Raw genomic sequence first — 144179 nt, 5'->3', positions numbered from 1 at the left:
TTTTTGTTGACACAGATCATTTTCCTTCATTGCTCAGTTTTGTTTTTTCTTTAGAAGATAGTAACTCTGAAATGTTGCTGCATATAAAAGTGCTTTAATTAGGCTATATGGTACAAAGCGTGGTTCCGTGAGGGAACACAGATGTTGGAGAATAGTTGCACACCCAATTTTATTGCTGTTTTAGCAACAATCCCATTCTGCTCTTGGAAATCATAGAATTAGGGCCAGTTGGAAAAGCTCATCTTCTAAATATTTGGGTACAAGGAGAGGGCATCTCCTTCCTGCATAGGTGTATGTCACAACAACCTGGGGAACCAGTTGACACTGTATTTGAGAAAAGATGCAGAAAATTGATTAATCTCTAGCTTTCTGCTGAGTCTGTTCATGGGATTTGAAGGCAGCCTGTGGAAGGGGAAGCAAGAGGCAAAGATGTCAGGAGAGAAAGGATCCAGGCCAAGAGAACCAAAGGCTGTGTTTTCCCAGGTACTGAGATGCATAGCTGGATTAAAGATAGTCAAAGTTGTGGTCAGAGACACAGGACAAAATATCAAATCTTAGGGGTGAGGAAGGGTGGGATTCAGGAAGCTAGACCATAAAATACATTGCTCAAAGGAGAGAAGTCAGATGGAAGCAGTACAAGGCATGATTTAAGAAAAGTAGATGAGAGCAAAGATGGAAAATGACTTGAATGTGCACCTTGACATCCCCGTGGCTGTCTGGGACTCAGAAGTGGTTGAGTGGCATAGGTAAAACCAACACCTGGAAAGCCATATGCTCAACTGTTCCACTTGGTCATGCATCAGAAACTCTTCAGTCCATGCTTAAAGCCTTCTGGAAAGCTTACCATGTACCAATCAAGGCGGTACATTTCGTCTTCAGGCAACTTTGGCTTCTAGAAAAACATCCCATTTATTCAGATGAAATCTACCTCTCATTAAGATATTATAACAAGACAATGCCCACTGGCAAATCAGAGTTCATCATTGACTGAAAGAGCCCACTGTCACCACCTCTGTTAAAAAGAGGTGATGATAGAAATCAATCAAGTGGTTTTTAAATTTTAAATATATGTGATGTTATTGCTACTGAAACACTTAGCTTCACAGGGTGGTGCCATATATCTTTTGGCTTTGAGGCACCACATCCAAAAATTTAGCTTTTATGTAATTATTTAGGATGTTTGCCTCTCTCGGATTGATATTTCTGGCTGAAGACTTTCAAGCACCAAATATTTGTTCCAGTGCAGCAATTGTCACATTATATCTCATCCAAAAGGGAATGTTGAGTTCTTTAGAATAAATACATATCCTTGATGCAAGTAAACATAATGTTGTTTGCTGATTTTGTGTTTAAGCATCTACCCATAAGAGGCAAGGATGACCTAGTCCTTGAGCATGTTGAGGAGGCTGCCATTGCCACAGTTGCCTACATTTTCTACCCATCAATCCCAGGTTCATCCCATGAAGGTATATATATTAAGCTTAGTCATGCCATTACATGGCAACCCTCTCAGATATTTTTAGACCACTATCATGCCAGCTCTTAGCCCATTCTTCCCTGAGTAAATGTCTCCATTGCATTGAACCCATCTTTGTAAATGCTTTCCATATCCACCTGCAACCTTGTCTCTCCTCTCTGAATGTGACCACATTTTCCCTATTTCTTTGGAAATGGTGGTGGCTAGAACTAAGTCAAATATGCTACCTAACCAATCCAGGAACTGTCTCACCCTCTATTCTTGAGACTATCATTCTGTTTGTATGACTTACCATGTCATAATAAACCTCCATCTCTTGTCTTGGTCTCATTTTAGAGATCAATTTACCATGACTATGGACAATAATCTGTTGCTCAGTAGTTACTGACTGCTGACTATGCAACAAACTCTATAATAGATAAAAAGAGAAAGAAGATGCTATCCTGCCTGAAGGGCTTAGAGGTTAGTCTGAGACAGTGTTTGCATGTTTCTAATTACACGCTACAGTCAGCTGTTTCCAAAGTCAGAGGAGTCTAAAGCAAATTACAGAAGAGAGATGCTACATATATTAGACTGAGCTGGGGATCCTTCCAGACAGAACATAGCACTTGGCACTGGAATTGATGGCAAGAGAGAAGAAGCCTAGGAGAATCCATTTCACAAATATTTTTCTTATACATTATGTGCCAAGAACAAAAAGGGAAATTAATTCGATTGGGACTCAGAATATTCTAATGTAGCCTATTTTCCCAAAGCCTCAATGATTCCCCAAGCACTCAAATTCTTTGCTAAATAGACCTTCTGGAAAGCACATGAGTATGCCAGTATCAGGTAACACTTCCTTTGCAGTAGTCCACGCAGAAGACAAAAGTAACATGAGGCCAGTGCATCCACATCTGTCCCCAATTATGACTAATTTTCACTCTGCTCAGATATAGTCAGTATGGATACCCTTGTTAGCTTCTGAGACCAAGTATTGTCATTAAGCCTGAATAAAAATGAAAGACTGCTGGTCACTCCTGGCATTATGACTATGCATAGATTCATCATGAAAAGGTCTAATATGGCAGGCACCTGGGCATAGTCTTCACCTTTTTACACTGCCCCCCAGAGATTAGAAACACACCTAAAGTCCACTATCGATCTAACAGAATTGAGAGAGACATCACAAAATATTGAGAACCAAGAGCAAGAAAATGCTTCTTTTCTTTTGAATATCCTATACATTATTGGCATTTAAAAGAGGAAGAGAAGTGATTTCCTGTAGCATCATATTGAAATGAATTCTGATTCTGCATACAGGTTCAGTAAGAATGAGTTTAGTAATTGATTAGCAATAAATGCCCTGAATAAACAGTGGTATAAAAGGACCACATATTGCACTGCCCTCAGTATGCTGGTGGAAAACTGGGACTGGAGGAGCAGAGCGTCATCCAAAGTCACACAGCTGGTGCAACATTTCACCAACACTAGGATCAATAATTCCTTTATCTTGCTGTAGTGTCCTATTTAATATAAGCTTTCCTTTGATACGATAAATCATGCTAAATATACCTAGATCCTGAGATCAAAGATGTTGAATTTGGCCTTGGCTTTGTTAACTAAGAAAATTAAAAAATTTTTTAAAAAAATGGAATTTCTTACAGTATTAAATCTTTAACCCTGGAAGAGGACCTTAATAGTCTAATTAAAGTGCTTTTTTTTTTTTAAAGAAAAAACAGAGCTCCAGAGAAATTACAATGAGTTAGTGGAAGAGATTGGATTAGAAAATGTCCTCCAAAGTTCCATTCCCTGTGGTTTTCTGTTCTTCCTTCATCTGTAAAATCCATTTATAAAACAAGCATTTGTTGAGTAACTGCTTTGTGACAGGCTTTAGGCTACAGTTAGGAGTGGCACAAAAATAAACCAGTGGTCTAGTGGAGGAACTGGTCCTGCAAACAATTTTCTAACATTTTGATGAGTGCCAGAAAAGATTTTTCTAAAATACTACATAGGCACTTGACTTCCTGTATCGGGACAAACTTCACGGATAGCAAGTGAGTACAATGGTGAGTCTTAGAATATGAATAGACGTTTCACAAAAGTACAGAGTAGAGCAGGGCATTCTGGATATTAGTACCACTTGGGAAAAGGCACAGAGCTATGAAGGGGCAAGAAACATTTTAGCAACCTCAAGTCATTTGGAAACTAAACAGAGGTAGGCAAAAGCCAGTGCGAGGCTCTTATGCATTACACTAATGGGTTTGGTCTTGATCTAGTAGGCAGTGGATTATTGGCATGTCAGAAGACATGAATTGGGCTTGGAGTGCAGGAGCCAGACCCCAAGTGCTCTCAGTCCTTGCCTCAGTGAAGAAAGAATTCACTGTCAAGACCAGAGTTAGGCATAAAAGCAAGAAATTTATTGTCAAATAAGAAGAAGGAAAGGAAAGTTCTTTGAGCAGAGAGGGTTCCTGAATGGGTTGTTGCTGAGGGGGCAAGAAGCAGGAGTTTAAAGAAGGGATGGTGAACATGGAGTAGGGGTTCTGAATTTGGGTGTCTCAGCCTTGTGTCTCTTGTTGATTGGTTGAGCCTGTGGGGTCTTTTAAGTTATTGAGGCCCTCTGGGTCTCCTAGGTTACTTGGTCTGTTTTCCTGGAAGGAGCTTTGGTTTATTGCTTTTGCATTATGTTGAGTTTTGAACACTCAGTTTCTCACTGGGTTGGAACCCCCAACCTTACATAACAATTTATGCCCAGAAAAATTTCCTCAGTTTGGGGTTGGCATGATCAACAGCAACCTTTGGAAAAATCATGATGGAATGAACAGGAGATTCAGAAGTTAAGGAGACCAGTTAGGATACAATTACAAGGGTCTGAATGAGAGAAAAATAAAAGTTGTGGTAACACACAGGATAGTATGAGGAACTGGCTCAGGACCTTCATCCCAGAGGCAGACCAATGGTTTAGATTTATACTGGATATAGGGATTGAGAGAGAAGAAAGCCCAGAGGATAAAATTAATGCACTTTTCTCACCCTGTGGGGTAGTAGAAATGAACTAAGATTATGGATTAAAATCATACTTGAAAAAAAATATGTAAAGCTCTTTATATATGTAGGATATTTTATTATTCCCAAGATCTCATTATCAAATACTATTTCAGTTCAGTTACTCTTTAGCACAAGGACATGGTAAATTAAATGCATGGTGGTCAAAGTAGACCATGACAAAGAGAAAAATGTGGCATATGTTTTGAGTGTATTCATTTACTCCTCCAAGCATCATTAACAGTCTATGGATTAAGCATTGCTGAACGAGGACATAGAGAAGGATCAACCACACTCCCTGTGGAAGGATTAAGAGGCTGTTGTTTGACTTTTCTCAAAGAAATGCATCTACCCCAATAAAGAAGCACCCTCTCAGAGCTACTCCAACCAAATTATTTAACAATCCTTAAATAGAGCTTCCCTAGGTAAGAGGCAGAAGATATTTTAATGTGTGAATTTTATTGATCTACTCCACCAAAAGCTGCCAAATTGTGCTTTTTGGTAATTAGCAAAAACATTTGTAATAGGATTAGTGTCTTAGAAATAGCTACTGCTTTCTTAGCCAGAGGAGGTGGGGATGTTGAGGGGGGGCAGGGAGATTTGGACATGGACTTCACTATAGCCCAGCTGTTTCCCATTTGAAGAAAGGATAAAGGGTAGACACTGAGTCAGTGGGAAAGCATTAAGACAAAAGTGAAAAAAGGCCATGATATCAAATCACACTGGTCCTAAGTTGACTCAAGTGCATACCATTGGCATGTGGTGAGCAAAGCTTTCATTCTCTCCACAGTCCTGGGAGCTAGCCTCGGTTGCCAAAAAATGTCCTAGCAAAAATATTTATATGAAAACAACAGAAAGGCAGTGTTAAGAGCTCTGCTGAACTCTTACAATTTTACCTCATCTCTTCACAGCAAAAAGAACTTGGAAAATCTCCCTCTGTGCATGAATGATGCAAGACTCTTGGTTAAAGTAGGTAGTTTGAGCACTTCCTCTTGGCTGTGAGCCTTTGCCGACTGGGAGGAACACATGGGAAGCACCAGGGGATTATAGGAATCCTTCTATGGAAGAAGCCATGCCGGCTCACGGAGGCTGGGGCAAGTTACTGGTTATTCAGAACCTAGCTAGTCTCCAGCTATGAAAGGAATCTGGCTGAATTCAGTCATTTCTTCTATCAACCAATTGGCAAATCTGTTGAGCACATAGAATGTGCAAGGTGAAATTGCCAGAGGCAGGGGATACCTTGATGAATGGGATAGATAGGGACCCTGTGCTTGTGGATTTCGCAATTGAGAGGGTGAAACACATGAAAATAATAAGCCTTGAACTGCCCATTCTTTTATGAGACCTACCTTAGATTATCTAACTTTGGTCCTGCCTATGACTATTTTATGGATTCCCTTCTAATATCTACTCAGTCGCTGACTTTTAGTTCCCGAACTGTGCCTTGTTCCTATTGATCAAAATAATCTCTCTCCATCCTGAGTACTCAGTGACTCTTCTTTCAAGAGAATATTACACAAAATTGACTTCACTCAAGTAATGGCCAGATCCAAGTCAAGCTAGCCTCAGAGGGTTTTCTAAAGCCTAGAGCTGAGCCAAGCCTTTAGCCAAATTCTGAAGACAAGGATTTTCTATGATGCCTTGGCCAACCGCCTCAGTCAGCACTTTTTCTTTCTCTTCTAGACTTCCTGACTTTGTTTGCTCTTTTCTGCTGCTCAAAATAAACCTCTTCCTTATGTCTAGCTTTCAAATCATATTCATTCTTAAAATAACAACTTAATTGTCATCCCCATGTGGAGTTTTCCTAATTTCCACTAGCCTGGCATACACCTTCTTTAAACTCCTTTAGTACTTAATCCATTCCTTGGGACATCAGGCACTGTCTTATATTAATTTTCTGATACTTTATTTAGCTTCAGACTATCTCTGTGTTTTATACAGTGGGAGTGAAAACTTTGCACATCATAAGTGCTTAATCAGAAGACTTTATTACAGGTCTCCAGATGAGAGAGGACCTGTTTTCAAATCTTGACACTGCTTAAGAAAGAAATCATTCACCTCTGAGTCTCAGTTTACTTATCTCATCAAAAAGTAGAATAATTGGGGCTTCCCTGGTGGTGCAAGGGGTTAAGATGCCACCTATCAAGCTATCCACAGCCACTGCACCACAAGCTCGATCACCAGTCAGGGAGCGACCTACGTGGCGCAGCAGACCTCTCCTGCCTCACCAGCTGCTCCCGTCAGCAGTGTATTTCAGCTGATCTTCTTGTTCTGTTCCCCACTCTGTCTCTGGTGAATTCTCTCACCCCCCACACCTCTGACCTATACCCCAGTTCTTTTATGCATAAATAAATCTTTTAAAAAAAAGTAGAATAATTATGATAGAATGGTTAAGTATAAATTATATTAAATGGAAACCCCTAGTCTATACTCTGGCTCGTCAGAGGCACGTAATGAGAGTTTATTACCTCTCTTTCTCTCAACATGGTTTCCCTGAATTAAAATGAATTAAGACTGACTGTTTTCCCATCTCTGTCGGAAGAAGGTGGACTGGCTTAGTAGGCCTTTCACATCCTAGCCTACTTTAAAATTCTGTTTCCAGTGGCTTATAGGCATTAAATAATGAGTGTATTATATGTAATGGAGTGATTATTTTGATGAGTAATTTTATTAAGATTTTATTTATTTGTGCAAACAAGAACTGGGGTGTCAGCCAGAGGTATGAGGGGTGAGAGGATTCACCAGAGACAGAGTGGGGAGCAGAACAGGCAGATCTACTGAAGAACACTGATAAGGGGAGCAGCAGGTGAGACAGGAGAGTTCTGCTGCACCATGTAGGGTAGGGCCCTGGCCAGAGATAGAACTCATGCCTCAGTGGCTGGCAGTTGTGCTGAGACCTAACCCCTGTGTCACCAGGGAGGCCCTCACTAGTAATTTTCTTTTTGGTTGTTTACCCACCATGGTAGCATTATGGAAGAAGACATTTGGATGGTAGTTTCTATCTTATTAAAAAAAAAATCTTTTAAAACTACATTTCCCAAGTAGTGTTCATTAAAATTGAAATACATGTTACCTGTTGAAAAATTGATTCAGATTTCAATAACTTTGGAAGAGTGAAAAAGAGTTATCTTTATGTGATGCTTGTTAATGAGATGAGAATCTACAAGAACGTGAAGTATGCTATGGTTACAAATTGTCCAGATTTGATTTTAAAAATGAATTGAAATGACAGACACAAAAATTGAGAGATATGAGTAGACCACATTTTCCCAAAGTTCCTCTTTATTGGTTTTCTTGTAAGCTTGTCCATTAGAACAACTACAGTCACAAGGCACATCTGCCCTGAACCCATTTTTGTCAATAATGTTTTACTGGACACAACCACACCTGTTCATTTTCATATTGCTATGACTTCTTTCTCACTACATCTGTAGCAATTAATATAGTTGCAATAGACCATGGCCATGCCTGGCAGAGCCTAAAATACTGACCCCTTGACTTTCAACAGAAAGTTTACCCATTCTGTTGCTCATTTCTCATTAAGACTCTTCTGAAAACCTCCATGAACATGCCAGTATACTACCTCCAAAGAAGACAGCAAGCCAGCTGCACTGTTACTGTGCTATTGTAGATCACCATGTAAGAGTTGAAAGTAGGGAATAGGATGTTAGGGAAGAGCTCTCTAGCAGGGATAGAAAGAAAGAAAAAAATCTGGGCCAAAAAATGTTGCTCATAAAACAGAGAAGTAAGCTTTATTTTGTAGCCAAGTAGAGAGCTGATAGCCAGTTGATAAGTAAATGCAGTGACATGAGGTGGCAGTGCCAGAGCTTGCAGAGTTCCCAAGAACTGACTCCTAAAAGTGTCCCATGATCACAATCCCAGAAAACAAGAGTGAAAGGAAAAGAATGGGGCAGGGAAGGAAAAACAATTTTAGGGTCCAGCCTTCAGTCATCTGCCTGAAACCACAGCTCTCCAAAACTGTCAGGGAATAAAATGGAAAGGTCACTCTTTGGTCCTCTAAGTGTGCCCGTGGGATGGATTCTACTACCCTATGGGACTGTCCCTCCTAGTGATACCAAATGCTGTTCTCCGTTTCCTGCATCACGAGGCTGAAGAAATCAGAACCCAGGCAGCAGTACTGGCATCCTTGGTGTGCAAGACCAGCCTGTCGATAGCTGTGATCTTCATCTGCTGCCTGTGACTGGAGCCTCATTAGCCTGGCCGAGTCAGGGTAAGCTCACATGATGACACCAAGTCATTCCCAGGTCATCAGGGACACTGTGCAGTGCTGTAGGAAGTGAGGCAGGGGCCTCCCTGGTGGTACAAGGGATTAAGCCGCAGCACTATGAAGCTATCCATAGCCACTGCAGCATGAGTTTGATCCCTGGCTGGCCAGGGAGCTACCCATGGCACAGTAGACCTCTTCTGTCTTGCCCACTGCTCCCCTCAGCAGTGTGTTTCAGTAGATCTGCCTGTTCTCCCCACTCTGTCTCTGGTGAATCCTCTCACCCCCCACACCTTTGGCCTGTACCCAGTTATTGTATGCATAAATAAATAAATCTTTTAAAAAAAAGTGAGGCAAGGCACCGCCAGCTCACAACTCCCAAGTGCCAAGAAGGGCACCAAAAGTCCTCCCAGTGGGCCAGAAGGCCTGAGAGCACCCCACCACAGTGGGCTGAATAGATCTGAGTGAAGATTGAAACCTTTCACTGTGGTCTGCAGGATGGTGCTTGGTGCCAGGCAATCTTCTGAGATTCATTAGTCACACAGACCAGAAACTCCTGGACTCTGAGGAGGCATTTTCACTGGCTTCAACACACAAGGGCTTATTGAGTAACAAGTCAATGGTAAGCTCTTTTCCAATATATATTTCTTTTTTTTAATGCAATTTTTTATTATTTATTTTTAATTTATTTATTTATACAAGTGCTGGGTATGGGTACAGTCAGAAGCGCAAGAGGGTGAGAGAATTCACCTGAGCCAGAAGAGCCAGAGCAGAGCAAAACAGACAGATTGACAAAATACACTGCTGAGGCGAGCAGTGGGCTTGGCAGGAGAGGTCTGCATGCCACCAATATATATTTTCTATATTTCAGGAAATCCCCATAGGGTGAAAGAGTGATTTCCATTTTGCCTATGAGTAAAGTGGTTAAGTAATCTAACTAGGTATCTCCATTTACATGGGGACTTACATGAAAAAGGGACTAGACCTACCCCAGTTGGTCCCAGGGAGCCAAACGAAGATCAAATGGGTAGAAGCTCCGGGAAAAGAGTACTTAGGAGTCTAAGCTAGTTTTCCAGCAGTGCAAGGAGTATATTATATTAGAGAGGTAAACCTCAGTAGCTGTATGAGCACATTGCCATGCCTCTTGAAGAGAGATACGTGGGACTCTGGTCTGGGAGAAGCTGAACTAGAGCAAGGCTGAAGTTTTCTAGGGTTCCTTTTAATAAGAAAGAGTCAATACCCACTCAGATATTTTCACTCTTGTCATTTCAGTGTCAATGGGGAGAAGAAAAGATACTTGCAAATTAGCATAAAAATAATAATATCTGTTTGATACCGAAATTGTAGGTTTTCAGGCCTAGTCTCCCAGGCAGAAACAGATCCCAGGCTGCAGGGGCAGCGCTGAGTCCCAGCCACTAGACCACCACCGGTTGGTGTCTCATAAAGCTGCAGCAGGAACTTCGCAGACGCTCAGGCAGGCAAACAAGAACAGGCAGATTTGTTTAGAGAAAGAAAAAGTTTATTGAGGAGAAAAGGAACAGAAATACAACAGGACTCTCAGGCCATGAAACCAGGTCAGGGAGGGGCAAGGAAGCCAAAGTGGAGTCGTATTGTAACAGGGTGGTCCCCAGGAAAGGGGGAGGTTCCCTGCCCCACCCAAGGGAGGGTGGAGCTGAGCAGGAAAAGGAGAAGCTGCAAAAGAGACTGAGGAAGGAAGCAGGATGGAGCCAGGAGACCTGGAGGAGGCGCATGGAGCCTAGAGACACGTGAAGAAACTGCGCTTGTCTTTTGGTCGTGGACTGGGTGACACAGATGTGGGTGAGACCCGTGGGGAGGTGACAATGGCAGGTTTTATCTTGATGTTGATTTTGCTCTTTTCCTTCCGGGCTTGTCCGGTTGTTTGTGACCCTTTTCTGTGGGTCCCCACTGGAAGATGCTTTAAACTTGTGGCAGGCCTTGGGGCCTTGCTCTGGGCCAATCCCATTTGGATGGACTTTTACCCACGAGGGGATGGGTAAATTTGGGTGCTTGATTTAGAAACTAGATTCTTTGCCCTACCTGTATTGTTTCCTAGTTTTATTAAAGTTCCTTTTCATTAAAGTCTCCTATGTTTTGTGTTGATGCGGCGGATGGCAGAACCCATGTAGAATAGGCAGGTTTGCGGGGCTTGGGCTGCCCTTCTCCCTGTCCTATAACAGTCTCAGGGAATATAGACCTTCTTTCCCTAATGATTCTAAAGCTCCACCAGTTTCTTTACATTTGGTTAGTTCACGGTGGTCTCACTCACACTAAATGTCTGTGTGCCCAGAACTAAGTCTCTGTGTCCAGCCCTTATCTTTTTCTTCATTGCCCTTTATTTGGAATGTCTTGTTGACCCTAAGGTCATAAAGTAAGTCCCTAATGTCCTAAGTCCTGGGGTGTTTGAGTAGTCCCCTTTGGAATTTGTGGCCCTTATCTCTGGAGGCTTCCTTAACTCCCCTGAAGTCGCTGCACTGTCCTTGAATCTGCCTAATTATCCCTAACTTGCCCTAGGATTCATGTTGACATGCACTTTTAACTAACACCAAGCACTTTGCAAATAACATCAAACATATTAATCTTCACAACAAGTATAAGATAATTAGTATCATTCTCCCCAATTTAAGGATGAGAAAAGTGAGACTGGCAGAAGTAATGCACAGAAATTTCCCAAGGTTCCCCAGGCCTTAAATGTCAGTCTTGGATTGAGCATCAGTTCTAGAAGATCACATCCCAAAATCATCGAAGGTTAAACTGCTTCACACACAGAAGAGTCCTGTGTGAAGATACCAAACAGGTCACGTTGCAGACGAAGTAAGCTTCATTTTAAACTACTTGAATGATTTTTTTCTGTGCAAATTTTCTGAAAATCCTGTCCTCAAGAATCCCTGATTTTTCCATTGTATTTAAACACTTCCCAGGCTGTTTGCTGCCATTTCAAATGTTTTGAAAAGCATTTTTGCAGGTTTCTTCCAGTGAAAAATCAACAAAATCATCAAAAGACAGATCCTTGTTTATTTCCCTCAGGATGAAAATGACTTTGGAAAAGAATAAGACAGTTGAAATAAAGAACAATAGCCTCTTGAGCAATATGTTAGCATAACAAAGGGCATGGGGGGCTGGTAATTACTTTAGGTGACTCACGATAGTCTGTAGGAAATAAAGCTAGAAATGGAGAGGAACTTCAGCTTCTGAAGACTCTGGCACCAACAAGCTAGTGACAAGATAGCCCAAAATTGTGTCCATGGAAAATCACAGCTGCAGGAAACCGCAGCCTGACTGCTAAAATCTAGCATCGCTTTGCTTCCAACCTTTGTCTGAGACGGTGCACATTTATCAGTCGTCTATGATGCCTCACAGCAAGAAATCTTTAAATACTTAAAGAATATTTTAATCTTGCTACAATTTATTTCTTTGATTTTTCCACCATAGCTGAAATATTTTGTCTGGAGTTATAATCTGACACATTCCTCAGTTTGGGATTAAAAGTATATGCTCTGGAATTAAACTTTTGGAGTTTTTAATGTTGACTCAATCACCAACTAAGAGATGTGAACCTTGGGTTGGTTACTAACCCTCCCTGAATCTCATTTTTCTCATCTGTAAAATGGGAATGATTGTAGTTCATCAACCATAAAGTTTTTGCTTGAGTTATATGAAACAGTGCATGCTCAATGCTTGAAGCAGTTATATTGTGCCCCTCGAGTGCAAAGCAGGATACTTATATAACCCCAGAACCTCATGCAGAGCCTGCCATAGAGTATGTACCCAGTTGTTAGTTAAATAATAAACTTATTTACCTTTTTTATTTAGAGGGATTTTTAGGACTAGTTCAAATCATAGTACAAAGAAAACTAAATCCTGAGTCTGTATGGGAGCCCACTCACACCCCTGGCATATGACAGATTTGGAGGGTATCATTTATGTAAGCAAATTTAAACAAATGCATCTATTTTACTTTAAAATCCTAAACTGGACATAGGCATGACATCTTAGTGGCTCTAACTGAATAGTTACCATATTTCTAGAGGATTTACCTGGGACCATTTAACAGAAAACCCAAAAAGATTATAATGAAAGAAGCCAGTGGCTGCCTGTGGTATTTTCCTACCCCATGGTTGTAGAGGCTTTTTGTCTGCTATGGTTCAGCACCCACTGGCAGCCCTCAAGGATGGTTAGATAAACTAAAGTTTATATATGACATTGTCTATACTTTTGTTTCTGCCTTCAAATCTCTTGCTTTTTGATTTTTAATAGAAACCAGGCATCACATCATGAATATATCAGACGTCCTGTTCTCGCTGTGAAGTATTCAGTAGCTAGTGAAAATATGTGGAAGTACCTACCTTGGGGATCTAGCTCATATATGTAGAAAAGCACCAGATCCAGGAGCCCAAGATATACAATTAGCTTTGCACACAGTGGAGAGGACAGTGCTAGGAAACCTCAGATTTCCACCACTAATTCAGTCTATGGACTGCTAGGGATTGCTAACTATATGCCAGTGTCTGTTCTATGTGCTGAATCTGGGTATTTATACACAGAACAGATATATATGTTTAAGGAACAAATATGAGTGATTCAGGCTTTCAAAAATATTAATGTTACTAAAAGATTTATGCCAATAATTTGAAAAGATATGACAAAGAACTGATTAAGAAGTTATAATAGGGTTGGGGAAGAAATGATTCATTCAAGATATATTAAGCAGATAGCGACGACATGTCAAAATGGATATGAGTAAAGCCGAAGAGAGGGGACTGGAGGATGACTGTATGTCCTCCAGTCTGACATTTAATCTTGCCTTTGGATTAGCACTCAATCCAGAAGACTCTTAATAAGTCAGGAAGTGAAATGCACACGATGGAATGGATGAGAGCTGACAAAAGTGAGAGGATGCGGCCTGTGACTCATAGAAACGTGCAAGATACAACATTTATCAAACTTATTTCTTCACCTAGCAACAAGTTTAAACCAAAAGTTATTCCAAAAATAGGTATCCAAGAGCAAAAGACTTGGAGTAATATCTTTAACACAGGAGGAGAGCAATTATTTCATTATCACTGCAATAAGATCAATGTCAGTCGTCCTTTATGATATGAAAGAAATAACTCTTGCAATAGGTATCTACTCTTCTCAGCTTGTTCAGGCATAATTGACAAATAGAAATTGTGTGTATTTAAGGAATACAACTTAATGTTTTGATATACATTGTGAAATGATATACATTGTGAAATGATCACAACAATCAAATTAATTAAGATAGCCATCTCCTCATAGTTATCATTTTCGTGTGTGTGGGGGGGGGCGTAAGAATACTTAAGAGTCTATTCTCTTAGCAAATTTCATGTGTTCAATACAGTATTGTTATGTTAACAGTAGTCACCATGCTGTACAATAGATCTCCAGAATTCATTTTTCTTGCACAACTAAAACTTTGTACCTTTTGGACAAAATCTTTCCATTTATCCCCTCCCCCAGTGCCTGTAAACCACCACTGTACTCTCTGCTTCTATGAGTTTGAATACTTTAAATTCTGCAAGTGAGATTATGAGTGTTTATCTTTTAGTGTGTGGTTTATTTTATTGTCCTCCAAGTTAATCCATCTTGTCTCAAATGGCACAATTTCCTTTTTTTAAGGTTGGATATTCCATTTTATATATATAAATTATATTTCTTATATATGTGTATATTATACATATATATCCCTATATATGTATATGTTCACATTCTTACATACATAAATTTTCTTTATTCATCTATCAATGAGCATTTAGGTTGTTTCTATAGCTGTCAATCCTTTATCACAAATTTTTTTTGAAACTCAGGGGCACTGGATAGGATTAAACATACCCTTTGTTTACAATAACCTATCATCTGTCCAAGTGTGGCCCACTTATTTGTTTACATGGCTAGTGAGTGGGGATTTTTTAATTTTTTTAATTTTATATATTTTTACATAATTTTTCATTTTTGCACAATGTATGCATGTTCACCTTGGTTATAGTCCCCATACAAATCCCACCCCCCCTTGTTCTGACCCTACGTCCTATCCCCCCACCCCGCCCCACCACACAGTGTATCTCTGGTTTATAGTTGCTTATTGATTTTGATTTTTACTTTTTTATAATTAGTCGTCTTCCTGGTCCCTTATTTAGATTTTCTAAATTCCTGCTATGTATGAGACCATCTGGTATTTTAAATAATCTACAGTCCAAAAGCTAAATGTATGTAACTGATATATAACATTTATTCCTATTCCTAACCATGTTTTGCCTCCCTCATATAAGGTAATCACCTTATGTTCATCATACCATTGTTTTTCTTTACATTAATTATATTTTTGCAAATATTGTTATCAGTAAAAGTATACATTGGTTCTATCTCCAGTTAGGGTATATAAAGTTTCAAGAGAATGTTGTCCCCATGTTAACAATAAAGAAAAGGCTAGGTTATCTTCAAAGTTCTGAACTGTTCTTAGCACATCAGAAAACCTAAATTGCAGAGAAATTGAATTACAGAGTGTCAATTCCCTTTAAAAAACACACATGAAGTTTCACAGTTGACAGCCTATAAGAGGAAGAGACAGCCGCAATAAAATAGGTAACAGCTAAAATTTTAGCATATTCTTGAGTCAAATAAAGGTTAACATGACAAGTTAGAATAAATGAGAGGCCCAGATACAGGGTGTATGCACTCATACAAAAGGTCATGATAAATATTGGGGATAAGAAAGAAAATGAAAAAAGCCAATTTCATGGCCAGCATACAGATATGATAGACTGATGCTGGGGCACAGGTAAGAAGTTTCACTCTTGTTCTTGTGCTATTTTTCTCATATGAAGCAGATGCCTGAAGCTGAAAACCTGACCTCAGAAGCTAGGCAAAATTCAGTGATACTAAGTGAGTGATCAAAATGGAAGAGAGGCAGGAAACTTACGTCAGAGCAGAGACAAAGATTTTTTTTTCAGGTTGAAGTATAATAATTGTCTCGTCTTCTTAGACAGACCTCAGCACTGATGCAAAACAGATTTCAGCTGCCACTGAAAAACTATCGGAAAAATTTCTTTCCCTCTGAATCCTCTTAGGAAACAAAGCATATTTTGAGGGGAGGGACAAATTGATAAAGTCATACCCCTATGATCCAATTTTAAGTGTCCTGAAACTGAGAATGGACTAATAATATAGTACATGGAAGATTCCATCCCACCAGATAAGTCTAGAACCAAGTAAAACACAACACATGCATAAACCTGTGCGCGCGCGCACACACACACACACACACACACACACACACACACCCCTAAATGAATCAGAGTTAAACTTCTGAAAAAGAAAAAAGAGAATATTGATGACAGTCAGAAAATCAAAAAAATAGTATATGTAGGCAAAAATTTAAAATACAGAAGATATTCACAACAAAAGAAAATGAATAATCTTTTAAGTACCTAAAATAATTGTCCTAGCAACAGATAAGTGGATAAAAAAAAAGATATGGCATGTATACACAGTGGACTAGTACTTAGCTATAAAAAAAAGCTATTAAATCCTGCCATTTTTGACAAGATAGATGGAACTAAGTTTTATTATCTAAGTGAAATAACTCAGAGAAGGACAAATACTGAGTGATTTTACTCATGTGGAAGATAAAGAATCCAAACAAATGAACAAATAAAACAAAAACAAACTCTTAGGTTATGAGAACAAACTGTGATGACAAGAAGGGAAGGAGGATAGGATGCAAGAAGGGAAATGGATGGAGGTGGGTAAATCCAGAAAAGGGTTTCAATTTTATGATGATGGATGGAAACTTGACTTTTAGTGGTCATCAAACTGTAGCATGTAATTTGTATATGTAAATAGAATGCTGTATGCCTGAAACCCTTCTACTGTTATAAACCAGTGTTACTCTGACAAAAAGGAAAAATAGAATTTACAAGAAAAGCAATCATTTCTTCTTTATACTATGTGTATAAAATAAATTGCATCAAATTCTTAGTCATAAACAGTCAAGCCTAAATTTTACAGCAAGCAAAAATGTCTTTCAGAAAAACAAAAAATGAGAACATTTACTGCCAACTGCACTCTGAGAAGCATTAAAGAAAATGCTTCAGAAGGAACAATTCAGACATCAGATGACTACATGGACTTAAGCAAAGGAATGGAGCATGCCCACAATGTCACAAGAAGAGTATTGAAACACTTTTTTTCTCCATTTTGTTTTAAAAGAAAATTGAAAGTTGGGATCCAAGATGGTGGAATAGGGGGTACTTATACCTAGCTCTCACTACAGGTACAACTAATCTGCATCAAAATGCAGAAGCTGACTTGAAATCCAGACAAATAGAGCTTTAAAAACAAAGGATTACAAGGAAGTACCCAAATGGACAAGAGAGACAGAGCTGTGCTCTCACTAAGAAAGAAACCTCACCGTGGGAGTAGAGGGATGGCAACAGAAACACGTCTCTAAGATGTAGAACCAAGTACCTGCACACCCCCTACAATCCAGCATAGCAGAAGCAAGGAGCTAATTGTTTGCTGACAGAAGGTGGAATGAACATTGGCAGAGGGTGTAGTGAGGAAATGTAATCTTGGAAAACCTCTACAGTATTGTAACCTAATATTACCCCAATAAAAAATAAAGATAATTGATGCTAAATTGAAAACTAGCAGCAATGTATTTTGGGGTAAATAATATATGTAGCAGTAAAAGATATGCTAACAACAATAGAAATGATGAAGAAAAGTTTGTAAATGTATGTTTTAAATTTCTTTTTTCTAAATATGTAGTGGTATAATATTACTTGAAGGTAGATGGTTATAAATTAAAGATATATAGTAAACATCCTAGAACAAACACTTAAAACTGACATATAATGCAAAAAATTATAGAAATAGAACCATAAAATTCTCAATTTTTTGAAAGGAGAAAGTGAAAAAATGGAAACAAATGGTATAAATTGAAAAGAAGATGGTAGACTTACGTCCAACTACATCAGTAATTCATAAAATATAAACTGGCCTTAATTACCTGAATTACAATACAGAGACCGTCATACTGAAAAAAAAAAACACCTGTAGGTTATTTTCAAGAAATTCACTTTACATATAAAAATATGAACATATTTAAAAAGTAAACATCAAAATAGAGTCAATATTTGTATGTTGATAATGGGAAAAATTAAGAAGTGAAATAAAGTTTTGCCTTGAACAACTTGGCAGTGATCCTATTTGCAGAGAAGAGGCTAGTAAAATAGCTTTTGCATTTATAAATGACTGAAAATAATATAAAAGAGGATTATTTGTGAATTGTAAAAAAATGTAAAATTCAAATTTTAGTGTCTATAAATAAGACTCATTGAAATACAGCTGCATGCATTCATCTACACATTTTCTGTGGTGGTTTTTGCACTAGAGTGACAGTGTTGAGCAGTTGTGACAGAAACCATATGTGACACTAATATATCTATTCACACTGCTGCATGGTGCATTATAAATCACACCCGTGTAGTTACTACTCAACAGCATTTCAAGTGTCACACATATTATCCTGTAATGTTATCTTATGTGAGTTTTATTGCCAGTGAATATTCATCATGTTAGTTACATGAAAAAGTGTGGTTTAGATTCCATACTTTTAAGGCACAGTGGAGTGTGGATTGTTTTGTTATCAAATTAGATAATAAAACATTCATTATGCAATAAATAGCACTTAGCTATAGAATATAAAACTATGTGATGACATTACCAAATTAAACATTATCAGAATATTTCCAATTTCCAGGAAACCAACAGTCTGAAAACTTAAAGTTTAAAACAAACTATCTCATCACAGCAGAGTTTCTTCACAAAACTATAACTCAAAGTCTGACTATAAGCAAAGTTTTTCTTGTATTTCATTTGTTAGTCAACCAAGCAAGAAGAGTTATTGTACATTAATTAAATCATGTTTGATTGGAGTATCCAAAGAAATTTGTCCAGAGAAAACTTGCTCTGACTCTTGGGTTTTCAGCTGAAACATTTACTCAGAGTCAAGAACACATTGAGCTCAAGAGTCATTTAAAAATAAGTGACTTTTAAGTAGTTTTCCTGGTCTTTTTTTTTTTAAGCTTTTTATTTTTATTTATTTATTTATTTTTAATAATAAATTTTATTTTTATATTCCCCATACAATTGCAACCCCCCCATTCTGACCCCAATCCCTCCCCTCCCGCCCCCCACCCCCCAAAAAGTGTCTCTGGTTCATAGTTTTTTGTTGATTTTGATTTTCACTTTCTTATAGTTATTCATTTTCCTGGTCCCTTATTTAAGTTTTCTAGATTCCTGCTATGAGTGAGACCATCCGGTATTTTTTGGTTTTCCTGGTCTTAATGAGTCAGGAGATAGAACCAGTATTGTTCAGTTGTTCATTTAGAGAATCAATGCTGAGTTTGAAGTGAATGAAGAATTCACCTGAGTGATCTTTGTAGAGTAACAAAAGGTAGGAATTATTTCAAAATTGAGAAAAAAAAAATTCAGTAAAACATGAAGAAGAATATATTAAGATGTACTCAACATATGATGGTAAAAAATGTAGAGGAGGAATAAAAGACGCAATTCAACACATTTACAAAATTATAAAAGTACAGTTTTCATAAACTGGTTTTTCATGGTATTATTCATTAGCTGATACCTGGTAAAAGAAATTTAGTTATCACATGATATTGTACCAATAAAGTCAGTGGTGACATTCACTTGTTCCCATGGACTGACAGTTATGTGATTTTTTTAAATTGATGTTATGAATTGCAGCTGAATATTCTAATATCCTACCATACAATAGTTCAATGATTTAGCACTAGTTTTGGTTGTTATTTTTGCAGAGCTTGCAGTCAAAAAAGGTATTTTTCTGAACAGAATGAACCATCCCCAATCATTATCAAATTTTGACTTAATAGTTTTGAAAATTACCTTTTTGTTGTAGATTTGATATTTATTCATGAACTCAACCTAAAATAACGGATCACAACCAAATTAATTTGGGATATTTATCCTGTAGCGATGTTATTTCCATGACAGATGATGTTTAAATTATAATAAAATCAAACTACACGTTTCTTGTGCTGTCAAAAATTTAAAATAAAAGCAAAATTTCTGTTCTCCACACAAATTTGCAATGGATATATTTTCTCAGTTCAAAGTAGAGTTTCAGCAGCCTTGATCAGACATCAATGAAAGTGAAAAAGAGATATTCAAATATCAAAATCCATTTAACTATGCCATCAGAGAGAGTCTGTCTAACCAGTAACTTAAATGATTTATCTGTAATGTAAATCAGGCTAAAAAAACTACCAAAAGAAAAATCTAATCAAATTCTATAAATAACTTCAAGATAATAAATATGCTTAACTAGGGGCCTCCCTGGTGGTACAGCAGTTGAGAGCTGGGCTGCGAGGCTGCCCAGAGCCTCTGCAGCGCCAGTTCATTCCCTGGCCGCCGGCAAGGGTCCCACAAAAAAAAATAACTAAATAAAATATACTTAACTAAAATCATATACACATTGATATCCATGTTTGAGAGTATCTAACTTTGTGTAAGACATAAAATGTGTATTATACAATATAGATCAGTATAAACAGGACCAAAAATGTGGTTGATTTTGTTAATAAGGAAGATTAACTTTGAATTTCAATTTAGCAAAGTATCCCCCCCAAATAGAATTCCCTTCTAAGATCACTAGTGGATCTGTATTACAAAATATATATATACACACACATACATACACATACCTATATATATATTCTTAAGTGTTAAATTTCATTTTAAAAATTTAGGGAAATTTGTCTCCTCTATTATTATATGTATCCATAATACCTTCGATTTTGCCTTCTGACCTGCAAAATATAAATTATTTACTAACTGACTCTCCACAGAAATTGTTTGCCAATCTCTAGTCAGTATAAACTATTCACAGTAACAATGAACCCTGAAATCTTAAGGACCTAATACAAGAGGTGATTATTTGCTGTTCATGGCTCAGTCTTATGTGGGTCCTATAGTTTCCTTCTGTGTTCCATTCCAGTGGGGACTCGGGAATCCAGGTACCTTCCATGCAACTCTGTCACTTTGGAAACCTTTGTTTTCAAAATTATCTGAAAGAGAGAGAATATGAATTCATAACTGTTTTATCTACCATAATGGAAGTGCAAACTCCCTTGTGCTCAAATTTAGAGTTCTCAGAATATGGATAATATTTAAAGACGTGAAAATGAATGAGATCAGCTATGAAGAAACAGAAGGAGAAGAGAAAAATTACTCAAGGAATATGCTCCAAGGTTCTCAATGTATAGCTACCCAGTCAACAAGAGGTTAAGGAATATGAGAAGGCCATTCAGAGTGACAAGTACGAGAGGAAGAAAACTTGGAGACTTTGATATTACAAAAGCCAAGAAAAATCTTAAAATGAAAAGAAAGAGCATCATGTATGGTCTGTAACTTCAATTACCAATTCCAAGGCAAGTCACAACTTCCCTCGACTGAATGCCCCACACCTGCATACATTGATAATAACTCTCAAAAGATCCACTATAGGGCCTTCCTGGTGGCCCAAGGGGTTAAGTCTCTGTACTATGAAGCTATCTGCAGCTCCTGCAGCACGAGTTCAAGCCCTGCTGCCTACACTGCACAGCAGACCTCTCCTCTCTAGCCCACTACTCCCCTCAGCAGTGTATTTCATTCATTCAGCCTGTTCTGCTCCCTACTCTGTCTCTGGTGAATTTTCTTACCACCCCCATACCTCTGGCCTACACCCCAGCTCTTGTATGCATAAATAATTTTTTTAAAAGATCCATTATGAAGATGAAATGCAATAGTGCATATGAAAGTACTATGATCGCTACACAAATTATGACAATAAGGGCCTCCCTGGTGGCACAAGGGGTTAAGACACAGTACTGTGAAGTTATCCACAGCCACTGCAGCACGAGTTCGATCCCCAGTCAGAGAACTAACCCACATGGCGCAGCAGACCTCTCCTGTCTCACCCACTGCTCTCCTCAGCAATGTATTTCAGTCAATCTGCCTGTTCTGTTCCCCACTGTCTCTGGTGAATTCTCTCACCCCTCCCTCACACCTATTGCTATACCCCAGTTCTTGTAAGCATAAATAAATAAGTCTTTTAAAAAATTGTGTCAATAATTTTCAATGTAGTCAAATGCAGAGGATCATCTACTTAGTACCAAATCTTTAAGAGTAAGAATTCTCCCATAATGTACCACCAACTTACCACATTGGGTTTTACCAAACTGGTCTGGGTGTGGATAACCACCATCTAATTGAAATTCAGCGATTTCTAATCTGAAGCATTTCATAGGCACAACCTACCTAGGGATATGAATCTCTCTTTCAGTAAAATGGGAGTGGTGTGTTAAATTCTTACAATCTTTCTGGAACAAAGATGCAACTCAGGCTGGTAACCTTTAAGCCACAGGCTATAGGCAGACACAGTAAACTACACTCAGAAATTCTGGTAAATAATGCCTTACACTTCGGGGAAATCATAAAAACAGCTGAATGAAATCTGTGTTTAAAGCTTTCTGTCTATTAAGCATGCTCAACAGTGAAGATAAAAATAAACAAATATAAATGTGCTTCTACTTAACTCTAGATCTTTCACTTCATAGATTTTATTAAAACACATTTGCACAGGTACAAAGGTTAGTTTGTGTTTTCCTTTTCCTTTTATTTTTTTACAATGATATATTGGAATTTGCAAAGGTACAAAGGTTAGTTTGTGTTTTCCTTTTTTTTTTTTACAATGGTATATTGAAATTGTTCAATTGAAACCATATGTTGGTTCTGTAATTCTCAAAAGCAAAATGTGTACCATTTGAAGGCCCAATAAAAAAAGGGGGAAGGGATAGCAAGTGGAGAAGGATAAATACTCTTGGACAGATGGAGACACTTTGTTTCCAATCTGTTGGAAAGGAGGAAAAATCACCCCTTTGATTAATTACCCACAGAGCAGAAATGCAATGTAACTGAGTAATGACACACTGGTGTACTGGGGAAAAAAAAGCATATAATTTGGAGAGAAACAAACCTTAGTTCAAATCTCGCTTTTCCGCCTATTGGCTCTGTGTGCTGTTAAAGCATTTGCAACTCTTTAAATGCAGACTCGTTTCATTTCCTGTAATATGAGCTTAATGATGCCTACCTGGAATCATTGTGTGGACAAAATACCCTTAATAAGACAAAGCATACACGTGTGCAGTATGTGGCTGAAGCTTGACATGAATGAAATGGGTGACAACTTAAAGGAAATTTTAGGCTTTCTGCTCTTTGTTAGTGTACTTTATTGTTTTTCAGGATATTAATTATAGAAAACCAAAAATTCAAATAGTACAACAGATTCAATTATATGCCAAAAGCAGAAGCATGAAGAAGGATGAAAATGAATCTGACCAGTTGTGAGCACTTAATATGCACCCCTCTACCCTGTTCCAGCTTCTCCAAAGCTAATGTGCATCCCAGTTACCATGGAGCTTGATAAAATGCAGATGCTGAGCCCATGAGTCTAAGAAGGTTCTAAAATTCTGCATTTGTGACAATTCCCAGGTGATGCCAATGCTCAGTCATTTGTGAGCGGCAGTCTTTATCAAGAGAAAATTTAAGGAAAAATAAAAAATATATGAAATAAAAATTGTCATTTTTTTTCTTTAAAAATTTGATAGCCAGGGCTCCCCTGGTGGCACAGGCGGTTGAGTGCTGCACTGTGACTCTGTCCGCAGCCTCCACAGCGCTGGTTCGATCCGGGCCGGACAGCGAGGGTCCCACATGGCGTGGCAGACCTCTCCTGTCTCGCCTGCTGCTCCCCTCAGCAGTGTATTTCATCAGTTTGCCTGTTCTGTTCCCGCTCTGTCTCTGGTAAATCCTCTCACCCTCCCGTGCCTCTAGATTCTACCCCGGTTCTTGTATAAATAAATAAATAAATCTTTAAAAAAAATTTTTGATAGCCTTTCTTGAATTTCATAGAGAAAAAAATGTTTGTTATTAGAATTTCTGCAATAGTAATAGCCAATATTATTGCAAGTTTACAATGTGCTAATTGCAATGTTGTTACAAACACTGTAAGTGCTTTATATTTTCTTATTTCATTCTCTTGAGTCCTTACGTGGTCATTACTGTATTAGTAGCTCCACAATAGGCAAGTCACCTTATGTAAATAGGTCAACATCATGTAAATATGAGTAAGGTTTTTGAAACAGTATTAAATTCCTGAGCCAATGAGATGTCCTACCCTGGGTTTACTGAAAAACAATATGCCAATAAGAAATTAGGTACCATGATTTATAAAAATAATGTTACCAAAGAGCAAATTTGAAATTGAGGACTATAGAAACTACTTTCTAATCTTTTTCCCTCTTTGAATGGGGCTTTTGAATTCACAAAGAATATATACATTAAATGCATATTTCATCTTTGAAACATGAGTTCATAATTATTATTATTTCCAGTTTATGTCCAATGCCTAGAACACTGGTACATAATAAGTGCTCAATAAAAAATGCAGGTGCTGAGCTAATGAACATACAGATCAATGAGTGAATTTACTGATAGTAATTGCCTGGAATCTTTAATGAGAAGACCTAAGACTAAGAGAGAAAGCATGTTGTGATAGCTCTGAGATGTGTGTTGTGGCTATAGCACAGTCAACATCATGTAATTTCCTTCTTTGTATAAGGACATAAGTCCTGGAGGCACTTAAGCTTGATTTAGCCTTAAACACCTGATTTATTAGTACAGATAAGATATAGGAGAAAATAAGGTTTAAAAGGGGAGGGGGGAGTTAAAAAGATTGACCTCAGAGAGTTTAGTTTTAAATTAAATGCATAATAAAAGACTAAAGATTAACATGTGGAAGGATTAGCTCACATCCATGTTAAATGTGCCTGTAACTTATTCCTTCATTTCAACTTGAATGTGTCCATCAGAAAGGAATTAGAAGATTGAGGGTTGGTCCACAAAAGATACAGAAAAGAGGAGCATCAAAGTGGCAGTTTTTAACAGTTGTGGTCAAGAAGAGTTCAGTGCAGAAAATGCTATGGTTAAGAGTGTGGCTTCTCCACTTCTGTGGCATGTACATCTTATATGAAGATAAATGGCTCCCTTTAATTTAGGCTGGTAAAGTTAAATAGTGAAAATATTTATAGCTAACAATTCTATATTTTCTTGTAACAATCAAGTGTTTAACAGAATAAAGATACCCATAAGAAAATGAATGTTAAAGTTTTGTAACCTAGATGTCTGCAGAAAGATTGGTAAACACAGTCAAAGCAATAGGAGAAATTAATTATCTGAAAGAAGTAAAGGAATCTTAAGAAAATGGGATTCAGATATGACCAATTTATATTTTACATAGGACCAATGATAAGATATTAAACCCTGTGGTGCAGGAGTTAACACCTCAGCACTATCAAGTTAACACTGAAGCATAAGTTCAATCCTTGGCCAGGAAGCTAACCCACATGGCACAGCAGACCTCTCCTGTCTCACCCACTGCTCCCCTCAGCAGTGTATTTCAGTAGATCCACCTGTTCTGCTCCCCACTCTCTCTGGTGAATCCTCTTACCCCCCTCATAAGTAAACCAGAACTTGTGGCAAATCTTCTAATTTTGAACTTAAATTCCAGAGATAAATGATCAATGGAAAAAAAAAAAAAAGGAAAAGGGAAGGAAAGGAGGAAGGGAAGGAGGGGAAAAGAAATAAAATTAATTCCTTGTATGTTCCTTTTAATTTATGCCTGAAAATGATGATAAAAGTCTATGTCTAAATAAGTCTCCTAAGGCACTTTCAATAAAAATTTAATAAATTAAAAGATAGCATTCTGTTTTAGTTTAATCCACAGCATTTTTTTCTTTTGTTTTGGTACACACAATAATGGTGCATCTTAAAATTGATAACATCTTGGATTATAATCAATGCAAAGTAAAAATCAAAATCAACAAGCAACTATAAACAGAGACACACTGGGGGGGGGTGGGGAAAGGAAGGACTAGAGTCAAAATAAGGGGGGGTGCAATTGTATGGGGAATATAACCAAAATGAAAATGCATACATTGTGCAAAGATGAAAAAAGATGTAAGAATTATATAAAATAAAATATTCAAATTTTTAAAAAAATCCCATACTACAGGGTTGGAGAAAGGAGTAGGATCAAAACAAGGGTGGGAAGAGCACAAGGGACCATGGTGATAGTTCATGCGTGAATGAGTGGAGGGAATTTTACAGGGACTATAATCAAGATGAAAATGCATACATTGTACAAAAATGAAAAATGATGTATATATTAAATATAGTAAATAAATATATTAAATAAAATATTAAAAAAACAAAAAAATCTTGGATTAGATGAAATATGGTAAGAGTTTGTCACTGCAATAAAGTTGTATCTCAATAATATTAACAAAATTTCTCTACAAAACATTCATTGATAAAAATCAAAGTCACCTCTACTCTGCTCTTTGAACTCAAGCCAACCTAACCTCCATGAACTTTGAGCTCTATTTCTCAACTCTCGGAGATCACTGGGATCCCACTCCTTACACTCTATCTGGGTTTCTCATGTCTTGGGGTCACTGTCTTCCTTTGATCAGTATCCAAGATCCTCAAAATGTTTGTTTAATGTACTATGTCCAGTGTTTTAGTTATTTCAGCTTGGAGGATAAATTCAGTTTCTGCTACTTTATCTTGGCCAGAAATGTAAATTGATATGACAATGTTTTAGTGTGTTAAGTTTACCTATAACATTTGAGTTCATATGCTCTAATGATATTCTGTATTGGATGATATGGGATGTCATTTTTTTCTATGAGCAGTCTTTCTTTAAACTATCTCTAGACCTTTCCATGTTTAGGATTCAAAGGCCGGGATCCCAGTGTATTCATATATATAAAATAAGAGAAAAACACACAAAAGATTTGACTACATGTTGCCAGGCATGTAAAATCTAGGTGTATCCAAATAATCTGATGTTCAGTTTCCCATAGACCTAACAACTAAATGGTTACTTTCTCTGAAAGCTCAGCCTCCAGTAGTACAAACCACAGAAAATTCACCATTCCAAGTTAATCCCTTCGTCTCTTCAAGAGACTTTGGAATGCAGCCATACTTGAACCAAGGAGGCCCAGGGGCTTAAAAATAAATATTTTCCTCTAATTGGAAATTGTAAAAAATCATTCCACAAGAGGAAAGCAAGGTTTTAATGACACACCATTTTAGTTATTTTTAAACTTGTTTGTATTATTCCTGACAGGAATATTTTTTCTTCTCTTGGGATCATTTTGTCCTTTTCTGCTTGGCTCCCACTGTTGAGATAAAGCCATTATCAATATGCCAGTTGGGAGGGATTTAAAAAAAAAAAAAAAAAGATGGCTTATCCTGGACAGAAAGTCTCTTGCTCATTTATCCAAGCAATATAAGTGGACCCCAGTGACCTAACCCACAGTGAAGTGGTCAGTATCCCTAAAAATAGCTAAAGTCTCTATGAAAGGACTGGAAACTTTTGAATTGTGTGTTATTTCTGTATTAAATATCTTCAGCCCTACTATATTGCCGTACTGTCATCACAGTGTTACAGAAGTCACAAGTCTTACCACTACTTATAAATTATAATTTGCTGTCAGTGTACACCAGACACTGGTCTACTTTGGAAAAACAAAATGTGTTCTCTGCTATTTTAGTCCATTTAGAATCTTTCTAAACATCATCTGTTACTTGGTTACCTGAAAGACCACGCTGGTAGTACAAGCTCTATATTTAAAACTATTTTAAATCCAAACTTCATTGTTATTTTTTTCACAGCTTTCATAAAAATATTTAAAAAGATACTTTCTATGAATAGTGTCAGGACAAAAATAAATTTTGGTGTTAAATTTTATTAAAAACTGGCCTTTTCATTTTTCCTCTTTGAGACTAAGAATTTATAACTTTTCTTCCACTTATATTAAAAGAAGTGAAAGAAAAGATTATGGTAAGTATTTACTACTGTGGACTGTTTTATCTTCTTGTTTACGTTAATGGATACTAATCTGGCTTTGAAGCGATCCAATAGAAATTCCTTCCATTCAGGTGATAGTGTGAGGCAAAATCTGAGAAGCAAAAGTGGTAATAGATATTTGAGGGACCTGGAAGTGAAGAAAAGAAATCCAGTTGCTTAGAATTCTTTAGATTAACTACAATTCCTATATTTTAGGATCTCTGGTTAAAAGGTATACAACTAGTATTGTAAAGAGAGACTTTATCACAAAGTAACATCCCAATACATAAAGATTGCATCTGCACTCCGCTTCCTATCCAGGCCCAAATATTGCAATTAAAAATCTGATCGAGGGGGCCTCCCTGTTGGCACAAGGGTTAAAGAAAGCACTATCAAGCTATCACCAGCCACTGCAGCGTGATTTTGACACCCTGCCGGCCAGGGATATACCCACATGGTGCAGCAGACCTCTCCTGCCACGCCTGCCTGATCCCCTCAGCAGTATATTTCAGTAGATCTGCCTATTCTGCTCCCCACTCTCTGGTGAATCCACTCACACCCCCCACCGCCTCCCAGGCCCACACCTCTGGCTTACATCCTAGTTCTTGTATGCATAAATAAATAAATCTTTTAAAAAATCTGACCCATGAAAATCAAGGATTTTAACCTCAAAATCCATGTTATTGTAACATGCTGATTTTATTTTGACAGTGGAATGAATGAATCTACCAAAGGCTCCTGAAACCAACAGATTCTGGTGTCTGGGTCCAGAGACAAGTGGCTCAGGAGACCAATGTAAAATGAAAGTCTGTAGCCCGGAAGTATGTCAGGGAAACATTCTGGCTGAAGAATGTGAAATCAGGTACTCCAGGAGGTGAGTCATTTTAAAATGTGACCTAAGTTTTTCTATCTCTATAAACTAGTTCCCTCTCTTTGACTCTCTTTATTTCTAAATTTCATATTATATCCCAGTATGGAAAGTAGGAGGAATGCTGATCAAATTAAAGGACATAGCTATTCCCTATAATCCTTCTACAGAATCAAGCTTACTATTTTGTGCTGCTTCATTGATTCCTTTGTTGCCCATTTTTCATACAGTATTTTATCATAGTCATGTCCATTTTATTAAAAATATCTGTAAATTAAATTTTTAAAAGAAAATATTTCCAACGCATGGATACATATGGATATTTCTCTTCCTTGAATTGGGGCATCTTGGCTTGTTTCTAGGTTCTTATGTAGCAATGCAGCAACGGACATCTTCGTTTATAAATTTTTCTATGCATTTCTGTTTGTCTCTGGTATGTGTTCTAGGAACAAAATTACTAGGTCCAAGGGTACAAAAAACTTTAAATCTTTTTATACAAACAATTGTGCAAAAAGATCAACTTCATTCTATCCCAACTTTCCCATATGCCTTTTCTATGGAATGATAGTAAGAAAAAAATATTTCTTTATACTATTTATTAAAAAAACTATCTCATTACTATTTCCATTTTTGAAATGGAATGAGTATAAATGTGCTCACTTATCTTCTGAGGTTTTGGTATATTTTTCTTATTGATTTCTATGAACACAATATACACTAAGAATGTTAATTATTTTTATGCAAATGTCTTCTTTTAATTATTACTTTAATGGTTTTTTTCAAGAAATGTTTTATGAGGTCAAATCTGTCATACTTTTATCGCTGTCTGCATTGTTTTATTTGCCATTCAATCTTTGCACAGCTGCAATATCATGCAGCCCGAGTTTGATGCCCTGCCGGCCAGGGATATTCCCACATGGTGCAGCAGACCTCTCCTGCCTCGCCCACCTATTCCCCTCAGCAGTGTATTTCAGTAGATCTGCCTGTTCTGCTCCCCACTCTCTGGTGAATCTGCTCATCCCACCTCCCCGCACCTGCACCTCTGAGAGGTAGCACAGGCTGAGACTCAGACTCTTAATAAATCAATCGTTGTTTGTCATGAACAAAAAGTTTGCAAGAAAAGATCATCACTAAATGAGTATGTTTCCTCTGTCTAAATAATCTTTAGCTACAACACTGTAGAAGGGCCTTGACCACACTAATGAACTGTGTCTGCATTTTACATCCTCTCATCTCCAATTTCAAAACATATGGTCAGGATTAAATTGCTATAACTTCTCTTATCTTATAATCACTTACTTAATACTTCAATTGACAAATATTTGCTGAGCACCTACTCTGAACTTGTTCTGATTACTAGCTGTAAACAGAGCATACTCCAATTCAGTACCTAAAGATCTATTTATATAAATCAGTATATGGCAAACATTTGAATGAGTTTACTCTTCTACCCTCTTCTGTTTGGCATTTGGGGTTATCGGGTCATCAGCAATAAGGGCCAATTAAGGAGAAGGTAAAGAAAGTGAGTAGTGACATGTGGGTGTCCGTTCGGCAGAATAAATATGACTCAAAATAAGAAGAGTAAATTGAGTCCTGCCTCCTGCCTGGATCTAGGAGTGGGAAATAAGCTTTTTGACATGTATATAGACTTCTCCAAAAGACAGTGATTAACAAGCCCATTTTGACTCATCTTCAGATTTGTTATTATCCTGTTCCAACTATATTTCCTTAGAATTAAAATTTTAATATAGATTCAAAAGATAGTCTAGGACAATTTTAATTGTGTGTGTTTATTCTTTATTGAGGTAACTGGTTTATAACTGGTTTATAATGTGTATGATTTAGATATTTAGGATCACCCCTTCAGGTGTCTGTTACCACACCGCACCCACCGCCAAGTCACCCCTAGTCCACCACCATAGTATGTTTTCCCCTCTCTTGACTCTGCTCTCATTTCCTTCCTCCCTCTTTGGTAGCTTCAATTCTACAGTCACATTTCCAGGGTTTGTTATTGGTTTGGATTTATCTAACCCTTTGTTTTGTTTCTCTATGTTCCATATATGACACCATCCTGTACTTGTCTTCCTCCTTTCTGAGTTATCTTGTTTAGCATAATCCTCTCCAGTTCCATCCATGTTGTCACAAAGGTCAAGAGTTTGTATTTGGCGTAGCTGAATAAGTATTCTATTGTGTGTATACACCAAAGTTCCTAATCTACTCATCCATCTTTGGGTACTTAGGTTGTTTCCATAGCTTAGCTGCTATAAGTAGTGTGGCAATAAGCATAGGAAGTGCATACAGCCTTTTGAATTAGTGTTTTTGCATTCTTTAGATAGATACCTAAGAGTGGACTTGCTGGATCATGTGATAGGCACTCAAGAACCAAGAATCACAAGTGTAAAATGTGTTCTTGTTTTCTAATGAAGTAAAGAGAGATCCTACATCTAACCTGCCCTATTCTTCCAATCCCCACACTACATGATTCTGAGAGGGATGGGTGTTTCAGTTTTACAGTGCCAGTCATTTAGTGGATTCCTGTATAAGTTTTATTAAGACAAAAAAGAAAACAACAGAAAAACATCAGAGTGCCTTGAATAATGGGGTTGACTCAGCCCTTTTATTATTATCTAGAAACATCAGTCAGTCATTCTGGTCCTAAAAATACTATGACATATGTCTTGTTCCAATATGATATGAACTTCCAGACCCTCAAATCATCACAGTTTTATAGGTCTCACTCCTATGATCCTCATTATACTTCCATTTGCTGACTCGATAGACATTTCCTCCACACTCCTCACAGATGATATAGATGTATCTTTTCTTCCTTGTTTTCCCATTGTAATCACTGAACACAGTGTTTGCAGGATTTAACTGAGACCAATTCGCCTGTCTCTCTATCTTTCTTTCATACTCTTTCTTGCTTTCCTTATCTCCCCTGATACATTTGGGCCTGAGAATTATAATGATTATTATTTAAACAATGTTCAAAGAGGAGAATTAAAGAAAGTCTGACTCTTCTCCAACTCAGTTGGATAATAACCCAGGACATGCATTTCTAATTGCAAAAAAAATGAAAATCTTTACCAGGCAAATAGCAAACTACCCTGTAGGATTGTCTGACATTTCTGCATTTTACAGAACAGAACACTCCATCACTGAACGTACAGACTATTGCATAGTTTACTTAGGATGGGTCAAAAAGTCACCCTTCTGAGTGATACTCCCTTCTGAATGTTCCAAATATTGGAACATTCGCAGGGTATTTTCCCTTCTCTGCTGCCAGAATCATCCAGATGAAGTGTGAAAAATCAGTGGCTATATCGTCCAGACAAAACACGTGCCAGCTAGATAGTATGGCCATCACTAAGTAACAAAATTCCTTCAATCCTATCCCAACTAACAAATACTTAACCCTTGCTATATGTTTGGCCTTAGCCCAATCACAGAGGATGTAAAGGTATATAAAGCTCATTTCTGCCCTTGGAAATTCAGTCAATTGGGTGAGACTGATTAGAATCCAATCAATACATACTATGAAAGAAGAGAGAAAAAAATGACATTGAAACACTAACCCCAAAAACAATGAGTAAGAAGTGAGCAACTTCACCTAGTGTGTCAACATAGATTCAATTAAGCACCTCCATAGATCCAGGCATTGGCTGGGCACTGGAAGAGAGAAGTGCACGCAGTTCCTCCCTTCAGATGGTATAAGTGGAGCCAGAGAGACAAACTTGGAATAAATAAATGCATAAATCAAAGTCAATTAAAGAAATAGAAATTTCCATAAAGAAAAAAATGGTATAAAATGGGATGATAGGGAGAAGTAATTAAAATCTAGACATCGAGGAGGGATTTTAAAGCAAATACCATTATAGTTAAGACATGGGAGATGAGCAGGCATTTGCTGGGAAAGAAGGTGGGGAAGAGAATTCTAGGTAGAGAGAACAGAAGAAGCAGAGACCCTGAGACGAGAGTTTTAAAAAGTATCCCATGTGGCTTGAGCATAGTGAACAAACATTACTATTTTTTAAATAATTTAAAAAATATTTAAACTTGTAATTAAATAAATTATATTAAACTAACAGGAAGACCTAGGTAAAACTCATAACTTTTTGATTTATTTTACTACATTTTGCTATTTTCTAAGCCCTTTTGTACACTTAATAGTTCTGTATAATGGCAAAGCTGTGTAATGGTGTACCTCTGTGCACGTCTTCCTGCTCTACATTCAGTGAAATTGGCCATGGAGAAAGTTAAGCACCACGGAAATCAGCAAATGCTATAAACAAGGCTTTTTTCCTCCCCTAGAGTCAATTGTTAATCACTCACATGTATATTATTATAAGAAAGGGCCAAGGTCTTTCAGAAGTAGTTAATGAAAATAAAAGTATGGATGTAGACAGAATATCTGTAACTACTTCCCCAGAATCTACTGTTATATCATCACCCTCCTAAACAGGACCCAAAAATTCCCCAACCATGCAGTTTACAGAGTAGTAGCTGCAGAATTGGGCTCTAACTGCCCTAAGCCCAGGAGCTTAACCCAAACCTATGACTACTGTCAATCTAGTTTGAAGATGAATTAATGATACAAATTAGGTCAACTGTGGACACAGAGGCTAATTTGAAATAGCTTTATTTGAGCTACCAGGACATCCAACCTCTTATCCCTTCTAGATTGCACCAGAAAGTTCGTAGCCTTATGTAAGAGATAGCAAGCCATTGTGAAACCAAAAATGAAAGAGACTACTTGAATGAATATAAACTAAGGAAGTAGGAACAAAATAAGTATGAGAAAAACCAGGTTGTATCCAAACCAACATTGAACAATCAAATCTTAAACTTCCTGTGATTTAATGAATTCTCTTTGTCTTTAGTATGATTAAAATAGACTTTAGCTACTTACACCAGAATGACTCATTTCTGATATGTAACATGGGGTTTGTATGCAAGATGAGGTAATTGCAGGAGAACATTAATACACTTAGCCATTTTTATTATTACTGTGTATGTTTATATGCCTGATTCTCCACACAGAGAGCAAGCTCTTTGTAAATTGAAACCTTTTCCTGCACATAGATAATTCTGTGACTAACTTAACACTTGTCCCTCACATAGAAGGGGGCAAGTCCTACTAAGTTCTTAATATTTATTTGCTTGATTGAATTGGATAGTCAGGGAGGGATTGTGCAAGAAGTGGAGTGAATCAGAATAAATTCCTTTTCTTTTCTTTGGCTAAGTGGTCTGTTTGAATCCATCTGCTGTCATTTGTAAATGTCCCAGGGAGATGGGAGTGAAGCAATATGGTCCATGAGTCCAACAGTCCAATCTCTCAACTGGAGAAGGTCACAATTTTCTGTTGGAATCGATGATAATTAACCATCATTTTTAAATAGCTTGATCACTAAGAAAACTCCTTTGGTGTATGTTTTCATGATGCTACATATCAGGATAGAAATTACAATGTGCCGTCAAAAACCTATACATGTGATACTACCTGGGCAAAATACCTAGTTATTTAGGCAGGCTTTTCATTGTCTATCTAGAAGTCTGGGTTATGTCAAGGAAGGGGATGGCAACACATGTGACACTTCCAGAATGTTATGACACTGTGTCTCTGAATGACACCACTCCCTTATGACTGGGAGACACTGATGAGTTTAAATAGGCAAATCACGTGAGTGTTTCAGTTATATTTCAAGGCAGAAAGAGGAATTAACTGTGGAAATAGGATTGCTATCTCTGCTTTCCAACCCTCCCCTGTCTTTCTCAATAATCCTATTGCTGACTACCATCAATATATCCAATTTATTTATATCAATTCTCTCCATTTCCTAGGATATAAGCTCAGAGGGCAAGAGTTTGTCTCTACTTTTGTTGAGTGCTCTATTTGTAGCACCTAAAATAGACTCCCACATATAACTACTCAATTAACATTTATTGAACAAATCAGATGGTTTGAAAAATGGTAATCTTCTAATCGATTCATAAATCAGAAACTAAGGTGTCCTGGTTGGGGGAAAGGACTTTTTTCCCTAAGTAAAATTAAAAAGACCCAGTGCCTTGAGTGCTAGCTCAACTTTGTGACAGTAAACAATTTGATTGACATTATATTGCTTGGTTTCTCCATCTAAAGATGAGGGTAATATTATAGTACTAGCACTACACGTTTCAAAAACTTTTAAGTATCCCCAAAGAAGCAATCATTACAAAGATGTTAGGGTGAAGATGCAATATAGGAGCTTAGCATAAAGGTTTTTCATAAAATGAAAGTATCTCAGCTGCCCATGTGTTCACTAAAGTGGCAAAATTCTATTTTTCAGCTTCTTAGCACACTAGCAACCACTCAATAGAGTTTCCTGTGTTTCTGCTGCTTCTAGAGCATTGCTATTACAACTTCTAATTAACTATTTCCAAATAAAACTGCCATTTCTGCACTTCAAATCTACCTTCAAAGTCACGAAAATTTTCATGAGAAAAACAGACGAATTAACAAATCCATTCTAACTGATACTTACATAAAAATATGAGATAACTACCCTTATCTAGAGCAATTACCCTTCCTCCCAACATGTTAATAGCAAACCAGTCTTTCAGCTGTGGGAGGTCCATTTATTCTCTTCCCTTTTTCTCCCTCAAGACAAATCCTATCTTGCAGGGTCTCCCTTCCAGTCCTTAAAAAAGAGACCCTGTACCTTTAATAACAGAGACCTGGAGAGAGGTTTCTTTCCAGACTTGTTCCCTAGCTTCCAAGTGACGAAACCAGCTGTAATTTGAGAGCAGAGAGATCCTCAGGATATCATTAGCCAAAGGAAAAGCTCCACATTCCCACCCAGTCCTGCAGTTGAAATAGTATCAGAGGGCAAGAACTTTTTTTTTCCAGCTCCAGGCTCCATCTCCCAGGAGCAACAGAGAAATCCGAGTGTGAGAGTGAGGTAACAAGCCCAGCGTCCTGCCAGAGCGCTGGAGGACGCCCCCCTCGCCCCTCCACCGGGTGATCCAGGGGGAAACAGCCGGCTGAGCTCCAGCCACCCCGTGCTGCACTGAGCGCGGAGCTGCGCAGAGGAGCGCGCATCCTGCGCAGAGGGCAGTGCTACCCAGGCGCTGGTGCCACAGCCACATGAAGCCAGCTGGGGAGGTGGAGCCAGGGTGCAGCCAGCGGACTGGGACTGAGCCGGGCTCCCTCTCAGAGAGGCACTGACTCCCAGGGGACCCCCTTCCTCGTGCCTAGGCGAAAAGTCTTTTCCAGGGTCATCCTGACTCTCCATGATGATGTTCCTGAAGTTTCTCTGGATGGGTTTCTTCTGCCACCTGTGTCAGGGCTACTTCGATGGCCCTCTCTATCCAGAGATGTCCAACGGGACTCTGCACCACTACTTCGTGCCCGACGGGGACTATGAGGAAAATGATGATCCCGAAAAGTGCCAGCTGCTCTTCAGGGTGAGTGACCACCGGCGCTGCTCCCAGGGGGAGGGGAGCCAGGCCAGCAGTCTGCTGAGCCTCACCCTTCGGGAGGAGTTCACCGTGCTGGGCCGCCAGGTGGAGGATGCAGGGCGCGTCCTGGAGGGCATCAGTAAGAGCATCTCCTATGACCTGGATGGGGAAGAGAGCTACAGCAAGTATCTGCGGCGGGAGTCCCACCAGATCGGGGATGCCTACTCCAACTCCGACAAGTCCCTCACTGAGCTGGAAAGCAAGTTCAAGCAGGGCCAGGAACAGGACAGCCGGCAGGACACCAAGCTCAATGATGACTTTTTGGGGATGCTGGTCCACACCAGATCCCTGCTGAAGGAAACTCTTGACATCTCTGCAGGGCTCAGGGACAAATACGAGCTGCTGGCCCTCACCATCAGGAGCCATGGGACCAGACTAGGTCGACTGAAAAATGAGTATCTTAAAGTGTAGGTGAAAGGGCACACTGCCAGGGAGAGGGCATGACACCAGCCCCCTGGTGCAGGACGGGAGGTCAGAAGAGGGGGCTAATATTTCCCTGAGACTTAAGATTTTTTTATATCCAGATTTGCACTTGGAGAATGATTGAAGTCCTCTTTAGAAAGACGTGAGAGTTGAATGGTTTTGTTTTTGTACATTATTTATGTCGTAGCTATTGATTTGTTACCTGGAAAGAGCAAGTGACACTAAGCCTCCTGCCTCTCCTGGAGACTTCCTAGCTCTGCAGAGACACCTGATCCAGCCACCTCTAAAGGCAAAGCGTTGATGCAGTAGGGACTGGTTAACCTCCCCAGCCTGGAGATTATGCAGATATATCCAGAAGGCTAGTGCTTAGCTCCCTTCAGCCCTCAGCCTTTTCTCTTGGGTTCTGGAAGCTGTCAAAGTTGCCTGTTTGCAGATGAGGTCCCAGGTACTGCTCCACATGCCTGCCAGAGGATAAAAGTTGCCCGTTTCTTCTCCCTTTTTCTCTTATTTATTAACCAAGATCTCTAAGGTTTTGTTTTTAAGTATTTTGTTTTTGTTTCTGATAAGAGCATTGTCAAGAAACTATATGTAAATCATCCCTCACCGGGAGATTGCTGAGATGCCTTTGTGGGTGTGTGTAAGTTAGTGGCCACATTTAAGTCTAAGCATAGTGGTCATCCGGTCCTGTTGATAGGCTGATTTGTGTTGTCTCTTTTTGTACCTTTATGCCACCAGTGTTGCAGTTCATAGCAAAGTAGTTTGAACATACCCTAAATACCTATGACTTAGGTTTCCAATGTATTATTTCTCGTTTGGGGGTTTTGCTTCTATTTGCTTATTGGAAATTTGTATTTCAAGTAGAGGGGATTCCAATTCTAATAACTCGTTCACTAAGTTTTATTATTCCGCCAATAAATATATTCTCGTATATACTAGCTTATTTCCTAATTGCTATCTAATTTAACTTTCATGTTGCAAAGAGGGGCCAAGAAAAGGGAATGAGAAGAATATGATTTAAGTCTGTTTACTTGGAGCATATGATAAAGAATGCAGAGGGACAGCTACAAAGTTGGAAATCCCCCTCTTCCATGACCACCCTTCCTTTCCTCGAAAGAAAAAAATAATCCAGCCTGTGTCAGAATGCGATGTTTGCCAGTCTTTCTAAAAATTCCAAATCTATCCAGTTTTCCCCATGGAATTAACTGGAAAATGTTATAACAAACTCAAAACTTGTATGCCCTCACAATGCAGGGTTGTTCCATTTTGATTATAAAAACTCTAATAACAATTAGTAATTCTGAAGGCAGTTTGTTAATGGCTTTAAAAGATGGAAACACTTTATTTCATGTGTTTCCTCACCCAATCCTCACCTTCACCTTAAATGTACCTCCCTTTGGATGCACACATATACACAAGATGACAAGTAAATGTTTGCAATCTGCTCTTCAACAGGGAGACATTTTAAAAATTTCTCATTCATGAGGAAACCAGTTTTCTTTTACTATGAATTTCCAGTATCCTCCTACTGCAGTAGGAGAAACTGAGGCCCAGAAAGTGACATCTTTGTGGCATCCTCAGCTAGTAGAAACAGTTTCAGGTCCTCAGACTTAAGTACAGGACTTTCCCACACTGCTCTTTTCAAGGATGCTGAGAGACCTGGCTTTTGCATAGCTAGTTCATTGTTTAAAATAAAAAAGAACAGTCCATGGAATAATACTATAAATAATAATCTAATTTATTTTCATCACAATTTGACCTGCTTTTACACTGGTATGTACTCATTTTTAAGTTTTCTTCTGTATTCTATGAAAGATCAAAGGGGAAAAAACAGCCAAGACAAAGGAGATGACATTTGATGATAAATGTTTGTAGTTGGAAATCACAACCCTCATGTATGAAGACTTTCCTATCACTCACTTCACAGTTCTCAGGTCCAATCCATACTCATATTAAATGTCATCTCCTCAACTTTCCCAGCAATAATAGCAAGATTAGACACATGATACAGACGAAAAACTGGTTTCCTTGTGCATGCTCATTTCAGTCAGTTGGTAATGGATACATACAGTGTTATATTAAGAAGGATTTAAAAGACATCAATGGCAAATACTGTCCCCTGCTTGAGATGACTTCCATGGGAGCAGGGTGGGGAGTGGTGGAGCATCTGTTGCAGATTTGAAAACCTGAAATAGATTATGTCTGAGGTTCTTTCCAGGGCTGACATTCTCTGATTTCTACAAAACCAGAACAAAATTATCTGACATTGAATCATTCATTCAAGGTTAGCTATTCAGCTGCTCATCCCACTGAGTCTTGAGCAAACAGCCCCAGAGGGCAGATGGGAATTTCCAGGTGGGGAGAGGAGTCCTCCATGGCTGTCAGCTCAGAGGCTGCCATCACAGGCTTCTCCAGGTCCTCTGTGGTAGGGAGCCAGCCCCGTTCAGATCTTCCTTGTCCTCTATATTCTTAGTTGGACTTTGTGACAGGTGACAAATTATCTTTCAAGGGAGGGGCTCTTTATTTCTTCAACCATGAAAAATCTTGAGAATCTGAATAAAGTGACATACTTTCTTCCCTGAGACATATACTGATGGAAATACTGATAGCCAGACCATATAGTATATTGGTTATTTTTCAACTGTTTATCAGTCACTTAATATGCAATAGGCAAGAGTGGGTAATTCTAAGGTATTATGAAGCCTTGAGACCTGTCTATAGATCAAAAGTTTTAAATTACTCTTCAACTTTTGTCTGAGGTAATAGGTATTTATTATAGTAGTATTAATAATATTTTAGTAATAGCAACAAAATAGCTAACTTTTTTGAGAAATTGGTATTTTTCAGTCAGGTCTTGTGCTCAGAATGTCGCCTGGACTACTTCCCTTAATTCTAGCAATAAACAGCATGAGGAAAGTATATTATAAAAGGAATTAATATATGCCAAGTGCTCAGAACAGTACTTGACATGGAATGATCCCTCAGGACATGTTTTTGTTATTATTATTTTATTGTCGTTATTATTTATTTTTCATAACTGAGACCCAGTGGAGGAAATTTCCCCAAGGTTAAACTGTATGATGTCTCAAAACTTCCCTCTGTTTTAGTCTTTTAATTAGTGGTTATCTCGTAAGATATATGGCCAAATAAAGGAAAAAGGTGGAGGGTAGGAGTCCTCTGGAACCACCAGTCATCCCTTCCAAATGCTGGAATACCCATTAGCAGACTTTAGCTAGTACCCATTAGCTTCACAGTGCTCTGCTTAACCCTTGCGCCACCAGGGAGGCCCCTGACTGCTGGCAGTGAGAATCTGGGTGGTTCCTCTCTTTGCAGAACTCTTTTTTTTTAAAGATTTATTTATTTATTTATACAAGCACGGTGTACAGTCAGAAGTGCGGGAGGGTGAGAGGATTCACCAGAGCCAGAGCAGGGAACAGAACAGGCAGACTGATGAAGAAGTACACTCTTTGCAGAACTCTTCTTGGTACTCTGTGCAATGCATTCCTCAATACACTAATTCTTGAGCCCCCCCAATCTGACCATAGGAAAATCCATATACCATTTTTGACATTTTTTGTAGCTATCTGTCTATCGAGAGTCTGTGGAAAAAGATACCAGGCTATGTTAGTCTCGGCAACAAGCAAAGCCAAGCTCATAGAGACATAAGAAGCCAGCAGGTGTAGGTGTATTTTGGAAAAGGCAGCACCGAGAGACTATCCAAGTTCACATATTTTTCATTGCCTTTTAAACTCCCGTTAACAGCTCTGCTAAGGAAACAGGCTCAAAACTCTGAGAACAGGCTTGAAACTTAGAATATAAACTACTTTAACAAGTAATAAAAATGTCCACGAAAACCACTACAGATATGAAATACCCCTACAGGATAATATGGTCAAATTTCCTTAGCACATTTTTCAGAGGATGATTATTAAAATCTTCTTAAAAAGGAATAATATGTGAGTGTGAACTGTAAATGCTAAATGTGTCACAAATGTTTTAATATCACAGGGAGAACGGTTGGAGTCATAAGCCTTAGAACACAGAAATACATAACAAAGTTCACCAGTCACAAGAATCGGATTCTGCAAACCAGCTTGGTAATTTTGGAATTGGGGTGATTCTTAGGAATACAATATCCAGATGTAGGATCCCAATGAACAGGTTATACATCAAACATTTTAAAATTGCCACCATATGAGATATCCAGGATGGAAACAGTATATAGACATTTGAGAGAAACTGACACCTACACAAAGACTTGGAGTGGAGCAACATGGATTGGTGTCTACATGTGGTTCTAAGGGGGGTGAGCAAGAGTCTAAGCTAGAATCATCGGGAAAATGTGAAGCAGTGTCAATAAAATAAGGATTTAGAATAATCACACTTTCAAAAGATATAAGGGTTTCCTTGTCATTGTTTGTTGTTGTTTTGCCTTTTTTTAAGTTATTTATGCATACAAGAACTGAGGTGTAGGCCAGAGATGCGGGGGATGAGAGGATTCACCAGAGACAGAGTGGGAAGCAGAACAGACAGACTGACTGAAACACACCGCTGAGGGGAGCAGCAGGCGAGATAGGAGAGGTCTGCCACACGATGTGGGTCAGCTCCCTGGCCAGCTGGGGTGGAACTCTGCAGATAGCTTCACAGTGCTGTGCTTAACCCCTTGCGCCACCAGGGAGGCCCCTCTTTTGCCTTTTCAGTAACATTTTCTGACAACAAAAGCCATACCTGGGCCTCCCCTGGTGGTGCAGCGGTTGAGCACTGGGCTGTGAAGCTGCCCGCAGCCTCTGCAGTGCCGGTTCAATCCCCGGCCACAGGGCAAGGGTCCCACATGGTGCGCAGACCTCTCCTACCGTGCCCGCTGCTCCCCTCAGTAGTGTATTTCGTCAGTCTGCCTGTTTCTCTTCCCCACTCTGGCTCTGGTGAATTCTGTCACCCTCCCACGCTTCTGACTGTACCCAGTGCTTGTATAAATGAATAAATAAATCTTAAAAAAAAAGCCATACCTGATGAATTATAATATAACTTTAATGATATTAACATGGCAAACACAGCAAGACACAAACAAAACAAGATCACCCCCTGCTTGCCACACACCTGCTTTGTGCATTTTGCTGTACCTGCTTTCAGTGCTTTTCAGACATATTTTTGTATGTATTTTTTCCTTAAGGAAAAAATGATATTGTAATAACATGTTGCTTTGTAGCCAGCACTAATATTAGGCATTAAATAACCTTAATTGTATAAAACCTTTAAAAGCATTTAAATCTACCCAGAGTGCCTCAAGAGGCAGAAACTGTGGGTTCTGGATTTTTACCCCACCACATGCTCGCTGTGCAACTTTGAGCAATCCCATCAACTGTTCTGAATTTCATCCTGTCTGAAACATGAGATCTTCTATAAGGAAGGCCTCCCTGTGTAAGTAGGAGATATTTAAACTGATCCTCAGTAATAGCTAATATTTATTGAACAGGCACTGCTCAAAATGTTTTCCATATATTATCTTACATAATCCTCCTGGAATTATATTTCAGGTGGATGTTTTATTTTCTGAAATTTTTGGATAAAGAAACTGAGGCACAGGAGATTTATCCAAGGTCTCACAGGGAGACAGGAATGGAATGAAGATTCAAACTCAGGCAGATGACTCCTTTTTTGCCAGAGTGGCCATTTATAATGTTTTCCCTTTCAAAAAGCAGCACACTGGACACACAGTATCTCAACTTCCCTCCTGTTCTAGGATCCATGATACATGGCCTGCAATAGGAACATTTTCCTAACATGATTTTCTTAATTGAAAAATTCAAACCTGGTTCTCCCGGGTGGCTCAAGAGTTAAGTCTCAGTGCTATGAAGCTATAGGCAGTCATTGCAGCCTGAACTCGATCCCCAGCCAGGGAGCTGACCCACATGGCACAGCAGATCTTTCCTGCCTTGCCCGCTGCTCCCCTCAGCAGTGTATTTCAGTAAATCTGCCTGTTCTGTTCCCCACTCTGTCTCTGGTGAATCCTCTCATCCTCCCGGCCTCCACCTCTGGCCTACACCCCAGCTCTTATATGCATAAATAAATAAAATAAATCTTTAAAAAGAAATATTCAAACCCAATTTCCTTCAGAAAACATTTTATGTTGCATGAAGTATAAATTTCTAAACTCTTGCATGTGTCACTCTGATTCTTTGTCTAGAGCAACTGACTTCTTGCTAAATAGTGCATCTTCCAAGCACTTCCACGCGCATTATCACCTTTGAGCATAACATGTTTGTAGATGCTGAACTGACCAGGACAATTCCTGGTATTCACTATTGACAGATGTAGCCCAACACTCACAGCTCGAAATGTTGTTCAGTCAGGACTGCCTGGATCTATAAAGACCCCTTGCCCAAAGGCCGTTACCTTTCATGTCTGAACTTCACTCATTTATTCATTCATTCCAAATACATTCATTGACTGCCTACTATGAATCAGGCACTGTTCCAGGATACAGCCGTCAGACAAAATCCATACCATTCTTTTTTTTTAATTGTTTTAATTTTATATTTTTTACACCATTTTTCATTTTTGCACATTGTATGCATTTTCATCTTGGTTATAGTCCCCAAACAATTCCCACCCCCCTTGTTTTGACACTATTCCCTTCTCCCCCCGCCCTCCGTAGTGTGTCTCTGGTTTATAGTTGCTTGTTGATTTTGATTTTTACTTTATTATAGTCTTTTTCCTGATCCCTTATTTAGGTTTTCTAAATTCTTGCTATGAGTGAGCTGGAAAATCCATACCCTTCTTGATCTTACATTGAAATGTGCAAATTTAATGAATTCATTGAGACTTCTCTAGTAAAGGAAGCAATAACAAACTAAAATACATGCAACTGAGCCTTAAATCTTGAGTAGAAGGCCAAGAATGTAAATATTAGGGGAAAGAGTGTTCCTGGTGAAAGAACAGAAAGTACAAAGTCCTTCAAGCAGAGATGATTTTATGTGGGAGAAAAAAAAAAACAACTAGTGTGACTATAAAGAAATTGAAGTCAGGAAAACTGAGGCTAGTAATGCAGGAATTACTAGTCATAAGAATACAGACATTATCCTAATTTTAAGGCACTAGAGGTTCAAAGGGGGCAGATATTTGTATATTAATTTGATGCATTATATATAATATAATATATTTAACTACATAAATGTCATTAATATATGTGGGTATTCAGGAATAACGTTTGGAAATTATTCTAATTTAAATTATCTTATTTCCATTTATTCTAATTTCAGTGCACTAGAGTTCTGAAAGGAATATGATCTGACTTAAACATACAAAGACCACTCTGGGGTCCTATCTGAGGGCAACAGGAATGGAAACAGGAAGGCCATTTGGTTAAGTGGTTACCAGACAAGAGAGGCTTCCTCTAAGATGGCAGTGGTAAAGATGGCAGGAATTGACCTTGATCCTCTACCATTATGTCCCATTATTTATTTTGTCCCAGAACGATATGTATCATTCTTCCCAATCTTCTGCATTGATCCAGTTCCCTAACACTTGGCTCTGTTTCTGCTCTCCCTCCCCTTTGGATTTGATATTAGCATTGTCTCCTTTGGATTCTTGACCTTTTTCCCCTCCTCCTGCAGGTAGGTAGATATGTGTGAAGGGAATGTGGTTACTCTAGTGACTACAGCAGGCAATATATAGACCCCAGTTGAGCCCTCTGACTCAAAGTCCCTACTCTGTCCCACTGGTCCAAGATCTGACTATCCTATTTGATGGGCTAGAATGGACCTGTGAAGGTAGAGATTTACACTCAACCACAGGAAAGCGTTGCATTATTGACTATTTCACAAAAATAACTGGATTGCCCCAAAATTTAGCTACTATCTGCCCTTACTAATGATCTCAAACTACATCAATGCATCTCTATATTTTATTCTTTATTTTTCTTCAAAGGATCTTTAAGTAAATAAGTTATATATATGTAAAATTTTGCATTGTCTTGAATTCATTAAGGACACAGAGTATCCAATTTTAATGCTAATAAGCATTTATTAGAATGACTTGTATGTTTCATGAACTCCTTTTTTTTTCTTTTCCATAAAAAACACAAGGTATTTTGTGTGTCAACATCTTGCTGTTTACAGAAAGGAACCTGACAGCTATGATTAATGAGGTAAAGGCTCCATGCTCCAGGGTTGGCAGTAAGGGCCAGCATTTTCCAGTTGTGAAAAGTTTTCCTCCTGCAGGCAGTTAAAGAAATGTGTTTCCTGAACGTCTTCTCTTGCTTTGATCTTTTCCTAGCTCTCATTCCAAGACCAAGCAAACTTGGGTGCTCCACTTAACTTTCAAAATGTATGCTTCACTGGCCGTCCCACTGAGTCAACCACTAACATTTTCCACATGGTTCTACTATGGATTAACTTATAAAGAACAGAAAACCTAGTGGGTTTGTTTTGCTCTGAGTTATACTTTTGTCTACCCTTCAAGTGTAGGTTTTCTCCTGCCCTGGTTTCCCCTCCCCCTTGCAAGTTCATTCTTTCCTATTCCTTCTCCCTCTCCTCTGACTGTTAGTAGCTTCAGAAGTCAAGGCAGAACCTTGATTCATATCATTCTCACATAAAATTTATTAGCTGCAGATTGTTAAGCAGATGGCTAAGCAAATGTTGTTACCTCTTGGAATCTCAGTCTCGCTTACCTTACGGGGTTCTCGATAATTTGATAAGCCACTGTATGGAGAGGACTTGCTATAACAATGAGCAAAACTAAGCAACACTGGTTCCACATACTGGCCTGCGTAGTTCATCAAAGATCCTCTTTTAGGACAGAGCACCTTAAATGTTTTTAGGGTGAAATGGAAAAAAGATGTGTTTGAAATAAGCCTCAGACATTCCATATATTTCCTACAAACCAGTATTTGACTTCTCCATTCTAAACAGATGCCTCAAAGTCAAAGCCAAGTTTGTCCCTGTTCATATAGATGCCTATGATGTATTTATACTGTGAATATCTCTCCTTATTTGGGCCAAGAGAATGAATGCTGCGGTAGGAAGTAACAGTTAGTGAACTCACTTAACGTTCCTTTCCCAGTGTTTACAGTGCATTTGCTTTATGTCTTGAGCTTGGGGGTGATGCACATGCAAGGAACTAAAAAGTTTCAGGATAGAGGCAGCTATGGTAAGAAAACCCTCAAAACTTAGCAACAGGGCTACCAAGTAAAAAAGGATTCATCCCTAATATTTGTTGAGCATTAATGACATGTTTGTCCCTGGTACTCTGGGCAAATCCTGGTTTTAGGCCTATCATACTGAAGGCCAGACCCCATTCAGGATGATCTGTGGATGCCATTAGACTGACAATATGAACCTTTTTATAATCTTAGATAATTACCATACATTCTGCTGCCACTAACTGCCAGCAATAATCCCCTGTGGTCTCCAGCTCATGAGCTTGGCAGGTTGGTAGATTGAACTGATCTAACTCGGATGTAACTGGGCTTCACTAAGAATACCTGGGGACATTTGCATGTAGCTTTGCAGACTTCTGAAGGAGAGCAGACATCTTGGTAATGCTCTAGCTTGCCATGCTAACTCCATCTGGGCAGCAAGGGAACAGGCCTTGGCTCAACTGAACAAGGATTTCAAAGGGGACACAGTGCCCTCTTTGGCACATGCCCAGAAAAGACTGGAATCCCCATCCTTTTTTCATAGAAAAGTGACATTTCAGCCCAGTGAACACTTAGATGTGTGTATATTTAACAATAAATATAAGGAATGAATAAGCAGCATTTATTCTCTAATTAGAGGTATTCGGGGCACTTGGAAAACCAGAAATAGAACAATTGCTAACAATTTAGTTCAAACAAAAACTCATTCAGGCTTAAAAACTGGCAAAGGCCTTACTAATGATAAATAGTTGTCCCATAATCATATTTTCCATAGACCTTCTAATTTCCAAGAGTTCACCATAAAAAGCATTGCAGTGAAAAATCTGGGCTGACAGTTCACAATAACGACATAATATTAACAGGATGTCAGGGTTTACAGGGCTTTCCCATTTCCTCTGTAAAAATCTTACCATTACCAAAACATGCAGCCACCACGTTGCCTTTCAATGGTTGTTAAAAACCTATTTTTCAAAGGAGCTATTCATTTAATTTCTCTGTTCATTCAACATATGTATTAAAATATGTATTATTCCTACCATGTGCAGTGACTCTAGAGTCAGAAGATAATAATAAAGTAATAATTTTAACATAATAATAAAAGCAACAGAGGATAATTGTACACTACTCATATGCCCGACACACTGTTCTGATCTTGTCACGTATATTTAATACAGGCAGTCCTTGCAACACCTCTACTCAACAGCTGCTCTAAATTGCTTACTTACCTTTCTGGAATGTCATCTGATGTCTATATGAGCCCTTCTCTGTTGCCTCCTCCCTGATCTCCAGTCCTGCCCCTGTTCCATCTCTGGCAACCAGCCTCCCCTAATCTGGCCTGTCTTGCCCTCTAATGGAATCTTAATTCTGTGTGAACCAGGAATTCAGGTGTTTAGCAGTGTTTGGAGAGAGTTCTTTCTCAGTGACCCAGGAAACTGCTTAAAACAAATTTGGGATTTAAATGAAAAGGAAATGTGAGAAAATGAACAAGAGATGACTTTGACACTATGCTCAAGTTTCCAGGACCGAGTCAGCCAACCTGCGGATGAAATCCAAGATTTCAACATCGTTAACCTCTGCCAGGATAAAATAGTAATAAAACTGTCCTGAGAGCTATATACTCTGAGAACAATGAAGTAGAAATAACCTTCACAGATGCTACTCTGAGGTCTTAAGTGTAAGAGGAACTTGATGTGAAGAAACTTGTGCTAGGTCATATAAATTCATGCTATTAAGGCCAGAAAGTCACAGAGTCCTAACCTGGGGACCGAGCTCATGCTAGTCACTTGGTTATCAGTTGCCAGGATCTGCCTATAATGTTACCGCCCCACAAAGTATACAGCCCACACTTATATTCCCTGAATTATGGGCACTCCCTCCTCTCTGGGGGAATGCTTTGATTTGTTGGAGAGAGGCAACTCTTAGAAAGTCCTTCTGTATTTTGAACTCAAATCTCTGTCCACATGACTTCTATTCAGGAACCCACAGCCATATTTATCCCTGTTCTACAGTAGTTAATCAAAGATCTGGCAGCTACTTTAGCCAGGTTCAGCATACCCTGTTCTAACAACTATTCCTCTGAAATGTAAACAATGAGCAAGTTCTCCCAGCTTTATTTTATTACCAGGAAACAATGATTTACTGTCATTAAAAGCATGGGCTTGGTGAAAAATCAAACTTTAGGTTGAATTTCACTTCTGCAATCCCAGCACTAGTGTTCAAGGGCAGTGTGCTTATTGTGACCATGATCATGGGTTCTGTTTATGTGACTTGGCAATGATAATACCTGCCTTTTACGTTTGGGGAGTAATTCAATGAAGCAACATATGTAAAATTGCAAGTACCATGTCTACTGCTTGCTAGGAATGCAACAAATATATTTGAATGGATGAATGAATGTACCAGTGCTTGAATATTTTGTCAAAACTTAGCACCACTAAAGGTGTTTTACTGAGTGAGTAGGGGAAACCTGCAGAAAACTCGGTGGGGATGAGAAATAGAGGAAAGATAAAGGGAAACACCGAAAGGGGCCTCCCTGGTGACCTAGGGGTTAAATCTCAGCCTGAGTTCAATCCTTGGTCAGGGAGCTAACCCACATGGTGCAGCAGACCTCTCCTGTCTCACCCTCTGCTCCCCCAGCAGTGTATTTCAGTAGATCTGCCTGCTCTGCTCCCCACTCTGTCTCTGGTGAATCCTCTCAACCCCCGCACCTCTGGTTTAAACCCCAGTTCTTCTGCAAAATAAATAAATATTAAAAAAGACCCAAAGGACAAGCCAAAGCTATCTTGACCAATGAGCTTAATTTGCACAGCACCCTCAGCCTATTCTGTCACAATTCACTAACCACCTGATCAACATTGTGCTTCATGCTCAGTCAGGTACAGTACAGAAAAGTCTTAAATTCAAGTCTTTTTAAAGTAATTATGGACTTTCTCATAAAGTTCTGACTACATGCTAATTTGAAACTCCAAACACTAAGTTATTTTGGGAATGGAAGAAAAGGTACTTTATTTTCCCCCTCCCCCCTTATAAAAACAACTGAACAGAATTTCCTAAGTCTTTCCCAAAAGTTTCATGTTTAGGCTGAGCTCAGTTCTGGAAGGTCTCACTCTCAAGAGAAAGGCCTGAGAAAGTCATTAAAGGCAAATGAAAGCCCTGGAATGGAAATATACAGGGAAGATGGGAATTCAATTGGCTTTTTCTCCTAGGTCATCCATCTTTCAATAACAGGAAGATGAAACCAAAGCAAACTGTCTGAAGGATAGTATCTCCTAAATCATTATAAACTTTAACATACCATTAAGACGGACTCTTGGATACAATCTGCCTCACATTGAATCATGGTTCCTTCCTTTGTTCTCTGGAATATCTGTGGCAAAGGACTGGAACTCCCTTGGCTTTGTTTTCTTCACTGTAAAATGCATGTAATGGTCCTTATTTCATAGTATTGGGGTAAGATAAAAAGAGAGAAATGATAGATGGTCTGTCCTGGTTGGCCACTCCTCTTCCTATCTCCCTCCTGGCTCTTGGTAGAAAGAAAAAGCTGCACTAAAACATTATCTAAACCTCTTCCCAACAAGAGGTTATCAAAGAGAGGCCTCCCTGGTGGCGCAGCGGTTGAGCGCTGGGCTGCGAAGCTGCCCACAGCCTCTGCAGCGCCGGTTCAATCCCAAGCCACCAACGAGGGTTCCACATGGTGCACAGACCTCTCCTGCTGCCCGCTGCTCCCCTCAGCAGTGTCCTCCGTCTGTCTGCCTGTTCTGCTCCCCGCTCTGGCTCTGGAGAATTCTCTTACCCTCCCGTGCTTCTGACTGTACCCAGTGCTTGTATAAATAAATAAATAAATAAATCTTTAAAAAAAAAAAAAGAGGTTATCAAAGAGGAAAAACCACATGCATTAGAAGACAGAGCATGACATGAAAGGAAAGGACTAGAGGACAGGGATGCAGCTAAGCTTTCTGTAGTATATAGGACAACCCCTACAACAATGAATTGTTAATAAAATGCCAATAGTTCCAAGGTTTGAAAACCCTTGTCTAGAATATGCAAGTCATAAGGCAGTGTGGGACAACAGGAAGGGTATAGTTAGATTGAGTATCTTGAATATTAGTCTAAGATTCTTCCTAAAGTTAGTGGGTGTATTATAGGATTCTAGATTAGAAGAAAATAGAATTTAAGGAAAATTCATATTACAAAAATTTGTCTAATATATTAGAACACAGAAATAAAAGCATGTTCCAAGCATTCTGATACAAATTATGGTTTTAATACCCCAACAGCTGGTTAAAAGTGAAAGATCTATCAACAAGTTAATTTTCTCTCCTTGATTTCATCAAGCAAAAAGGCAAGATTTCTAGTCTTTCCAACGATTAGAGCTTCCTTTAGACTTTGGCGAGACAATTAAAGGGGACAAAGAGAGTTGACTTAGTCTAACTAATAGTTTGGTGTGATGTAGACAAAACATCTGCTTGGCTAGCACTTTTATTTTTCAATTGGTGATTTTCACACAGAAGAAACATAATGCAAACCCAGCTGATCATAGAGTAGAATCAACTGATCCTAAAATAAAGAATTGTTGGTATTAATCTTCAACCTGACAGACCATTGCTTAGAAGAAAAAGAAATTCTATAACACAAATTAGTGATTACCAGAAGGAAAGAGGGAGGGAGTAAAGTAAAAGAGGTCAATTGTATGGTGAAGAATAGAACTGAGCTTTTAGTGGTAAACTAAAGGTAGTAGACATATAATGTTGATTTTTAGTGATGTACATTCAAAATGCGTATATTGTTACAATGCAATGGTACTTCAATAAAAAAGAAAGAAAAAGGAACTATAGAGTCAAAAAAATGATGAACTTAAACATTGTCTTCATTTGTGTCTCCCTGTAACTGCTCATATTCACATATTCCTTAAAGTCACCATTTGCTCCTGAGAAGTTAGTGCAGTCAAAGCATTAGGTCAGGTCACATTCCCTGGAACAGAAGTGTATCTGCCTGGAGAAAGGGGCTTCTTTTCCTCTACATACACATTGTCTCTTCATAAATCCTAACGGATGCCTCCATGCAGAAAGAGAGCTTTGATCATTTCTTGTTTTTGTTTTTTAATTTCTTCTTTTGTTTCTCTTTTATTTTCATCTGCCAAGAAGGGGCACCTTGTTCCCATTCATCAAAAGAAACAAAAAAGTGACTGAAGGCTTCACTCCTTTTCTGTCTTTCCAAGTCTTACAAATCTTTCAACTCCATCCCATTCTATCTCACTAGAGCCTTCTCTGGGGGACTCTGTGTATGTTGATGTAGTGTATGACAACTTTGATTAGTATAGACTACCTGGAAAACTGTGTCAAGCAGGATATTAAGACCTCTCGATGTTCCAGGGGACATAGCTCTAGGTAAATGCTTAATACATAGTACAAATGAAAAGTTTCGTTACAGAAGACAACAATAAAAGACTCTTTTTTAAATTTTTTTTAATTTTAACATTTATCATTTTTTTAAATTTTTTAAACAATGTTTGCTTCCCCCCACCCTCTCATATTGAGTCCCCATAGATTTTTTTAAATATTTTTTAAAGATTTATTTATTTATACAAGAACCAGGGTACAGGCCAGATGCGTGGGAGGGTGAACAGATTCACCAGAGACAGAGCAGGGAACAGAACAGGCAGACTGACGAAATACACTGCTGAAAGGAGCAGTGGGCGACACAGAAGAGGTCTGCTTCGCCATGTGGGTTTCTCCCTGGCCAGCCAGGACTGAACCCACACTGCAGTGACTGCAGACAGCTTTACAGTGCAGTGCTCAACCACCTGCACCACCAGGGAGGCCCAAAAAGACTCATTTTTTACAACTGCAATTTGCTCAGCAATTCATCAGTATTATCACTTAGGTTATTTCAAGGACATTAGTGTTCATGCATCACTACCTATGTGTTCTCAACATTATCAAGATGCTAAAAGTACTAACAAAGATTCATGTAGTCTCGACATTTTGTAAACATTTGATGTTGATTTTTCTCTGTGTCTTACAATAATGAATATTGCAGATAAGGACACTCAATGACAAACATTCATTTCAGTCATTGGTGGTTGTATGAATTTTTGTTTATATGACTCCATGTTTATTCAAGTGTTGTAAATGATAAGATTATATAAAATAATTCTATGGTACTATGACCCCCTGAAGTACTCCTACTAGATCTATTAGCTTAAAGTAGTGAGAGAGATTTTCATTTATTTATTTATTTATTTGTTTGTTTGTTCGTTTGTTTGTTTGTTTGTTTGTTTATACAAACACTGGGTACAGTCAGAAGCATGGGAGGGTGAGAGAATTCACCAGAGCCAGAGCAGAGAGTAGAACAGGCAGACTGATGAAGTACACTGCTTAGGGGAGCAGCGGGTGCTGCAGGAGAGGTCTGTGGTGCCATGTGGGACCCTCGCTGGCGGTCGGAAATCGAACCAGTGCTGCAGAGGCTGCGGGCAGCTTCACAGCCCAGCGCTCAATCGCTGTGCCATCAGGGGAGGCCCAGTGAGAGAGATTTTTAATGCTTACTACCAAGAAAATTTTAATTGCTTCATGTAAAATGAAAACAGCAAAAAAAAAGTGACTTTTTGTCTCTATCCTATGATACTGTCTTGTGTCAATAAAGTTGGGCATGAGATAGACAAAACATCTGGTTGACTGACACTTTCATTTTTCATTTGATGATTTTGATGCAGAGAAAACATGATGCAAACCCAACTAACCATAGAGCAGAATCAATAAATTTGCAACATTGAACTGTTATGTGTTAGATAATTGGCAACTGTGTTGAATTGAATTGAAATGAATTGAACAGGCTTTCCTCAGCCCCATAGCAACCAAAAAACTAGGATATTTCACCACCATTCAGAAAATTGTGCTCACAGATTATATTCTGGAATCTTGACAGATAAGATTTCAGCAACTCCTTATTTAAACACTTCTTAGACAAATGATGTGTCACATTGTGTTACTAGGAGTTCTGGCAAGGATCTGCAAGAGAAATGTTCTTCCAATGCTTTGACTGTGTATTTAGGTGGTAAGTCCTGGGGAAGTGGCTTTAACTTAAACTGGTCCCAATATTTCATTAGTGCCTCTGCTTTAACCACAGAATCTTACTCAACAGCAACAATGGTTTGTAAGATCAGATGGAGGAATGTATGGTGAGTTGGAGTTGTAGTATGGATAGGGGTTTTTTCCCTCTGAAGCTCAGAGGGAAAATTTTTTCCCCCTACATTCTCTGTATTTTCTGTATATTCTATGATATCTCCCTTATGAGATACTATACCCAGAATGAGATCAATTCTATTTGATGGTTTTTCAAGTCTTAAATAAAAAGGACAGATTATAGTTGTGTTCCTGGGAAACCCTTTACTCAAGCAACTTACCCAAAAAGATGTATTTTTAAAATAAGAATAGACTTTGATTTTTTAAGTGGTCAGTAATTATGTGGCTCAAAGTTTACCAAGATAAGACTATCTGATAATTTTGTCAAAAAGTGTTTTCACTTGTCCCCAAGAATGAACCCCTGTCCCTGGGGAGAATTGCCAGTGAAAACCACTAGTGCTTTTCTAACCACAGAGATCTGGATTTCATCAAGGAAGCCACAAAACTCACTATACATCACTCCACCCTTTGGCTGGGTACACATAAGCTTTGCAAAAAATAACATCTCTATTTACTTTTGACCCAGTTTATCTTTCCTCAACTTCATAGGACACTCAAACCTGTACTTTCTTCAAAGTGACCTTTGAATGTCCTTGATGAGCCCTCTGCTGAAGAACATGAGACATTCAAAGCACACACATTTCATCTTGATTATGATCAGGAGGGAAGTTTGAGAGCAATGACATATATTCAGTCCAGGAATATCACCCCAAACGAATTTCCTAAGGGAAATGGCTTAGAACAAAACAAAGCAAATGATTTTGTGACTAAGAAAGAAGCAAGGTATGGGCCTCCCTGGTGGCGCAAGGAGTTAAGATGCACACTATGAAGCTATCAGCAGCCACTGCACCACAAGTTCAATCCCTGACCAGGGAGCTACCCACATGGTGCAGCAGACCTCTCCTGCCTCACCCGCTGCTCCCCTCAGCAGTGTATTTCAGTCAGTCTGCCTGTTCTGCTCCCCACTCTGTCCCTGGTGAATCCTCTCACACCCCACACCTTTGGCCTGTACCCCAGTTCTTGTATACATAAATTTTTAAAAAAGAAGCAAGGTTTTTTGTTTTGTTTTGTTTTTTGGTGGGACCCTCACCAGCAGCAGGGGAATGAACCAGCGCTGCAGAGGCTGCGGGCAGCTTCGCAGTCCACCGCTCAACCGCTGCGCCACCAGGGGAGTCCCAAAAGAAGCAAGGTTTTATTGGCTTCACTTAATGAGAAGAGAACTGTCCCCACCTCAGTTAGAATAATTACAGGAGACTTCAAGGGAAGAAATGATGTAGTCCACTCTGTATTATGCATGATTTTAACCCAGGTAGAATGTTAAACTCAAATCCCAGAAATTATGAATGATGTAATAGAAAGACCATCACAAATTGGTTATCCATAAAAGAAAAAATAAAATTGGATTTCTGCCTACCCCACAAAAATCAGTTCCAGATGGATGAAAGACACGAATATCAAAAATAAGCATTTTGGTGGAAAATATAGGTGAATTTCTTTTCTCATTTTAACATAGAGAAGAATTTCTTGAAACATTAAATGTAGCCATATGAGTGAAAAACTGATGAATTTAACTAAATTAACATTAAATCCACTTACTAATTAGAAGACTGATTAAAGAAAATGAAAATACACATTATGAGCTAGAAGAAATATTGTCAACATGTATAGCAAATAAAAAATTAGTAACACTAAATAACTTTTGGAAATCCTTGGAAATGACAAATAATACAAAAGAAATGGTCAAAAGACAAGAACAAACACTTCAAGGCAAAGGAAACACATATGGCCAATATGTATACAAACAAATATTCAGTTTCATCAGGTATTTGGAAAATACAAATTACAACATAAGATACCATCTTAGAACCTTTGGGTGGATAAAATTGTAAAGACTTAATCTGTACTACGCAGCAACTGTAATCCTCCAGTATGGTATTGGGAAAAAAACAAACACAGACCTATGGGAGAGATTTGATAGTCCAGAGATAAACCCACACAAATATGAATAGCTAATCTCTGACAAAGGAAACACATGCATACAACGAAAACCTCTTAACAAAGGGTGTCAGGAAACATGAACAGACATACACACAAAAAAGGAAACTAGATCCATTCCTTAATTCCAGACACAAAAGTTTATTCAAAATGGATCAGACATTTGGCTATAAGATTCAAAACCATAAAATACTTAAAAGAAAACATAAGTGATACATTGCTGGACATCAACCACAAAGATGTATTTGAGGATGAAACCTCAGTGGCAAGGAAAACAAAAGCAAAAGTGAACAACAGGGACTACAGCAACTAAATAGTTCTTTGTAGCTCAAAAGAAACCATCACAAAAACAAAAAGACAACTTACAGACTAGAAGAAAAATATTTACACAGCACACATCTGACAAGAGGCTAATTTTCGAAAGATATAAAGTACTCATAGACTCCAACAACAAAAAAAGACAGCTTGATCAAAAAAATGGGCAAAAGACCTAACTAAACATATTTTTAAGGAAGACATTCAGACGGCCAACGAGCCCCTGAATTGTTTTTCCACATCACTTTTTATAAGGGAAACTCAAATCAAAATCACAATTCATCCCTGTGAGAATGGCCTATATCAAAAAAAAAAAGGAAACAATTTGGTAAGGATGTCAGAAAAAAGGAACATATCTCTACTATTGGTAAGAAAGCAGTTTGATACAGTTTCTATGGAAAACGGTAAGGCAATATCCATAAAAACTGAAAATGGAAATCGTATGTGAGTTAGCAATACTGTCACTAGGTATTTACCCAAAGAGCATGAAAACAAAAATAAGTATAGATTTATATACTCCAAGTTAATAGCAGCACTATCCACAATAGCCAAGTCATGGAACCAACTTAAGTGCCCAATGACACATTATTAAATAAAGGAATTGGGGACTATATACTCAGAAATTCAGCTATTTAAAAAGATGAAGTATTGCCTTTTGGGACAAAATAGATGGACTTTGAGGTGATTATACTAAGTGAAATAAAGTGAAAAACAGATATTGGATTTTTTTGTGGTTTTTTTGAAGATTTATTTTTACATACAAGAAGTGGGCTACAGGCCGGAGGTGTGGGGGTGAGAGGATTCACCACAGACAGAGTGGGGAACAGAACAGGCAGATTGACTGAAGTACACTGCTGAGGGGAGCAGTGGGCAAGCCAGCAGAGGTCTGCTGTGCCATGTGGGTAGCTGCCTGGCTGGGGATCGAACTCATGCTACAGTGGCTGAGAACAGCTTCATAGGTTGTATCTTAACCTTTTGCGCCACCAGGGAGGCCCTGGATGTTTGTTTGCTTTTTTTTCTTAGCTGTGGACTATAAATAACAACAACAACAAAATACACTGGAAAAGCCCAGCAAAAACAATGCTTAGACTTAGTAAAAAATATAATGGAAAAATATACAGACCGAATGGTGGGGGTGGCAGGGGAGGCGACAATAGGGAAAGAAGGGTTTAAGACACTGGCACAGGAGGTGTGGTGGAGAGTGAGTGAATCATGTGCACATATGGCAGAGTAAAAATGCTATCCCCCAATTATATAGACATAATCACTAAACAACAACATTGTACAAATAACTGACCATTCATTTGGTGACTTGGGGGGAAGGGATAGTGATGGGGTGTGTGTGTGTGTGTGTGTGTGTGTGTGTGTGTGTGTGTGTGTGTTGCATTTGAGTAAGGGACATAATGATAAAAGAAAGCAATCATCACTCTGAAAATCAGTATATGTTGACTGTTGTCTAAGAGAACCTTTCCTAGACAAAAGACAATGTTTTTCTCTTGCTTACTTTTTATTTTTGGCCATATACAGTCTGGTATATTCAAGATAATTAATATTACTTGTAGTTTCTGCAGTGTGACTAAGTTATTAGCATTTGGTAGCAAATATTCTCTAGTCAAGCATGTGTGCCACACCAACTCAGTTTGTTTTCTTTTTTCAAATGTTTCTAAATAATTGTACCAACTATTTGTTATGCAAGAAGAAGATAAGCCTCTAACTTCAGAACCATTTGAGAACCTGGGGTGTCTGCAGCAGCAGAGAATTGTTATCTCATTTCCTGGTTGGACCTTTGCTTGGGCAATACATAGGCTAATACGCTTATTTAAGCATGGAGAAAAGGACAAGAGAGAGATGACGATGTTGAGATAGGAGCATAGGTGTTGAAACTTGGCAAAGGTGTGTGAATTTTTCAAAGTTAAGTAGACATAACAAAAGGTAGTTAAACAGGAAATCCTTGTCTAGTAACACACCCAAGAGGCCTGGGCACCCAGCGAGATATCAGGAGCATCAAGAAGCTATGGGATAAACAACCAAGAGCATAAGTTGAATAGGTTCAATAAAGTTAAGCTAGAACGAATCATATTAGAAAACTAGGCAGTAAAGAAACCTCCAAGAACCCATTTGCATCCCACCAGAGAACCACTATGTATATGTTTGCCATACACAGGCATCAGCAGTCAGTCGGTCTTAGCCGGAGACTCAGAGATGCCAAGTGACATACAGAACTGGTTTCTCCTCCTAGGTTAGAAACACTTTTCCTATTCCATTTTCTTCCATCCAAGGAGACCAAGAAAAGAAAGAGAAGAAAGAGATCGTTGCAGGTGTGCTGGCCCTGGGCCAAATTGAAATTGAATGCAAAAGAGTAGGACATAGCAGTAAGTTGAATATGACATTGAATCTTTGAGCTAGAGTGGATAGGATTTCTTTTTATCTAATATTTTCTGGAAAACTGTAGGATCTGTACAAAATAGTGTAGATTATTGGAATATTAGATGTTAGATTATTTGCAAATGGTCACCCCTCCCCATGGACTTCCTCCATATGGATGGGAGGAGAATGGCATGAATCTTGCCCATTCATGGTGGGATTGGCTGTGGGACTTGATTTGGGTATGGAATGCTGACAGATCTGATACAAGCAAAAATTTAAATTAACAACTATGTGGATTTACAAGCCCTTTTGCCCTCTTTTTTCCACCATGAGAAGAACATGCCTCAGGTGGTCACTGGCCCAAAGTAGATGGGAGACACATGGAATAGACATGAATCCACTTCATGAACTGCAGCCACACCCATTCTAGAACAGCTAGAGCCCAGCCCACTGGTGCAATGTGACATGAGTTCAGTGAGTCAATCTGTTATATTGATGGGCATTAAGTGTTTTGTTTACCTATTCAAATTTTTTAAACCCAGAGAGAACTGTGTAAATATCATTGTACATATAAGAAATTATCTCTTTACTCTAGAAAACTAAAAGAATTTATGTACCAAAGGCATTACACATTAAAACTTTCTTATACATTGCCTAAATTCCCTAGAAAACTGTTACATATTTATATAATCACTATCTATATCTCTACCTGTTGAATATAAGAAGGCCTATTTCTCCATGCCTTCTAAGATAGGCTTACTCAACCTTTTCAAATGCTATCAAACTGATCCATAAAAAATAGAATCTTCTTGTTTCAATATCAGTGGTTGAAAATAGCAAGGTATTATTTTGTGTGCACACATGAAAATATTTCCACAATATAAGTGAGAAAGCAAGTGTAGAACCAAGTATAATATGAACTCAGTTCTCTTTTTTTAAAGATTTATTTATGCATACAAGAGCTGGGGTACAGGCCAGAAATGGGGGGTGAGAGGATTCACCAGAGACAGAGTGGGGAACAGAACAGGCAGACTGACTGAAATACACTGCTGAGGGGAGTAGCGGGCAAGTCAAGAGAGGTCTACTGTGCCATGTGGTTTGCTCCATGGCCAGGGATCGAACTGCCTCATATATTAATGTGTTTGTATGTATGTGAGTGTGTGTGAGAACACATCTTTAGGCAAATAGATATAAACACTAAAAGTATGGAAAAATGTTCTTGGAACTGCTACCATAATTCTATTCTCCCTAATGAATTAGTTTAGAGAAGAAGGGTTAGGAAAGATGATCATTGTGTACTTTATGTAGTTCTGGATTTGTTCAAAATTTATGATCATGTAAGATTTTATAATAAAAGAAAGTAATAGATAAGGAAGTTTCTTTAAATATAGGAACATGTTCATTTTCCAGAGTCATGTAGCCTACACTTCAATTAATGACTTATTTCCGCTCTTACTAACATGACATTTTATAATTCTTATGTGCCTGGCTTATATTACTAATGTTATTCACTCAGTAATATATAAAGTATAATAAGTTGCAAATAGATAATATTGTGCCATTATTGATAAGGCAGTCAATAACAACAACCATCTTATTAATTAGAGACATGAATTAAATAGAAAAACTTGTGCTACATGTGACTGGCTCAAGAAAGGAACTAGGAATGCTGATGTACTATGAAACAAATGAATTCCAGATTTCCATTTGTAATTTCAGGAGGCTTATATCTCAAACTCTTTGTTTATCAGTACTTTAAAACCATTAGTGGGAGCCTAATCCTTTTAAGTAATCAACTAGAAGAGAAAAACAATTTTCCCATTGAGGGAAATTTAATAAATTTCATAAATTTCCCATTTATATTTCCAATATATATACCTAAAAATTTTTATATCTAAAAATTAAAATTAACCCCTATGCTTGCCAATCACATATACTTGTCTAGCTAAAGCATCTTTCAGTGGCTCTCTCATGGTCAAGATGACAGATTCTCTGAAGTAGAAAAAAAAATAGTATTTTGAGGAATTGAGATTTGGCTAAGCAAATGAAAAACCCACAAATTACTGTTTACCAAAAGCTTTATATAAAGGATATGTTAATTCTCTTCTCCCACTATTCAAATCACACAGTAAGTAAGGAGTTACCCTCCATATGCCAAAAATGTAATTAGAGTCATGAGCTAATTGGAAAAATGATTGTGAAAGAAAAACAAAGAATGTTATAGAACCCTGTAAAGCTAAGAACAAATGAAAAATATTATAAATACATCTGGATAAGAAAGGAATATGAGGTTCAGGATCTTGTTTCAAGTGAGTAAAAGACATCAATATACTTTCCCAAATGCAAGTTTGCCCACAAATTACACACATTGGATCATGTTCTTGAAGAGACTTCAGTACAGCCTATTTTTTCTTCCAGTCACATTGTAAATTCATGTCCCATGGTGTATTATCAAATCCTCAATCCATTTGCCCAGGCATCTGGTTAAGCCTTTTGTGGAGGTTTCTATAGCCAGGAGAACACTCCGTTTGTTAAAAAACAATCAGCAAACAAAATTATCTATTAGTTGAAGCGATTTGATTGCTGGCCTGAGGTAAGACATGCAGGAAATATACTCACAAGAATATAGCAAGGAAAGTTCCCTTGGGTCCCAATGGATCTCTTGAAATTTAACCAAAGACTAAGAGACGTGTTCCATCTTCAAAATCACTTGAACTTTTGCCTTGACTCAGATGAAACTCATTCATTTCATGCAGACTTGTAGGATTCAGAACAACGCTACAGAGTTAGATTTGGGGTCCTCTTGATAATCTTAGGAGAGCATCAATTTATAGGTCATATCCACAGGAAGAAAGATCTATCCCGTCCCATTTCCAGCTACTCGAATTAACCTCAGTGACTGTTGTTTTGTTACACATTTTTTTATTTATATTTTTTAAAGAAATAATTATTTTTTATATTTTATTTATTTTTTACATCATTGTTCATTTTTAAACAATATTTGCCCCCCCCCACTCCCTCAGGTGTAGTCCCCATAGAGTTTCCTTCCCCAATGCACCCGTGTCCCATCACCACAGTCCCCTGTGTTCCTCCCTCCCTCCTTCTGATCCTTCTCCCTCCTCCTCCCCTGCAGGATGTCTCTGATTTATAATTGTCTGTTTTTGCTTTGTTGTGTTTTGTACTATTGGTATTTTTTTACACTGATGTCTTATTTGGTGCCCCTATATTCCTGCTATAAGTGAAACCATCCTATATTTTCCTTTTTTCCTTCTGACTTATTTCGCTGAGCATAATTCCTTTTACCTCCATCCACATTATTGCAAATAGCATGAATTTATCTTTTTTGATTGCTGAATAATATTCCATTGTGTCTATATACCACATCTTCTTGATCCAGTCATCTATTTTTGGCCATTAGGGTTGTTTCCAGGTTTTACCTATTGTAAATAGTGCTGCAATAAACATAGGGGTGCAGGTGGTCTTTTGAATCAATGTTTCTGTGTCCTTTGGGTAGATCCCTAGGAGTGGAATTGCCAGTTGTATGGTAGCTCCATTTTTAGTAGATTGAGGAACCTCCAGACAGCTTCCCACAGTGGCTGGACCAGTTTGCACTCCCACCAGCAATCTTTTTAAAGGTAAAAATTTAAAACACCAACTTGTAGCAGGAGTGGATGTTCCTGTATAGTCCAGCTGTTTATAAAAATACAAGTTTGGCCAAATTACATCAATACTATAAACAATCTTGTGTCTTGTATTCAACAAGTGCTTGAAGGAGTGCAAAGCTTTGCCAATTTAAAATCAATTCAAACTGCACCTATTACTTCATCTTGGTGGGGGTGTGTAGTAAAAGTTAAGAATAACTTGGAGAGGGGTTGATCCCCAGAAAGAAATATGAAGAAGAAAGCTTAAATTACAAGGCTCCTCTACATTTCCCTCTTGTATATTTCATTTGTATCTAAGAATAGGTGTTGATCTCCGCTTTCTGTGTTTCCCTTAAAGCATTTGATTTCTGCCATCTGTCTAACCTCATTTCCGCCATTTTTTTTTTAAAAAAGCATTCCTTGGCCAACATGACTAATATCCTTGAACTCAAATCTCTCCTTAACCTATTACTCTTTCTAGTTTTTTTTTAATAGCATTTAACACTGTCTGCAATTATCTCGTCAAGTTATTTAGTCATGGTTTGTGTTCCTCAATGGAATAATCTCTCTTAGAGGAGCATCATGAAGATTTCAAAATGGGATCTTAAATGTGTTTATTGAAAAATGAGTAAATTATTATTATAGTCATATTTAGTCTTTTTATTGTTCATAGTGATATGGAGCTCAGATTTTAAAGTCAGTTTTGCATTTGAACCCCAGCCTTGTTAATTACTGCAATAGTTTTGTAAACATGGGCAATTTACCAAATTTCTCTAAGTTTCAGCTTTCTCATCTGCAAAGAAATAATAGTTTCTATCTCATTGGATTTTATTAAGATTAAGCGATAAAAAGCATAAAACGTGATGAAAGTGTTTGTTCCATAAGAAATGCTCAGTAAACATTAGTGATAAAGTAATGCTTCTCTTAAAGTATGTTTGCATTTGAAAAGATCTGTGCTACTAGAGGGTGATGCATCCAGGTTTAAGGCCAAATCCTTAGGTGGGGTTGAAAGGGTACAATAAACTTTCTTCTTCTAACTCCTGTTTTTCAATACTTCCTTATTTCTGACTGATCTTTTCCTTAGATATCTTAATATCATTTCCCGTGGAATAGCTTGTTGTACTAATTCAGCCAGGTAAGAGAGAAAGAAAATAGCTCCATAATAATTTTCCAATACCATTATAATTTTTTAGAATGAATATTCTATAAATGCATTTTCCAAAGCTTATTTTTAAGATCATACTATGCCTTAGTATATTCCATGTTTCTTGTCTATGTCTATGAATTCACACATTTGAAATTGTTAATGATTATAGGAGTAGAAAGGATTTTTTTGACATTAGACTGTTGAAAATATCCTGGCTTTCCTCCTTCTAATAACAGTTGAATAGAAGTTGCCTATCTCCTTCAAAGAATGCATAATCACTGATTTGTGTGACAATTAAAATGAGTGAAGGTTATATATGATACTTATAAGTAGGAGTCTTTAAATTCTAGTCTTGATTAGCTATGTTTATTTTCCCTCTATCACAGCATCTGTTGATGCTTCAAGTAGTAATGACTTCATCGATCTTGACTCGAGCTCATGGAACAGATCCCACTGCCTACGAATGATGGCACATCACATATGTGAATTATACCTCTAAGTTGTCTTAACTACTGAGTTTGCAGTTATTTTTGAAATAAAACCCAACCCATTCTCACTAAGATAGAAATGAAACTCTCTAGTGTCCTCCGATGATACCTGAATTTTCTTTAGCTTAGAATGATCTCAGGTTCACAATCTATAAGATTATTGTATCAGAAAATGTCTAACGTTCTTCCAAATTGTAAATTATACTTCCACAGTTACTAATGATTTCCCTGAGCTCTGTTTTTAAGTTTATGACAAAGCTGTGTTTTCTGTTTACATGTGTTTTCAATATTTTTGTGATATGACCATAGGATACTCCTTTCTGGAGATCTTTTGGTATATGTATAAAAAAGATAAAATAAAAAAGATTCCCAGGAGATCTTTTGCTATGTTTACAATATATTTCTTTCACAGGGTTTTGAGCTTAGAGAACCTCAGAGTTTCAAAAGTATAGTTTTTATAGAGTTCAGCCAAGTAACTTTTTCATAGGATTGGTAGGTGAAACAAAAAGCTATTTGTGGCACTCTGAAGAGAAAAAAATCTAACTGCTGAAAAATACCAAGGAGGAAAAAAAAATGGCTCGTGTGATAACAACACTGAAATATATTGAAGAAGAAATTCTCATGAGAAGTAAAATATTTGCTTTTTAGGAATTACTGAGAAAGAAACAATGCTTATTACAAGTGTGTCAGTTATCAATCAATAAAATATACTCATTGGTGACAAATATCTCAAGTAGACATTATCACTTATCATTAGGTTTTATTCACTTAGTCAAGCAAACGAGAGGGAGAATGCCGAAATTTTATATTTCCTTATTTCTCCTGTGTTCATCTTAAAAACCCAATACATTCCTCACTGAGAGTAACATATGGAATGACTAAATCTCAAGTATTAATTCAATGCCATTTTTCTCTCTACTATCCCAGGATACAGCTGAGAACAAAGTTAGAGCATAAAACACAGCCTTTTCTTCCCCCAAAGCTCAGATAACAGACTAGCAGCCAAATGGAATTTTACCAAACTTTCTAAAATGAGTAACATTTTGTGATCACTGTTCCCTTGGGAACTGTATGAAAATGAGATGTCTATTACAAAGAGTTAGCCAAGAAAAATGCTAAAAGAAATCGGCATTTGTCTTGACTGAAAGACAACTGCAGAAAATTACAAACACCTGAGAATACTTAACCTAAGAAACTTGAATTTTTCTCAAATATGATAATAAAAAAGATATTAAAATTTATTTAATCTCTATGATTCATTGTTTCAACAACATTTCTTTATTATGTATAAGATGCCAAGAACTCTACTAGATACTTTCATATGAACCATATCATTTGCTCAAAAACTCTGTAAAGTACAGATTAATTCATAGCTGAATGATTTACCTGAAATCATACAACTATTAGGGCCTTTTATTTATGAGGGGCTTATTAAGGGTTTACTATGCATCAGTACTTTTTTATGGATTAGGGTACATCATTAGCATTTGAGCCATTGAGGATGAGGATACAATTGAGAATCCTATACTACGTGTCTAAATTTTTAAAATTATAATTAATGATGTGCTAGAATCAACTGTTATCAGCCCAGGAGTGTCAGCTATTTGCCTCTCTTCCTTAATTCACATTTAGCAATGTTACCTTGGTAGCTTGAAATTAACTTTGGTGGGAGTATTTACACCACAACAAATGGCAAACTCTACAGGTTGGGTTGCTATTGTTTTCAGAAAACCTCTTGTTAAACATTTATCAGTATACTATGTAACTGCTGAATAAAATATGCTTTATCTTACAATCTTAATCACCTTCAAAGCAAAGTTTTAAATTTCTAAGATTTCTTGTTTCTCAACAAAATTTGACAGGGAAAGGTGAGTCTGTGCCTAAACTCTATCTCCCAGGCTGTAGCCTGAGGACCACTCTCTTTTTCTCATCTCATCCCAAATTTCATCCTGCATTAGAAAGAAAGTAATATGAATACATGTGGACACTCCAGCACAAATTTCTAAGCTTAACTTATTGATATCACACACACACACACACACACACACAAATACACAAATTTAGAGCTACCCCTAGACCACCCCTTGGGCCAAGAGGTCTATATACTATGGGTGAAGTACAACCTCAGTAGGCTAGAGGAAGGGCAGAGAACATTCACTGAGTCGGAAAGCTAACACATGTCTTTGGAGATCTCGGATTTCAGGATCTCCCACAGCATTATCTAGATGGAGGGATAGTGTGGTTTTAGATGGGTCCCTTGATCTCATAAATAATCCATGAAGCATGGCAGAGACTGAGGAGGGTCATAGTAGAGTTCCCTAAAATACAGACCCCAAAGTAGAGGTCTTCATTGTCTATTATAAGAGTGACACTAAATACAGAAGTCCTGAAACCCTTTTGGAGCTCATGTACCACTGAGTGAAGTTAAAATGGTTTAAATATTAAATATCTAAAACAAAATCTTTTCAAGATCAAATTGGCTATATTACCATTTCAGCACAAGTAAAATAATATAATTACTATTTTTGATAGCTTACTATTTACTCAAGCTTTGCTAGATACCTAGAGACTGAATGACTAAAATTTCATACCTTGACTGTTGATTTTAGTTAGCAAAATGATTACTAACATTTATTTATCATCACAATATTTGGTTTTGGAAGGACTCAGGATAGCTACATACTCAATAAAACTGCTCCTTCTACTAACAAAATAATTTTTCAGATTCTGAACTGGATTCAGCACTTGCTCAAGGGTCCTGTGACCATGGGTAATAAAAGCACTTTTGTAATTTACCCAAGAACTGAAAACGTGTGAGTACAAAGAGCTGGTTGTTCAATGTTTACCAGAACACCACTGGATTACACATGTGTATAGTAAATACCTTCGCATAGGGTTAAAAAAAATTAACTAATTAAATTTGGAAAAGGAATTCAAGAAAGAGAGAAAAACTTACTTTTCATATCTTTCTATTTTTTTCTTAATAATATGAAGACAGCAGGGTTGGGAGTCACTTTGGATTTCTTCTTTACATGGAAGTGTATGTAGATTATAGTCTTTTTAATATCATCAAAACACATTTTTTGTGTCTTTTATATTTTTTTATCAAATGAAAAATTCATTCACTTTTTACATTATATTAAGAAATGGTTTTTATAAAAACGTTTTATTTTTAAAAAAGAAACTCAAATTTAAACACAAAGGATGCTACCTCCTATCAACTATATGGGAAATATCCTTCATGAATCCTGCTATTTTCCCTTCTTCAAAATGAAATGGTGTAAGCAATGGAGTCTTTTCTTCGGAACTGGATTTCATTGAATCTAAATAGTCCTGCTGTCTAGAATATCTTCTCAAGCCAAGGGCAAGGCCCTGAGTGTCACTACATGGTAAGTGCAAATCCTTATAATTCTGCCACCCCTGGAATCACCAGGCTCCAAAGGCTTTGGAAACACCACTACCTTCAAATCTATAGGTGAGCTCTTGCCCAATTTCATGAAATGCTGCTGCTGGGACATCACTGAAGAAGTGTTTCCAGCAATCCACAGCATCTTTGATTTATGCTCTAATATTTAATACACGAATAAGGAGAGTTTTACTTTTCTGTTTAAAATGAAAACAGTTTCAATGTGCTTCCTCTCCTTCCTGCCTATCTAAGTCTACTACGTTAGTAGTACTTAAGTTCAATTCAGTGTACTAAACATGAAATGAATTTTACAAATAGACTTTTCTCAAACCTGAAAAAAGGAAACACCTAGACAAGGTGTCAACATTTCCAGTTCTGGTACCAACATTGCCTTTTGCATATTTTGTCATCTTTCATAGCTCATGGACCTCTGTGGTCTCACTCTCTCCATCTGAAACCAAAACAGTAGTTTTTTTTTTATGTTTCCAGGAAAGAAAATTGAGAGGCCATATGCGAAAGCAAGCTGCAGGCTGGGAAGAGTTACCACAGATAGAAGGAAGCTCTCAGGAAATGCTCTCTTTGTTTTTTGTTTTTTTGGTTTTTTTTTTTTTTTTTCAGTCTTAAATAGGCTTCTTAAAATCCAGAGTAGGATTTGTTGTTTGTTTGTTTTCAATATGAAAATTAACTCTTTCTGTGCAGGTTTTTAAACTTTTATTAAACAGAATTTATCTAATTTATTCCTATAACCATTACTAATGCATGAGATGTGAATATTTGGTTGAGTGAATTTCTGTTGTATCACCTGAATTTTTAAAATATATTAACTGCTTCTGTCATGGCTCTAACCTCAGTGACTGACTTTGATTCCATAACACCAGCATCATTTATGACCAGACCCCACATACACACACCGTTCTTCCTATAGGTGGGAAACAAAAAGTGCCATTATTTTCACTGGACGATGAATTTCAGTAACTTGGAGAATTGGGGAAGGCAGTAGGAAGATGGAGAATGTTCTCACAGAGGAAGGGACACAGTGTAAAGTTTACTGGGAAAAGAGCTAACAGGGCATTGTTGAGGGGAAGAGATACTACAGCCAAGGAGGAATTATCTGGGGCAAGAAATCATACCTCTGAATTCTTGACTCTACAGTTTCAGGTCACCAGAGAGTGTGTGTTCACTCATGCGCACATACTCGCTCTCTCTCTCTTTCTCTCTCTCCCCCCCTCCCCACCCCATCTCTCTCCTCCCTCCTCTCTTGCTCTCTTCTCCCTCCTCATATTCTTTCCCTCCTACCTGTCTGTCTCACAGCTGCGAGAGTCTTTAGGGCAAGAAGCAACAAGTTGCAGGCTGAGGCCTCTCAGGTGTCTTCCTGGGGAGGGTGGTGTTGGTGAGAGAAGGGCAGAGGGCTCATGCATGCCTCCCCTGGACTTGAGCTGACATCTGCACACTTCCCTTCATGGGAATCTGAACCCTGTGAGGAAATAGGACTTGAGACTTGTCCACCAGCCCTTCTGCTGCACTGGGTACTCTCCTCCTGAATGCCTGGCAGCCAGTCTCTAGGTCCCTGGCATGCTGCCCACCTTGGCCTTTCCCTTTTGTTGCCCTAAGGGCTGCGTGTTGTTAGTCAAGTCACTGGGCAACCAGGTGCCTTTAGAAAAGCTCCATGTTCTCTGGTAGCTACTGTTTATTCTAGCCAAGTAGCAGAGAAAGGAGGGCATGGGGCTCAGGGAGGCCCCATCCCAGCCTCTCAGCCAGTCCCAGACAAATAGTCCCTCCAAAGAGGCTTAGATGGAATATTTTCTGGGCAAGTACATAGCACCTCACCTTGTGCTGAGGAGGAAACTGGTAGCTCCTCCTTGTTAAGTGCGCATCTCGATGCCTTTTTTCCAAGTAAGTGTTGCAATAAAAGAGCTATCACTCTGAGCAGGTGAGACGGGAGAGAAAGAACTTCACTTGTTTCTATGGTGCTGCTGGCTCAGGGACAGGAGGCCGGACAGGTGAGACTGCTCTTCCTTCTATCATGAAAGATTCAGAAGTGTGGGAATGCTTTGTGTTGCATCTTGGGGTTTTGTGGTTTCAGGCACTTGTTGTAGTTTAAAGTATTTCTCTGTCTAACCACTTCCCTTCTAGATCATAAAACCTCTTTACTTCTTTTTTTTTTTTTTTTTTTTTTTAGCTTCCAAGCTGCCTTCAGGAGTTGCTACACCTTCAGATTGGGACATCCTTCCTCATTTGCAAACCCAGCTGTGTCTGGGGGCAGGGCAGCTGTGGAGGTGCCAGGAGCACAAAGAAAGGCTTCCAAGAAATGTAGTGAACTGCGCTACATCAGACGTAGGAAAACCAGGGGCAGATCAATCTGGAATGTGACTGGCACCAGGAGTCTCCCTCCCCAAAGGACATCGAGGATAAAAGCTGATTTTTTTCTTCCCTTGGTAAATATTGCATGGTTTGGCATCTCTGAGAACAGGTATGATTTAGCTCATCCTTCCCTTCATTTGAACAGCTTGTAGATTCATGTTTATGGGTTGGATGCTGGGGGTGGGGGTTTAGGGGGAGAATCTAGTTGGAAACCCAGTCACGTCTTCCACAGCCATGTGGGCTGCAATGAGGATGGTCCATGAAGTGATGGAATAGGCTTGATTTAGGGAGGTAGTGGATCCAATTGCTTCTTGGCGGTTTCCCTTTCCCAATTATATTTGGCTTAGTCTAGTTGTCAAATTACTTTGCAGTCCTTAAGCTGATCCAGAAAGCATGCAGAGGGGAAAGTGTAGATATTGTCTAGGTGCTGGGGGAGGGAGGGTTTTGGGTGGGTTTCGGAAATGTTTCCTGAATAATCCGCAACCCAACCCAAGCAAAAGCAACTGCATATTATATCTCGATCCTTGGTTAAGCCCAAAAAGCGAAAAGTAATGTTTATTTAGAATACAGATCAATTAAGGTCATTGTGCATGTTTTCAATTGATTTTCCCCTGAATGTAGCTGGAGAAGAGCTGTGACAGGTATTTGAATTGACTTTATTAAAAGCCTAGAATTTCTCATAATAAATAGATCTCTGTTCAGAGAATATAGAAATCTTCCTAAATCTGAACTCACTATTCTGCATTACATCTGTGAATGATTAAATGCCTTGATAATTTGAGTACCAGTCTGCAAGTGGTGATTTCACCAAGATGAAGTTAAAGTTTTCCTTTTCTATAATTTAGGGAGTGTTTGCACAAAATGTGATACTTTAAACAAGATAGCAGGCAGAATGATGAACCTACTCAAGATAATAGAAAGGTTTTTCTAATGCTTTTATAGTATTGTTTTTGTAGAATACATTCATGAATTATTAAAGAGCTCAACCACTTATTAAATCAAAGTTTAAAAAATAAGTTGAAGAGCCTTAGGTAGCAAGTGTAATATTGAGTAGAGGATATATACATTCAGGGGATATTAAAGTTCAGGTACTGCAAATATAGTCTGGTCAGCCTCTACCTTACCAATGGAAATTAATTGACTTTTAAGATTTGAAGTTGAACTATAAAAGAATAATAATATTATTTTAAGTCTTTATGATGTGATGTCTGGAAAAGTTCTTCCTGTCTTCTCTTTTCGAAGGATGATATGTAAGATGGTGAGGAAACTAACAACAAGCAATCTTGAGATTTAACTACCCTTTTAACAGTATAGTTTTGCTAAGTTAAAATTATTGCCTGGAAAATTATTCCATCAGAGATTCTCCATGATGTAGTGCTATGCAGTGATTAAGATTCCTACTTACTCTGCTTTTAAATCAATTACTTGACCTGCCCAGTTCAAGAGTGTCTGTAAAATGCAAGTAATGGTTAACATCTCATAGGATTTTCTGAAGCAAGAAATAAGATTAATGCTATAGAAAGCGTTAGCATATGAACTAGAACATAATAAGTGCTGAATAAATGGCTTTGTGCAGACACCCCTCCCATACAATTTGTGCATTTCTTGTACTTTTTTGAAGGTAAAACACAGTAGAGGATCCTGTTGTACAATAGCAGGTCTGATAACCCTACCTAGGGAAGAGAAGATGGAAATTAATAGATACTAATATTTGATAGCATGAGCCCTCTCTATTCTTTTTTTTTTTTTTTCCTGTGGAACTCTCACCGGCGGGAACAAACACGCTGTAGAGGCAGCAGGCAGCCTAGCAGCCCAGCGCTCAACCTCTGCGCCACCAGAGGAGGCCCTATTCTTTTTTTTTAAGATTTTTTTTATATTCCCCATACAATTGCAACCCTCTAATTTTGACCCCAATCCCTCCTCTCCCCATCCCGCCCATAGTGTGTCTCTGGTTTATAGTTGTTTGTTGATTTTGATTTTTTCTTTATTATAGTTATTCTTTTTCCTGGTCCCTTATTTAGGTTTTCCACATTCCTGCTATGAGTGAGACCATCCGGTATTTTTCTTTTTCTTTCTGGCTTACTTCGCTGAGCATGATCCCTTTCAGCTCCATCCATGTTGCTGCAAATTGCATGAGTTTATCTTTTTTGATTGCTGAGTAATATTCCATTGTGTATATGTACTGCATCTTCTTGATCCAGTCATCTATTTGGGGGCATTTGGGTTGTTTCCAAAGCTTAGCTATTGTAAATAGTGCTACTGTTAACATAGGGGTGCCTAACCCTAACCCATAAGATAATTCACCATGACCAAGTAGGATTTATTCCAGGGACACAAGGATGGTTAAACATCTGAAAATCAATCAATGTTATCCAACACATCAACAAAAAGAAATATAAAAACCATATGATAATATCAATAGATGCTGTGAAAGCTTTTGACAAAGTGCAACACCCATTTATGATAAAGGCCCTTGAAATTCTTGGAATACAAGGAACATATCTCAACATCATAAAGGCCATTTATGACAAGCCAACAGCCAATATTATTCTCAATGGTGAAAAGATGAAAACAGTCCCATTAAGATCCCACAAGGATGTCCACTCACCTCTCTATTCTGACCTGCCATTACAAAAAAAAAATAATAATAACAACAAAACCAGTTAAAAAATGGAGGTCTTTTATCTTGGGAGGTGAATAACCTAGTAGATGAGTCAACCTTCTCAGGTGAATCTTGTCAATCTCCGTCAACTTTAATTTTCTTTATAATAATTGTGAAGTTTCTACATCAACTTCCTGGGAACCCTATCCAAAATCCATGATTCAGATTAGTTATAATTAGCATTTGAGGGTTTTTTGCAACCTCTTTTATCAAAACTAGAACATATTCACTTTGTATGTGTGCACTGAGCTGGCAAACCACGGCTTGGGGCAACCTCCCTCCCTAAGCAGCAGTGTGGCTGCTTAGTCACGCCCAACATCGCCAAGCTCGGTTTCCCTGCATATCTGATGAGAGCACTGAACCCTAATAGGACAAATAGTTTCGTTCAGGCTCTCAGAGTTCTAATCCTAAATTCCTTTCAATTCCAATATTAGTGCATAACTTTCAGAATTACTTTCTTGATTTTCCAAACAGTGCTGGTAAAACCAGATGATAAAATTTAAAAGGAAGGAAAATGACAAAAATCACACCCACTGCTGAGACAGGATAATCTCTAAAACTAACAATTTAGTAGTACTGAATAGGAACCCTAAACAGACTTTCATAACTCTGAAGGAGGAAAATATGTTGAGTGCAGGGGCAGGATGGGCCCCTGAGCAGGTTATCTATGATCCCGCAGACAGGTAAAGGAGGAGCCCTCGGTGGCTTTCTCAGGCTTTTATTGAGCTTTACATGCATTGTAGCAACCAGGTACATGGCAGGCAGGCCTCCAAGACACCCCACAAGTCTTCACTCTGGGCTTCTCTCTCCCAGTCTCTCTCTCCTGCCTCTTCCCTGTTTCTTCTGCTTCTCTTCCTCTTGGTGACTATCTCAATAATCCTCCCATGGCCCACAGAAGTAAACAAGATAGCTTGCAACAATGTACCAACTGCAGGTGCCCCATCAGGCAGGGCAATCCTTATGGTGGGAGGGAAGAAAAGCCTGAAAAACCATTTACCCTACAGTGAGTCAGGAAGGAGAAACAAAATAAAACCTATGTAATCAAGTGATGGGGTCAGATTAAAAGAAATTGATCCCATCAGACAGAAATCTCCCCAAATTCAAGATCTGTTTTTCAGGACAGGAAAGTTACTCCCTCCCAACAAAACCAATCTGATATTTCATAAACAGAAGTATAATTGTCATTAAAGAGATGCAGAATAATTAAGTATAAAGATGTAAACATTTTCATTTTATAGGTGTTTTAAATTCAGCAAGAGTTCCCACTCATCATACATATGCAATTTTCCTTTTTCTTTTCACAGAAACACAATGATTTATCAAATAACTAAATCACTGTGAGACATCTACAGGATACAACTTTAACAAGGGAATTAAATGTAAAAACAGATTTCCAAAAAAATGGCACTTATGAAAAAGCATTTAATTGGCTTTTAAATACTGATGATGCTTGATTTTTTTTATATTCATCACAATTTTCCCCAATAGAGTAGCCCCCCCAAAAAAAAGAAAGAGAGGAAAAATATTTTCCCATTGCACCATGTGTTGTTTTTTTTCCTTTTAATTTCTATTCTCATCAAAAAACTGAGAAAGGAATTGTGAAGAGTAGAAATGATCCACAAAGTTCCTGCCTAGATGCCCAAATAATGCAGCTTTAGCAACGTCAAGTTTTTCCACTTCTTCTGCACTCTCCATGTGCCAGGAGTCTCCCATCAGCCTGGTCCAGACGTCACCATCTGTCGTGGAAAACCCTCTTCAGGACATGTGTTTGGCCAGGAGGGTGTGGGGAAAGAGCTCAGGTGTGCCTAATAGCTGGAAATGTGCTTCTCCCTCTCCAGTTCAAATCTGCTAGGTGAAGAAGGGGTAAAAACAAAAAAAGAAAATAGAAAGAAAAAGAGAAAGATTAAAATGGGAAGCAGGAGTGTACTTAGTGTTTGTTGGTGCAGATGTCTGTAGGTGGGGTCACTTCAACAGTCAGAGGCACATGGGCACAGTGACATTTTCCAGTACAGCAAGAGCGTTTCACCTGCTGGAAGTGCACCCTTCAAACAAGTGGCCATGAATGATCAAAGTATCAAATTTCAAGTTATATAAAAATCTTTTTAACCAAAACATTTTCAAACCCATTAATGAGCACATTATTGAAAGGGAGTACACCTTAGACTCCAGAAAACATTGTGGTTACCAGACAGGCAGAACAGGGCGAGGAGAATACAGGAAGGGCAGAGGGTGGTTAATGTAATGTAGTGGTAGCTCTGGAGCCTTAGTGGAGGGTGAGGGAAACGTGTGCACAGGGTGTGACTCTCTGCTCCCTGATTAGCTAGACTGGTGAGTGATAAATCAATAAAATTTGATGTTAAAAATGAGTTGAATTTAGGGACCAGGAAAATGAATATAAGAAAGTGAAAATCAAAATCAACAAAAAACTATGAACCAGAGACACTTTTTGGGGGTGGGGGGCGGGAGGGGAGGGACTGGGGTCAGAATGGGGCGTTTGCAATTGTATGGGGGAATATAAAAATAAAATTTATTATTTAAAAAAAACAAAGCTTCTGTTGACAATCACATAAAATTCTGAATAAAATAAACAAATATTCTTAAAAAAAATGAGTTGAATTTATAATATACACTGACACATAGGGAACTTTGAGGTTAAACATTAATGAGTAGGAAGCTTTTTTTTGAAGATTTATTTATTTAGGCATACAAGAAGTGGGGTACAGGCCAGAGGTGTGGGGGGTGAGAGGATTCACCAAAGACAGAGTAGGGAAGAGAACAGACAGATCGATTGAAATATACTGCTGCGGGGAGCAGCGGGCGAAGCAGGAGAGGTCTGCTGTTCCATGTGGGTTGCTCCCTGGCCAGGGATCAAACTCATCTTAACCCCTTGCACCACCAGGGAGGCCCAGGAACCTTTTTTTTTTTTTAATTTATTGTGTTACTCCCTTGAAGAACTTAAGAGAGATTCTATCATCTGTATGCTGAGATTTTCTGGCCTTTTCTTTCTGCTGTTTATGTGGGTAATTACAGTAGAATTTCTATTGGGTTGTAATGAAAATTCAGTGAGCTATTGTACATGAAACACTTAGAACAGTGAGAAGCATGAAGAAGACTTTGTCTATATCACCTGACAATTGGTAATGTAAACTATTACTATTTCTACTGCTGTTACTATTACTACAAACTTACCATAAATATAAGATCAAGTCCTATTATACAACCAAACCATTTGTTCCTTCCTAAGATCCCATAAGCATTGCCATTATTCTTGCAAGCCCTCAAGGTTAAAAAATCAAAATCAAAATCAGAATGTAAACACTGCTCTAACCTCATGGGCTGCGCAAAAGTAGGCTGTAGGCCATACTGACCCACAAGCAGAAGGTAGTTTGCTTGTCCCTGATAAATTATGTAGGAAGTATTTTTGCTACTTCAGAGGTATGTTCCCACACCAAACCCACTACCAAGTTACCCACAGTCCTATTTTCCTCATTAGAACAAGGTTACTTATTTAAAGTCATGGGAGCATTTTTTCTCTCAAGAGGAACATGCTACTATTATGCATTAGTTAAAATAGACCAGATATGAAAATTATACATTCAATTTATGATGCATTTACTCCTTTAAAAATTCTAGAATTTTTATGAAAACATACCTGCGTGTCATTGGTTCTGACTTATTATCTAAAATTTCTGGGAGAAAAACAAAGCATTCTTTTCATCTGAATCTTGACTCAGCACATCTATCTTATTTACGTTAAGTCACTCTTTCTGTTCACAGTGTACGAAATAATCTCACCAGAACAAAGTTCCCTGCCTTGATAAGTCAAACTACAAACTGGCAGCTGATAGAATAGCAGAAGCCAGAGTACACTTAACCCATCCAGAGGTTAAAGTCAGACCCCATCTGCCCGAGCTTCCTTTTAACACTGATTTGTTATAGCAGGTAACTGACAAGATTAGCCCCCAAGGACCAACACCATGCACTGTGCCATCGAAAGGGCAGAAGTGCCGGATGGGGCTCATTTGCTGCAGATCCTCTGGCATGATGGTGCAGAGTCTCTCTACCCCGCTGTTTGGCTCAGAGACAATTGCCAGTGCCCTGATTGCTACCTGAATTCTGCAAAAGCACGGAAACTTCTCATCGAAGCTCTTGATGTAAACATTGGCATTAAAAGCTTAACATTTGACAGAAAAAAGGTAAATATATCTACATTGTTTCTCCCTTCTCTCCCAAGTTAAAATGACTGCTCTGGAATAATGTAAATGATAAAGTCCTTTTCATTTGATCATATATAATCATGTTTGTTGGTGTCTGATGCAAAGTAAACGTGGAAAGTAAACAGAAGCTTCTGCTATTCTTTTTTTATTACTAATACTGCTGTTTTGAATAAAATTTACAAGTTCATTATTCTTTCAGTGAGTGGTAACTTTGAAGATACAATCAAACTATTTCAGTAATAAAAGGAATGCTTCTGGGTCTTCGTTTTCTCATATATAGAACAGGGATACTACCAGAACTTGGTAGTATTGTAAAGATTATGGGAGGATTCAATAAGTACTATGCTATGCATGAAAAATTAACCTGGGGTCTGGCATAGAGTAAGCTCTCAAAAATTAGTGTTGATTAACATATTTTAGTCAATTAGTAAGTATACACACAAGTCTTGTCCTGGGAGTCCCAAAACCACACACCAGATGTGGCCACCATCCTGGGTTTCTCTCATTCAAATTTATTAGGACAATTCTCAGAAAAGGAAATGTGACCAACAAGGTCATCGGCTCCCTGCTCACGTCTTCAGCTCTCGTAGAGGATTGCTGGTCCCGGTTCACTGCTTACTGGTTCTGTGACCTTAGAAATGTGATTTATTCTTACATTCCTGGCCAGAAAAAAATGTGACCATGAATGCTGCTTTCGCCCTGGAGTTGTAGGAGGACAAAATGAGTTATGTTTGTTGTGTTACTTATCTAGTATACACTGAAAATGGTGCTATTTTTATTTTTATCATTATCACTGTTACTATTTCTATACTTTTAGCAGAAATTTTTTAAATAAAATTTTATGGATTTGCCTTTGGTTCGCCATACTGTATACATGTTGGGAGTACATCTTCATACCTCTGTATGTAGCTAAGCCTCTCCATATCCACTACCAACCTTCCAGTGTCATTCACACTAGAATGTGCACCTATCAAATAGACCCCCCCCAACATTTCTTGTACTCTCTGGGCAGCAAACTTAATTGATATCCCAGCCAGAAAGTTTGGGAACCACAGATTGAAAGGAAATAGAGTAAGAACTTCAGAACTAGCCAGGTTATAGTCTTGTAGAATAACGAAAGTGCCTCAGACTACAGATGTATGTTGTCGACTTTTAGTTTTCTTGTTACCAAAGGTTATTTTATGTCTGTAAGTATATAATTTACAAAAAAAAAAAAGCAAGGACTATTGAATTCCTTGATTATTTTAAATGACATTCAGAAACAGAGCAAGAGCAAAGTATATGGAAGCATCAAATACATAAAAATGATATTTTATTTCTATATTATAAGGTTTATGTCACGTGGCCAGATGAGCATTACAGTGAATTTGAAGCCACGTGGCTGAAGAAGAGATGCTTCTCACAGAAGGCCAGAGAAAACCTCCAAAAAGAATTGTTTTTGCCAGGTAATCTTGTCATGGTCTTCTCTGTCTTTCAAAACCCTATAATAAGAAATTTGCACAGAAGCAAATTCAAACCCTTGTGCTCTGGTTAAAATTTGTAACTTATGTGAACTATTTAATGATTTAACAACACTGATCACTTGAGTAGATATGAAAAGAGAGAAAGAGTAATTCTAACCATCCAGAAAACTAACAACAAAAAAATACAGCAAATTAGTATCTAACCCCAAACCCTCCATGGACACTCAGTAAATGTTCCCTGCAAAGGAGCAGGAAGACCAGAAGTGCAGCTTGCCCTTTTTAATAAATTTGTGCATAGCCAGAACTATTCACATTCAGCAGTGGGAATTCCTTACCTGGTTTCCAAAGATAAAATTTCTTACTTGGTTTCCAGAGATGAAATATGTTCCAAAAACCCATGAAATGGTCTGTATTGCATCAATTTTGCATAAATGAGTGTGTGTGTGTTTGCACATGTACATTTACCTGGAAAAAAATTGTATGGGACTTGGAACACTCTAACCACAAAAAAAGTTCAGAAAATCTGTAATGGATGGATTTAGTGAAAACGAAGATTTTTCTTCTACTGAGAGGCAAAATAAAATAGTTAATAGAGGTAGAAAGTTATCTTTTTTTTAAAGATTAATTTATTTATGCATACAAGAGCTGGGGTACAGGTCAGACTTGTGGGGGGTAAGAGGATTCACCAGAGAGAGAGTGGGGAACACAACAGGCAGACTGAAATAAACTGCTGTGGGGAGCAGCGGGCGAGTCAGGAGGGGTCTGCTGAGCCATGTGGGTTGCTCCCTGGCTGGCTTGGGCATGAACTCATGCTGCAGAGGCTGCAGATTGCTTCATAGTGTGGTGCTTAACCCCTTGCACCACCAGGGAGACCTTAGAAAGTTATCTTTTAAATATGACTTTTAGGAGACACAATAATAGAACTCAAGCAGAGGCACTGGGACCAGTGTGAGGTGTTAATAGTCCACTTTCTGTATATTTTGAAGATTTGCTTCTTAAGATTTTGTGGGTGAAAGGCAAGAGCTAAAAAACATGATTATTTTCATGTATTTACTAGATTCTTGACTTCTATAAACACACTAACAGGACAAGTTTACCTGAACTTTCTGAGCAACACACCAGGCCTGTTGAATTGTATAAGTCTGCTCTAGAAATTCTGGGTCATATATCAAGATAGAGGCTTTTACCTTACCCTTTCAAATGTGAAATTCTCAAGCATATGAAGTAATTATCCATGATTTTATATTTTTGTAAAATTATTATTATTAAAGTTACAGTTATTGACATAATGTTGACTTACATCACAGTACAGGTTTACACCTTTACAATTTTGTTATTTCACCACACCCACCACCAAAGCACCAGGAATCCTTCACTAGACACCCCCTGCCCCTGCTCCCTTTTGTTCCTAGCAAACCACATCTCCCTTCTGGTAGCCTTAGTCCAGTGTGCTCTTCCCCCTCGTTTTCACCACTCTCTCTCCCCGCTGCTGGAGGCCTCAGATCTATGGCAGCTTTTAAGGTTTATTTGACTCACCTTTAGTTTGGTTTGTCTATATACCACATGTAAGTAAAATCATCCAGTATTTATCTTTCTTCTGATTTATTTCTCTCAATAATAATCCCTTCCAGGTCCATCTATTTTGCTACAAATGGAATGACTTTATCTTTTTTGATTGCTGAGTAGTATTCCATTGTGTATATACACCACATCCTGATCCATTCATCTGTTTTGGTACATTTAGATTGTTTCCACTCCTGTGTTTATTACAGCACTATTTAGAATAATTCTTTATGACTTTAAATACTAGACTTATAGTAGTTTCTGGGATGTGGAGAAGTTGCTAAGTAATCAATTGAACCCCAAATCTTCATCTTCTCATATGATTATCAGCAGAATGATACTGTTACTTTTCAAGCCTAAGGCCAGTGAAATTAGATTCTTGGATTCCTTTAGTCTAACCATACTGGATGTTGACAAGATTTTGCTCTAGTACTTTCTGTCTAAACCACCAGGAATTCATTTTCCTCTTTATCTAGCCCAGCTATTGGGTGGAATACAGATAAATGTCCATGGAGAGATGTTTTTCCTACTTCCCCTAAGTGTACAATGAGTGCCTTGCTAGACTCTTCAAAGAATCTCTGGTTACATAACTGAGTATCACTTGTCTGGTTCAAATAACAGTATAATGAATGCATTAATATTTTTATTTAGTTTACTAAAATATCTTCTTTTGTAACTCTGCCTTAATTTTGTAATCCTGCTATATTTTACTTTCATTTCCTTCAAGTTCTTCTTTTGATTATTTCATGTAATAAAAGCCAACTTTGTATTATTACAGCTTATGCTTTTAGACATTGAAATGGATATGGCCAACCCTCTCTGTTAATATTTCTTGAGAACTGTAGTTTTATAGTGTATATTTCTTGGTACTATAAGGCAGTAGCAAAATGGAAATGATACTACATTCAGTTAAGTAATGGGAATAAATGGTCACACTGACAAGCTGTTATAATGAATAATGTAAGGAGGAATGACTGCTGTTTAGACACTGGAAAATATTTTAATGGTTTAAAACAAGGTCACATTTTAAAAATATATTCTCAAGCTGTGCAGCTGGTGGGTTAAAGAAGAAATGTATGTGCCATTTGCCTCTAGAATTTGACGCCTGATTTCACTACCTTTGCATATTTTCAAATATTTATACTCTAGAACATGTAAAAATAAAAAACTCAGTTATATGTGTAATTGATAGGATTTTGGTTTTAGTGCCAGAGTTGTGAGACTTTTAAAATCTGGTGTCAAGATGCAAGCCACTTTTCCCTGATCTTCCCTGGGCACTAGATGTTGAATTCAAAAATGAAAAAACAAATGATAATCAGCCAAAAAAAAAAAATCACTCCTGTCATAGGATAGTCACAGCTGGAAGGAATAATAATATGAATAATAATCATTCCCTCAAAATTTTCTGTTCAACCTCACATATATCAGGCACCTATTTTGTCAGAAACTGTAAGGCAATATCAAATTTAAAAAGAGACGTGGATTTTTTTCTTCAAAAGATTTATGTGTCCAGGAGGGACATTAGCCATTAGAACAAAAATGTATAATAGATTATTTTAAGTGCCTTGAATCAGGCGTGGAAGGTTCATGATGATGACATAGTGAGGAATCTTAAGAGAAGGGATGAGAAAACACTTCTTGGAAGGAGGCAATGCTTGATCTAGATCTTGAAAAATTTGCCAGGCAAAGACAAGAAAGCAAGGAAATTCTGAGATCAGATGAGATCGGGCATGTTCAGGGTGATATGGCCATAGACAAGAAATTAAGGACATTCTGGACAGAAAAAAAATGTAGAAAAGCAGAGATATGTAAAATAATTGGGTGAGGTTAGGAAACTGCAATTAGTCTAATATTGGTGTTCAAATTGTTAGGCAACAGAAAAAGGAAACAAACTATGAAGTGACTGACATGCCCCCCTCGGGGACCCCTAAAACCCTTAAGTTTTCCCAACACAGAGCCCAGGTATATTCCCTTCAATTGTCCACCAGGCCAACTCTCTTTTCACCGAGGCAAAGAAACGAGTTTAAGATCTTTTTAAGATGATTATTTTTAATATATTTTACACCTCAGAGTTGTGTCTATCTGATTTTGAAGAAATGCATATAATTTTTCAAAGGTCTACAAGTTTGTAATTGTCTCCTTAGTGTCCTTTCTCTCTTATTGCCTCTGTGCCTCCCCCATTTGATTCTAGCTTTGTATTTATCTCAGAAAAAAAAGATGAGTAAAGTGATGGCATTTGTGTTGTGGAAAGGTCTTAGCCATGGTCATCTGTGTTGGGTGGACTGGCTTGGGGAGTTACTGCAGCAGGTGATCATAGGAAGGTCTAGATGTGATCTGAGAGCTAAAATTATGGGCGTAGCGGAGAGAAGAGGGTCGAATTTATATTTGAGAGAAAGATGAGTTGACCTGTAGAACAGGGCTTGCTGGCCCTGCTCTATAATCTCTACCCAGTTAAAACTGCCTGTGGATGCTCAGTATGTTAATATAATCAAATATATGGATGAAAGTTGAAGACTTTTATAAAAGATTAGAATATAAGGACTTTTTATGCAATTATATTTTAGCCTCCACGGGAAATTTTGGCATAATTGTACACCCATTTTGTGACTAACCTCAAGATGCACAAGTCCCAGGCTATAAAAGAACTAAAGTGAAAATAATTGGCATATAATATAATTATATATGTATTATTTATATGTAGTTGTTCTTTTTATTAACACTCAATGTAATAATGTATGCTTGTTTCCCATCTCTCTTTGAAGTGGTACTGAAATATTTGTATATTATACTCTAACTTTAGTAATATTTGATATTTCAAATGGAATTTTAAAGGTTGTAATTTGAAGATATTTTTTCCAGGAAGGACATTGGCTCAGTTTTCTCAGCAATCCAGGGGCTGAGTACATTGCACAGTTAGAAAAGCAAATTTCCCTACTATCAACATATCCCTCTAATTAATTAATTAACTAATTAGTTAATTTTCCCTTAGTTGAAGTAACATTGGTTTACAGCATTGCATATGATTTAGGGGGTAGGTTCACACCTTGCCAGATATACACTACCACCCCAACCCTCTGCTGTGATAGGGAGTGTCCCCCGTCACTTACTCAGATTTCAACCCTCTATCCAGAGCTGTATTCCCTTCCCAAGAAAGACCCTCTTCTCTTTCAACAGGAGCATGCTACAAGAGGGAACAAAATCTCTCAAGTAACTGCCAGGGCCCTTGGAAATCTATGACTTGCACATGGAAAGAAAAAATAGAGCTCCCTCTTTCCTGTAGAAAGCCATATGTTTACTTTAAGGCATAGATTTTTATTTTAGCACAAAGAACAGAGTTTAATGCAGAAGGCTTTTTTGCAGAGATTTTTCAAAAAGCAAAAAAATCACTTTTTTAAAATTAGCAAATAATGTATAAAATAAATATGCCCAACTCCCTTGTGATTCTTCAGCCTTGTCTCTCAGTCTTGCCCCATCATCCCTCATCCATTTTCTAATCCTCAGATGTAGAAGTTTCCAGTGTATTCAGGGATAGAGTGGGGGTATTTATTTCACAGAGTTTTTGGTAATTATACAAAGAGTTGGGAAGTTGATTTTTTTCAGACTATTCTAGAATATCCCAACTCTACTGGGGCTGCCAGATCAGAATGGCCTCTGAACAGCTCTGTTAGAACAGCTGCATCAGAGCAATCAAGCCACCTCATCATGTACCTAAATGTATTCCCTTCCCAAGAAAGACCGAATCAAGATTCCTTCTCTGTAGTCACACAGGATTGCACTCTGATGAACTGTTAGAAGAATAGCTCAAAGTCTTCGTATGTTTAAGAAGCAAGTCTTGATTCTGTTTGGCCTATGATATATGAAACAGACCTATGAACTTTCAGAGAAAAGCTTTCATATGTTGATAAAATGAATACAGGGCTCCTCAATGCTGAGTTTAGGGATACAAGTACTGCTTCATTTTTCCTCTGCCTTGTTGATGTTTTCCAATGTGTCTTATTCTTTTCTGAACTACTTATGTGTTATGCCATTCAATGCCTGCTTTGTACTTGGTAATTTGGCCATCATATCTAAAGAATCTACCATCCTTACATGGGATGGGGACACCCTTGTTCTGTTAATGAGCCCAAGATGGGCAAATTAGAGCCTCAGAAATGTCCTGCCCACCCTACTGTGGAGGTTTTCCCCACAGCCTCTGCCTTTCCTTATCTCCAGCCATACTTCCAGCGAGAAAACAAATAACCCCATACTGAGCAATAAATTCTACTTTTTTATAGTGATAAGCCTATTTTACACCTGGATACAGGCTACAAATCTTTTTAAATTCTGTATATGATACTCTCATTACTTAAAAAAACTTTTTTGGTAAGAGACATTAATTATATTTTTAAAATATTTTATTACTTACATTGCTTAACATTATCCAGTATTAGTGCTTTGAGAAGTTTGAAGAGGCGGCATCTTTAAAGAGATTGTGTCTTTAAAAGCCTTAAAAATGTTTGAGGATGTTTTTGAGAGCATTAAGCAAATTTCCAGGAAAACTGATTATACTCCATTTCCTTTTCACCATTTTTTTTCAGCATACTTACTACAAAAAAATAAATTAAACTAAGAAAGGTATACTAACTTTTTTTGTTCTTGGAAAAGTAATTTTCTACAGTTACACTACTTAGAAAATTTTTTCCTTTTCAAGCAGGGTAAAAGTAGAATGGACTTTTTCAATGAGTGAAAAGCCTCCATTTCTCACAAATTAGGCTTAATTTTCTTTGCAGCTCAGGAATAAGTTTTATAACATTGGCAGCTGGACAGCAAATTTAGAACTTACAAATTTAGAAAATTACAATGTATGGCAATTTCAAGATGTAAACTTGGATTGCTTTATATGCTTGCTTTGTTTTTAACAAACCTATACCTACGCTATGAAGTTAGCTATTTTTGCTAGTTCCTACACACTGGGATATTTACAACCCCCAAAAAAGCAGGAATACTAATTTAAAAACCATTGCATCTCATTTCTGTTTCCACTTTGTTTCTTTGAAATGGCAAGGTGTAGAGCTACACAAGTTTAGTTTTGGGGTAGTGGCTATCTTTATTATATTTAAGATCCCTCATTTTAATTCCAGTTCCAAACGTCCAATATACCCATGAAAAAAATCTGATTAAATTTTTTTAATATGTCTAGCCCTGTAGGAATTTTTACTTTTGATGTTCTTATTTATACATCTTGTTGATTTGCCTGATTTCTAGCTGAGCAAATCGGGTCATTTTAAGCTCTATTCCATCCAATAAATCCTCTAAATTACTATGCTCTCAAAATTCTGTATTTTTCTCAATCCAGAACTTTGGTCTTAGTGAATGGTTAATATCATTTTACACATGAGGAAAATGAGATTGATAGAAGTCCAAAATCAAAGTGATGAAAAGTAGCAAAGCCAAGACTTGACTTAAGAGGCCTTCTCTATTAAATACCATTCTATCCTCCCCCCCTGCTAGGTGGTCACAGACATTTGTGTGGGTTCCTTTCTCTGTGTCAGTGCAATTAGTGCCCCAAAGACAGTGTAATTGACTGTCTACCCCACTGTTGGAATCTAGGGAAACAATTAATAACTAATCATTTGTTGAGCATCTACCATACCATATTAGTTTATCCAGCAAATACTTACTGAGGATCTGCTATATACCTGGCACTGTTCTAGCTATTCCAAATTCAGTGGTGAACAAACAGAGGAAGACCCTGTCCATAAGGAGTTTATATTTTGGTAGAGAAAGTGATCAGTAAATTTACAAATATAGCTACAAACATCCAGTGGTGATAAGGACACAGACACAAGTAGGAGGGAGGGTGTGGTGGTGGGAGTGGATGAAAGTCCTCTTCTGAGTCATACTAATTTCTTTTCACTTAATAAGAAGCCAAGTCATCAGTCAAGCATCAGTGGGAGAAAGTGGGGGAGGTTCATGATAGAGAATGTGAGAACAGTCAGCTAGGAAAATATATAATAGTGCTCATGAAGATTAGCAGTCAAGCCATGGAGACAATTGTCATAGTCATCCTCTCCTCCAGTCCCACTGAGCTGCTCTGGTTCCAGGACAGATTTAATCAGCACACTATGTTAAATTCTATAAAGGTATCACCTCCACTTAAATTTTACAACAATCCTGAGGTGGTTGCCATCCTTTGTTTTTCCAGATAAAGGAATTGAACTGAGAGAGTGTATCACTTTCTGAAGGTCATGCAAGTGAGAAGTGTCAGAATTCAGATCTGAACCTAGACCTGTCATGTTCAAACTTTGAGTTCTTTACTCCGACAAAATATGCAACAACTTGCACCTACAGCCTCATCGCTATCAGTGCTTAGTGAATTCTCAATGGACTAACTTTGGAATGAAGACTTGGCTGACAGGCAATTCTTAGGTGTTTCAGTTAACTGAGAAGTTAAGATGAGTCAACAGGATCATAACTTAAAAAATAATAATTAGATTTGGGCTGCACGAATAAGAATGAGTTGCAATCCCACAGGTAAGAAGGGGCCATGCTATGCCTAATGAGGTATCATGTCTGATTCAAGACACCAATGCTGCTATGGGATATCAGCAAATTTGAACACATCACCTAAAAAAATGGGAATGCAGGGTTCAGAAGCCATAAACATGGAATACTGGGGAAAGACAGAGGCTATTTGGCCTTGGAAAGAAACACTTAGCATAGTAGCTGTCTATATACATCAAGACTGATGTCTTTATATACATCAAGTCTTTATATACATCAAGACTGACATACTCTGTGATTCTAAAGCACAGAATTAAGACTAAAAAGAGAGGTGACTAAGTACAAAGGTAGACTGTGTCTCAGCATAAGGAAGAAGCTTGTGACAATTGGAGCTGCCTGACACTAGTGTGAATGGACTGCTTCATAGGAAGGTGAGCTCTGTGTAATCAAGGTGTTCTATAACCTTCTTGTGGATGTCACAGGTGTAGTTTCAGCAAGGACAGGGAGGTAGGCCAGAATGATGTGTTTGCCCTGGCAGTTCTAACACAGTCTGGCATCAAAATCTCCCTTCCTGGCATCTGTTGGTATTTGTTTTCCCCCACCAGGTAATATTTTGCTTCTTTTTTCTGATGATCTAGTATCAAATTGTGAAGCTGTACCAGTCCTGCCATGAATTAGCTGTGTGACACTGGGCTAATTATCTAAGATCCTTGAACTTTTCTCATCTATAAAATGGGAATGATAATAAAGGGGTCTCTATAGTGGGCTTCTTTGTGAGGATTACATGCATGAATCCATGAATCCATGTAAGTGCTTACAAGAATGCCTGAAAGGGCCTCCCCTGGTGGCACAGCGGTTGAGCACTGGGCTGTGAGGCTGCCCGCAGCCTCTGCAGCACCAGTTCATTCCCCTGCCGCCCGCGAGGGTCCCACCAAAAAAAAAAAAAAAAAAAGAATGCCTGAAATCCTAAGTGCTCAATAAATGTTAGTTCTCATTTTTTCAAGTTTTTTATCAGGCATGGCTATTTAATGCAGCTTCCTTGTTTTATGTGTTCTTTTCTGCAACTAGGTGGTCACTCTTGCCATAGGGTTAAGTGTAAAGGATACTAGCAAGTCAAACATGAAAATGTGTTTCTTTCCTTTCCAGAGACTTCAGTTTGTTTAAAAGCACATGAGCGCTAGGGAACCCCAGAGGACAGACATCTAGCAGATCAAGTGATTCTGAACGAAGCCATTGCAGAGACTGTCAATGTCCCTCATAGCCCCTCAACCTCCTTCCCATGCTTGCAGCTTCCTCCTGTAAGACATCAACTCTTCTGGAGGGCTTTCTCTGTCCAAGGGAGCATGCTTGACCAACACACAGGGAAGACCAGAAAGACCCAGGCATGAATGCCCAGAGAACCAGTCCTCAACCAATGAGCGGTGCCCTGTCCCTCTCAGATTTTTAGCCTATGGTGGTTAAACTCTGAAGTATATCCTACAGCATTGCCACAAGGTATTGCTGAGTCTCTTTTGCCAAAGCAGTAAGCCATTCATTAAAACACCTTCCAGAGACTTTCTTCCCTGTTTTACTTCCTCATCTCCTATTAGAGCTTACAGGGATACTTCCTTAATAAATTGCTGATATCCAAATCCTCATTGCAAAGTGAGCAACTGAAAGGTCTCATCTAAAGGGAAGTGACCAGGATCTTAGAGACTTGTAGCGTTCTCTAGACAAGAAGTAAAGAACATTCAAAGAGAGCAGGATTTTTCAGCACAGAGAAAAATATCAAATCTCTATTTCCACTCAGGTGCCTTTACTCTATTAAGTTTTGGTTTTGATTGGGCCCCTACAAAGTATTTATAGGGGAAAATATTAAGAGGTTGGCTAATCCCCAGTGCATTACATTAACTATTTCAGAGCTGACTGCACAGTTCAGCACAGGTGGTCAGAAGATCCTAAACTCCAGTTAATACTTTGCAACCCAACCTGTTGTACTCACGAATCTTTAGCCAAAGAACTTCTTTGTGTCTTTTCCATTTTTGAAATACAACTCGGGATCCAGTAATATGATGCTTAGCCCCAAGGAGGAAACCCTATACAAATGCTTCCTTGAAAGCCAGCATGCAGCTTTTTCATAAATTTTATGATGTGTGAAGCATATGTTCAAGGAAGTATTTATTAGTAAGGCCATAAGTTAAATTAGAAAGTGTGGTTCATGCCTGAAATATTCCATCATTTTCCATACTGTTTATGTATCCGGACCCAACTGTGAAATTTAAATTTACTTTTAATGTATTCACCTGACAAATGATGATTTACTCTAGCCAAACATGTTTTCTTTTGGGTCCCTGGTAGTTATTTTTTACATTTGTGAAAACACTGGAAAAATGTTTTTAATTAATTTTCCAGAGCTAAGTTTGCTATGCCGATATGATAGAATAATTTTATTGGTTAACATAATGAAATCTAATTTATTTCTCCCTGAAATTAGAGTACTTTACATTCAGGATGTTATAACGAATTTGGGAAATGGTTTAGCACAGTACTGTTTCTGAAAGTCACAGCAAAGCCAGGTAGATGAGTGGCTCATATAGGACACGGCTTTTGTCATGGGCCCTGGCCGTGGGCCACTGATTTCTGCAAAATTCCTGCCAAGGCATGCCGAAATGAGAACTAGAGCTGAAAACTATGAACTCTGCAGAACTTAAAAGGCATTATAGGGCCTCCTTGGTGGCCTAGAGGTTAAGTCAATGTATCACCTCTACGACCTATGTTCCATCCCTGGCCAGGGGGCTAGCCCACATGGTGCAACAGACCTCTCCTGTCTCGCCCACTGAATAAACTGCTGTCCCCTCAGCAGTTTATTTCAGTTAAATCTGCCAGTTCTGCTCCCCACTCATCATTCATTCTCTGGTGAATCCTCTCACTCCCTGCACCTTTGGCCTACACCATAGTTCTTCTATGCAAAAAAAAAAAAAAAAAAAAAAAAGCATTATAATCATTATAATCATACTTGGATAGTAAAATCCTATATACTTGGGATTATTCCCAGGATGGAATATGCCATCTATAGTATTAACTGTCTTGCCTTATATCAAAGTCTCTTTGTGTGGATAGGTTACTGTTATACAAGTAAAAAGTAGCATAGTTTTTGAAAGAATCTAGCTCATTCTATATTTTTTTAAGATTTATTTATTTATGCATACAAGAATTGGGGTGTAAAACAGAGGTGTGGAGAGGGTGAGAGGTTCACCAGAGACAGAGTGGGGAGAGGAACAGGCGGATATATAAAATAACACTGCTGAGGGTAGCAGCAGGCGAGATAGGAGAGGTCTGCTGTGCCATGTGGGTTAGCTCCCTGGCCTGGGATCAAACTCGTGCTGCAGTTACTGCAGATGGCTTCATAGTGCTGATACTTAACCCATTGTGCCACCAGGGATGCCCCTCATTCTGTATATTTAAAACAAAAGCTACTCTGTGTGTGAGAGAGAAAAAGAGAGAGATTGATTCTCTAATGGGAAAATGACTCATGTAGAAGCAAAAATTCATTAAGACATGCTATAAATGTATATGGATGTATATAGTGTGTGCCTTAAGAGGAATCCTACTGAAATCACAAAGTATTCAAAATACATACTCAAAGTTTGCACAACATTTACATCTTATGAAAATGTCTTTTCGATCTCTGTTCTATTTCCCTGCCTGCCACGCAGTTACCAAAACTCTCAGGAAAGTAATCATGTCCTTAAGAAAAAACAAACTGAAAAAAAAATTAATTAAAAAAATAAATAAAGGGCCTCTCCGGTGGCGGAGCGGTTGAGCACTGGGTTGCAAAGCTGCACACAACCTCTGCAGCACTGGTTCGATTCCCGGCTGCTCCCCCGCCACCAGAGGAGGGTCCCGCATGGGGCTCAGACCTCTCCTGCCGCCCGCTGCTCCCCTCAGCAGTGTACTTCGGTCCTTCTGCCTGTTCTGCTCCCCGCTCTAGCTCTGGTGGATTCTCTCACCCTCCCGCGCTTCTCACTGTACCCAATGCTTGTATAAATAAAAATAAAAATAAATAAATAAATAAAATTTTAAAAATTAAAAAAAAAAATAAAACCAAAAAAAAAAAAAGATAAAACCAAACTGGCATGGATCACTGAAATACACCGGCATAAGGTACAGAGGAGCAAACTGGTTTCTAAGCTTTGATTATTTTCACCAAAGTGAATAGTAATGTTGTGCAAGGAAACCTGTTTATGATGTTTTTCTGAATTTAAAATCCTGATGAGAAGCCAAGATCTATCTGTAAACACCCATGCTTGAACAAGTTCAGACAAAGTGTTCCTAATCATAACCTGCCCTGCTTTCTTATTATCTAATAGTTTCTTTATAAGGGACAACAGAAGCTATAGGTATTCAAACACCCATAATATGTGTGACGATGGTATTTCAGGTCATCAAATGTTTATTTTATGTGTAATCAGTAAAATTATAGACTATAGAATCAATTGCCTGGATTTGCCTAATTTGTTCTGCAAATTATTGGCTGTATAACTCAGTCTCTGTTCCTATCTCTATGCATGGGAATACTAAAAACATTTATCTAATATATATTTATTTTTGACAGTAAAATAATTTATAGAAAACCTCTTGTACTGTGCTTTCTTCTAGAAATGTATTCAGCAAATATAATCTATTGTTATTGTTATTATTAAGGAGCTCCAATGAGCTAGGCACTGTACTAGGCTCTTTGCATAACCTCATTATATGATCAACAGAAAGCCTGTAAGAAATATATAATTATGGCTACTGTGTAAATCAAAAGATGGAGGCTCAGGGAAGAAACCAAAAAACTGCCTGGTAAGAGGGAAGATAATAATTCACACCCTGGTTTGTCTGCCACCATATTCTTTTTTTTTTTAAAGATTTATTTATTTATTTATACAAGCAGTGGGTACAGTCAGAAGCGCAGGAGGATGAGAGAATTCACCAGAGCCAGAGCGGAGAACAGAACAGGCAGACTGACGAGGTACACAGCTGAGGGGAGCAGTGGGTGGCAGGAGGGGTCTGCGCACCTGTGGGACCCTCGACCAGTGCCCGGGGATCGAACCAGCACTGCAGAGGCTGCAGGCAGCTTCACAACCCAGTGCTCAATCACTGCACCACCGGGGAGGCCCTGCCACCATATTCTTTACTCTGTTCATGTCACGTCTCATATAGTAACAGTCACATTCACTATCTAAGTATGTGTTTTAGTTAGTTAAAATTTAATCCAATCAATAAATCAGTTTGGTTCATTTCCACTAGTCAGATGCCAAGTTTTAATGTTTTCTGTTCCTCATGGCTACAGAGCTCGGTGAATGCAAATACAGTATATTTCCATCATCTCAGAAAATTTTATTTGATAATACTGCATTCATAGATATCATACTGTCTCTCCAGGTTAATTTGCTCTCAATCAGATATATTATTTTTCTTTTAAATATAATAAGAAAAGTTAATAAATTGCTTAGTCATTTGTCATAAAGGCAGCACATCTGATATAGATAGCCATGTACACTAATCCATTCATCAATCTAAACAGAACAGAAACCCTGTCCCTGGCCATAGCATCACAGTGCCTAAGAATGAGAAGCAACCTCAGCTATAGTTTAGATAGTCTTTTTTTCAATAATAATAAATGATGATGGGAAATCCTAAAGCCTGTGTAAAAATACCAGATCAGTCTGTTTTCATATCCACCTCTATTATTTTGGGTGTCTGTAATTTTCATCAGAAACCAAAAGCTTAAAGCTGTCTTTACCTTTTTTTTTCTTTTAATTTTCTGGATATAGTTGACTTAGGTGTAAGCTTTGGAAAAATCAGGTGATTTGTTATGGATGTCTTTACCATTCATGTTTTGCCCATGATTTTTTTCTTTTAACTGGAAGCCTAATGAATTTTCTAGTTAGGCAGCCAATATACAATGTTTGTGACATTTATCACCTTTTTTGCAGGCCTTTTTGATTGGTAACATATTACAATCTGGAGACTTAAATTTGATGAGAAAATGAGAGTAGCAAAACAAACAACATAACCCAACATTCAAAATAAAGCCAAGTAGGTTGCCCTTTGAAAAGAGGCTCTATCTTTATAAAAACCAGTGATGTTCTATTTTAAAACTAATATTTGGAGCATGAGGCACAGACTTGGGAAACTTCAAGCACATAAAATAATAGCTGGCATCATTGAAGGAGCATTAAAGAAGAATGGGAAGAGCTGATCTTCGGTGGTGGTCTCGATATACTCCAATTCTTGCATCTATTAAATTGGGTTTCAATTGTTAGCTACTGGTTCTCTCATTGACTCTGGGCTGCTGTCCCTCATAGTGTCTATGGTGCAACATTAGGCTTATTGAGAAGTCAACACATGACTCTTGGGTAGCTAATAAAAGTCAGGGAGTACCAAGTATCTGACAAAACCAACCTGCTGAAAAAAAATTTTATTCATTATTCCAAAATCTTCGTCCCTCTTTGTTATTGCTTTAGCCAGTGTGCTCTAACAAAAGTAGCTGAGCTACTTTTCCTCGACTTGGTTAATATTAAAGTCTAAGCTTTCCTAAAAGTTAGGAAGCACTTGATACAGAATAAAGAAAGAAACAGACAGACAGACAGACAGAGAACTTAATGACCAGTGGCTGGATAGCTCAGCTTCCTGCAGAGATACGGTAAGTCACTTGAGGCTGTGCAATGTCTTCAATTTTAAAAACGTATTAACATGGCCCAAAAGAATTAATGCCTAATTTATAGTTTGCAATTTAGGCCCCAGAAATTCTTCTTCATTATGAAAGCTATGGTGCTTAATAACCCAGAAACTTTGGCAATATTGTGCATTTATACTCTGATTAGGTCTTCACGCACACACACCCCTCTGCAAACGTCTTTATGCAACTAACTGGTGGAAGAACAAGAAGCAGCTTCCTGAACCAGCATGTTTTTTTTTTTTCATAACTAAAGCTGCTTTCTGTTTCTTAGGAAATCCCTGTTTCCTTAGAAACAGACATGTTGACATCAAAGAAGGAATGATTTCCAGTCCAGAACAACAACAAAAGAATTCTTCATTCTTAAACTGGGGACTTTGGGGGTCTTTTCCATGTCATAACCTGTATTCCCCAGATAAAAATTAAGGCATTGCTTAGGATGATAATGATATCATAAGTCCTCATTCTGTTGTTCATTAGGAAGATCTGTCCTCCCAAGGCAAATTCTTTTCCCCCAAAATTAAGAAACCAAGTGGATTAGTTTGTTGTTCAAAATGCAGTTGCTAATATCTGAGTTATTTCCCTTGACAAAAGTATGTTTCTTCTGTTTCTCTTCCTTTAGAGAGTCTAGTTTGCAAGCAAATTGATTTTTATATTTGTTTTGCTTTCTTGTTTTCCAAGTGTTGACTTTTAAAAAATTAAGGAAGCAGAAATTAAGTTAGTATATAGATGGCTCTAGGAAACCTGCCTGAATTTTGAGTTTTTAATGACGACTTTATGCAATTTGCAAGGGAAACATTTCAAAGATCAGAGCAGGTGTCCAGTTCATTTATCTAGTTATGTCGGCTCTGCATTGAGGAAAAGAAAGAGAGTGGTTAAATTTACCCTATTTATTTAATCTTGTAGGAGTTTAATTTGTCAGGAGACAACTTTTGTTGTTGTTGCTCAAACAACTTCATCCCAAGTCCAGTCCAGCTGTGCCTTGGCTCTTTGACTCAGGCCCCGTAGTGGAGGCCAGAAAGAGGGGTGCCCTTTCAATTGTTGCTTTTAGTTTACACAAGTAAACAGTTTTATGAGCACTTAACCATGAGGAATCAGAGAGCAGAGGAAGGCATCTGACTTCGTCTCTTAGAGCATTAACATCAAAGGATCTGTGCATTCCACGACCACACTTGATCTTTCTCGCCTTTTCTTCGGCATGACCATCTTTTTGCTAACTCCCAAGAATGACCTGAGAGAAAGCTTCTTATCAGGTGAAATAGTAAGAAGGGACTATGCCTACCTTGTTTACTCCCCTCCTTCCATGGATAGGCACATGCTGTTCTGGTTCACCATTCTGATTTCGTCATCTACTTGCCATAGAGCAATATAACTTGACTGTTAAAATACACAATATTTCTGGGTTATTTCTAGCAGTGTCCAGGCAGAGAATGCTCTGAGGACATACAGATCAAGATATATCCATAAGATAAACATTCTTTCTGTGATATGGCAGGAACTTGTTACCTGTTGTGGATCTGGCACAGTTATAGACAGAGGCTTATAGTATATTGGCATGGCTCCAGTGAAGAAAATTTGCCTTGAACATTTGCAGTAAGCACCACGATGAATCAAAGGTCAATGAACTAGTCCCTTGCTTGAGGTTTGTCTTGGTATGTCAAAACAATGTAGTCCCAGCTAGTTTCTTTATTTTCTTACTTCACAGAATGTCAGTACTGGGGCTCAGAGCTCCAGCTACCTACTTTGGATTTTGAAGATGTTTTAAGAAGTGATGAACATGCATACAAGTGGCTCTTCAGCCTCAAGAAAGTAGGCATAGTGAGAATCACAGGAGCAGCAGATAAACGAGGAGAAATTTTGAAGCTTGGGAAAAGGATTGGCTTCCTTTTTCTTACATTTTATGGGTAAGTCACCAAATAGTTTATATTCTGCCATTTTATGTAAATATTGACATATTTTCAAGATTAGAGATACAGAAATTGCCATAGTGTCTTGAGCAGGAAATCAGATGGAAAGACAAAGCTAAAAATGCAATTTCTCTGAGAATGACTGGTATTTTTATTTTTTTAAAGATTTATTTATGCATACAAGAATTGGGGTACAGGCCAGAGGTGCGGAGGGTGAGAGGATTCACCAGAGAAAGAGTGGGGAACAGAACAGGTAGCTCTACTAAAATACTCTGCTGAGGGGAGCAGCAGGTGAGACAGGACAGGTCTGCTGCACCATGTGGGTATCTCCCTGGGCAGGGATCGAACTCGTGCAGCAGTGGCTGTGGATAGCTTCATAGTGCTTTGCTTAACCCCTTGTATCATCAGGGAGGCCCTGACTGGTATTTTTAAAGAGTCTAAAAGCCCAAAGATATCAGGTTAATTATAGTTGGTGGGTTAGTTTGCCAGGGTGTATTCAACAACTGAAATTTATTTCCTCACAATTCAGGGCCAGAAGTCCAAGATCAAGGTGCCAACAGTGTTGGTTTCTGGTGAGAGCTTGGCTTGTAGAGCTTTCCCACTGTGTCCTCGCATGGACTTTCCTCAATGCACCCACACTCCTGGTGTCTCTGCCTCTTCTTATGAGAATCCAATCCTGTTAGAATAGAGGCCCACCCTTGAGACTTACTTACCCTTAATTATCTCCTTGAACGCTCTATCTCCAAATAACATCATACTGGGAGTTAAGCCTTCTTCATGTGACTTTTAGGGGGACACAGTTCAGTCCACAGCAGGTAAAATGAAGACTACTTTCCAAGACTTTTCTGAAACACTCAACTTTACAAATGTTCAAGTTCATTAGAGTTACCTCCCAAGAGTAAATTAAATAAAGTTGGCAGAAAATAATGTTGGGCCTTAGGGAACTGAAACCAGGCACTAGATGTATTAAAAGAAAGAAAAAACTAACATGCAGAAAATTAAACTTTATGTACTTTAGCACAAAACAGGAAATATAATTGATTTTTAACTTGGGAACAAGAGGCTATTTGCATAAGAGTTTCCTAGGAAGTAACATTAATTATAGAAAGTGAAACACTAACAACAGAAAATACTTATATGAAAGAGGGTGTATGACTGTGTTTTTAATCTGTAAGGTGAGCCCCTCATTGCCATGGATACAATTATTCTTGGGTTCATAGAATAGAGAACATTGGCCGTGAAATGATCATTAAAATCCAAAGGTTACATACACTCTGGTAGCACACAGGTTGCAGTGCAATGTATTTTGTTTGACACTTACAGTGCTGAAAGAAAGTAGATTAGTCATCAACACTTAGAAACTGGGAAACTTTACATTAAATATGGAACTGACATCTCTTGAGAAATTAAACCTGGCCATAACTAAGCCTAAATCCCTAGGATCCCACAATTTGCTGGCCATAAGTAAAAGTTGTGCCTTGAAAAAGAAATGTGTTCATTCTCCAACTTGCCAAATCCACCCACTACTCCCACCTCAGACTTGCAAAGATCCTGCTAGTCTTTGAGTTTGTCACCCACCATCTAGAGTCAGACCTTGTAGTTCATTTAACCTTAATTATCACCTTTAAATGAAATCTAGATAAGCAGAGGATAAAATATATTCACTTGCCCCTATTATTTGAACAAATTTATTCATGACAGACGACTCTCATGTTTAGACATGAACAACCTAGAACCAAGAACTTGCTTGTATCATTAGCAAGTTTCTATTGCATGAAATTTTTCTCTCCCCACACCTGCAAGAATTGGAGCTGCCTTAAAGATCACAATAGTAACAGCTGGCAAAGGAAAGGAAAAGATTGAAATTATTAAGAGCTTCAATGGTATTAGTTGTTCTTTATTGGTTTTTATAGTTTTCCAAAATAGATATTATCCCCTGTTCACTGGTAAGGTCCTGAAGCCCAGAGTATTAGATTATCACCAAGTTCCCACAGGAAGTAAAAAAGGAACCAGAGGCAGCCTTCCTGCCCTTCTGCGACTACGCAGGTTCTTCTCTATTTTTTTTACCTCCTTTTCCTAATAAACCTGTCCTTTAAAAAAAAAAAAAAAAAAAAAGGAACCAGAGTTGGACTCTGTGCTATCCATGGTTTCCTAATCCACCTCATTGTCAATAATGAAGAAAGAACATGGAAAGAACAGATGTCTTCATGCTCCAAAGGTAAACAAAACTCTTCCCAAAAATATCCTTGAATTTGCTGTACTTAATTTTTATGAACTGAAAACACACTTTTGGTATCTCTTCCAACGCATTTCGCAATTTACCAATAACAGCCAAATTTAGGGGCTCTCTGTTGAAGTTCCCTAACTTGCACCCCCATCCATCACATCAGAATATTCATCCTGGTTTATGACTTGCATTTTGTTTGGTTTTTACAAGTTCTAAGAAGGCTTATTAATGTGACCACTGATCTAATATTGTAAAATTTATTGAAATAACTACGAAAGGATAGTTTTCAAAACAGATCAGACTTTCTACTATATAGTGCCAGCAACACACAGAGCAGGTCCTCTACTGATTCAGGCAGATGGGTAAAGGAGAGTTCTGGAGCCCTAAGTGGCTCTTCATGCTTTAATGACCTTTCTACAGCAATTGTAGTGCAGCAACCAAGTGCAGGGCAGGCAGGGCATTGGGGGGCTGGGGCTGGCAGGCCTACCAGCCCCTGGCAAATCTTTAATCTCTCTGGGCTCTCTTTCATTCTCTTGTGGCCTCGCCACCATTCTATATCTCCCCATCCTCTGCCACCCCGTCCTCTGTGACCCTGCCCTTATAGCCTGTCACTGCCCACTCACGCATGCCCACAACACACTCCAGCTGTCCACCATCAGGCATGCACACCCCAAGCCCATGCTGCTAAGTGCCTCCTGCATTTCAAGGTTGCAGGTGATGGCCACAGAGGCCAATGGCACAAAACCTGAGCAATCTTCATTTACCATTTCCTTTGTCCAAGACCGTCACATCTAACCAGACAGATTTACCTACTTAGTCACCTTCCACATGAGATCCCATTTCCTCCCTGAATCCCTCAAATTATCTTTCCTGCCACCTTATTGATATTTCCACCATAATTACCAAGATCTCTTCTTTTTATCTTTTTGGAATAATTCTTAATCCCTTGCCTATAGGAACTCGAGAAGGGAATAGTTCGTTGTTGTTGCTTTGTTTTTATTTGTTATGTTACCTGTTTTTTCTTTGGGTTTTTTGTTAAGAGAATGAGAGAAGTGATTATTTTCCCTAAAGTTACTTCCCTTTTTATGTCCCTTTCCACAGAAAATGTGGGAATGTAATATTAAACTTTGGGTAACATGAGATTTAAAATAAGGAGTATTTGGAGCAGTTGTTCTCAAACTGGACTGCACATTGGAATGGTCAATTTAAAACATACTGGCATATCCAGAGATTTTTTATTAACAGAACTTGAATTAGACTGGACTTAAGAGGACCTTTAAAAATTCTTCAGGTAACTCTCAAGTGCAGCAAAGTTTCAGGACCTCTCTGGTTGAGAGGAAGAGGTACATCAAAAGACCTCTCAATAGGTCTTAACTGGGATAGAACTTGGGTACTTTATATCCTCTGAACTCTGCTCATACAAAATAGCATTGATCATGCTCTTCTTCACACAGTGATAACACCTGAACAGACTTATCTTTGTAACAGTTATTTTCATTAGTAGCTACCATAATCAAGGTCCCTTTCTTTCATTTCTTTGTTTCTCCTCTGGCAAAGTGCCTTACACTCTGGCTTGAAAAATAAGTGGTTGAAGAATGAATGAGTGGAATGAATAGATGAAGGCAAAAAAAATAATCCAGAAGAGGGACTGCCAAAACAGGAGAGGGATAGGAAAAGGGAACTGGAGCAGATTACAGATAACTGTGTAGATTGTTCAAGGAACCACATTTTCATTCTTGCTTAAATGCCAGAAACAATAATAACTGGGTGTTGCTTTAGACATGCCTTCTTTGGGAAACTAATACCCACCTAGTACTTTCCTATTCAACAAGATTATATTTGGAGAATATTGCATGGGTGTAAAACTGAAATTATAATATCCATTTCTGGTTCTTGGCTGTCATCTTAATTGTTAAATGGTTGTTTGGATAAACAAAAACAGTAGATTCCATCATTTTGTGCAGTCTTAGTATATAGTAAGAAAGGAACACATGTTTAATGAATAAATGCATGTCTAGCTGTTTTTAAAGGACAAAACAGCAGATGAATGCAATTTTATTACAGCATTTTATAAATATAAAATTATGCTCAATTACTAAATCAAAATGGTTGTAGCTTGAGGACAAAAATACATGTTATTTCCACATCTGTATCTTCCCAGATGTTTTTCATCATTTTGTCAGTGCATCATCTCCACAGTATTTTTTTCACACAACCATGTGAATGAAATATTCTGTAACCTCACTGCCTTGATGGTGAAGTTTTCTAGGAGAAAGGAATAAAAGTTGGAAGAGAAACCCCCATTGTCAATTTTGTCAAATATTATGTATATATATGAATGCATTTATATGTATCTCATTGCTATTGTCACTTTGTATTGAGTTCCTTGCAGAGAGAAATGGTGACCTAATAAGACTCTGTTTTTATTACTAGTTAAGTGCCTCACACACAATTATTTCTCAGAAAATTTTAATGAAAGGAAAGACATGCTAAGATATTGAAGATTTCTATTTGGTCAAGACATCAAAATTCTTTCTTAATATGGTCAACATTTATCAGTTCTTGGTAAAAAATCAACCTTATGAGCAACTGTGAGTGATCTGTCTTCATCAGAAAGTCTAATAAAAAATGAATACAAATTTTAACTTTAGCTAACAAGACTGCATTCTTTCCAGAAAAGAGACCAGAAGCTCATATTTTCTTCTTTCTGAGAATTTTTAATTTATTGCATAAGTAAGTTACTTTAGCACATGTAGCAAAGATGATACTAATAAGTATAATGAAGTAAATATGAAAAAAGTCTTTCTTGAAACACAACAGGCATAAAATGAAGACTGTGAGAGATAATGAGGAAAAGGAGTAAAAGAAAAGAAACATGCATTTTGGTGGTAGTCAAAAATCATCTTGTGGAGATAATTCTGAAAACTGTAGAGTTGCTGAATAAAATTATAAGGCCACAAATTGTAATGGAAATGTAAGTACTTTGAAATATTTCATTCCAAAAAGTTTAGAGAAGAATTGAGGAATCAGGACCCCAGAATATCTTTATAACATTATTATCCAGAGATCTGACAATAGAACCAGTGGGTAACAACCTATTTGTAGATGAGAAAGTGATCTGAAATTTTCATGTAAATTTCTAAGAGTTCCATGAGTCTCCACTACTGAAAACTTGCTTTTCTCTTTACACAGGAGAGTTTTAATACCTTTATTACTCTTTGAATCCTTTGGAAGAAAGCTGGCTGGAAAAGTGTAAAATCCTACTACTGCTGCCCAATTTTGCATGTACAAAAGTGCCTAACATACAGGCTTCATCAGATTAATGAAATAATGTCAAACAGAAATTCTTGCTAGTGGGCTGTTTGTCAAATAAACCAGCCAGGCCACTTAAGAATTAGCAGTATTGAAATGGCCTCAAGGGAGCACCAATATCCATCCTTTCCAACAGTCACTGGATTCCTGCTAGCATTTCTGCAAGCCAGCCCAGCAGCCTTTCACACATTAGGTCGTATTAGAGATTGAGGGTGTTTGAGTTGAAAATATTATTATTCCTTGGCATCTGGCCCATTAGAAATTGCTCCAGCCATTAGCACTTCCTCAAGATCTGACTTTGAAACAGCCACTTGCTTGATATACCTGTTACCAGAAGAGATTTGTGAGGTGTGGGACTACACAATGAAAAAAAAAAAATGAGTTTACTCATTTTGTTGAAGTTTCTAGCCAAGATACTGCTTGAGAAAACCAGACAGCCCTTCTTGAATAAGAATGGTTTCTGAATTACACAAAACCATCCTAGAAGCAATTCAAACTTGGGAAGAAAGTTTGTCTGAGCATTGAATTTAATTGCAGTTCCATCCTACTTTGTAAATAAATTTGCAATGGGATTTCTTAATGTGTTTTTTTTTTTTTTTTACATTTAGTACTGACCACAGTGTTTGAATGTGTGGGTTGGTGTTAGTTGGGGGGACTTTACAATGTGTATTCTTGTGGGTATTAGGGTTTTCTAGGTAGACTAAGAAGTTATGTTCTTTTGGTCATTGTGAACTTTTATACTATCAGCCAAAAGTTAGTTTCTTGGGTTTCCTTTGTAATATTAACTTTCACAGTAATTAAATGCTACCAGCAAAACCACTTGAAGATGAGGTCATCTCACAAAAGAAGGAAAAATAATTTCTGTGCCTCGTATTCCTCTTGAAATCACTTGAAATGGATGAGGTATCCCAATTAGCAGTTGCTTCTCTAAATACCCTCTGTTCCCCCATTTTATCCTTGGTTATACTCCATGCAGCCAGGACAGGCAGCTCTTACAGTAGTTTCATGGACTAAGAGTAATACTAGTTATCATAAAAGTTGTTTTGTGCATCTAGTTTGTGTTTGAGGGATATCAATTCTCACCTAAATATGGTATGAAAATGTTCATTTTTAGAAATGAATGCATGTAAATGAGTGTCCATAATACTAATAAAACTGAAAAGATAGTACTTTTTAGAAACATGACTAGCACTTTTGTCAAGTATTATTTACAAATAACTGTAATATTTCCTGTAGAAATTAGACAGCAATAAAGATTGATATATAAACTAGTTATCATTAAAATATACCTATGATACATAGATTAGGCTAGGAATAAAGCTAATAGAAATTGCTATTTCTTCATTCATAAACATTCTTGGCTATGGGTTAAATGCTATAAGAATATGTTTGAATTCAGTTCACTAGTGAATTTTTTGTGTAAAATTTTATAGAACAATAAAGGAAACAGAAATTTAAAGGGAAACTAAGAATAGCCATTCCCCAAATCCTCCCCACTCCAGCCCAGATAAGACTTCTATCACATTCTCTGATAAGACAGGTTCTCTCCTGCTGCTGGGTCTTCTCATTTCTATTTCTTCTGCCTTCAATGACCTTTGCCCTTCTAGACAAATCCCATTCAATCTTCAGGTCTTCAATTAATCTTCACCTTCTCACTCTCATAACATCTTATACTTTAGTATTACAATATAAATCACACTAGTTTGTCTCCCCCCCAAACCATAAATTTCATGAGGTGCAATTACCATGTCTATTCCATCCACATCTGTATCCTCAGTTCCTGACCCTTTGCATGGGTCTAAGCAATTATAATGGAAAAATAAATATCTGGAATTCTCATGGATAACTACCTCTGGGAAATCCTATATGGAAGTTTCACAGCTAAAGTTAGATATCATATACAACATAATATTTCTTTGGATGGTTAACTATAAATATTTTTTGTTTTAGCCAGTAGTTAATTTTGCAGGTTAAAATTTAAAAAATAAAACTAACACCTGAATATTATGTTTTGGATCCAATGGAAGAAATGGTGTTCAAAAGAAGGCATTCTTCCATAATCTGGGCAAGACAGAGTTGTAGCTGTTGATGATAATAAATCCAGGCTGCAGGTATAGGCTATCAGAGATTCGAGCAAATTTAGCATGCTTTCCCAAATGTGTGCCACTAACCAAATGAGTATAAACTCTATCACCAAAGGTATAAAGAAAAAAAAACTAAGAAAAACAATATTTAATCATTGCATAAACACTGAAGGATTCAAATTTTTCAGAAAATACTACAAATATCACAAACTCTCATGAATATCTACGAATACAAGCTAGATTTGCATGAATCTAGTGGCTGAGCATACAAATCAAGTCCACAAAATATTCTCTAAAAAACCATGCTTTTAAGGAACAAGAGCTTTTGATGAAGCCTTTGAATAGAAAAGAAAATGTAAGGGAAAGTTCAGATCAAATGTTAAGAATGACATTGGTGGGTCACTAGAAATACTTCAGTTTGTTTAAAATTGCATCTTTGGCAAAAGAAGGATTATTGCAGTTTCAATTATTTGTTCCAGCACAATATCAAACAAGTCCATACTATTAGTTTCAGATTTTATCCTGAGCCTGCCTATTCAGTTTTAGAAGAATCTTACGTATCTATTTCAGTCCTAACAATACTTGATAATCTGCTTGAGTTGTTATCTTTCTTAGAACGGCATTAGAATTTGCCTCTCTCATAAGGCACATGTAACTATACCCTCATCTTACTAAGGCCCCACAAGTGGGCTTTTAAAAAAAGTTTCCACGCAGACAAAAATAGATCATGTTTGCATTTATTTCTGTGGTGTTTTCCTTTGGATTTGAGAATTACAGAGTTATAGACAACCAATAGCAGTCTTCTTGGCAAGATTCATTTCTATAAGGAGGTAGAAACATTTCTAGGATTTTTCCCAACAGATGCTATAACTATTAGGAGAATGTTTTATGATTGAAATTGGTGACCCCGCCCCTTTCCTGGGATTTATCATTATATGTGACCATAGACTTTTAGGCTACATATCCCATATCGTGCCTAAGACACTTTAGGGCTAGAAAATGTTTATCATTCCTTGCCAGTTAGCTCAGAGGGCCAAAGAACTGCTCTTGATGAAGCCAAGTCACAGGCTCCAGCCCTGTAGAAGCAAGTTAATGCTAAACAAAGAAAAGATGTTTCCTAGCTAAAGCTTGCACCTTGAATCTCAGCCAACTCTTCACTGCAGCAAAATTCAGTCAGTTTATCCTTGATCATAAGAGGAACCAGGAAAGAAAATATAGGTGGATTGATGCAAAGCCATCACCACTCTTGAAAAGAAAATCTGGATATAGTTATATCCTATAGAAAGTGTGAACAGCTTAACCTTTTTAGTCAGAAGATGTTATATAGGTTATAACTTGATGAAATTACTTTGGGGAAGGAGGTCTTCTAAAATTCCCGCTTAGGTGTTGACTATTCTTGGGATGCTGATATTGACAACAGTCTGAATCTGAACTATACATGAACCATGGAGTGACATGAACTTCAGAGAGAACATGTATTTCTTGGCTAAAGTCACAGCAATGTAATGAATTGTCCAACTTACATATGAAATAAGTTGTTGCAGGCTCTATAGACCTCTTTTCCTTTCACCCAATTTCTTTACAGTTCATGGCTACACATGAAAGATATACCAGGCTTTCCATTTTACACTTAAAAGAGAAAAAAAGGGAACAAAATAACTAGTCTCAGCCTCAGTCCCAGAGAAAAGGAGATGCTATGAGATGAATCTCAAATATCTCAAAGTGTTAAGTGGAAGAAGTCAGGTCTAAAAGGTCACACCATATGATTTCATTAATATTAAATATCCAAAATAGGAATATCCATGCAGACAAAAGCAGATTTATGTTTTCCAGGGACTGAGAGGAAGGAAAAATGGGATGAAACTGCTTAATGGCAAGAAATTTTTGCTTGAAATAACAAAAAATGTTTTAAAATTAGATAGTGGAGGTTATCAATATTTTGAATATATGAAATGCCACTGATCTGTTTATTTTAAAAGGTTCACTTTATGTTATGTGAATTTCACTTTGATAAGTAATTTTTTAAATGCATTGTTTAAAAACACAACTCAACAAACACACACACACACCCCTCATCCCTTACAATCCCATCTAAACCTCTTTCAAACTCTGTAGGATAGACTCATGTGTCAATGTACTCTTTTTTGGAAAGGAAAATATAAATGAAGAACTGCTGATTCTTAAATAATAGCTTTGGAAAATATAAAGGTCAGACTCTTTCTGGCTCATGGTCATTTTGCTAATTACTTCATACTATGAAAAGTTTTTATTTCCCCCATGTATCAAGTTCATTTTAACACATTTCCTCTGGGTTAGTGGCAGTCTGTTGAAACATATGTTTCTTGTATTTTACAGACATACTTGGCAAGTACAAGACAAAATCGATGCAAACAATGTGGCTTACACAACTGGGAAGCTAAGCTTTCACACTGATTATCCAGCTCTCCATCATCCACCTGGGGTAAGGTGAGACTCAACTTATTTTCCACAAGGCAGGGCAAGGACCAATATCCTCTTAGAAATTGAGTCTATGCTCGTTAATTTCTATGGTGCAGATCTCCATTGTCCAAACACAGAATCTTTATACCTAAATCCTGACTTGCCTCACGCTTCCAAGGGATAGAGGATTTTATGTATATTTCTTAAACATTTCTTTGTTTCTCCCTGGAAATAACTATGGGCACTTTTTACTTCACCAACACATATTTTATGAGGGCACTCATGGATCTTTTAGGTCCTTTTGCACATTTACCATTCTAAAGAGAGCTGAGAGAGAAAATGATAGCAGGATATACTGTGTGAGGTTTTTCCCATGATGTCATGTGATCATCATGCTTAGCTGTTGCTGCAGAAAAGCCCACTCCATCACTTAATGGTTTAAAAGAACATCCATTTTCTTAGCTTGTGATTTTATAATTTTTTTAAGATTTATTTATTTATTTATACAAGCACTGGGCACAGTCAGAAGCGCAGGAGGGCAAGAGAATTCACCAGAGCCAGAGTGGGGAGCAGAGCAGGCAGAAGGACCAAAGTACACTGCTGAGGGGAGCAGCGGGCGGCAGGAGAGGTCTGCGCGCCATGTGGGACCCTCCTCCGGTGGCTGGGGAGCAGCCGGGGATCGAACCGGTGCTGCAGAGGCTGCGGGCAGCTTTGCAACCCAGCGCTCAACCATTGTGCCACGGGGAGGCCCTTGTGATTTTATAATTTGAACTGGATTCAACTGGGCTGCTTTTCTGCTGCTGAGTCAGCTAGGGACTGGGTGACCTAGTGGGCTTCATCTAAAATTATTTGTCTGAGCTCCACTTTCTCTATGGTCCTCCGGCAGCTAGACCAACCGTCTACACTTAGCACTTGGCAGAATTTCCAGAGAGCAAAACAAAACATATAAGACAAAGTCTCTTGAAGGGTAGCGATCAGCACAGTCTCACTTCTGCCTTGTTTAATTAATCAAAGCAAATTCACAAGTGTAGCCCAGATTTCGAAGATGAGGAAGTAGATACCACCTTTCAAAGAAGTTTCAAAGACTCCAAAAGCAAATGACAAAGGGGTGTGAATGCAAGGAGCATAATAACATTGATTAATTGTGGAAGTCATCTACTCTTTCATCTGTCAGTCTCCTTATCAGGAAAGGAGATATTGGGCATGGAGCCAGGGTCCTCCAGGAGAATTCTGGGAGGTCACTCTTCCACTCTATTTTTATAAAATTGTCATATTGCTAGGGGGAAAGGACATCCAAAAAGTGAAAGGGGGGAATTGTCAGGGGGAAAAGATGTCCTGAGCTAGTTCCATACAGGCTTTGTGGACTCCACCCCCACTCCCAACCAAAGCCATCAAGATAATGGAAATGACAAATCCCATCATCACCAAAGAAAGGGTTGCTGGGACCTGAGGGTGGGTTAAGCTGCCAGGGTTGATATAAAACCATACACATGGGCCTTAGGTCCAGTGCTTGCCTTCATGGCTTTTGGCTCACCACCAGCTCTCAGCGTGCCATTGGGATGCCAGGGCAACAGAATGGGTAGGACACATTTAAGACTTTATCTCCCTCTTTTCTCCCTGAGTTGTACATTTCCTCATTCCCCTTCCCTTGTAAATAAACCTTTTATTAACCTTTTGTGTGTGCCTGCAGTGTAAATCCCTTTTTTTTTTTATTTTTATATTCCCCATACAATTGCCCCCCCTTATTTTAACCCCAACCCCTCCTTTCCCTGCCCCCCCCATAATGTGTCTCTGGTTCATAGTTGTTTGTTGATTTTGAATTTTTCTTTATTATAGTTATTCTTTTTCCTGGTCCCTTATTTAGGTTTTCTAGATTCCTGCTATGAGTGAGACCATTTTCCGGTATTTTTCTTTTTCTTTCTGGCTTATTTCGCTGAGCATGATCCCTTCCAGCGCCATCCATGTTGTTGCAAATTGCATGAGTTTATCTTTTTTGAATGCTGGGTAATATTCCATTGTGTATATGTACCACATCTTCTTGATCCAGTCATCTATTTTTGGGCATTGGGGTTGTTTCCAAAGCTTAGCTATTGTAAATAGAGCTGCTATAAACACAGGGCTGCAGGTGCTCTTTGGAATTAATGTTTCTGTAAGTCCCTTTTAAGTGCGTGGGTGAGGACCCATAGTCAGGCAACCCAGTTTAGAGGGAGGGGTTGCCCTGTAACAATATTACTAGGCTAGCTCCATCCTTGCAAAAGCATCTTTCTTTTTTTAATCCAAGGAATACATGGTTAGGAAGCTTTCTTTCAAAAGATATTTTGTTTCCATTTTTAGAATTAAATGGGGCCTAACGATATTACTAGGTCAGCTCCATTCTTGCAAAAGCATCTTTCTTTTTTTAATCCAAGGAATACATGGTAAGGAAGCTTTCTTTCAAAAAATATTTTGTTTCCATTTTTAGAATTAAATGGGGCTAAGTGAAATAACCACACAGAAATTTTAATCGTCAAAGTTAAATGAAAGTGGAAATTTGGGGAGATTCTGCAGAAATGAGCAAAAGTCAAAATTAGTCTGTATTTTTCATCTTGTAGACTGAGCATGTTTTTCTCTGTGCCCTAGTGTTATACATCATCCTCTCCAGTATCAATTAAATAGGCCAGTATTTGACTTCACTATGTTTTACATTAGTTTGTTGGTTGTAAAACATCACATGATTTCTTTTAACTAAATGATGAGAGTAAAATGACTTTCTTAGCTACCCTTTTGGTTAGAAATGGTATGGAGGAGAAACGCATGTGATTTGTTCAAAATGTGGTCCACAGATTCTCTAAGGCCCTGGGAGGTTAAAAGTTAAACTAATCAGCCTAGTTCATTTGCCAAAGATAGGTTGGACAAGTTGGATAGAATAAAGTCTTAAAAATGTAACTAGAAAACTAAAGACTCTATTTAAATTTAATTTAATTATCTGCTTTTCATTGTGAGCTTAGGTTTTGATTTAGGTCTGAAATGGAAAAACTAAGGAAAAGTGATTAAGAACTTAATAAATATTCCTAATATATATATATATAATCTTGACATCATAGCATTTTATATTTTTTCAAAACATTTTTACTAATATGACTTTTTATAATCCCTCTTAACATTCCTTTAAGTTAGGCGGGATGTTCCTATCTTTTATTAGTATATTAGGAAACGGTGTGCAGCGAGCTCAAACACTTCCACAGGGTGACAGCTGACTAATGGGAAACTTGAACTTGAATCCAAGCCTCCATCTGCTTTTATTACCACACCATGCTCATACTGGCCTTCAGTGGGACTTTCTAATGACCATAATTTATGTAATGTGATGATTATAGGCATTGCTGTGCATTACAAATTTTTTTTCAAATACAGTAATTGAATCTTAGACTTCTCTATAGCTCAGGGCTTAACCTAGAATCTTCTATGTGAAAGAGACTTCACAGATATGCTATAAAGAGACCAAAAAATGCCAAAAAGTTATACCTGGAGACAGTTATACCTGTCTCCATCAGCAAATGAAACATTCAAAGATAAATATACTGATATTTTAAAATAAAAGTTGATTCCTAAAATGTCTAAATTCTAGTAGGAGACTAATTAAAATGCAAGCACCTGTTTGTGCTGTTGTTTCAAATTTTCAATTTTGAATTACTCAGAGGTTTTTGTACCAAAGTTTGATTTTGGAAATAACAAAGTTGAGTAAGTTGAGGGTCTTTTTGGTAAATGAAATAATCTAGATAATCAGTTACCTATTGAGAGTTCAGTGTTGTAAATTTGGATCATGTGAGCGAAGATAAGTATTCATACTTTCAACAAACCACAAATGTTGCTTCACTCATTATCTTTGTACCAAAGTCACATGATACCATAAAGCAACATTTATTTTTTTTACTTTTATATTTTTTAATTTTCTTATATTGCTATTTGTTTTCATACAGTATTTGATTTCTCCCCTCTGGTGTAGTCCCTATAAATCTCCTTCCACTGTATTACATGTGAACATGTGTATTACCATGTATTACCATGGTCCCATGTGCTCTTCCCACCCATTTTGATCCCTTTACCTCCCCTTTCCCTGCTTTAAATCTCAGATCTATAGCTGCCTGTAAGTTTTATCTCTTTTATTTTGCCTCTTTATTTGATTCCCCTATATTCCTTCTATAAGTGATACCATCAGATATTTTTCTTTTTCCTTCTGACATTTCACTGAGCATAATCCCTTCCAGGTCCATCCATGTTGCTGTGAATGTCATGGATTTATCTTTTTTGATTGCTAAGTAGTATTCCATTGTGTATATATACCACATTGTTTTGACCAGTCATCTGTTTTGGGGCATTTAGGTTGTTTCCATATCTTAGCTATTGTAAATAGTGCTGCAATAAACATGGTTGCATTTTTGTGTCCTTTGGGTAGATTCCTAGGATCCTAGGAATGGAATTGCTGAATCATATGGTAGATCCATTTTTTTTTTTAAATAATAAATTTTATTTTTATATTCCCCCATACAATTGCAAACCCCCCATTCTGACCCCAATCCTTCCCCTCCCGCCCCCCACCCCCAAAAAGTGTCTCTGGTTCATAGTTTTTTGTTGATTTTGATTTTCACATTCTTATATTCATTTTCCTGGTCCCTTATTTAAGTTTTCTAGATTCCTGCTATGAGTGAGACCATCCGGTATTTTTCTTTTTCTTTTTGGCTTATTTCGCTGAGCATGATCCCTTCCAGCGCCATCCATGTTGCTACAAATTGCATGTGTTTATCTTTTTGAATGCTGAGTAATATTCCATGGTATATATGTACCACAACTTCTTGATCCAGTCATCTATTTTTGGGCATTTGGGTTGTTTCCAAAGCTTAGCTATTGTAAACAGTGCTGCTATAAACATAGGGGTGCAGGTGCTCTTTGGAATTGATGTTTCTGTGACTTTGGGTAAATACCTAGGAGTGGAATTGCTGGATCATATGGAAGCTCTATGTTTAGTAGGTCCAGAAATCTCCACACAGCTCTCCATAGTGGTTGGACCAGTTTGCACTCCCACCAACAGTGCAGAAGAGTTCCTTTTTCTCCACACCCTCGCCAACATTTGTTGTTGCTAGTTTTTTTAATATGTGCCATTCTCACTGGTGTGAGATGGTATCTCATGGTAGTTTTGATTTGCATTTCCCTGATTGCAAGTGATGTTGAACATTTTTTCATATGTCTGTTGGCCATTTGCATTTCCTCTTGAGAGAAGTTTCTTTTTAGCTCTTCTGCCCATTTTTTGACTGGATTATTTTCTTTGTTGTTGCTGAGTCTCATCAGCTCTTTGCAGATTTTTGTGATCAGTCCTTTATCATTAGTGTTGGGTGCAAAAATGTTCTCCCAGTAGGTGGGGTTTCTCTTTGTTTTTGTTATTGTCTCTTTTTCTGTGCAGAAGCTCTTTAATTTGATGTAGTCCCAGCTGTTTATCTTTGCCTTCACTATCACTGCTTTGGGTGATGTGTCTGTAAAGATGTCTTTGATGTGCAAATCCCATAGTGTTTCGCCTATATTTCCTTCTATGTATTTTATGGTTTCAGGTCTTATGTCTATTTCTTTAATCCATTTTGAGTTGATTTTTGTGTATGGTGTGAGGTAGTGGTCAAGCTTCATTCTTTTGCATGTAGCGACCCAGTTTTCCCAGCACCATTTATTGAACAAACTTTCTTTGCTCCAATGCATAGTCTTTGCTCCTTTGTCAAAGATTAGTTGACCATAAATCTGTGGGTTTATTTCTGGATTTTCTATTCAATTCCATTGGTCTGTATGTCTGTTCTTGTTCCAATACCATGCAGTTTTGATGATTATGGCTTTGTAGTATAGTTTGAAGTCTGGGAGTGTGATGCCTCCATTTCCTTCTTTTTTTTTCAGTAGAGCTTTGGCTACTCGGGGTTTTTGGTGATTCCATATGAATTTCATCAATAATTGTTCTATTTCTTTGAAGAATGCCATTGAGATTTTGATTGGAATAGCATTGAATCTGTATATTGCTTTTGGTAGGATGGCCATTTTAATAATGTTTATTCTTCCAATCCATGAGCAGGGGATGTCTTTCCATTTCTTTGTGTCTTCTTCTATTTATTTAACAGTGTTTTATAGTTTTCTTTGTATAGGTCCTTTACCTCTTTTGTTAGATTTATTCCCAAATATTTGATTTTTTTTGTTTTGATAATAAAAGGGATGGTTTTTTTGATTTCTTCTTCTTCAGATTTATTGTTTGTGTATAGGAAGGCTACTGACTTTTGCGTGTTGATTTTGTATCCTGCCACTTTACTGAATTGATTGATGAGTTGAATTAGTTTTTCTGTGGAGATTTTGGGGTTCTCTATGTATATTATCATATCATCTGCAAATAGTGATAGTTTGACTTCTTCTTTTCCTATGTGGATTCCTTGGATGTCTTTCTCTTGTCTTATTGCTCTGGCTAGGACTTCCAGTATTATATTGAAAAGCAGTGGTGAGAGTGGACATCCTTGTCTTGTTCCAGATCTTAATGGAATTGCTTTCAGCTTTTCACCATTGAGAATGATACTGGCTGTTGGCTTGTCATAGATGGCCTTTATGATGTTGAGGTATGTTCCTTGTATCCCAAGAATTTCAAGGGCTTTTATCATGAATGGGTGTTGCACTTTGTCAAAAGCTTTCTCAGCATCTATTGATATTATCATATGGTTTTTATATTTCTTTTTGTTGATGTGTTGGATAACGTTGATTGATTTTCGGATGTTAAACCATCCTTGTGCCCCTGGAATGAATCCAACTTGGTCGTGGTGAATTATCTTATGGATACATTGTTGGATTCTGATAGCTAAAATTTTATTGAGGATTTTTGCATCAGTGTTCATTAGGGAGATTGGCCTATAGTTTTCCTTTTTTGTGTTGTCCTTATTCGGTTTTGGTATTAGTGTAATATTGGCTTCATGGAACGTGTTTGGTATTGTCCCTTCCTTCTCAATTTTTTGGAAGAGTTTGTGAAGGATAGGCACTAATTCGTCTCTGAATGTTTGGTAGAATTCATTTGTAAATCCATCAGGTCCTGGGCTTTTGTTTTTGGGGAGGTTTTTGATTACCATTTCAATTTCGCTGCTTGTAATTGGTCTGTTCAGGTGTTCTATTTCTTCTTTATCTAGCTTTGGGTGATTGTAGAGTTGTAGGAATTTGTCCATCTCCTCTAGATTGTTGAACTTGTTTCCATATAACTGTTCATAGTAGTTACTGATTATTCTTTTGATTTCTGCTGTGTCCGTTGTGATTTCTCCTCTTTCATTTATGATCCTGTGTATTTGTGCTTTCTCCCTTTTTTCCTTTGTGAGCCTGGCTAGGGGTTTGTCTATTTTATTTATTTTTTCAAAGAACCAGCTCTTGGTTTCATTGATCTTTTGGATTGTTTTTTTAGTTTCAATTTCATTTATTTCTGCTTTGGTTTTTATTATTTCTTTTCTTCTACTGGTTTTGGGGTTTTTTTGTTGTTCTTTTTCTAGATCTTTGAGCTTCGAGATTAGGTTGTTTCTTTGAGTTCTTTCTTGTTTTTTGATGTGAGCTTCTATTGCTATATATTTTCCTCTTATTACTGCTTTTGCTGCATCCCATACATTTAGGATATTGGTGTCCTCCTTGTCATTCAATTCAAAGAATTTTTTAATTTCTTCTTTGATCTCCTTGTTAGTCCAGTGGTCTTCCAGTAGTGTGGTTTTTAATCTCCATGAGGTAGGATAGTTCCTTGCCTTCTTTTTATGATTTATTTCTAGTTTGATGCCTTCGTGGTCAGAAAAGATGGTTGGTATGATTTCAATCTTGGTGTATCTGTTGATGTTTGTCTTGTGCCCCAGTATGTGATCGATCCTGGAGAATGATCCGTGTGCACTTGAGAAAAATGTGTACTCCGTTTTTTTTGGGTTTAGTGTTCTATAGATGTCTGTTAAGCCCAAATGCTCTAGGTCCTTATTTAGAGCTTTAGTTTCTTTACTTATTTTTTGTCTTGTTGATCTATCCATTGTTGATAGTGGTGTGTTGAAGTCTCCCACGACGTATGTGTTTTCTCTGATGTCTGTTTTCAGAGAGGACAACAGTTGTCTGATATATTTTGGTGCTCCTTCGTTTGGTGAGTATATGTTAATGAGTGTTATTTCTTCTTGAAGTATTGTCCCCTTAATCATAATGTAGTGACCATTGGGGTCTCTTTTTATTTTTTTGAGTTTGAAGTCTGTTTTATCTGATATAAGTATAGCTGTTCCTGCTTTCTTTTTTGGCCCATTTGCTTGTAGGATTGTTTTCCATCCTTTGACTTTGAGCCTATTTTTATCTTTTGTAGCTAAATGTGTTTCCTGGAGACAGCAAAAGGTTGGGTTTTGTTTCTTAATCCAGGCTGCAACTCTGTGTCTTTTTATTGAAGAGTTTAGTCCATTTACATTTAGAGTTAATATTGATATGTTAGCATCTGTATTTGCCATTATGTTTGTCTTTCCTTTGATTTTATTTATTTATTCTTTTAATAACTTTTTTTTTTTTGGTCTTCTTTCGTTGTTATTCGTCCCTCTGAGGTTCTGGCTTTAGGATTCCTTGTAGTATTTTTTGGAGTGGGGGTTTAGTCTTAATGAAATTCCGGAGTTTCTCTTTGTCTGGGAAGGTACATATTCTTTCTTCATGGAGGAAAGAGAGCTTTGCGGGATAGAGTATTCTTGGTTGGCATCTGTTTTCTTGGAGTCTGTTGACTATGTCCCTCCACTCTCTCCTTGCCAGTAATGTTTCTTCAGAGAAGTCTGATGTCAGCCTGATTGGTTTTCCTTTGAATGTTATCTGTTTCTTCCCTCTTGTCAGCTTCATTATTTTTTCCTTGTCCTGGATTCTTGGGAGCTTTACTATTATGTGTCTTGCTGTGTTTTTCCTCTCGTCGTGGAAGTTTGGTGTTCTTCTTGCTTCTTGTATATCAATTTTCAGCTCCTTCTTCGCATTTGGGAAGTTCTCTTCAATTATATCCATGAATATTTTCTCTGTTCCTACATCTCTCTCCTCTCCTTCTGGAATTCCTATAACTCTTATATTTCCTTTCCTCATGGAGTCAGACAGTTCCCGAAGTCTTTCTTCATTCTTTTTCCTTTGTACTTCTCTTTCCTTTTCTCTTTTGGTTCTTTTTATTTCTGTGTCTTCAAGAGTACTTATTCGTTCTTCCATTTCATCTATTCTGCTTTCATTGCTTTTCCCAGAGTTCTTTAGTTCCTCCATTAATTCTTTGATCTCCTGCATTTCTTTTACTTCCCTCTTTAGGGACTCTATTTCCTTCTTCTGATCTATCACTTTTTTAATCATGGCAATTTTAAATTCTCTTTCTGGAAGGCTCAGAAGTTCTTCCAAGTTGCTGTCGTTGCAATCTGGGGAGTGGTTTTCTTTTTGTGGTGTGCTTCTTTCCTGAGGAGTTGTTAGGTTGCGTGTGGTTCTTCTACTCCCTACTGTCTGTTTTCTAATTTGTCGTATGTGTTGGGACACTGTGTTGCTCGGACTGACTGGCATCTTGGGTGAACTTCTCCGCTCCCCTCTGGCTCTTCCAGGAGCCATCTCTGTCTTCTGGGGGAGCTTTCTGCTGGTTTTAGGCAGTTTTTACTGAAGAAATGTCCCTGTTCTAAAATGGCGAAGCGGGATGCAGTCCCTGCGCCTCCGGTTTCAGGCACACTCTTCTGCGCCCCCGGTCTGCCCCGGACGTGGGTGCCTGCTCCCTCTGTGGGCTCAGACTGCTGGTTGGAAGGGGTCTGGCGTGGGGTGGGCTAACTTCCCGGCTGGCCACTGGGTCCTCCAGAGGCCTTCTGCCCTTTTCAAGCAGTCTTAAGAAATTTCCTGTTCTATGGGGTGTTAGTGACTTTTTTTTCCTGGTCGCTAGGTGGCGCCAGAGATCTCTCCTATTGTCCTTGGGGGGCTGTTTTTCGGCCCCCCCCACCCCGTGGGACAGGGAACAGAGCGGGAATGGTAGGGTAAACCTCAACAGCTTTGGGGTGCTGTGTCTGCCTTGTGCCCCACCGTCGTGGAGAACCCAGGCCCCGAATTTTCGTGCCCCGGGTCTCAGTTCAAAGCCCTCAGTTCCAGGATGCGGGCTGTAGCCCAGTTCAGTGGCGCGGGAATGGCGCCTTTTGCACCCGCTCCCGTGCCTGGGCGCCTGGTTCCTGCTCACTCAGGGAGGGACTTTCACCCCAGTGAGGGCCTCCGCGCGTCTCCCCGCAAGCCTAGGTCGCAGGCGCGGGGACCTGGGCCGCTGCGATCCCGGTCCGTGTTTTCTTTTCAAGTGTGCCAAGCGTGCCGCTTTCCCGCGCAAGCTTACCGGCAGCCCAGGCTGTGTGGGCGTCTCCCGGGGTCTCTGTTCTTCTCTAATGGCGCCCGGAGCCGTCCGTTCACGGGGTGTGGTGGCTGCAATAGTTCCTTTCCACTCACAGACCCGCTTGCTGCGTCCTTTGTTCTTGTGGGTCGTTTTGGTTTGTTGTTTTCCTCCTCTCTGCTGGTCGGAGAGTGCCGCCTCTGTGGGCGGGGGAGGGGAGCAGGGTTCTGCGCTTCCCTCCCTTCTAGTCCTCTTTTATGGCCACTGGTAGATCCATTTTTAATAATTTGAGAATCCTTCACACAGCTCAGAAAGCAATATTTAGACACAAAATATTTTTTGTTTCTGAATCACACACAAGAAATAAAATGGGGTTTTATACACATCAAGGACATATTTACCTTCTGAATTAGTGGAGAAAGTATCATCAAGCTCCATCATCATTTTCCTTTCACAAGATTGCATTCAAATACAAATATACAAAAGATTAAAACTTGGCCATGAGATATGTAAAGCTATCAGTCAACACTGACCACATTCCTGTTCAGGGATGAGGAACATTATACAACATAAAACATTGTCGTCATCACAGCACTGTCTAGAGGAAAGTTCTAGAGGATAGCACTGTCTACACCATCTGTGGAGATAAGCAAGCTAAGTGGGTTTTTTTCCCATCATGATGATGTATACCTAATTTGGATATTTTATGATATTTGCCTTTTCCTGTCCACAGAACTGTCAGAACTTGGGTGTATTTTTATTTCAGTAAGAATGAAGTTTTCACAGCTGAATAATATTAGTTTCTTTAAAGCAGAAAATCAAGACCTATATTTAGGTATTTACAATCACCCTTCCATGTGGATGTACCAAAAGGAGCTGCATAAATTCCATTCAAAAGAATAAATTTTTAAAAATTTACTAAGTTTTAATTTTAAAAATGGATTTTAAACATTTTTCCCCAAATCTTAGTAAAAGTAACTAACACATACTATCATTTTGGTTTCTAATTTCCAGGAATTCTTGAATTTACCCATCTTCACATCCCCATACTCACCTCATTGCCTTCTTATCTCTGCATCTAAATTATTCCATTAGACTCAAATAGTGACTCTTTAGCCACTTAATGAAAAAATATATATGTATATCATGCCATCAGGTGTAGGGTATAATTTTTTTTTAATGACTACACCTGAGGGGGTGGGGGGGGAAGCAAACATAGTTTAAAAATGAACAATGATGTAAAAAATTAAACATTTTAAAAAATGATCCTATGAAACAGCACTGTACTAATATTAATATTCTTCAACTCAGTCGTGACTCATGGCTTTCATATTCAAACCCCCTCCCCTCAATTGTTTTCTTCTGTACACAAGAGGAAGCCCAAATTCCATCTTCTGACATTCAAGACTTCCAAATTTCCTTTCTAGCTGGATCTGTGACCATCTAATGCAAATTTTTTGATAGCCAGAGAATTGAAATTTTTTCCTATAAGCGTGATAATGTCACCTAATTTGTCTTCTCCATTCTATTCTGCGTATTTGAAATCTTATCCATCCTCCTTTGCCTTGAGTAAGTCCTACCTCCTTTGTAAAGTCACCTGGATGTGAGTGTTTAAAACTGGAACTTGAAGTGCTCAATCCCTGAAGCTATTTAGATCTGAGCCTTTTGTTTACTAAAGAACATTATCATGTCTGGGCTAATGTTTCCAACTGTAACAATGTTTGAACTATAAAGTATTGCTGCTTACAAGCAACTTTTTCTTTCTATCCCTTTCTCTGCTAACACAAAAGCAGATAAAAGAGGATTCTTGATGTTTGTGCATTTAGCTTTCTGGAAGTTTCTTAAACAGTGTCAAAATCTGTTGAGTGCATATCGTTTTAAAACTGATTTCTCATGTGCATTTGCCTAAATATTTTGGAGCTTTTTCTTTTCCCTTAGAAACGGGGCATAGATCCGATAAACTCTACATCATTTACCTTTTATAATAGTGTGTAAGGTTACAATGAAATCCTATTAGTTGATTTTTGGAGGGTTTTGATTACCTACTGTCAATTCTAAGGTTAACCATTATGCCTTTAGGATATTGTTGCATCTACCAGAAAGACAACCTTTAATGCAAAGATTGAAGCTTCTTAGAGAAGCACAGAACTGAGATTTCAACAAGTGTACTTAACAGATTATATGAACTGTGTTTGTGTTGCTGCTAATAATTTTGTCTAATAAATGTTAATTGTATAGCTTTAAAAAAAAAACTGATTTCTCCATTTCTTTTTTTAGGTTCAGCTTCTGCATTGTATAAAGCAAACAGTCACGGGGGGTGATACAGAAATTGTAGATGGATTTAACATATGCCAAAAGCTCAAGGAAAAAAATCCTCGGGCATTTCAGATTTTATCCTCCACTTTTGTGGACTTTACAGACATTGGAGTGGATTACTGTGACTTCTCTGTGCAATCTAAACACAAAATTATAGAGTAAGTACTATTTATGTATTTTTCATAGCACTAAAACGGTTAACAGTAAAATATTCATTACCCTAAAACTTAAACATTAGAAAGTTTTGATTAGCTCCAGCTTTACTTTTCATTAACTGTTTAATCCAATTTTAGAAAGAGAAAAAAAGAATCTTTTCACCATAAATATTTTTTTTTATCTAATTCCTTGAAATCCCTGTTTTTAATCGATAGAAGAGTAGTAACTAAAACTTCAGGTGTACTTCACTTTAAAAATATAAATTCTAATAGTTTGAATTATAATTATACTTCAAACTTTCAGCCAGAAGTGAAAGACTCTAAATTAGGTAGCTCTCATAGTTAGAAAATGTTATCTACAATTTTATTTCTTCTTTTCTTTGCCTCTTAGTTTTGCCATCCTTTGTACTGGCCCCATTTTCTAAAACAATCAGTAGAAATTCTAAGTTTTCATTGTCTTTAGAGCTGCTTACTGTAGTACACAAAAAACACATACATCTCAAAATCTACAACAAAACTAGATGACTCAATGCCCAGTTTCTCCAAGTGTATTTTTGAAACAATCTCTATGCCTAGGGAAGTCAGAAAACTCTGATTAGCTTATTCTGGATCATATATATTTAGCTCTAGAGCAAGGTCAGCTTTATCTGAACTATATGGGCTAAGAATGAAAGAAGGAAGACTCAAATTGATGCCAACAAATATCATATGTGCCCCCACCATAGGACATTTTATTTTCTTTCTTCATTTAAAATTATTTCATTGTAATTTTTCCAAGTACCTGCTGAAAGCCACAATTGTGTCCTTTTACTTGAGATATAGCTTACATTGTGTTTTCACAACATTGTTTATTTAATCAGATCCCAGTTGATGAGTATTTGGGTGCTTCCAAGTTTAGACTTGAATTTGTATTCTTCTTTTAGGAGAAATAATCAAATAATATGGAAATTATTTAATAACCAATCAAATTCCCAGAAACTCAGCTTTTCTTATATACACATCTGATCTTCTTTATTCATTCAACAAATATTTATTGAGGTCAGCCACTCTTTTTGTGGTTAGGCTACTTCAGTGAGCCAAATAAACATTTTTACCTTCATGTAGTTAACAATCTAACAGAGGAGGGAAAATTTGAAATTGTAAAACAAATAAATCAAATTATAATAAATGTTAAAACATTTAAGTGCTTTAAAAAACGCACACACAGAGGAAAGGTAGGGCAGATAAGGGGAATCCACAAGCCCAAAGTCTTGAGGATGTTGAAAGTTGCATCATTAAATAGTATTGTGAGTAGCTTTGTTGAGTGATATGTGAATAAAAATCTAAAAGTGTGAGGGAACTTGAGAAGCAGTTTCCAGAATCATCAGGAGCAAAGGTTCCAAGAAGGCCCTAAGAGGATGTCTGATGTGTTCAAGGACCAGCAGGGAGGCCAGAGTGGAGCAGAGGGAGGGATCTGGGTATTAAGTGAAGGTGTAAAGAGGGGTAAATTTCTTTAAAGCACTGGGAGCCGCTGTAGGAACATGGACTTTCTCTCCTAATGAAACAGAGGAAGCTGATGCAAGACTTTTATCAAGAGACATATTTATATTAATTTGTTTACATTTTAAATGGATTGTTCCAACTGCTGTGCTGAATCACAGAGCTGAAGAGCAGGAGCAGGAGGACCAGTTTGGAAACTGCTGCAGGACTGCAGACTAGCAGAGAGGGGCCTCCCTGGTGGTGCAAGGGGTTAAGCACAGCACTGTGAAGCTAGTCCAGCCTCCACAGCACAAGTGCAATCCCCAGCCGGCCAGGGAGCTACCCACATGGCACAGCAGACCTCTCCTGTCTCCCCTGCTGCTCCCCTCAGCAGTGTATTTCAGTCATTCCTCCTGTTCTGTTTCCTACTCTATCTTTGGTGAATCCTCTCATCCCCTGCACCTCTGGCCTGTGCCCAAGTTCTTGTATAAATAAATAAATAAATAAATAAATAAATAAATAAATAAATAAATAAATAAATCTTTAAAAAAAAAAAAAGGAGCAGTCCAAGCCACGTTTCAGTTCAAATGGCAGCATTTACTTCCTCTCACTAGTTCAGTTCTGCTCACTAGTCTGAGGGATCTGCAATCATACCATTCCACAACAAAACTGCAATTTGTCATGGGCTTTTAAATTAGCTCTGTTTTAAGTGTCTCTTCCTTTCATTCTGTTATTGCATGCGGAATTTTCCTCTTACTATATTCAATTTTGCATTAGGTGCATATTTAAGGTGCTAGCTACTCCTCTTTTCAAACATTCTTCAATGCTCACAATTGTGTCTGCTAGGAACCTCCTGACTAAATGTTCTTTCTTTTTAAAAAAAATATTTATGTATATAAGAACTGGGGTACAGGCCAAAGGTACAAGGGGTGAGAGGATTCATCAGAGACAGAGTGGGGAGCAGAATAGGCAGGTCCACTGAAACACACTGCTGAGGGGAGCAGCGGGCAAGGCAGGAGAGGTCTGCTGTGCCATGTGGGTTGTTCCCTGGCTGGCCGGGGATTGAACTCGTGCTTCAGAGGCTGCAGATATCTTCACAGTGCTGTGCTTAACCCCTTGCACCACCAAGGAGGCCCTAAATGTGCTTTCTACTTAACCTCATGTCAGTGCCTAGAATATTAAATACTAAACCTTTTTTCTTGTTTTCTCATATAGGAAGTAAACACCAGATGAAAGGAAGCAGAAATTATTATACACAAACACACACAGACAGAATAGACTATTTTTGTCCATATGTGTGAACTCTTAGAAATGAAAGCTTAATACTCTGTACCATGGCACACACAATTCTGATTTCATTAGATTAGTGAATCTCAAGTTCTTTCCACTCATATGTGAGCTTACACACATGGACTCTAGAAGAAATAACTCATGACGAGCACAACCATTCACATCAAGGAGTAAGGATGAAAATTTAAAAAATCACCAATGTGGCTAGAAGATCCCCAAGGAGTTTCAAAGTCGTGACATCCTTATCAGTTACATGGAAGATGGCACAAAGTGAGCCATTGTTATATGTATAGGAAATAGTACAGGGAGAAAGGTGAGAAAGTGAGTCAGCAGCAGCAGGGCTAGAATTTTAGAGATAAGATTAAAAGAAAATTGGCCTCAGAAACTGTGAAAGAAATCTGAAGCCAGCAGTGTGAACTCTAATGGGGATAGTAGAGAAATCAAGTAGTATCCTTTGTGCTACTAAATGTGGCAGTCCACAGTCTCTTCTCCTGGCTCATCTATTCTTTGTTCATAAAGCCACAACCTGCAGGTCAGAGTATCCTTTATGCAGAGAAGAGAAAATGGAAAGGGCACCCCAATACCTATTCAGTCAAGTCTAAATTTGTATGTAAATTCTGGTTTTACGACTCTAAGACCCATTTTGAAAAGTCTGTTCCTTTTCCCCCTTTCGTTCCCAGTATGGATTCATTCATTAGGCAGTTTTGGTCACTCCTCAGTAAACAAAAAGTTGTTGCTAGTCATCACTTCCTAGAGTTACCATGCAGATTGCCATTGACTCAGATGATTCCACATTAATCCAATTGGATGCCCCCAATCCAATCCACAAAGCACAGGGACCCAGGCCGCCACATGTATATACCACAGTCCCTCTCACTTTTCCTCCTGTAACCTGGCTTGTCGATCATGGTTCATGCTGTGAGACTGATTAGCTAAGTGTCATGCAGACCTCAAATCCGCGTCAGCAAGTCCTGAAACACGTGACTGTCTCCTTTGACCCATCACTGTTGGGGGAATGAATTTATTCCTTAAAGTAGTAGTTTTTAGGGCCTCCCCGGTGGCGCAGCGGTTGAGCGCTGGGGTGCAAAGCTGCCCGCAGCCTCTACAGCACCGGTTCGATCCCCGGCTGCTCCCTGGCAACCGGAGGAGGGTCCCACATGGCGCGCAGACCTCTCCTGCTGCCCGCTGCTCCCCTCAGCAGTGTACTTTGGTCCTTCTGCCTGCTCTGCTCCCCACTCTGGCTCTGGTGAATTCTCTCACCCTCCCGCGCTTCTGACTGTACCCAGTGCTTGTATAAACAAAACAAACAAACAAACAAACAAACTAATTAATTAATTAATTAAAAACATGCCTCTATAAAAAAAAAGGATTTTAAAAAAAAGTAGTAGTTTTTACATATTAAAATATTTTTTGTTACAATTTCATAGATCCTTCAAGTATGATTTTAAAGTGTAATTTAGGAGGAACATGATTGGAAAGAAGTATTTCCTCAAATATTTGAAATACATGATTCTAATTCAATCCCTAGTTTATAAATGGGGAAATCAAGACACAGCTGTTGGGTCACATTACCACCTCTGGCTGGCCCAGAAGTCATCCTGGGTACTTTGCCACCATCCTTGCCCACATTCAGTTTTATGCATTCTTCCTGTTTTTTTCTTTAAATATTTTATTTTATATAATTCTTACATCATTTTTCATCTTTGCACAATGTATGCATTTTCATTTTGGTTATATTCCCCATACAATTGCACCCCCCCCCTTATTTTGACTCTAGTCCTTCCTCTCCATGTCCCTCCCTCCTCTCCCTCCCCCCCTAGTGTGTCTCTGGTTTATAGTTGCTTGTTGATTTTGATTTTTACTTTGTACTGATTAGTCTTTTCCCTGGTCTCTTATTTAGGTTTTCTAAATTCCCGCTATGAGTGAGACCATCCGGTATTGTTCTCTCTCTGTTTTTACCTAAAGAAAGGGTAAAGTTGGTTGATATTTTGGGACTGACTAAAAGTTTGCCTTCCCAATAAACTAAAATTTTTTTCTCTTCCTTTTGCCTAGCTCTCTAGCTGATGCTCACGCCTTAGTATTTATAACCAGCAGTTTAAATTCAGAAATTATGTTGCTGTTTCTTACATTGAATGCAGTATTGTGCTACATTTTCATGATCGCCATCCATATTCTAAGGATATAATGATCATGATATTAGGATCCCCCGAGGTACTAAAAAGATCTTGGAACTCCCCAGAGGTGCTCAAAAACTATAAAGAAAATTGAGTATGCCACAAATATTTCTGCCTGTTAAGTTTAGGTGCTATGTTAGTGCTGAGAATTCAACATTCAGTGAATATAGTCTTATATTTTATGATAGAATATGCCTTTATTTTCCCTTAGTTTCCCCATTTATAAACTAGGGATTGAATTAGAATCATGTATTTCAAATATTTAAAGAAATATTTCTTTCCAATCATGCTCCCATAAATTACACTTTAAAATCATATTTGATGGATCTATGAAATTGTAACAAAAAATAGTTTAATATGTAAAAACTACTACTTTAAGGAATAAATTCATTCCCCAAAACATAAACCTTTTTAACTGAACTCGCTTGTTAGCATTTATTTTAAATTAACATGAATCAATAAATTTTAAAAATGTATTTGTCATAATCTTATACTCTTACGATCATGTATACATGTGTTTGGACTCTTTAATATTTTATTTCACAAACATCTTCTTAGGCAAAGTAACCCCTAGAAATAGAAATAAATGTTTTATGATATATTTAAGCTTTTTCTCTTTAAAAAATAGATTAGATGATAAAGGCCAAGTGGTTCGCATCAACTTCAATAATGCAACTAGAGACACGATATTCGACGTACCTATTGAAAGAGTTCAGCCTTTTTATGCTGCTCTGAAGGAGTTTGTTGACCTGATGAACTGCAAAGAGTTCAAGTTTACTTTCAAGATGAATCCAGGTCAGTGAATACATTTTTCAAAACAATGGAATGGATGGAATTTCTTCAACTTTGGCCATTTAAAGTGATACCTGAAAAAAAAATAAAGTGATACCTGAAGCAATTTTTCTCATGTATGGCTAGTGGAATACTTACAACAGAATTTTGATGGGCAACCAACTTGCTTAAATAGCAGACTTCTGACCCCGCCCCTACTCTTTTTGATTCTCAGACTTAAAAAAATTCATTTTTAGCAAGATCCTAGGTAATCCTAAACCACACCAAATTTAATAACCTCCAACCTACAGAATAAATACTTGAAAGACAAGGTATAGGTCAGGTGAAATTTCATGTTTGAAATCAAAACTGATGACTTATATTTTCTCTCCTGATAGCCAGTCACTCTAAACAGAGGCTTGTGCTTAATTCTTTTATCTTGATAAACAAAACCATCCCCATGATTCTCACTCCAAAGCACATGAGTCATGTTTTCTCATTAAGCTTATCTGATCTGGCAGAGATAGTATTACCTGAAAATAAGAAGTACTTGAAAAACTCCATGTACTTGAAATGAAGGAGCAGAAATTTGTGCTTTCTCAGCAAAATAACATCACACTAGAAGCTTCTAAAATCACTAGTAAAAAGAATTTCTCTCTGCTATTGATCTGGCCAAGTGGAGGAATCTTTTCACTTGTATTTGTTTTTGAATTAATCTTTAGCATAATAAAGTAACACTAGAAATCTCCATAAACCCACTCTATGCAGTCAAAAAAGGTTAATTTTAAGAATAGTAACATGTAAAATGAAAATACCATAGGAGAAAAATACTTAAAAATAATGAGTTGGAATCCAAACTCCACCACTTAACGCCAGTATAGCCTCAGTCAAATCTTCCAATTTCTTGGTGTCTCATTTTTCACATCATGAAAATATGAGGTAATCCTCTCTTCTCAAGATTTTTATGAAACTCAGAAAAAATGGTTATAAAATACTAGGCACATAAAAGGCAAACCAAGAATGTCACTATCCTTATAATTTTTTGAGGCTATTAAACTGGAAACACTTCTAATTAAGAGGTAAGTAACAACAAGAATAACTCAAAAGTTCTATATAGAGAGATTTTTTTTTAAATCAGAATTATAAAAATATCCACAGTGACCTCTTAGGCTATGTAGTTTAAGTGTCAAAAGGTCTAAAGCAGTTTGCAATGTCATGTTATTTGTGTAAAAAAAGTAAATGAACACTTTTATGTAAAAGGAAGAAACACACCATCTCTTGGTTGAACCAATGCGTAACAATGGTATTTTGCATTTCACATTTTCTAACTCTGTGAATTATTTAGACACATGATCATTCATATTGAAAAAACTGTTTTGTTCAGGTGATGTGATTACTTTTGATAACTGGCGCTTACTTCATGGCCGACGTAGCTACGAAGCAGGAACTGAAATAACCCGCCATCTAGAAGGAGCTTATGCCGATTGGGATGTGGTGATGTCGAGGCTTCGGATATTAAGGCAGAGTGTAGAGAATAGAAACTAAATATCCTCTCCGTAATTTTATTACGATTCCAATGAATGTATTTTGTAAGATATGGCAAGGTTATTTGTCGCCACAGACCATCATATCCATGTCATTTACATATTAATTTCTTTAACATTGCTTTCACCTGAAACACAGTTTTCTTGTAATCAAATACAGTGCCAACATTTAGACAGTGTTCTCTTTTCCAAATAAAGCATTCCTTCTGGTCTATTGCATATATGATCTCATTTCTTTTACCCATGTATGAGTTTCCAGAATGCCTACAAATAGTTTTATATTGCACAAAATCTGTCTTCATATAAAACCTTTTTAAATAGAGCTTTTGTTTCAAACAAATCTTGCATTTCAAATAAAACATGTCTCAAATAAAATGTTTCTGCTCAGTTGTCTATAGGGTCTCATTTTTCATGACTCCATGTGACTGTCTTTATCATGCTTGGTGAAAGTCTTTGTATTGTCAAAGATCTATTTATTTACTTTTACTACACAATCCTATTAGCTAAATTTCTGGGCCTCACCAAATTGTGATCTCAACATCTTTAATATCTAAAATTCTAAAAACAAGCTCAGGTATGTCAAATGAAGAGAAAATCTAGTTCATCTAAGTTGCTCTTTTCCCAAGTAAATATTTCCAAAGCCAGTATAGCTTACACTTGGCCATGACTCAATTCTCCTCATTTCTTGCCTTCAACCAATAACTGGGGAAGTAGAACCAAGTACAGCACTCACAAGTGGACACCATGTCAGTTAACATCTCAACAGCTTCACCTGCCAGTTTCGGCATCTTTCATGGCCCCCGCCTTGCCCCAACATTGGAACACAGGCATGTCACTTCCAGTATGGAAGTCCTATTCCTGCTGAAGGCTCCTCCAGAGCCTTCCCTACTCCTGCTGAAAAGGAGAGTCTCCACATTACCATTTGTTGAAATCCTGGTACTACATAGAGTTTTTTAGTCCACACATTTTTGGGATCTAATCAAGCCCCCTATTTTGAAAGTCTTAATCACCATCACCACTGCAGAGCTCAATTTATTGCCTTAAGACCAAGTGAAAACACCACCCCCACTCATGTTACTATCTGCATCACACACACAGTGTGTCCATGGGTTGGGAGTCTGTACTAGAGTCCATTTAGCCCATACCAGCATACTCCTCTGATTCTCTGAACTCCAGTGTTGGGTACACATGGCCAGCCCAGACTCTCTCTCCCCTTAGGATACTGCCCCTTTGCAATGTCCATTCGTGTCATCTGGTCTTGATCACTACTGTAACATACTATACATGTTTGATTCTTTTGAACTACGAAAAGAACAATTTCCTCCTAAAAGACACCTAGAATGAAAACAGGTGATTTCAATAGGGGCATCACATAGGTCTAAGAAGCAACATTCAATACTTAAAAACAATTCTCTGGAGTGAAACTAGTCCCATCCGTTCACAGCACCTAAATACCAGACACTTTCAAATTAAAGTGTTTATTCTCTCAGCAGATATTCTTCCCATATCTGGCATTCTGCTAGGCTAAGGATAAATTAGGACTTGAACTGAGCCTGCTTAGTCTGATAAAGGAGCAGGTTAAAGACACAGATGATGCTCAGCTACATTAACAGGAAGGCAATGAAGCCAGAATGGACCCTTCAACCTTTCTTGAATGAGGGCTAATAGAATTTTCCAGGCAAAGATGGGAAAATGACTCTCTGTGTCAAAGGGGAGAAGCTGCACAGAATTGAAGATGAACACAACACATGTGCTGATTTACAAGTGAGAGACAGTACAGAAAGGCAGCAGTGTAAATTCTGGGATTTGAGACTGAGGTTCAAATCCTAATAATGTCAGTTATCTGTGTGTCTTTCAACAAATAGTTTTTTTCCCATAAGCCTCAGCTTTTCTATTTATAAATGAGAAAGATAATTCTTATAAAATTTTTATGGGAATTATACATAAGTTTAGATAAAGCAATATTTCCCCAAACTTCTCAGATAATAAGAGTCACTGTGGAGTTTCTGTTTTTGCTTTTTATATACCAGTTCCCTGAAGATTATGACTCAATGGGTCTGGGATGAGGACCAGGAATTGTGTTTTTAGCAAGGATCACAAGTGATATGCATTATCAGAAATGTTTGGAAAATATTAATGTACAGCATTTAGCATACTTGAACCTGAGGGTAAGTACTCAGGAGATGGTAACTGTTGTTATAATAACAAGGTTGTAGACGCAAAGAGTGGATTAAGGTGAGAAGAGATATATGAAGCTGGGGCTAGAGATGAAGTCATGAAATGTTGAAATGTACATGACATTAAAAAGTTGATATTTTTTCTTGAAAGCAATGAAAAGGCCATTTAAGAGTTTCTAACAATAAAGTGCCTTGATCAGATACTCATTTTTTTTAAAGATTCATCTGGCTACAATATGGAAGGAATTGTAAATGAGAAGAATAAAGGCCATAAATCTGTTTATGAGGTTATAAATCTACTTACTGCAGGAAACCAGATGAGAAAGTAAAAAGATTGAATTCAGATTCTAGAAGAGGGTATGGAGATATATTTTGAAGGCTAATTCTAAAGGATTTGATGATCCAGGGAAATGTCTAAGATGTCTCGAGTTTCTAGTTAGGAAAAATGGGTTCAAAGTGATTCCTCACACAAAGATGATACCACAATAGCAGAATTACACTTGTGGGCAAGAAAATGATCCAGTTTTGAACAGACTAAACCTGAATTTCCCCTGAGTAAATCTATTTGGCAGTTGGATATATATATATATATATATATATATATATATATATACACACACACACACATACATACCAGGACAGAGACATGGCTTAGTGCTCTCCATTTGAAAGTGAATAGATGATGGATGAAATCATCGCTTGTTTTCCTGGAGACATTTAGTGGTTGTGACTAAGGTCACAAGCCTCATGGAATGGTGATAAGCTAATGATGTTGGTCTGTTTTGTGGAATCAGTTATAGTCAGAACATAAAGAATCAGTGATGGCTTATGTTCAAAATCAGCTATAACCTCTTACATATCATAGTTTGCCACTAGAAGACAGAATTCTTAGTCAGCACCACATGGCCCAGGTGTTTCCTTCTCTTTTGAAAAAATATTTCTGCCCTAGTAAAGAGGGACAGAGGATTGGATGTAATAGCAACAATTTCTGAAGTGTTACATAGGACATGACATATTATGGGCTACAACAGCTAGTGCTGACTGAAGATGATTAAGTTTCCTGGATGTCGTAAAGATTTGACTTTCCCCCAAACTCATAATAGATCTGATGTGACTTGGATTAGAATTTACCCCTATTTGGCAGTTTGGATTCTTACTGTCTGTTCTATTTCTCTGATCTGACTTGGAGAATACTAGCTACTTGACTGGCTGATTGGAATAAGTCCAAAGGTCACCAGAAAGACATGCCTGAAGGAGTCTTTGTTGGTCTATATCCCCCCTCCCCAGACAGCCACCGAAAAGGTGAATGAATGAATGTGCATAAAGGGAATTTATGCAAAAGAGGGAATTTTAAAGCAAAACTGAGTAACCCTAAGGAAAATATCTCCTTTCAGAAATGTAAAGTAGGAAAACAGAAGAAATGTTATAAATAAAAATACCCCTTTATGCTAAATTTCATTGTGAGTATAGATTTGAACTGAAAGTTCATATAATGAAAATGTGGCTTGCTTGGACTTAATGGCTTGGAGCATAACTCTGGGTCTCTGCACATATTTTCCAAACTATCTGGAAAACTCTTTCCCACCAGTTTTTATGCCTGGAAAACTCCTCCTCCTCCTCCTCCAACATTCAGCTGAAGTTTCATCCCCACCACTGTGAACCAGACCACAAAGTATGGAAGATTATATCTCCCTATCAGAGAGTTCGGAACTGCTGTAATAAACAAACTCAAAGGGATAGATGAAAATAATACAGGGAAATTTCCCACATCAGGAGAAGGAATTAATTGTACATGTACATGAAGCTAAAAGAAAACCTGGTTACTAAATGCAGGAATACCTGTACCAAGACACATACAACTAAAACTAGCAAGAGTTGAGACAAAGAAAGAATATTAAAAATGGGGAAATGGTAGGTAACTTATAAATGTACTCCCATCAAGAATACTTATCAATCTCATACTTCCCAAAAAAGGGAGAGAACACTTTTGAACATATTTTATGAGGCCAACATTAATCTAATACCAATGCTAGTTAAAGACACCGCAAAACAACAACTAAAGAATAATTTCCGAATGAACACAGGTGCAAAAATTCTCAATAACAGCTTGTCAAACCAAGTTCAACAAGCAGTAAAAAGAATCATATACCATGACCAAGTGGAATTTATTCCAGTAACACAAGACTAGTTCAACATCCAAAAATAAAAAATCAGTCAACATAATTCACCACATGAACAAAAAGAAAGATAAAATTCATATGGTCATATCAACAATGACAAGAAGGCATTTGATAAAATTCAACATCCATTTATGATGGAGACCCTAAGATAAATGAGGATAGGTCATATATGAAAAACTCACAACTAAGATAATTTGCAATGGTGAGAAACTGAAAGTTTTTCCACTAATATATGTCAAGGCAAGAGTGCTCACTCTCATCACAACCATTCAACATAGTATTGGAAGTCACAGCTAGAATAATTACAATAACAAGAGAAAGATATAAAAGGAATCCAAATTTGGAAAGAAGGTTTTCACGTCATTTGCAGATGATATGATAAAATACATAAAATACATAGAAAAGAGTACAAATTTCCATTTAGAACATGAATAAATTCTAAGGGTCTCGTGCATGCCATTGCCATTATAGATAACACTGTACTATATGCTTGAAAGTTCCGAAGAGACCAGATCATATATGTTTCACCACAAAAAGAAATGTAATTATGTCACACAGTAGAGGTATTAGTTATACTAGAGTAGTAATCACATTGCAACATGTAAGTGTATCAAATCAACACACACACCTTAAGCTAATGACAGAGCCAGAATGCAAACACAAGTCTTGGTTTCCAGTTCAGTTCCCTTTCCACTTTTCCTCACTGTGTGGATTTCAATTTCATGCGGAATCAGGTTGACTCCCTGCTGCTTCCCAATAGCTTACCAATGGCTTTACTTTACATTTTCTGTAATCACAGAGTTATTCAGACAGATGAGTGAAAGGGCACAGAGCTCACTGGAGGGTCTAATAAACATCAGAATTGAATCAGAGCAAAAATTCTCAAATCAGGGAGTGTGTAAAATTCACCGGAAAACCTGTTTTAAATGTTGACTCCCAATAGAGTCCATTTGGAATCGATATGTCTAGGTCTAGAAACCTCAGTATTTACAAGCCTCCCAGAGACTGGCTGCAGGTGGTCCCTGGACCACTCTTAAAGAAAGAGTGCTCTGATCACATAGCCCAAGGGTCATATTCCAACCCTCACAGGAAGTCCTTCTGGCTTTAGTCACCACTTATTTGCCTGCTCTTGCTTCATTCACCTCCCCTAAGATGTCCTCTCTTTTCCTTTGGTACAACCGCAGCAAAAAAAAGGTGTCATCGAGAGGGTGTCCTTATGCTATTCTGTATTAGTCAGCCCTAGCAAGTCATTTCATTCCTCGGACACATGCTCACCACACACTCTCCTTATAAACTGAACTCTTCCTTGGAAAAAATTACCACAATCATAATCAAGGGGTTTTCTGCAGAATGAATTATTCAGGTTTTTTTTTTTTCTCCATGGGTATTATTCTAGTCAGAATACACAGGACCAAGGAGGATGAATAGCTACTGAATAAAGAAACTATCACCTGAGAGTATTATTTTTTTTTGTTCTGATAAAGACCTAAGTTAACATAGAGGTAATTTTTCCTTCCTTTTATTTTTGGAGAAAGTGCTATTTTCTGTGGTCAAGCTGTGATTTGACCAGGGAGATGCTGGTTATAAATGTCCTGTAATTGAGTCTCCCTGGTGACACAGGGGTTAAGTTATCACCAGCCACTGCAGTGTGAGTTTGATCCCCGGCCGGCCAGGGAAATAATCCACATGGCACAGCAGACCTCTCTGTCTGGCCCCCTTCAGCAGTGTATTTCAGGGGATCTGCCTGTTCTGCTCCCCACTCTGTCTCTGGTGAATCCTCTCACCCTCCACACCTCTGGCCTACACCCCAGTTCTTGTATGCATAAATAAAAAAAAAAACTTAAATAAATAAATAAATGTCCTGTAATTGCTGAAATCAATATAATGAGAAAGCATTAGCAATGAGTGCATAAAGGGTGCTTTGGGTTTATTTATGTATGATGTAAGCAGAGGCCCTGAGCTAAGCTTTACATTCTCTGGAAGCCATATGGAAAATATCACTGTTGATGATACTTAAAGAACACAAATATTCCTGTGGTTTCTCTCCAAGAAATATCAGCATGCTGACCCAGCTGCTCAGTGTTCATTATATATTTAAAGTCATAAATCATAAGTTTTCCCTTTTAATACATTTATGCAAGATTACAGCTCTTACCACCCATGTTGCCCTAAGTTAAGTCATATGCAAAGAGACCTAATTCTTTGACTGGCGGCAATGCACAGTAGATACACTGCATACAGATATGCGGTTTCACATTAAGACATAAATCACAGCATTTTGTTTTTAATACAGTTGGGCAAAATTGCAGTCCTAGTTGTTTTGAGTTAAGTCATATTTAGAGAGCCCTAATTCTTGGACCAGTGGTGAGGGAAGGCCAGCAGGGAAAAGGATGCAATGAATATAAATATGCACATGAAAACAAAACTTATTTAGTGGTTTCTGTTTTTGCCCCTATACAATTTGCTTTTGAATTTTAGGCAGTGTCTTTGAAATATTGGATTTGACCAGAATTAAAATGAAACCCTCCTGAAAGCTAGTATTAAATGATTTCTGGAAAATCCCTCACTTTTTCTTGGAAACAACTGAAAGCATTGGTGATGTTGAATAATGTACCTTCTTTCCCAGGAACCAAAGGGAGACCTGATCTCAAGTCTGAAGAAGCCCACATCTCAAGTCATCACTAAGTTGTTCCCCATGGAGTTATCTGCTCAAGAAACTGAACCAGAATCCAATTGGAAAACCTCTTAAGTAAAATAATCTAGGCTGTCATTTGCTTTTCCTTAGCAGCCACCACTAACCATGTAGCTTCTTTAAATTAAAAAAATAACAATATATGGGCCTCCCCTGTTGGCGCAGGCAGTTGAGCGCAGCACTGTGAAGCTGTCCGCAGCCTCTGCAGCACGGATTTGATCCGGGTCAGCTGGCTGGCAAGAAACACACAAGGCGTGGCAGACCTCTCCTGTCTCCCCCAGTGCTCCCCTCAGCAGTGTATTTCAGTCAGTCTGCCTGTTCTGTTCCCCACTCTGTCTCTGGTGGATCCTTTCACCCTCCCGTACGTCTGACCTGTACCCGGGTTCTAGTATGTGTGAATAAATAAATCTTTAAAAAAACAAACAATGTCATAGAAAAAGTAAAACAGAAAAAGGACACTGTACTAAGCTAATAATCATACCAGATGATCCTTATACTGAAATGTTGGTCTCCAGCAAATTTTACCCTATATTATGTCCACCAAAAAGTGATTGCAAAAGTATTTCCAATCAAAATGAGAAGCTTCAATAAACACTGGTGATTCTGAACATGTGTCCTCATTCCTGATGACAGAACTGGTAACTGAAAGAAGCTTTAGTTTTCAGCCATTAATGACTCAAGTGCTTAATACCAAAATCACTTTACCTCATTCATTATCATATTTTACTGAAATAGCCAAACGGGTCAGTGAAATGGAATAGAGAATCAAAAAATAAAACTTACTGTGTAAATGAATTTATTGTCAGACAAAAACAGTAGTTCAATTTTTAAGTAAAAGGATGAATTATTTATTAAATAATGATGACATAACTGGCTAGCTTCTTGGAAAAATAAAAATAGAAACTTCCCTATGCTAATCTTACACCATCCACAAAAATAAATTAAGGTTGAATAACTGAAATTTTTTTAAAGACTAAATAAAATCTTGGAAATAAGCCTTGGAGAGTGCATGTAAAATCTGCATTGAAAAACCAGAAGCTGTAAAATAAAAATTCTAGCCATTCAGCTATATAGAAACTAACTCAAGTGTTCGTCTGGATAGCAGACCAGCAGGAACTGTTACTGATACTTTGTCAGACATCAAACTTGATGAAACCACAGACAAGCAAGAGAAATAGGGATTCCCAGAACCATCAAGAAAACATCAACCCTGACAGGAGAATGATGACTGTCTTGACAGGTAATGTAGAAAATGGGAAGATGCAGGATGGGGCTAGGGTGTTCTGACAAGCCACTAGAAAATCAATTGGTGAAGAACTCTTAAATTCTATTTTCATCTCAATCTTGCTACTTTTATAAATCACGGTCTTTCTCTTCAACACTCTTAGCAGCAGCAGTAGCCAGAGCCACAGGAGTCAGCTAGGTAGAATCAAGGCAGTTCAAAAGGACAATTCCGAAGGAGGTGAGGAGTTGCTGAAAGTGGGTACAGCTATGCTGAATCTTCCCTTCTACTTCCAAAGCCCCCAGGATTGGTAATATTTCAATCTATAGCAATTATTTCCTCACAATGCTTCTTTTTCTTAGAGCTTCTTTTTAGCTCTAAGAAACCTAAGTGTAACCTTAGGTTACACTCATTTGTGGAATATAAAGGAAAAAACAAAGGATCAGACAAAATTAAACCAAAACAAATCGTACGTAGGGTAAGGTAAAAGTATCAGGCTTTTCTGCCCTCCCGCCATCAGGATAGATGACGGAACCCTGCGGTCCTGAATGCATGCCTGATGGTGGGCACCTGGAGCAGGGTGTGGGCATAGGTAGATGGGATTCACCTGGTCTGAGACTGGGCTTTTAAGGGCGGCGTCACAGGGATGCCATTAGAAGCAGAGAAGCATGAAGAACCATGAGAGCAGCATGGACAGAGTAAAGACAGCATGGACAGAGCGCCCAGACAGAGTAAAGACTTACTGGGGGGCTGGGAGGCCTGCCAGCCTGCTTTGTACCCGGTAAATCCCAAGAAAAGCCTGAAAAGGCACTGAAGACTCCAGGACTCATCACTTCTCCTTTACCCTGTCTGCTGGATCAGAAAACCTGCTGCCTGTCTTCCTGCCCTTATACAGTAGAAAACCAACTGTAGAATTGAGGCTACCAGGAGAGGGTGGAGGTGGGGAATAAGGAGGTTTGGGGGGGGGGGGCAATGGGCTATAGTGGCAGATTATTGGGGCTTTGGTGATGGGTGTGGTTACATAACATACCTCTAAAGAAGTGTTGAACCTGTACCCTTAATCATATACAATTTTGTAAACCAATGTTACCTCAACTTTAAAAAATCATAGGATTGGTGGGGGGAGAAAGAAAAAGTAGCTTTCTGCTCCAGTTTGCTGTGAACCTAAAACTGTCCTTTAAAAATTAGCTTCTTAATTAAAAAATAAAAATACTGTCTCTAAAAGCACATTTGCATGGTCAGCACAACTGTCCACCTCTGGCTATGGATCTAATGGAAAAACAAAATAGCAGCCTCTTGTAGTCTCTGAAGAGATTCAAGTTTCATGCAACCTCTTAAATGAAAGAGAATTTGGATGAAATCAGAAACTAAATTTTATTTGGAAAAGTTTTGAACAGTTTCCATCATTTGATTTTTTTATTAATGCATCCCTAACCTCTCCCTTATTTTCTATTTTGGGAATTCTAGGCAGAGAAGCGAGTTTCAGCTACTGTACGGTCATAGGGCTTGCCAATATGGGAACAAGAGAAGGAGGAAGAGGAACAGAGAGAGGAAGAGGACAGGATAGAGAAAGGAGGGGAGTAGTACTTTGAAATATTTCCTTTTCATAACTTTGCCCTCTGCTTCTACAGCAGCTTATAAACTGATGGTCTGAAAATGACTGTTTAACTTTTGTCATATCCTGTGCTTACCAGAGAGCTTTGTCATGATATTTTGGCTTAGATAAAATATGTAGGCCAAAGGACAATTTTGTCAACTGCCTTATCTGTATTGTCCTGTCAGGAAACGGCTCATTGTAGAATCACTGGTGCATCTCATGGAAGCAAAGGAATCAGACTTGGCTCGGAGGGAGGAGCTGACCGAGAACTTCAGAAACTGATTTCTACTATTTCTCTTTCCAGGCTGACCTGACTGCCTATTTCTGCTTCTCTTTTGTATCTGTTTTACCTTCCCTCTCTCATCTCTGTGCTCCTCCTCCTAGTCCACCTCCTTCTGGTTATTTCTCTTCCTTCTCTTTGCTCTCCCTCCCTCCCTCCCTCCTTCTCTCTCTCTCTCTCTCACTCTCCCCACTCAATTCATACTGTTTTTCTCCTTTTAAGCAGAAGCATAACTGAAAACCATAGTTCCAGGTCTGTATGACCTCCCAGCTACAAATACAAAAGCAACTGACACTACTCTCTGTAGCCAGTGTCAAATCCTGGAAGAAAACATTGACATCCGATTGGCCTTTGTTGGTGGATGTTCACCTGTTGTGCTGTCCCTAGGTCTGTCTGCCCTCCCTCTGCTTTGCTCTATAGCCCAGGGCCTTGCTCTGGCTTGGCTGACCTCAGCCTCCCCTCAACTGACTTCAGCTGACTTCAGCTGAACAACAACAATAGGTGGGGATTACTCCCATCAGCTGGCTCAGATGAGTTCAGCCAATGGTAGGCATTATTGGAAGATGGAAAACCAGTGGAGGGAGTGTCACGGTACTTCCCCTTCCTGTTCTGCCTGGGGCATCTCGGGTAGGGGATGCCTCTTTCCTCTGCCTCTGCTACTTGCTGCCAAATGTCCTCTGGTCCCTGGTTCTTATTGGTGATCCTAGCCCGCAGGCCCAGGTAAGACAAACTTCTCCCTGTGTCCCTTCTAGCTCAGGGATAGGAGTGACTTCTTGCTTTTGTTTTGTTTGTTTTTTATTTTATATATTTTTACATCATTTTTCATTTTTGCACAATATATGCATTTTCATCTCGGTTACAGTCTCCGTAAAATTCCCACCACCCTGTTTTGATCCTGCTCCCTCCCGCCCCACCCACTCTGCCCGGTAGTGTGTCTCTGGTTTATAGTTGCCTGTTGATTTTGATTTGTACTTTATTATAATTAGTCTTTTTCCTGATCCCTTATTTGGGTTTTCTAAATTCCTGCTATGAGTGAGACCATCTGGTATTTTTCTTTTTCTTTCTGGCTTATTTCACTGAGCATGATCCCTTCCAGCTCCATCCATGTTGCTGCAAATGACATGAGTATCTTTTTTGGTTGCTGAGTAATAATCCACGGTGTATATGTACCACATCTTCTTGATCCAGTCATCTATTTTTGGGTATTTGGGTTGCTTCTATAGCTTACCTATTGTAAATAGTGCTGCAATAAACATAGGGTTGCAGGTGTCCTTTTGAATTAATGTTTTTGTGTCCTTTGGGTAGAAACCTAGGAGTGGAATTGCTGGATCATATAGAAGCTCCGTTTTTAGCAGATTGTGGAAACTCCACACAGCTTTCCATAGCAGTTGGACCAGTTTGCACTCCCACCAGCAGTGTAGGAGAGCTCCTTTTTCTCCACATCCTCACCATCATTTGTTGTTGCTAGATTGTTTAATATGTGCCATTCTCACTGGTGTGAGATGGTATCTCATAGTAGTTTGATTTGCATTTCCCTGATTATAAGTGATGCTGAACAGTTTTTCATATGCCTGTTGGCCATTTGCATTTCTTCTTTGGAGAAGTTTCTTTTTAGTTCTTCTGTGTTATTTTGTTTTTGTTGAGTCTTGTCAGCTCTTTGTAGATTTTTGTGATCAGTACTTTATCATTAGTGTTGTGTGTACAAATTTTCTCCCATTGAGTGGGGTTTCTCTTTGTTTTGGTTACTGTCTCTTTTGCTGTACAGAAGCTCTTTAATTTGATGTAGTCCCAGCTGTTTATCTTTTCCATCACTATCACTGCTTTGATTGCTATTGTTAATCTTAAGTTGTCTTACTGCCCTCTTAGGCTTTGCAGGTCTTCCATCCTTTATATCACCAATTACCTGCACTAAATTCCCTATTTTCAATACAGTAATTCAGGATACCCTTGTAAATCCTAACAGAATTCCCCTGGTCCAGCTGACTGGGCTGGAAGGATAATGTTACCTTCTGCCCAGTCTTGGACAAGCAGACAACCAAATATGTGCCATGCTACTGACTATGAAAGGTACAGCAGTAAAGGGAGGCTAAACAGAAGCAGGGACCCCAAATGAGCATTGAGGACACCGGAGAAAAACATCTCAGGCCCTGTTTTCTTTCAGTCACCTTGACTCTGCTTAGCCCAGCAAGGAGGGATTCAGAGGTAACTCAGTGTCAAGATTCCCCAAGGCTGACATTGGTGTAACTTAATTCTTCACCTGGCTTAGGTGGAAGACAATCAGTCTTTGTCAAAGGCAAGGTTGCTGCTTTAAACACACAAATGGGAAACAGGCAAACTCTGTAAATTGTCAGTTTGCTTATAAACCTCAAGTGTGAAGCTTTTTGTTGGCAAAAATGTCAAATATTTGTGAGTTTATGGCTCATTAAATCCATCTACAGTATGTTTAAATTAATGGAGTTTTATTTGTAGGACAAATGCACACTTGCTTCTAGTAATCTTTGCAATTGAAATAAAGTCTGTCCCAAGTTACTTAGCTATGGAGTAATTGGCATCCGTCAAAATTAAAAAACTCAAGAGATTAGCTACATTCAGATTTACGAGTCCATTTACTACCTTGCTTGCACTCCATATCCTGCCCTGGGAGAATTACCTGTGTTTGCAAGCTTTCTTTTCAAGGAACAATGAAATCTTAGCAGGACAGGAATACTTAAGCCTGCTGAAATGGAGACTGAAAGACAAAGTTGGCCTTCTCACATTTAAAGGGGGGAAAGAGCCCTCATATTTAAAGGGGGAAAAATAAACATTCCTATAGTTGTCTAAGTGTAAAGAGTCATAGGGCACTAAATAATCCGTATTTGGGGCAATTCCTAAATAAGAAAACAGAATAGCTGAAGAATTTGAAAGGAAGTGTCTTCCACGACAAGACAAGATATGGGTCTCCTTTGGATAGATTGGGACTTCACCTTATACCCCCAATTCATATTTTCACCTAAATAAGAAACTCGCAGGTTGGAGAGAACCTGAGACTTCAAGTGTGTTCCTTAGGCAGGACCTCCATCTAGTGGTTTGCACTGGAAATTATCCCATAGGCCTATCCCAGACACACACAATTTCCTTTCCCAAGCTATATGAAAATAGAAGACCCCCCTTCCTGGCAGGGTCTCCCCTGAACCCACTCAGCCCTGTACCCCTCTGCAGTTCTGCTAAGTGCTATGACCTCCCTTCTTCCATTTATGTATAACTTCACACCAGTTTTGATGATTTTTAAACATGTCCCCCCAGCAACATCCAGTCTCTAGGTTCACTATCCCATTAAAAGGAGACCTGTGCCAATTCTTAAACTGATACAGTTTTCCCCATTTTCAATATTTTCTTCTTTCCATTCTTCCATGTTTTCAGTCCCTCTTTGTTTGCTGCCACCCAGCATTTAAAGCCACTGACTCTGTTTTCTTCATCATCATTCATCCTCACTTGTGTTTTCCATTATTCACTTGCATCTTTTCTCTCCCAGCCTTTTTTGTCTGACATGTCTCCTTTCAGCCTCACTGAGAGCAGACTCTTTTCAAAGGAAATTTTTATGCCCATCTGTGGAGACTCAGAAAGCACAACATTGAAAAGCAGGTGAATGATGATGGGCAGCAAGGGGGTTCTGAGAAGCAAGGAAAGTGTGAAAATAAGGAGAGAAACACAGAAAGATGCCAGATAAAGTCCTGTCAATTCAAGTCAATAGCATTCAGCTTTTGTGCATTTATGGCACACTTTCAGCTTCTAGAAATCTTGGCAGTATAACTGAGATGAACGTGTGGTAGAATTTTCCCCCGAGTTAACCAAAATAATGTCTCTTGTTCTTCAGACCCTTCATAAAATGGAATTTTGGTACTTTGCCAATTAAGAGGTAGATCTATGTCCCCCCTCCTAGAATCTAGTCTGTGATTCACTAAGAACCAACAGAACACGGTAGAAATTCCAAAGCTAGGTGAGAAAGGCAGAGGGTGTCTGTCTACTTCATCCACTGAAATACCTGTATTAGCACTATTAATCATCATGTAAGTCATGATGACTAAGGGTGCTTAAATGATGAGAGTGGGTCACATGAGAAACCTATGAGGAGAGAGAGAGGGAGAGAGATGAGGAGAGGGAAGGCAGGGAGGGAGAGCTAGCTGCTTCAGACCACTAATGTTGCAACTTCAATCACTGACTGACTGAATCTGAGCAAGGCTCCCAGAAACCACCTACCGGAGCATTCCCCAAATCATGAACACATGAAAAAATAAACATCTTAAACACTAGATTTAAGAGTAATTTGTTATATAGTATTAGATAGTTGGGACATAATTAAAGACTTACTACAACAGTGAAGAATATTATAAAATGTTATATTTTATTCTGTTACTATTATAAAATAAGGCATGGGGGATACAATACAAAGCATGATGACTGTATAACACAGCATTTCAAATTGAGATTACTTGAGAGGGAGAGGGTGGGTGGAATCAGCAAGGGGAGGGGACCCCATGGTCTAGGGTAAAGGACTATGAGTGTTGTGGTGGTGGGTGTGGTTGGTGACATCCATCTGAGGACCTGTGAACCTATTCCCCTGTTTTAAACTAATTTTTTATCTGAATAATTTTTTATCTGAATCATGCATTGCATGATTAAAATTTGATAAGATTAAATCTTACAAAGTTCTCAACACAAGAAAAAAATGTATGGTGACAGATGTTAATTAGATACTACAGTGATCATTTCACAATATATGCAAATTTTAAATCATCATGTTGTACAGTGAAAATGAATATAATGTTATATGTCAGCTACACCTCAATTTTAAAAATACCGAACAGGCCAGAAATCATTAGAATGCAATCACTCATGGAGAATCATTATATTTACACTATTTATAAAACCCACTCAATTTCTTCAATATACCCCATCAGCAGGATTCCCTTTGACACACACTCAAACTCCAGTAAACACTCTTATTTCTTTGACACTGACTTAATAGTATTATCCTCTAAACTGCCATTTAGGGCCTCCCTGACCAACTCACTTTTCTTCATTTAGTAGTAATTAACATAACAGCAGAAAATTTTGAATCAAAAATCTAGTTTCTGATATTACTCTTTGAGAAAAGAATCTAGAACTTCCTTGGTAAAACAGCTGATTCTAAAACTAGGGCAAGAGAAACTACAAAGTGGGGCTGTGGAAACTTGTAGGCCAGTTAGTAAGGAAGCCTCAAAAACAAACAGCTGGGTGCATGTCACAAGTAAATTAGTACCTGGAAATGGTTCCAATGGCCAAAGTTAGAACAATTTGAACAAAAATTACATAGTAATTACATAGTATTACACAGTATTAGACTATTTTCCAACCTACAAAATAAATATTCATGAATCTCCCTTTTATGTATAGTAGTTACATAACAATTATGGTCAGTAGCAATAATTACATATATGCGTTACTTACTATATGCTCAGAACACTTTTTAAATATTAATTACTTTAATCCTTATAGCACTCTATGGCACGGATACTTGTGTTATCATTATTTTAGAGCTGAGGAACTCATAGATAGGCACAAATAGAATGTGAAGCCCATTGTAGGTAGTGATAGCTATAAGAAATCACCCACGATGCACTGGCCAGCTACTTGAAAGGTAGGGTATTAGAGCAGTGTACCAAGAGGCTCTGATAAAATTTTTGCAGTATTCATAGCCTAGGACGTAGCCCTCAATCTCTCTGATACCAAAGTATAGCCTCTTGAGTTCTCTGCTGTTCTATCAAAATAGTAAATGTTAGCACTGTGGTAATAATTTTATTAAGATTATACAATTATTCTGATTCAATGTAGGTTCTCCTAAGTTATAGGAAGTCTCTGAGAAAAATGTAATTGTTAATCCATTAAGTAAAGAGTAAGTAAAGCCTCTGCCCAAGCAAAAGACCCAGAACAATCAGCTCGATGGGGAGATACAGCGAAACTTCTCAAGCAGAACCCAGTTAACCTAACTCCCTTTTCCCAGAATTTTAGCTGAGTTTCACTTAAATAGAAGAAACACACAAGGAAACAAGCTGAATTTGTCTTTTCTTAAACTGAAACAAAAAACACCCAAGGGTCTTGTAGGGGCCAAGACAAATTCAGGGTTCAGCTTCTAGCCTGTACCTCCACACACACATTATTAGAACAAAGAGTAATGGCACTTGGGGCAGAGCAAGAAGCAGACAGTGGAGAGGGGGTGAAATATTCCTGCTATGTGCTAGAACCATGCCAGGCAGCAGCCATTACTGCTTTTCATATCAAGCTTTAAAGAAGAGTATTATTAACACCATTTCTCATGTGAGCCCAAGGCTCAGAGAGGTAAAATAATTTACCTGAGTCACACAGCTAATAAGAGATCAATATGAAATTTGAGTCCAACTGTGACTGGCTCTGGAGTGCTTTTCTCAGTAAAACCAGAGCTAATTACAGATAGTAATAGTATAAGCAGACCCCTGACACTTGCAGGTGCTTTGTCTCTAAAGACAGAGTTCCAGAAATGACCTCATGGCTCTACAACAAAACCCATGTTTAGAAGTAAGGATTGGGCCTCCCCTGGTGGCGCAGGCTGTTGAGCACCACACTGTGAAGCTGTCCTCAGCATCTGCAGTGCCTGTTCAATCCCGGCCAGCTGACGAGGGATTAAGTGGTATTAAGTGGGGGAAACTACATGGCACGGCAGGCCTCTCCTGTCTCCCCTGCGGCTCCCCTCAGCAGTGTATTTCGTCAGTCTGCCTGTTCTGTTCCCTTCTCTGTCTCTGGTGAATCCTCTCACCCTCCCACACATCTGTCCTGTATCCTGGTTCTTGTATACATAAAATCTTTAAAAAACAAAAAAAAAGAAAAAGAAAGAAAGAAGGATTAAGCCAAAATTGGAAACACTAGTAATGGCTAACTATGCAGGAAATAGCCAGATAGGGAAATATCAGAGAATGGCCAGACAGGGTAGATTAGAGGCAGGCTTACTGTTTTTGGAGGAACAAAAAAAAGTTTCATTGACACATTCTTGAGTTCTCCCCTGACTATAACCTAACATTGTTGAATGCGTACTATGGGCAAGATACTTTCCAGATTATTTTAATTTAATTCTCATGACAACCCTATGCAGAAGATACTACTGTTACTCCTGATTCATAATGAGGAAACTGAGAACTGAATGGCCTTACTTATTAACCTCATATCAGAAACACCACATAGAGCCAGATACTGGGTTCTTAGTCACCAACAGCCAAGTTCTTAGCCACTCAGAGGAAAAGAACTAAGTTCAAATACTGAGGTTCCAACCACATTATTCTATCTATCAGAACATCATTTCATTGCCAGTATAACACTAAATTTTATATATTACTCTAGTAAGGAATTTTATTAGCACTGAGTTTTAGTACCATAGTTTTGAATTTTGGTGTAACTGCAATACTTGGCTTATTATTCATACTTTATTGTATGTATTATTTCAGTCCTGGGTTTTATAGTGATTATTAATACAGTTCTTGATTTTTTTTTTTTATTGCTGCCATGTTTAGTGTTTTAGTAGTAAGTATTAAGACCTGGGGAGAAATGGGAAAAAATGACAATCCTAATGTGAGACCAATCTCATGTTTGCATATGTCAAATGAAGAATCAGTACATGTATCACCCCAAGGCCAATGCTGGAAATTTGCTAATCCAATGTTTCAAAAATTTTTCTCATTTAATTTTTATTGTTGACCTTTTGGAGATACAAAAAAAACCTTTTTGTGTGTGTTCCTATACTTAAATTGCTATAAAGTGGGGGAAACTACATTTCCCAGGATCCTTGCAGCTAAGTCATATAATACATGACTTTTGGACATGCAAAGACACATCCATTCAAAACCAGGAAAGCAGAGATGACATAAGTGATATAGTTGACCCAAATCCCCATGAGACTGGGAGGCAGGAGCAACAGAGCCTACCTCTGGATATGAGGAGATTGACCTTCAGCGATGGAAGGAATCGGTGGTGGCCATCTTTGAAGACTGTGTACCACAACTAGGATTCAAAACCACTTCACTTAAACTCACTTAACCAGGCAACAATGAAATCACAGCCGCTATCACAGGAAAAAAAAATTAATTATCTGAACTATCTTAAAAATAGGGCTAATTGCGCCTGCTGTGCCTACTTCTCAGGGTTGTTGTATTCATGGACGATTGCTGCTAATGTCCCCCTGAAGAGAGAAAACTGCCAGAACGATAATTTGCCAAAAGCTTCGAGCCTCCAATGAATGCCTAGCTCAGGAGCTTCCTATCAGCCAGAAGAGACTCACTCTCAGCAACACTGCAGTCTGAGGCTCATCCTACCCCAAGTCTCTTTGTATCTGAAAGACTCTTCCTGCCTACTTGCTCCCTTCCCTCCTTATTTTTCCCAAGTGGTCCCTTCCTTAAAGTCTCTTGCCTTTTTAATTTCATCCTAGCATCTGCTCGCAGGCGGGCCTGACTTAACACACAGGCTGCTGTGAGGATCAAATGAGATCATGGATGTAAATATCTTTTGAAACCCTTAACAGGAGGACCAAGTATTAGGTCTCACTTCAAAACAAAATTATAGGGCCAAAGTGTTTATACAAATCAAAAGCATTTTGGAATTTACTCTGTTGCCACCCAGTTCATTGCATTATACTGATACTCTTTTCTGTCGTTGCTAATGCAAAGGATATTGATAGTCTTAGCAATAACTCTCTTTAAAAGCATTTTTTTAAGTCATAATATATTTAATTGGCCTCAGTATACAAAGGAATCTAAATCTGTATTAAAAGATTTGCATCCAAAAGAGAATTTAATTCTTAAAGAGATATATTTCAGTTACCTGGGATGTCCATTGAAGTGAAAACCTAAGAGTCTTTCTGGTTTTGATCTTCTCCCTGAGACACCATCTTTTCCTGGGAATTGGGGGAGAGTTGCTACCCTGGATTAGCAATATTTATGGCTGAAACCCACACTAAGAGTTCCGGAGATGATAAGGGTCCTTTCTTCTCTTTTTATTACAATAACCCACAGAGCAGGAATCCTCTTCACCTGCCTTTTCCCCAGATCTGCCACATCTCATCATGCTCTTGATCAGTCTATTCTACACTTGGCAACAGGGGTTATGGTTCCTCTGCTTAATGTCCTTACTAGTTTATTAACCTAACTAACACTTTGAGGATAAAGTTGAAATGCCTTCTGATATTTGATTTAACCACAAGCTACCACAAGCATTTCTTCCCTGTAACTCATATACACACTTTCTGATTCTGTGATATTTCATCATCCGTAAAGATCCACTTTTTTTTTCATATCATAACACCCCTGAGATTTGGGACACATCGGAAACTCATTGTAGAACAGGCACCAGTTGTAACTAATGGATCTGGCCTAGCATGCTTGTACATGAAACTCACCAGCTTCAAAAGTGTCCACATGGATGTTAGCTTGGAATAAAATCCCAGAAACAACAGCAGGCCACCCTCTTAACCTCTAAGAACCCAATGTTATGGGGAGGTGGGGAATCAGAGGCATTTAGCAATATCATGCAAGTGGGAATCTAAAATAGGTTAATTCCACAAAACTCACAAGCCCAGTTTGCAAGTCTACCTGCCAAAGCTTTCCGTTCTACCATGAATTTGTTTAAGAAATTCTGCATCACCAAAGCTCCTGACACTATTGGGGGGGAAATCAAAATTACATTCCAAAAGTATCAAAGTCTAAAAGTAAAGTTTCCAGAATACTGAAAGCAAGTTATTTCATATATATTTTTATTTTGCTTTATTTGATAGGATACTGTATGATAAAAGATCTATGTAAAATTAAGAAATTTAAAATGCTCTTTCAACAAATAGTAAACCCCTAAGTGGTAAGAAAGTCTTAATGACAATTAACAATGTATTTTTCTTTCTTAAGTGTTTAAAAAATAAGGACACGTCTGAAAATCAATGGCATGTCAAAGTGGATGCTGAAATGTAATACAACTGCTTTATCCTCTTGCCTTCTTTAATCTCTGGACTTGCAAGTTTCTGCTCTCCCTTCCTAGAACTTCTTCTCTCTCTTTGCCTGGTTAACTCCTACCCATGCTCTAGGTTTCGGCTTAATTATCACTTCCAAGAAGTCTTCCTGACCTTCCTACACCCACCCTCAGACTATGTGAGTTACCACCACCCCCACCCCCCAACCCCTGCTCATTCCTCCACAGTACCCTGTACTTCAACTCCATAACAATTATCATTCTTTACTGTAACTGCTTCTATAATTTTCTGTCTCCCCCACAGGCTGCAAACTCACTGAAAACAGGGAACTCCTCTGTCTTGT

At 38.1% G+C, this 144179-nt stretch overlaps 2 protein-coding genes across 2 annotated transcripts; both read left to right on the top strand.

The window, feature by feature from the left end:
- The first annotated feature begins 35406 nt into the window (after nt 1-35406).
- Nucleotides 35407-37486, top strand: FIBIN (fin bud initiation factor homolog). The gene has a single exon (XM_037521662.2). The coding sequence runs from the start codon at nt 35897-35899 to the stop codon at nt 36533-36535; it is 639 nt and encodes a 212-aa protein (XP_037377559.1). The 5' UTR covers nt 35407-35896; the 3' UTR covers nt 36536-37486.
- Nucleotides 37487-68564: 31078 nt separating this feature from the next.
- Nucleotides 68565-123906, top strand: BBOX1 (gamma-butyrobetaine hydroxylase 1). Its single transcript, XM_054699325.1, has 8 exons — nt 68565-68655; nt 75183-75439; nt 76791-76905; nt 93381-93579; nt 103561-103666; nt 116264-116460; nt 122008-122174; nt 123535-123906. The coding sequence occupies exons 2-8, from the start codon at nt 75221-75223 to the stop codon at nt 123693-123695; spliced, it is 1164 nt and encodes a 387-aa protein (XP_054555300.1). The 5' UTR covers nt 68565-68655; nt 75183-75220; the 3' UTR covers nt 123696-123906.
- The last annotated feature ends 20273 nt before the right edge of the window (nt 123907-144179 follow it).

Source organism: Talpa occidentalis, unplaced genomic scaffold (assembly GCF_014898055.3).
Source record: "Talpa occidentalis isolate TD23 unplaced genomic scaffold, MPIMG_talOcc4v2.1 talOcc4.3, whole genome shotgun sequence".
In the NCBI taxonomy this organism is placed as follows: Eukaryota; Metazoa; Chordata; class Mammalia; order Eulipotyphla; family Talpidae; genus Talpa; species Talpa occidentalis.
Note: the sequence above shows the minus strand (reverse complement) of the source record. Positions and strands in the feature narration are given on the sequence as shown.

Coding starts and splice junctions, on each gene's coding strand:
- FIBIN (XM_037521662.2), top strand. CDS start 35,897: ATGATGATGTTCCTGAAGTTTCTCTGGATGGGTTTCTTCTGCCACCTG.
- BBOX1 (XM_054699325.1), top strand. CDS start 75,221: ATGCACTGTGCCATCGAAAGGGCAGAAGTGCCGGATGGGGCTCATTTG. Junction 76,906..93,380: donor AAAAGAATTGTTTTTGCCAG/GTAATCTTGTCA, acceptor CTTACTTCACAG/AATGTCAGTACTGGGGCTCA. Junction 103,667..116,263: donor CTCTCCATCATCCACCTGGG/GTAAGGTGAGAC, acceptor TTCTTTTTTTAG/GTTCAGCTTCTGCATTGTAT.